Below are 144,179 nucleotides of genomic sequence, written 5' to 3' on the forward strand. Positions count from 1 at the left end.
AACCTAGGATTAGCCTAGAAGGAACATGTACTTTTGTCTTGAATAGGATACAATAGAAACTTGAAGCCAAACTTCTCAAATAGGCTTTTCCTTAACTACAGAAGCTAGAAGACCTAGAAATGGTCTACATAGCTAGCGACTCCAAGCTTTTGTAGGCCATCCTATTTTCTACATTTTGCCTTAGATATTTAAAACCCAGAAAAAGGGGGACATTTTTAAAAGAATTTTCCATTTCCTCTGAAATAGAATTAATCTGTGAAAATTTATCTCACACCTATAAAAATTCCTTAAACCGGTTAAGTCAGAATTAATATGGTTTTTAATGATTCTAAATATCTATTTTCATTTAGTTTAAGCTTTCACTCCTGTGAAGGAGTACCAAATAATTCAAGTATGACTACTGCGATAGTGGTATGAAATGTGTATGTCAAAAATGTTATCAGCATACTAATAAGCCAGCTCCTTTCTAAATAAAAGTGCTTCTGAATAATCACCATGATTTTAAACGTATTATTTAAAATCTCTATTGGAAACATTTTGGCCATCTATGAAAAAAACGCAGTCATCTAAGACTGCAGGTTAACTTTATTCACAAACTAAAATTTAAGATGGATACTCTGGTTTCTCTTCAGATCGTATAAATCTTTCGCTTTTTTTTTTTTAAATGGAAAATAACTCTCTTGGTGACTTGCTGCCTCCCAACTGCCATTATTGATAACTGACTCTTTACTCTACTGTAACAACTCTCTTAAAGGAAGGGCAACTGTCTAAAAAATAACCCATCACAAAATATTTCCTTTTATGCACTGCAACTAGAATCATTACATTTAACAATAGTCTAATTCTTCTTGTTTACTTTTGGCAGTGAGATGTGGATATCCTTCCCCAACATGAAAATATTAAGATACATGTAGTCTGAAACAAAAGAAAATTAACTTCTCATGGCAAAATGTACTGTTGTTAATTGTATTTTAAGTGAGCAGGTAATACCACGGGTAGTCTCTATTCCACTGAACAGAATGACTTTGAAATAGAGGGAAAAGGATGGTCTGTTTGAGCAAGAGACGATTTTTGTAAAATTCACATTTTCACAACAATATGACATAAAGAAATTCAGACAGTTAAACTCTAACGCAGAATGCTGTAATATTTTATACTGTGGTGCTTGGGGAAATATTTCTAGAGAGTAACCAGCAGTCTGTGTAGGAAGCAGCAGCCCATGCCTCCAGGAATAAATATGAAGAACAAGCTACTGCGCAATGCCTCAGGAGAGGTGGGCTCCAGAAGATTAGCCAGTCCCAGTTTAAAAACTATATACCACAAGAGCAGACCTTTTCCCAGTTCCTAAACTCTATTTTCCCTTAGTAGTTTTTCTTTTTAATATATTTTCTGCCAGCCATCCAGGCACCAGCCAGTGAGTAGCTTTCACAAGGAGAGGACTCAGATTTCCATTCTTTCACACTAAGAAGGACATCTTATAAAAGATACACAGACAGAGAATAAAGGCATTTTATACAGAAGCAATATAAAATTTACAATCGAAGCAGTGCCAGAAATCAGGTTAACAGCTTATCTGAAGCTGCAAATTGACTGAAGGGACTTTAAGATCAGAAAAGTCTGGCCTAAGGGTCCGTGCAAACTTCCTCATAAAACTGTAGAATTTTAAGCACAGTTAAGTTCAAACACTGAAGGATGTGGAAATTTTCCTAAAAGGCAATGAAGGAAGAGACTCTTCTCATCTAATAAGTTAAAAATCACAAGACAAATCAGAGACTGTTCACATGGGCAGTACTGTACATTATCAATCCCATACTCACTTTATGACTCTTGTTGTAGAAACCCCCAAAACATCAGAGAGGGTAAGATATTCCAAGTGAACCTATCACAAAAAGAATTTCTGTGATTCAATTATCCAATTACCTATAGCTATCAATTTAGTCTGGCCTGGGGCTGCTTTTTACAGGGAGGTGGTCTTCCATGGCGTACAATGTGTTTCTCTAAGCTGTCCAGAATGGCCACAGCAATCTGTTGGACATGAGGATCAGTCTGTTCATGTTCTTTGATGTTGTATAAATGCTGCAATCCTCCTTCCTCAATCAGCATGCTGCAATACCTTGAGGCTGAAAGAAAACAGGAGAAAGAGCTTTCCTTAAAAAACTTAATTTGTTTTTTTGTGGAATAATTTTTATGTTTTGCTTAAATTTAAGCTGTTTTGTTATTGCTCACTAACATAAGTTAGAGCCTGAAAAATATCTCTGTAATGATGTTATGCCTACACTACAAGGCCCACACATAGACCATAGATAATACACATACCATTTTATATATATATATATTATATATATAATATATATAAAAATCATAACCATAAGACATAGACAATCTCCTTTGACCCCAAATCATGAGTAAGATGGGTACTGTTACACTTTTATGCATTTCCTATGTTAAAAAAAAAATTTAGGGCTTCCCTGGTGGCGCAGTGGTTAAGAATCTGCTGGCCAATGCAGGGGACACGGGTTCGAGCCCTGGTCCAGGAAGATCCCACATGCCGCAGAGCAACTAAGCCCGTGCGCCACAACTACCGAGCCTGCGCTCTAGAGCCCGTGAGCCACACTACTGAGCCCACGCACCTAGAGCCCGTGCTCCGCAACAAGAGAAGCCACTGCAACAAGAAGCCCGCGCACCGCAACGAAGAGTAGCCCCCACTCGCTGCAATTAGAGAAAGCCTGCATGCAGCAACGAAGACCCAACGCAGCCAAGAATAAATAAATAAAAAAAAATTTAATAGCAGTCATATTGTACATGCAGTATTCATTATTTTTAAATATTTTTTCCTTTTGCCTTTTTTTACACATGCCTTTTAAAGTTTATTTTTTTAGTTTTAGTCATATTTATTAAAGTCAATTTACACACAATAAAACACACCTAATTTAATCTATAGTTTTATGAGTTTTGCCAAACGTATACACTTGTGTAACCACCAACACAATCAGGATATGGAATATTTTCAACAACTAAAAAGTTTCCTTGTGTACCTTTGAAGTCAGTCTCCCCTGAACCCCTCATCCCAGGTAACCACTGTTCTAATTTCTGTGATATAGACTTTTGCCTAGAACTTCATATAAATGGACAGTATGTAACCTTTTGTGTCTGTCTACTTTTGCTCAGCATGATGTTTTCGAGATGTTTCCAAGTTGTTACCTGTATGTAATCTTTTTTTGTTGTTTTAAGCTGAGAAGTATTCCACTGCATTAAGTACGTCACATGTTTTAATGTTATTGTACTGATGGACATTTGTTGGATGTTCTTTCTCCCTGAGCATTTCATTACAATGACTAAAAATGCTGTAATCATTCTTTCACAAGTTTTTTGGGAACTTTTCATTTCCTGGATCTTGAGAAAATACCTAAAATGATGGGCAAATGCTAAATGTATGTTTATTATTTTTTATTTTTTTATTTTATTTTTGAATTTTATTTTATTTTTTTATACAGCAGGTTCTTATTAGTTGTCCATTTTATACACATCAGTACATACATGTCAATCCCAATCTCCCAATTCATCACACGCCTATCCCCACCACCACCACTTTCCCCCCTTGGTGTCCATACATTTGTTCTCTACATCTGTGTCTCAATTTCTGCCCTGCAAACCAGTTCATCTGTACCATTTTTCTAGGTTCCACATACATGCGTTAATATACGATATTTTTTTCTCTTTCTGACTTACTTCACTCTGTATGACAATCTCTAGATCCATCCATAAATGTATGTTTAACTTTATAAGAAATCACCAAATTGTTTTCCGAAATGGTTGTATAATTTTTCATTCCCATCAGCAATGAATGAGAAAGTTGCTTCATGTCCTCATCAACACTTGTCATTGTCCATCTTTTTGATTACAGGCAGGCTTCCTAGCAGGTGTAAAGTGGCTTACACCTCATTGTGGCTTTAATTTATATTTTTCTAATGACTAATGATGCTGAACTTTTTTTTTGCCATCATGACAGTATCTTTATTTTTTTAATTTTATTATTTTTTTGGCCACGCCCTGTGGCATGCGGGATCTTAAGTTCCCCGACCAGGGATCAAACCCCTGCCCCCTGCAGGGGAAGCGTGGAGTCTTAACCACTGGACCACCAGGGAAGTCCTGAACTTCTTTTAATGTGCTTATTGGCCATTTGTATATTTTCTTTGAAGAAATGTCTATTTGGATCCTTTGCCAATTTTTAAACTGGGTTATTTTCCTTTTTACTATTGTGTTTATATATTCTGAAAACAAATCTCTCATCAGGTATATAATTTGCAAATATTTTCAACCATTCTGGGAGTCGTCTTTTCACTTTCTTGATGGTGTCCTTTAAAGCACAAAAGTTTTAAAATTTTTTATTAAATCCAATTAGACTAGTTTTCTTTTGTCACATGCTTTTGGTGTCCTATATAAGAAATCATTGCTTAATCCAACATCATAAAGATTTATACCTATGTTTTCTTTTAAAAGTTTTATATGCTTATGTATATATAAATGTAGTTCTTATACTTAGGCCTGTAATCCATTTTTGAGTTAATTTTTGTATATGGTATGAGGTAAGGGTCAAAGTTCTTTCTTTTACATGTGCCTACTCAGTTTTCCCAGCACCATTTGTTTAAAAACCTGTTCTTTCTCCACTGAATTGTCTTGGCACCCTTGTCAAAAATCAATTAACCATAGATGCATGGTTATTTTTGGGCTCTCAGTTCTATTGCATTGATCTATACATCTATCCTAATGATGTTGAGCATCTTTTCATGTGCTTATTTGCCATCTGTAAATCTTTGGTGAAAAGTCTGTTCAACTCTTTTGTCCATTTTCTTGTATTGTTTTCTTATCATTAAGTTTTGAGAGTACATGGTATATTTTGAACACAAACGCTTTATCAGACATGTGATTTGAAAATTTTGACCCAGTATGTGCACTGACTTTTCATTTTCTTGACAATGTCTTTCAAAAAGCTGAAGTCCTTAAGTTTGATTTGTTCACGTCCAATTTAGCAGGTTTTTCTTTTTCTTTTTTTTTTGGCTGCTCTGTGTGGCTTGCAGGATCTTAGTTCCCCAACCAGGGATCGAACCCGCACCCCCTGCAGTGGAAGTGTGGAGTCTTAACCACTGGACTTCCAGGGAAGTCCCTAGTTTTTTCTTTTGTAGATCATACTTTTGTGCATATTTAAGAATTTGATCTCAACAGATGCAGAAAAAGCTTTCGACAAAATTCAACACCCATTTATGATAAAAACCCTCCAGAAAGTAGGCATAGAGGGAACTTACCTCAACATAATAAAGGCCATATATGACAAACCCACAGCCAACATCATTCTCAATGGTGAAAAACTGAAACCATTTCCACTAAGATCAGGAACAAGACAAGGTTGCCCACTCTCACCACTATTATTCAACATAGTTTTGGAAGTTTTAGCCACAGCAATCAGAGAAGAAAAAGAAATAACAGGAATCCAAATCGGAAAAGAAGAAGTAAAACTGTCACTGTTTGCACATGACATGATACTATACATAGAGAATCCTAAACATGCTACCAGAAAACTAATAGAGCTAATCAATGAATTTGGTAAAGCAGCAGGATACAAAATTTATGCACAGAAATCTCTTGCATTCCTATACACTAATGTTGAAAAATCTGAAAGAGAAATTAAGGAAACACTCCCATTTACCATTGCAACAAAAAGAATAAAATACCTAGGAATAAACCTACCTAAGGAGACTAAAGACCTGTATGCAGAAAACTATAAGACACTGATGAAAGAAATTAAAGATGACACAAACAGATGGACAGATATACCATGTTCTTGGATTGGAAGAATCAACATTGTGAAAATGACTATACTACCCAAAGCATTCTACAGATTCAATGCAATCCCTATCAAACTACCAATGGCATTTTTCACAGAACTAGAACAAAAAATTTCACAATTTGTATGGAAACACAAAAGACCCCGAATAGCCAAAGCTATCCTGAGAAAGAAAAACAGAGCTGGAGGAATCAGGCTCCTGAACTTCAGACTATACTGCAAAGCCACAGTAGTCAAGACAGTATGGTACTGGCACAAAAACAGAAATATAGATCAGTAGAACAGGATAGAAAGCCCAGAGATAAACCCACACACCTATGGTCACCTTATCTTTGATAAAGGAGGCAAGAATATACACTGAAAAAAAGACAGTCTCTTCAATAAGTGGTGCTGGGAAAACTGGACAGCTACATGTAAAAGAATGAAATTAGAACACTCCCTAACACCATATACAAAAATAAACTCAAAATGGATTAAAGACATAAATGTAAGGCCAGACACTATCAAACTCTTAGAGGAAAACATAGGCAGAACACTCTATGACACAAATCACAGCAAGATCCTTTTTGACCCACTTCCTAGAGAAATGGAAGTAAAAACAAAAATAAACAAATGGGACCTAATGAAACTTAAAAGCTTTTGCACAGCAAAGGAAACCATACACAAGACGAAAAGACAACAGTCAGAATGGGAGAAAACATTTGCAAACAAAGCATCTGACAAAGGGTTAATCTCCAAAATTTACAAGCAGCTCATGCAGCTCAGTATCAAAAAAACAAACAACCCAATCCAAAAATGGGCAGAAGACCTAAATAGACGTTTCTCCAAAGAAGATATACAGATTGCCAACAAACACATGAAAGGATGCTCAACATCACTAATCATTAGAGAAATGCAAATCAAAACTACAATGAGGTATCACCTCACACCAGTCAGAATGGCCATCATCAAAAAATCTACAAACAGTAAATGCTGGAGAGGGTGTGGAGTAAAGGGAACCCTCTTGCACTGTCGGTGGCAATGTAAATTGACACAGCCACTATGGAGAACAGTATGGAGGTTCCTTAAAAAACTACAAATAGAACTACCACACGACCCAGCAATCCCACTACTGGGCATATACCCTGAGAAAATCATAATTCAAAAAGAGTCATGTACCACAATGTTCATTGCAGCTCTGTTTACAATAGCCAGGACATGGAAGCAACCTAAGTGTCCATCGACAGATGAATGGATAAAGAAAATGTGGCACATATATACAATGGAATATTACTCAGCCATAAAAAGAAATGAAACTGAGTTATTTGTAGTCAGGTGGATGGACCTAGAGACTGTCATACAGAGTGAAGTAAGTCAGAAAGAAAAACAAATACCGTATGCCAAGACATATATATGGAATCTAAAAAAAAAAAAAAGTGGTTCTGAAGAACCTAGGGGCAGGACAGGATAAAGACGCAGACATAGAGAATGGACTTGAGGACATGGGGAGGGGGAAGGGGAAGCTGGGACGAAGTGAGAGAGTGGCACGGACATATATACACTACCAAATGTAAAAAAGATAGCTAGTGGGAAGCAGCCGCATAGCACAGGGAGATCAGCTCCATGCTTTGTGTTGTGTCCATCTAGAGGGGTGAGATAGGGAGGGTAGGAGGGAGACACAAGAGGGAGGAGATATAGGGATATATGTATATGTATAGCTGATTCACTTTGTTATAGAGCAGAAACTAACACACCATTGTAAAGCAATTACACTCCAATAAAGATGTTTAAAAAAAAAAAATCTGCCTAAGACAAGGTTACAAATATTTTGTCACATTTTCTTCTAGAAACTTTTAATAGTTTTTGGTTTTGTATTTAGACTTATGATCAATTAAGAGTTAAAATTTTTTTAATTAATTATTTATTTATTTTGGCTGTGCCAGGTCTTAGGTGCGGCATGCAGGATCTTTGTTGTGGCATGAGGGATCTTTAGTTGTGGCATGTGGGCTTCTTAGTTGTGGCGTGTGGACTCTTAGTTGCAGCATGCATGCAGGATCTATTTCTCCAATCAGGGATCAAACCTGGGCCCCCTGCACTGGGAGCTTGGAGTCTTAGCCAATGGACCACCAGGGAAGTCCCAAGAGTTAATTTTTGTATACAAGGTATGAATCAAAGTTCTTTTTTTTTTTTTTGCAGATAGAGATACACTTGATGCAGTACTGTTTGTTGAAAAGACTATTATTTCTCTATTGAATTGCTTTGAACTTACGTCAAAAACCAACCAACCATATGTGTATAGGTCTGTTTCTGTACTCTCTATTCTGGTCCTTTGAACATTCTTTGTCTATGTTTATGCCTGGACTTCCAATTGGTGTCTGAAGTGAGGGCAGTTTTGTGGGACTGAGCCCTTAACTTGTGGAATCTGACACTATCTCCAGGTAAATAGTGTCAGAATTGAACTAAATTTGTAGGACACCCAGTCAGTGTCAGCTGAGAAATGGAGAACTTTTTGGTGGGATGTGGAAAAAACACATATCAGAATTGGTGTCAGAAGTGGGATTTGCTTTCCTGGTCCTGGCTTATGGAAACATGTGGTTAGGAAAGAGAAAGGATAAAAAGGTGAGGGATAAGGAACCTTTGGTTCTTGGGTGGCTACTCCATGATGTGGAGTAGCAGCTGTGCTGCAATCCGTTACTAACGGTAAAAGTTACCAATGGAATTTATTTTTGTATTTATTTATGTTTTTAAGAGTTTTGTTAAATGTTTGGTTTTTTAAAAAAAATATTTATTTTTTTGGCTGCGCTGGGTCTTAGTTGCAGCAGGCAGGCCCCTTAGTTGCGGCATGCAAACTCCCAGTTGCGGCATGCATGTGGGATCTAGTTCCCCAACCAGGGATCGAACCCGGGCCCCCTGCACTGGGGGCAAGGAGTCTCAACCACTGCACCACCAGGGAAGTCCCAACCAATGGAATTTAGAGATGAATCCAAACCTGACCAGCAATTGCTTTATCTAATCAAGGCAAAGATTGACAAAAGGCCAGGATTCCTTGGCTTGACTCCTTACTGGGGACTTAAAGCCTTTTGCACAAGAGTGGGTAACTTAGTCAGGAAGTGGAGAAGTTCCTGGTGAAGTCCTGATGTGGGCTACAATTAGAGAGTTAAAAAAAAAAAATGTAAGGATTGATAGGATTATGAAAGTTGGGAGTGTTTTTTAAAGAATATTTACTTATTTATTTATGTATTTATTTGGCTGCATCCAGTCTTAGTTACGGCCCATGGGCTCTAGAGCCTGCGGGCTTAGTTGCCCCAAGGCATGTGGGATCTTAGTTACCCGACCAGGGACCGAACCCACATCCCCTGCATTGATAGGCAGATACTTAACCACTGGATCACCAGGGAAATCCTGAAAGTTGGAATGTTTAAACAGACTTTATGTAAAGAAGTTGTGTCTCCTTTGCCTCAATATTTTATGGAAATGAGTATTATGTCTGGTTGGGGAACACTCTATCTAGTACTGTAAGATCAAAATCTGTGGATGATTACAGTTAGGAATATAAGGGTTAACAGAATTAAGGTAAAAGTCTGTAGGAGAATTGGTATGGTTGAACAGACTTTATGTGAAGTGGTTACATTTCTTTTACCTGATGGTATTATGAGGATGAACATTTTATTGACTGGGAAATGTTTCCACTACCTAACATCATAAAACAGAAAGCATGTAAATCCACCTTTCAAGCAATGTTAATTGGACATGCTAAATGGGAACCAGTAAGATTGCCCAAGCCAATGCAATGTAGAATAGAAGCTGGAGTGCTGGTAGGGACAAATTCTCTGTGCCATAGCCCTATGTGAAGGACTGACTGGGGTTTATGGCAAAAGCCTGTGAGTGCCTACCAGAGATGATTACTGGGACTTTGGACTTGAGAATTTCCATTTGAGGGGCATTTACTACCTTGCTATTTGACATTAATTGAAGCTAGCCTCATGACTGAAGGACAAAAAATGATCTTCAAACCTGAAATACCCAAGACGTTTTGAGTGATGTCAGAGAAACACTCTAATGGGGATGGCAGTACCCAGAGGAGTTCCATAATAAAACGGAATTGGCTTATATAGGATCGTGCTACCTGGAGAATGCAAGGAGGAGATACTCATGAGCAGGGAGCCTCTTTCTCCCTAGTCAGTCCCTAGGACTGACTTTGGAACTGCACAAGGAGCTGCCAGATTCTATAGTCACTTGGACAGTGCCCTATAAACAGCTCTCTAACAACCAACAAACTGCTGGTTTGTGGATAGCAGTTCCAAGGTAAACAGACAACATCCTGTTTGGAAGGCCACCACTCTGATTGAAAAAGGTAAAACCAAAACAGCCCTGTGGACTGAACTGCATGCTGTGTTCCCAGCAAGGATGAAAAATTGAATAGTGGTAAAAGCCTCTGTTTGGGTTTTTTCATGGGCAGTGGCCAATGGTCTAGCCGTGTGGGTGGATACAAGGGCAATGGAAACCTGGTCATTAAGGCAGGACATATCTGTGCCCATCAGAAGAACTCTCTTCCATGTTCAGAAGCTGACTGGAACTGACAAGCAGATATCCCAATGTGCTTGCTTGAGGTGGCCACCTGAGACCACGAAATGAGTGGATATGGAGGAACTGCAGCAATGCAGAAATGGACTGAATCTAGACATATTCCTCTTGCATTTTGAGGCACAAAGTGCCAGAGTCAAGGAAAACGTTTTCTATCCCTACAGTGTCCAACAATGGGCAGAGAGATATCCTCCTCAGAGTAATAGTTTGATAGAGAATTGGAATGGGCAATTAAAACATTAGTTATCTAAAATCGGAGGTGGGAGGGAGGGGGGAGATATAGGCCTGAAGGGCTAGCTTTCACACCTTCACAAGTATATGCATGCTCACACTCAATATGAGTGGAGCTAAAAGAATGTCCCCACTAGGGACTTCCCTGGTGGAGCAGTGGATAAGACTCTGCACTTCCAATGCAGGGGGCCCAGGTTTGATCCCTGGTCAGGGAACTAGGTCCTACATGCATGCCACAACTAAGGAGCCCACATGCCACAACTAAGAAGCCCTGGAGCTGCAACTAAGGAGCCCACATGCTGCAACCAAGGAGCTGGTGAGCTGCAATTAAGACCCAGCACAACTAGATAGATAGGTAGATAATTTTTTAAAAAAGAACGTCCCCACTAGATATTCTCCTGTTTTTCTGGGGAACCTGGGGAAGAGGGAGTGGGAAAGCATGTTGATATGATTATGTGATTCTTGCTAAGGGAGGATACTGGTATAATGATTATACTTTCTTCTTCTTCTTCCCCATATCACAACGTTTTTTAATTCCCCTACCTGGTGCAGTGGTCACAGAACCAGGGCTGCAACTACAAATGCTGGAAGCAGGGATGATTCCTAAGCAAGAAACTGTAACTATGTTGTAAAATCTTTTTGTCAGGATTCCCAAGGGCCTAATGGGTTGGGTTATGCCTTAACTCCATCTGGCAAAATTGGGAATAACACTGAGTGCAACCATATTGCCTCGTGGTAAAAACAACCCACTAGTTCTGCATGTATGTAATCTTACCCTATCTGAATGACAGGGGACTGAGGGGGAGACACTTGCTAGACTAGTATTGCTGTTGGCAATCTAGACCAACACAGTGGCCAAAATTAATGTCCCTTCCAAAGGTGGAAAAGTTTGAGTGTACATGAAGAGAAGGAGGAATAGGAGCTGAGGGTACAGGAATGAATAAATAGGCTATGTAATAAGAGAAATTCAATATGACATTAACACATCAAAAAAGGCTCAGAGCAAGAGATGATATTATCTCTTAGTTTAAGAGCAATATATGGCTTCACCCTAAGACCACATCTGCTTTTGGAGCCTTACAAAATCTACTAGAAGCCTGCAAACCTCAGTGGCCTTGCCCTGGGAGACATCCCACTCTGTCACCTCATTACCGTATGTCAAAAGGGGATCCTTATGAATGACAAAAGACACTCCTATCACTCAGGAAATTATAAAGGTTTGAGGAGTTCTGTGCTAGGAACCAGGAACAAAGACCAAATATAGTTCTTATTGTATCTTCTGGTCTTTGATGACAGATCCCTTAAAACAAAATGACTGTAACAGTTAACAGATACTAGCACATTACTAGAGTCCCATTCAGTCATTAATAATTAGTCCAGTTTATCATATGAAAATGTCTCCCACGGCAAGGGAGCATTCACCATGTTGGTGAATGCACTCACATGCCTGGATGGTGGCACAGCCTAGTTCCATGGGGACAGAAGCTCCTGTGCTCAGAATCCTTCAGAACCCTGCCCTATGTATCTCTTAATCTGGCTGCTCATCTGCATCCTTTATAATAAACTGGTAAATATAATTAAATGTTTTTCTGAGTTCTGTGAGCTGCTCTAGCAAATTAATTGAACCAGAGGAGGGGGGTCGTGGGAACCTCAGATCTACAGCTAGTCAGTCAGAAGCACAGGTAACAACATAAACTTGGGATTGGCATCTGAAGTGGGGACAGCAGTATTGTGGGATTGAGCCCTTAACCTGTGGGATCTGACACTATCTCCAGGTAGACAGTGTCAGAATTGAGTTAAATTTGTTGGACACCCAGTCAGTGTCTGCTGAGAATTAGAGAACTGCTTGATGAGGTATGGAAAGAACACACATCTGGAGCCACAAAACACCTGTCTTGATTACTGTAGCTCTATAGTATGTCTTTAAGTCAGGTAGTATAACTCCTCCAATTTTGTTCTTCGTTTTTCTAAGTTGTTTCAATATTCTAGGTCCTTTGCATTTCTGTATGAATTTTAGAATCAGCCTGTGAATTTCTCTTCTGCTAAGACTGCTAAGATTTTGACTGGGACTATATAAATCTACAATACATTTGGAGAGAATTGCCATTTTAACAATAGTAAGTCTTCTAACTCATAAGTGTCGTCCTTCTCTCTATTTGGTTAGGCCTTCTCTAACGTCTCTCAGCAATGCTTTGTTTTCTCAGTATACAGGTCTTGTACATCTTTGTCAGATATATCCCTAAGTATTTCATAGTTTTTGGTAAAACTGTAAATGTCATTTTTTCATTTATATTGGTTGCGGCTAATATAAAGAAATGCATCTGATTTGTGTATATTGATCTTGTATCCTGGAACCTTGCTAAACTCACTTATTAGGTCTAGTTGCCCTCTTGTAGATTTCATGGGATTTTTCTACATAGATTATCACATCACCTGTGAATAAAAACAGTTTTACTTCATTCTTTCCAATCTGGATGCCTTCTATTTCTTTCCTGATCACACTGGACAGAACCTTCATTACAATGTTCAACAGCAGTGAGGCTGGACATCCTTGCCTTGTTCCTGATCTTAGAGGGGAAACAGTCACATTTAATTTTTCACTATTAATTTTGATGTTAGCTGTAGGATATCCTTAGATGCTCTTTCTGCATCTACTGAGATGATCAGATTGTTTTTCTTTCCTGGTCTGGTAGTAGGATGAAACACATTGATTTTCAAATGTTAAACCAACTTTGCATTCCTGGAATAACCTCCTTGGTCCTTTTTATATACTGTTGGGTTCCATTTGTTAAAAAATTTTTAAGAATTTCCTCATCTATGCTCATGAGAGATATTGTTCAGTAATTTTCTTTTCTTATGTCTTTGGCTGGTATTGATATCAGGATAATTCTGGTGTTCTTGCTTTCTAATTTTTTTTAAACCAGCTTTCTTTCAGTTTGGATATTTTCTATTGCTGTGTATTCAATTTCACCGACCTTTTCTTATTTGTATCTACTCTTAAGCTCACCCAAATATTTTTCATGTCAAATTTTTATTTTTTTTAAACATTACTTTTCCTTCTCTTAATTTCATGTTTTCTTTAAAATCTTGGATCATATCTATAAAAAAAGTCTGAATTTTTTTTCCTGCTAATTCCATCATCACTACCATTTCTGGGTCTGTTTCAATTGTCTAATTTTTCTCCTGGTTATGGGTCATATTTTTCTGCTTCATCTTTCATCTAGCAGCTCTTACCATATAACTAAACATGTTGTTGAGTGTATAGATTTTGTTGTCTTTTTTAAAAGAGTGCTCAGTTTTTCTCTGACAGATAGTTTACTTGCAGAGCAGCTTGATCATTTCAAGACTTGCTTTTAAGCTTCACAGGGTTGCCTTAGAGAAACCTTTAATTTAGGGCTAGTTTAACCTTTTCTGGCATCTGTAGTGAATGTCCTGGGTATTAAGTTCTTTCCACTGTTTGGAATTCGAATATTTTCTAACCTGTGTAAGCTCCGTGTGTTGTTCAGTTAGCAGCTCCTTGGTATTTGTTCTTTCTCAGGCCTCAGGAAGTCTCACCCTAGGCATGCACAGCCTAAGACTCAAGAAACTCCTATGAAGATTTCTGAAGTTCTTTCTTAGAACAGTGTAAGTCTCATTCACCACTGTCACTGATTTCTAATATTGCCAAGCTCATTCTGAAAGTATAAATTTAGTTCATAACTTAAGATTCTCTTACACTATATTTTTAAAAGTCTGTGTCCTTAAAAATCAAACACAATTTAGAAATGGCTTTCCTGTGCAAGGAGAATTTCACTTGAAAAAGAAAAACACAGTTCTCTTTTCGGTACATACGATTCTTGCTGCAGACATGCTGCATGGCCCAAACTGCCCATAGCTGGACTCCTGGTGTTGTGAAACAGCCAAGTAATGGGAAAAATGGATTAAAGGACCTAAAAGTTCAAAAGAAAAGAATAAAAGTTACATCCTATACTTAGTGTCATTTTCTAAAGCAATGATTCCTGAGCTTTTTGCTCCAGAAATTTCATCCTGCTATTTTTAAACTATATAATATAAATGAGCTTCTATAGAACATCTTTTCTTTGTCTTAGCCATTTGATAAACGAGTATATTCAGACAAAAGTCTTGGTACAGAAGATGGAAGGCGATCAGAACAACATACTTTTTCTCAAAAGCACCTGTTGGTCTTGAAGATACACATTTGAAGAACAGCAGACTTTGGTTTGGAAACTTAGATAAGGAGAAGTTAGTTGATAACTAACCAGAACAACACCATGACGAAGCTCTAGAATTAGCCTATTTCTACAAGTCTTCTGCCCAAAAATGTATAGAACATAAGTTTGAATCAAAAGTGTTGGCAGCATCAGCATTTATAAAGTAGACAACAAAATAAATTGCAATAATAATATTTATGCAGCAATCTGGAATACTTCTGGTATATTAGCAACTTATCTATCAAGTCACCTAACTGTCATAAATAGAGTTAGAATCCAGTATGCCCTTTAATAAATTATTATAAACTGTTTCCCTGAACAAATCAGGTGCTACTTCTAGTTCTCTAAATGTGTTCTCGTTTTAGACCTCCTTGCATTAATACTCTTCCTAAAATCTTCTGTCTCTACTTAATGATCTCTCAAAACTCAGCTCACAATCTACTTCCTCTGGAAGCTTTTTACCATTTTCCAGTGCACGTTCAGAGCATTCTATGTACATAACTAGCATAGGAGTGAATTATTTCTGATTTACATTTGGTTTCCATCACTAGGCTGTAAAGTTCTTGCATGGAGGCACCATATCTTACTCATCTTTGAATTTCAAGGGCATAGAACAAGACCTTGGCACCTGTTTTCAATAAATGTAGAATGAAGGAAAGACTGATGAGTGATAGGTAGCAAAATAAATTAAAAATACTTTATTTTAAAGCCAGTACGAAGATAGATGCCAAAGGGTAAAATCTACATCTAATAGGAATGATCTCTATGCAAGCAAAATGACTAGATTACTGGCTTAATATTAATTATCTTGCTAGTTACCTGTATGCTACCATCTCACACTCTGGAGTTGGCCATTTCAAAATCGCTGAATGCTGAAAGACACAAAGTACACAAGAAAGGGTTACAATATTTATTTAGCATTGCATTATGAGGGTTTGACAGTTTAACCATTATGAATGTTGTTTGCATGCTTCCAAAATACACCAAATTACCCTACCAGATCATCCAGAAGAGAATTCCTCTGGCTACGACTCAACGTCCAAGCTTGTTCTCCTCTAGATATTAAGTGGGCAATGATCCCAGCTGCAAAGTAACTGACTTCCACTTCAACACTATGTAGAAGGCTACTGATGTGGTCTATAAAATCCTTCCACATTAATTCAGAATGCAATTCTTGTACTTCAGCTATATTGTTCTGGAAAAAAAAGAAGATATAAAAATTAAAATAATATGTATAATAAATGGCTAAATGACACTGCAATGATTTAAATATGTATGGACAAAAGCGAATATTGTTGCTATGTTAGCACAGTGGGATTACAGGTGATTTTATTCCTCTCCTCCCCAAACAATAAAATAATAAAGAAACAGTAGCGAGTTCTGTTTCAGGTAAAATAGTAAACTAGATAACCTAAAAATTTCCTGCTATAAAGTATCTAGAAGTGCTGGGTAAAAACTGGCAAACAAACTTTAAATACGTAACTTTTTTAGTGGGACAAAATGTAAACAGGGAATCAAACTAGAGCATAACAGGCTATCACTGGCCTGCAGGGGCAAGAGAACTGGGTTTTAATAGACATGCAAGGGCAAAAGTACGGGCCAGAGATGGGAACTAATACAAGGCAAGAACTTTCAAAGCATTACACCTCAGTAAAAGAGTGGATTGACATAGATACATAAAAAAGAAGTAATCTGGGCTCTGGCCAATTTAGATTGTGCTTGATCTTCTCCAAAACAATCTAAGATTCAACTTATCTCACTACTCTGAAGATTAATCCTCATTTTTTAAAAAAATTTAATTAATTAATTTATTTATATTTGGCTGCGTCAGGTTTTAGTTGCAGCACGCAGGATCTTCGTTGAGGCATGTGAGATCTTTCATTGTGGCGTACGGGCTCTTTGTTGCAGCGCCTAGGCATCTCTCTCTAGTTCTGGTGAGTGGGCTCAGTAGTTGCGGTGCACGGGCTCTCTAGTTGCGGCACGCGGGCTCCAGAGCGCGTGGGCTCTGTAGCTGTGGTGTGCAGGCTCCAGAATGCGTGGGGTCTGTAGTTTGCAGCATGCAGGCTCTCTCATTGAGGCGCGTGAGCTCAGTAGTTGTGGCACATGGGCTTAGTTGTCCCATGGCATGTGGGATCCTAGTTCCCCGACCAGGGATCAAACCTGTATCCCATGCACTGGAAGGCAGATTCTTAACCACTGGACCACCAGGGAAGTCCCTAATCCTCATTCTTAAAACTTCATTTGATCTACTATGAAATCATAATTCTCTTCCTAACACATTGATTCCATTTCTTAGGAACCAAAAACCCTGGCCTTTTCGTTGGTAAGAAACTACTCACTCCCTAGCTTAAGTCATTCTATAACAAATGAAAATGAAAGCTATCGTGTCCAAACGTATTCTCTGTAACAACTAACAAGTTTTCTTTTCCAATCATGGAAGAGTGAGGATGGAAGGGACAAGTGTAACTTTACTCACTACATGAATGTGTATAATCCTGTACCTTTCCATCAGCATTAGTGATAAATCAATGACTCCTATGCCCCTCTCTAATCTCACATATTCAAACAAGAAAAGGCATTTCACATTCATTTTTCTAAAATTAATTAATTACTTTATTTTGGTTGCATTGGGTCTTTGTTGCTGCATGCGGGCTTTCTCTAGTTGCGGAGAGCAGGGGCTACTCTTCGTTGCGGTGCTCGGGCTTCTCATTGTGGTGGCTTCTCTTGTTGCGGAGCACGGGCTCTAGGCACACGGGCTTCAGTAGTTGTGGTACACGGGCTTCAGTAGTTGTGGCTCGCGGGCTCTAGAGCACAGGCTCAGTAGTTGTGGCGCACGGGCTTAGTTGCTCCGCGGCATGTGGGATCTTCCCGGACCAGTGATTGAACCTGTGTCCCCTGCATTGGCAGGCAGATTCTTATCCACTGCACCACCAGTGAAGCCCTCACATTCATTTTTTTTTTTTTTTTTTAACTTTGGGTTTATTTATTTATTTATTTATTTATTTATTTATTTATTTATGGCTGTGTTGGGTCTTCGTTTCTGTGCGAGGGCTTTCTCTAGTTGCGGCAAGTGGAGGCCACTCTTCATCGCGGTGCGCAGGCCTCTCATTATCGCGTCTTCTCCCGTTGCCGAGCACAGGCTCCAGACGCGCAGGCTCAGTAATTGTGGCTCACGAGCCCAGTTGCTCCGCGGCATGTGGGATCTTCCCAGACCAGGGCTCGAACCCGTGTCCCCTGCATTGGCAGGCAGATTCTCAACCACCGCACCACCAGGGAAGCCCTCACATTCATTTTTTACACTCTTCCCTATTTATGTTTTTTAACACAGCATGTATCATTTTATAGTGACAAGAAAAGGAAAGATATATATCCCTTTTAAAATAAACAAATTAAAAAAAGATAGTCCTCAGTCTCCTTCAAGCTTGGGGAAGCTTGATAGAAAGAAATATAAAGACCCTCTGAGAAGGACACACCTTGTACTCAAAGCCCCACAGATGGTGATAAATTACAATTCACAATGAAAACAATCCATAATGAGTGAAATCATCAAATACAGTAGAAAATTAGACTCTCCCAAGAACCTCATGTAATATAAGATAGTACCTGATTTTAAAAAGTTAAACACACACACATACACACGAAAATGCAAAAGACAGCACCATTAAAACAAAAAACAACAGATAAGGAAAGATTTGGAATAGAGCATCAAAAGAATTATGGCCATTCTTTCTTGCCATAAACAAGTTACTGGAAAATCAGACAAAATATATGAGAGAACTGTTTTCAGACAGCAGACAACTAGCTATACAGGAATGTGATCCCTGAGAGAAGATATTCAAATGGGGCAGTTTCTAGATTGCTACGCATATAAGGGGAACCTAAAGAGTTGGCAGTTTTGCTGAGTTGAGGAGACAGAGATCAGTCTTCAGGGTGGCCAAGGCAGCAAAAATTTGTAGAACAGAGCAATGTAGAGGAAAAAGTTCCAAAGAAAGAGAAAGAGAGAAAGACATCTGCAGAGGGATCCCCTAAAATCTTTGGCTGAGTACTGATACGGAGTGAAACTCCATGAGGCCAGGGAAAGAACCACCAGAAAGCAGTACGTGAACAAATCCCAAAGTCACGCAGGGTTAGGAATAGTTCACATTCTCACCAGCCAGAGTGAAGAGATCTCATAATAAACAAAACATTTGATAGTAGTGGGGTAACTAGGATAAAGTAGTAGGGTAAAGGCTGATCTGAAGCCACTTTAACAAAGCAAATATAGGCATACCTTGGAGATATTGTGGCTTTGATTTCAGACAACCACAATAAAGCAAATATTGCAATCAAGTGAGCCACGCAAATTTCTTGGTTTCCAGTGCATAAAAAGTTATGTTTATACTATATTGTAGTCTATTAAGTGTGCAAAAGCATAATGTCTTAAAAAAAACAATGTAAATACCTTAATTAAAAAATATTTATTGCTAAAAAATTCTAACCATTATCTGAGCCCTTCAGCAAGTTACAGTAGTAACGTCAAACATCACTGATCAGAGATCACCATAACAAATATAATCATAATGAAAAATTCTGAAATGTTGCAAGAATTATCAAAATGTGACACAGAAACACGAAGTGAGTTAATGCTGTTGGAAAAATGGTGCCGACAGACTTGTTCGACACAGAGTTGCCACAAACCTTCAATTTGTAAAAAACACAGTATTTGTGAAGTGCATAAAATGAGGTATGCCTGTAAATAAGCTTTGAATGGAACAACTTGATCTGTGAGTAGCTTAACTGAATGCCAGCACAAAGTCCAAGATTCTTTAAAGGAAAACAACAAAACTACTAATCAACAAAGTAAATTAAATTTCACAATGACTGCAACCAATTAAAAATTACCAGGCATACAAAGAGTCATCAGAAAAACATGATCCTTAAACAGGAGAAAAGTCAGTCAATAAAAACAGACCCAGAAATGACAGAGATAGTAGAATCAGTAGACAAGGATTTAAAAGTTATTATAGGGACTTCCCTGGTGGCACACTGGTTAAGAATCTGCCTGCCAATGCAGGGGACATGGGTTTGAGCCCTGCCAGGAAGATCCCACATGCCACGGAGAAACTAAACCCGTGCGCCACAACTACCGAGCCTGTGCTCTAGAGCCCGCAAGCCACAACTACTGAGCCTGCACGCCACAACTACTGAAGCCCACGTGCCTAGAGCCTATGCTCTGCAACAAGAGAAGCCACAGCAATGAGAAGCCCGAGCACCGCAACAAAGAGTAGCCCCCACTCACCGCGACTAGGGAAAGCCCATGCACAGCAACGAAGACCCAACGCAGCCAAAAAAATAAAATAAATAAATTAATTAAAAAACACAGTTATTATAAATGTTATAAATATGATACGAATGAAAGAAAAATATAAGCCTGAGGAGAAAAAAAATGAAGATATAAAAAAGATCTAAATGTAACTTCTAGAAATAATATATACATGTACCTGAAATGAAAAATATACTGGATGAGATTAACAGCAGATGATATGTTGCAGGAAAAAAATAATCAGTGAACTAAAAAACAGTAATAGAAAACAGCAAAGTCAAAACACAGAAAGAAAAAAGGAAAAAAACCTGCCAAAAAAGCCAGCAGAGTACTTCTGTGACTTTTGAGACAATTTAAAGCAATCTAACATACTTGTAATTGGAGTCTCAGAAAGAGAGGAGATAAGAGAGGGTACAGAAAAATATGTTTGAAGAAATAATGGCCAAAATTTTTTCAAATTTATGAGAATTATAAACCTCAAAACCCAACAGAAAAATATCCACTTGGACTTCAATAGTGAGCAAAAAGTTATCTTTTGAAAATTAAATCAAAATAAAAGACTTTTTCACATAAACAAAACCTAAATGAAAATTCATTGCCAGCTTACCTACACTAAAAGAAATGTTAAAAAAAAAAAAAAAAAGTAGTATGAGAAATACGTGGCTAAGTATGAAAGACAAATTTCTCATTCTTAAATCTATTTAATGAAAGATTGATGAGGACTCTTGCTTCTGGCCAAGATGGACGAAAAGGGGCCAGATTTACTCTCCATTCTAAAACAACTGAAAAAACACAACATGAAACAACAGTTTTCAAGATACTAGACATTAGGTAATAAAGAACAGTGACCGTTAGAGATGGAAAACAAACAAGGTGAGATGCTGCCCTGAGAGAGTTTCCAGGCTGTGGCATAGGGATATAGAACTAAAAGCAGAGCCCAGTGGGCTCATGGAGTTGAAGAGATGGAGCTGAGAGTCCAGGGAGACCAAGGCAATTCATAGGACAGAGTACCAGAGAGAAGACAATGTACATGGAGAGAATCCGGAGAGCTGCAGGGAGTAGCACTCTATTCAGCAGAGTACTGATCAGAGCATGACTGTGAGAAAACTATTTGAGGGGAGAAAAAGAGCCATCAAAAAGATTAGAGAAAAGCTCCCAGCACTCACAAAGGGCCAGGAATAGTGCTTGTTCTCACCATCCGTTCTGGAAAAACTCTTCATTCACAGGGCATTGAGCAGAGTACTCAGGAAGGTCTTGTTTCAGTAGTACAGAATAATCAGCCCTAGCCTCAGCACTACTCTGGATCCTCCTAATATATCATAAAAGCAAGATCAGCTCCACCCTCACAACCTTCTCTGGGTGCGGACCACCGGGTGGTTTACAGGGGAGCAGACTGAGCTGCGGGAAGGGCACCCTGGGGAAGAGGAGGGTGCGAGGCATTGAGGCAGGGGAAAGTGACCAGCTGCCCTTCATTGCCAGCTAGGGACGAGCACGCGGCCACTGCCCCACCCAGCTGCCGATGATCACTCGTCTGCAGAAATGTTAGCTGCCGGCGCCCGGGGCCTACGGGCCACCTACCACCGGGTACTTGATAAAGTGGAGCTCCTGCTGCCTGAGAAATTGAGGCCATTGTACAACCAACCGGCAGGTCCCAGAACAGTATTTTTCTGGGCTCCAATTATGAAATGGGGGTTGGTGTGTGCTGGATTGGCTGACATGGTCAGACCTGCAGAAAAACTCAGCACAGCCCAATCTGCTGTTTTGATGGCTACAAGGTTTATTTGGCCAAGATACTCACTTGTAATTATTCCCAAAAACTGGAGCCTGTTTGCTGTTAATTTCTTTGCTGGAACAGCAGGAGCCTCTCAGCTCTTTCGTATTTGGAGATATAACCAAGGATTAAAAGCTAAAGCAAACAAATAAGAGTTCTGATCACCCTAACAACCTAGCTGTGGACATAACCACTGGGACCTAGTTTGATTTATTATTCAGTTGTCAATTAGGTGATGGTAACTGTGCTAACGTTTGTAATGCATAAAATCTAACTGTAATTGGGAGGTAGTACTTGATTCAACAGAAAAATAAAGCAAACTTTTAATAATAAAAAAAAAGCAAGATCAAATAGGATCAAACTGTTTAAAAGTAAGTCAATTAATCCCAGAACAAAATCCAAGAATATTTTATAGGAAAATAAAAATATCCAGCATCCAACAAGGTAAAATTCACAATGTTTGGCATCCAATCAAAAACTACCTGGCATGCAAAGTGGCAGGAAAATGCAACTCTAAAGGAGGGGAATAATCAATCATTTGAAATTTACCCAGAACTAACAAGGATGTTAAAATTAGCAGAGAAGGACAGTAAAACAGTTATTACAAATATATTTCATATGTTCAAAAAGTTAAGTAAAAATATGGAAGATATAAAAAAGACCCAAAACGAAGTTCTAGAGGAGAAAATGACAATGTCTAAAGATAAAAACTACACTAGCTGGGATTAACAGCAGATTAGACACTGCAGAAGAAACAATTACTGAATTAGAAGGCATAGCAATGGAAACAATTCAAACTGAAATGTACATAGAAAATAGAACAAAGAAAAATTTAAAAGCACCAATAAGTTGTGAATTTCAAGCAGCTTAATATATGAGAAATTGGAGTCTCCAAGGACTCCAATGGGTTGGGGGGAAGGGGGTGCAAAACCATTTTTTTGAAGAAATAATGGTCAAAAACTTTTCAAACTTGGGAACTATAAACCAAGAAGTTCAATGAATCCCAAATACAGGAAGCATGAAGTAAATTACACTAAAATACATCATAATCAAATTACTCAGAATTGTTGTTGCTAATCTCAAATCTTAAAAGTAGCCAGAGGAAAAAATCATATACATATAGAGGAATAAAGATAACAATGACATCAGATTTCTCACTGGAAAGATGCAAATCAGAAAAAAGGTAACAAACATCTTTAAAGTACTGTCAACCTAGAATTCTACACCTGGCAAAAAAATCTTTCAAAAATGAAAGTTAAATAAATAAAGATGTTTGCAGACATACAAAAGCTGAAGAATTCATCATCAGCAGACCCACACTAAGAAATACGTTAAAGGATGTTTTTTAGGTAGAAGGAAAATGAGAGCAGTTGGAAATGTGGATCTACACAAAGGAAAGAAGAGCATCAGAAATGGTAACTATTTGGGTGAACATACAAATTTTTTAAAATTATTTAAATCTCCTTAAAAGATAATTGATATTAAAAAACAATGTTTATGTGGTTTATTACATATATAAAATAAAATGCATGACAATGATGACATAAAGGAAAGAAGAGCAGAAATGGACATCTACTATTATAAGGTTCTTATACTATATATGAAATTATATAAAATCTCTTAAAGGGAGACTGTGATTAAAGATGTACACTATAAACCCATAACAATCATTAACATAACAAATTAGAGTAATAGCTAATAAACCAAGAAAGGGGATCAAACGGAATTATAAAAAAATACTCAATTAAGCCTTTTTTTTAAGGCAGAAAAAGAAGAAAAAACAAAGAACAGATAGGACAAAGAGAAAACAAATACCAAGTTGATGAATTCAAATCTAACCATACCAATAATTACATTAAATGTAAATAATCCAAACAGTCCAAATAAAAAGGAGAGATTCTCATATTGGATAAAAAAGCAGGGTGCAAAGTATATGCTGTCTATAAGAAACACACTTTAAATATAAAGACAAATATAGGTTAAAAGTAAAAGGATAATTGCCAACAGACACATGAAAGAATGCTCAACATCATTAATCACTAGAGAAATGCAAATCAAAACTACAATGAGGTATCATCTCACACCGGTCAGAATGGCCATCATCAAAAAATCTAGAAACAATAAATGCTGGAGAGGGTGTGGAGAAAAGGGAACACTCTTGCACTGTTGGTGGGAATGTAAATTGATACAGCCACTATGGAGAACAGTATGGAGGTTCCTTAAAAAACTAAAAATAGAACTACCATACGACCCAGCAATCCCACTACTGGGCATATACCCTGAGAAAACCATAATTCAGAAAGAGTCATGTACCAAAATATTCACTGCAGCTCTGTTTACAATAGCCAGGACATGGAAGCAACCTAGGTGTCCATCATCGGATGAATGGATAAAGAAGATGTGGCACATATATACAATGGAATATTACTCAGCCATAAAAAGAAATGAAATGGAGGTATTTGTAATGAGGTGGATGGAGTTAGAGTCTGTCATACAGAGTGAAGTAAGTCAGAAAGAGAAAAAGAAATACAGTATGCTAACACATATATATGGAATCTAAGGAAAAAAAAAAAAAAAAAAAGGTCATGAAGAACCTAGTGGCAAGACGGGAATAAAGACACAGACCTACTAGAGAATGGACTTGAGGATATGGGGAGGGGGAGGGGTGAGATGTGACAGGGTGAGAGAATGTCATGGACATATATACACTACCAAATGTAAAATAGATAGCAAGTGGGAAGCAGCCGCATAGCACGGGGAGATCAGCTCGGTGCTTTGTGACCACCTAGAGGGGTGGGATAGGGAGGGTGGGAGGGAGGGAGATGCAAGAGGGAAGAGATATGGGAACATATGTATATGTATAACTGATTCACTTTGTTATAAAGCAGAAACTAACACACCATTGTAAAGCAATCATACTTCAATAAAGATGTTTTAAAAAAAAAAAAAAAGTAAAAGGATGGAAAAAGATAAACCATGGTAACATTATTCAAAAGAAAGCTGGAATAGCTATATTAAGGAGACAAAGGAGATTTCAAAGTAAAGAATATACCAGGTCATTTCATAATGATAAAGGAGTCAATTAATTAAGAGGGCATAGGGCTTCCCTGGTGGTGCAGTGGTTGAGAATCTACCTGCCAATGCAGGGGACACAGGTTCGAGCCCTGGTCTGGGAAGATCCCACATGCCGCGGAGCGACTAGGCCCGTGAGCCACAACTACTGAGCCTATGTGTCTGGAGCCTGTGCTCTGCAATAAGAGAGGCCGCTACAGTGAGAGGCCCGTGCACCGCAATGAAGAGTGGCCCCCGCTTGCCGCAACTAGAGAAAGCCCTCGCACAGAAACGAAGACCCAACACACCCATAAATTAATTAATTAATTAATTTTTAAAAAAAGAAAAGAAAATCGATCATTAAAAAAAAAAAAAATTAAGAGGGCATAGCAATTCTGTTTTTATGAACCTAATAACAGAACTTCAAAATATAGGAAGCAGAAACTGATAGAAGATGATAATTGCTAGAACAAGTAGGCAGAAAATCAGTAAGCCTGTGGTAGACTTGAATAATATCAACCTACTAGACCCAACTGACATTTATACAACACTCTAACAATAGCAGAATATACATTCTTATCAAGTGCACAGGGAAGACTTACCAGGATAGACCATATCCTGGGCCACACACAAGTCTCAATAAATTCAAAAGGACTCAAAACAAAGTATGTTCTCTGACCATGAAAAATTAAATTAGAATCTATATCTCAAAATAAATTATTGAAAAAAATTCAATCACAAAGTAATGGAGAAAGATATGGAAGGAAGCACACCAAGTTGTATTAATATTAATTACCTCACAGAGATGAAAATAAAGAAATGTTGGGGACAAAACCTTAAACTTATTAAATACATTTTGCACTGTTTCACTAGCTACAATAAGCATGTATGCTTTTCTTTTTTTTAAAATATTTATTTATTTATTTGTTTTTGGCTGTGTTGGGTCTTTGTTGCTGCGCACGGGCTTTCTCTAGTTGCAGTAAGCGGGGGCTACTCTTCGTTGAGGTGCACGGGCTTCTCATTGCGGTGGCTTCTCTTGTTGCAGAGCAGGGCTCTACGCATGTGGGCTTCAGTAGTTGTGGCATGAGGATTCTAGAGCGCAGGCTCAGTAGTTGTGGCACACGGGCTTAGTTGCTCTGCGGCATGTGGGATCTTCCTGGACCAGGGCTTGAACCCGTGTCCCCTGCATTGGCAGGTGGATTTTTAACCAGTGCGCCACCAGGGAAGTCCCCAGCATGTATTCTTTATGAAATTTTTTTAAAAAGCATTTTTAAAGCCCTATAAGATCTCTCTGAATATTTAAAATCAATTCCCTTTTTCCTTTTATAATGACTTGAGTCAAATTCTGTATCTAATAATCTACAAACCCAGAAGAAAACAATCAAATACTATAATTTACTTAATACTTCTCTATTACTGGGCATTTAGGTAGTTTTACATTTTTTGCTTTATATAACTAAAACTACAGTAAATAGATAGCCTTCCTTAAATGCCAGCCCTCAGCTTTCCCAAAAATCCATCTTTCATACTCCTGCATCTAGAAAACAAACACTAATCTATGCCTCCTGTGATCTAATTCCTCAAGAGCAGAGGTCTGCTTTGAAATGGGCTTTACCATATGGGTACTTTTCCTGTTGCAGTGATTAAAGGTGATAAGATATCTGATCCTCACCTTTGTCTCAAAATCCTAGAGGGCTCACTTTAACATATATCCACTATATTTATGGAATATCTGATTTGTTAAACAGTTGTTTAAGCGGTAATTATCAATTACCAAACATAGAATCTAAGAACACTTGTAGGTTAGTAACATTTTTCATGTCACATTTTTCATTTTCATTTTTTTTCTGATTATACAAGTAAAATATGCTCACAGTGAAGCTTTGTACTATACCAAAATATATATAAAAAAGTATGTAATTTATATTTTTCCTTTTAGTGTGGTGAAAATCTTAATATGTATATATAGTTTTGTAGCCTGCTTTTTTCACTTAATTATATTACATATATTTTCTAACGTCATTAAGTGTTTACAAATAGAGTAGCATCTTTCTATGTATTATCTCAGATGGAAAATAATTACAGCTTGAAATTAGCAGGAAATGCTTATATCTTACCAAAAGTCCTAGGACTTTCTGTTGAATGGATGACTCAGTTGGGAATGACTGTAAAAAGAACGAGAAACCTATAACTAAAGAACCAAATATAATAAATAAATGCTCAAATCAATCAATAAATGAATGTCAAAAACTGTAGGCTAAATTCCCATTCTAACCTCTAGAACCCTCATGAAGAGTTCCAACCCTTGATTTTCAATAAAGTGTCTGCAAGTGGTTGGAGATTCATCTGTGAGGTTCCAAAGTGCACTCAAAGTAAACTTCAAAGTAGTGTCCACTGAATTTTGATTGGTTTTCTGCTTCACTATTTGAAGAAGTTGCTGAAAGGAGGAAAACAGAATTAATTTCTAATTACTGAATTGTTATTATAATTACTGGTAATAACACTGACTAACAAGTCCATGAGGATTAGTTTCATGGCTTCAAACATTTCCTATAAAGGTTCTTACAAGGACAACAAACAGCCTCTTGGATCAGACTTTTCCTTCAACAAGAAAAAAATAGAGGATTTTCATAAATACTTTTAAAATATTCTGATCATACCTATAATTAATTGCCTGTAAATAAAATGAAAAGCAAGATGATTAAAGCTTAGGACCAACTATCTTACCCAACGGGTCACAACATATACTCATTTCAGATCCTGGGATAAAAAAGGTGGAGGGGGTGAAGAGGGAATAAATCTAATATTTACTACACATCAGCAAATCATATCCTATATTGTAATATTGTCATCCCCATTTTTCAGGAGAGGAAATTGAGTCCGAGAAATATTAAGTAATTTGATCAGAGTCAACTTAGTAAGAGAAAGTAAGAACTGGAAGACCTAATTCTCTCTAACTCCAAGTTTTCCTTAAGAAAAAAAGAAAGAACAAACTACATACAATAGTAAGAGAATTAAAGTCTAAATTGGATTTAAATAAGATAATAGCTTTGAAATTCCATTTGTAAATTATTTCTATCATAGCTTTAACCTAAGAAATTTAAGCTTGAAAAAGAAATATTTTAAGACCTACATGGGGCATACATAATTCCATTTTTAGTTTACACTTTTGAGGGTAAAAGGGAGCTCTGCAACAACAGATACAAGTAACATTAACAAACACTATTACTTAAAGTTATGTACAATTCAGGAAAAAATTTTTAAGAAACACAAACATCTAGTTGCAATTATGTAACTTAATAGCATAGTGGCTAAGAGTGTGGCACTAGAATTGGGCTACCTGAGCTTAAATATAATCTCTGCATCTGACTAACTGTGTAACCTTGTTTGCCAATTTAACTCTGTTTCCTCATCTGTAAATTGTGGGTGATAATTAAGGGCTTAAAAAAAAAGTTAGCTAGCATCATCATTACTACTACTATTAATTCCCGTTAATTCCTACTTAAACTAAACAATTTTCTCCCAAAGCATATGAGTGTACTACTTCCTTAATATCTTTGAGTACACCTCCCGCCAAAATTACTGAAACACATGTATAGCAATAAAAGGCCATTTTTAAAACTAAAATGTCATCTCTGAAAAGCGTAAAAATAAATAAAATCAGCATCCTTTTCTACTCATCTAACATACGTATCGTATTTTGTGCTAGGCACTTAGCATATTCCTTCAATTAATCTTTTTTCCTTTTTATTTAATCTTCATAACAACTGTATAAAGCATTTTATCATCCCTAAGAAAATTTAGGTGACCTGTCTTAAATCACACAGCTAGTAAGTGATAGAACTGGGAATAAGCCCAGATATATTGACTACTCCTTCCTTTATACCATCACAGCCTTTTCCTCTTTTTATACTGCTTTTTTCACTCATATCACTCTTACTATTATATATTTATTAGACTGCATTACTGTATTACGACCAGGTCTACATAGCTATTTTCTCTACTATACTGTGAATTTCTTATGGGCAGGAATTATAGATATAATTCAGTGTAGATCCCTAACACCTAGTAAGGTGGTAGGTACCTGATGAGTATCCTATACATATTTACCAAATGAGTGACTTACTTTCTCATTACATACATAATTTGTAAGTTATAGAAAAAGGGAGTCTCTCATTTGACTTTTCCATCTACTATTATTATTCAAACATCTCACGCCAGGATTGTAACAAGCAGCTCCTAAGTGGACTTTTTCCTTCAGTCCTCCCTAAGGCATGGTTTAAATTTATTCTCTTTAAAGCTTTTAACCTTTCACTGTTCACTATATTAATTCCTCAAATGAAGCAAGTAAAATCATATATCAGCTATTTACATTATCTTCTTCCCTAAAGCATCTAGCACAACCTTATGCCTAAAACAGAGACTCTACATTTTCTTCATAAATAACAAAATCACAGAATTTTAGAACTAGATAGGATCTTAAGGTTTATTCAGGCCCCAATGGTCCAGGTAATTTACCTAAATTCACAAAGTGAGTTTACAAGTTAGATCCCAGGTCATCTGACTCCTAGTTCAGGGCTCTTTCCATCTCTGTTAAGGAGTAAAGCTGCCTCAATGAAGAGAAATTAATTCACTCACTTAGAAGTAACAAAAATAATCTTTTAAAATATAAAATGTCAGAAGATACAAAACACTGCCTGAAAATAATGCAAATGAAAACTGTTTAGGAGTCTGTACAGACTTACCCTGACGATGAAGAGTTCAGCACCAAGCTGTGCAGTTTGTTCTGTAGAAAGCTGCAAGCAAACAGAAGACAAAGTAAATGTCCAAGAATTCACCAGTGTGAGTTTAATATCATTCACTGTAACAGACTCCAAAGGTCAGACTAAAATCTCTGATCAACCTGGAATTCCACGATACCGAACACAGCTTGAGTAAGTTACCTGGCTTACTAAAACCTCACTGGCACACAGATTTGGGGAAAAATAGTAACTGTCATGGGAAATAGTTTCCTACAGAAAATTATTCAACAAGAGTTCACGCACCTTGGCAGCCAGGATGGAAATGATTGCAACTGCCATCCTTTGCATGTTTTGATCCTCATGGTTGCAGAGCCACTGCATGACAAGCTTGGCTGCTTCAAACCTGAAAACACACAAAGAGTTTCATGAATTAATCCTGGAGGCCCCAGGCATAGTTTCAAAGCTCCAGCTGGGAACTGATGCTACAATTTAGGTAGGTGAGAAGGAAGGGGAAAATTCCTCCTAATTGATAAGAGAATAACAAGTGCACTTAGTGTTGTGGAGATGATGTCATTATTAATTCTGACAACACCTTGTAAAGGAACAAGAGTTTGGAAAATATGGTCAAAAATATCTGGCATTCATCTTCTAGAATTACAACATATTTCTATTCTGTAGTGATTTCTATACTATAGCAATAATTTAAAGTATTTTCTGGGTTCCTCCCAGTACCTAGCACAATGGGAACATTCATTCATTCACTCCGAAACATTTATTGAGCTCCTGTTTTGTGCTAGATACTGTTCTTGGTGCTGGAGAGAGGGTAGTGAACAAAACAGAAAATATCTCTACTCTCATTAGAGCTTACAGATAGTGGGAAGACAGATAATAAATAAATAAGTAAAATATATGGTTTGTTTGGGTACTGACATATGCTATAGAGAAAAAAAGAAAGCAGGAAAAGAGAGGATATGACATGTGGAAACTTTATTAGTCCCCAAACATGCCCATAATTATGAGGTAATATAGCCTGGTAGTTAAGAGCAGATTCCAAAGTTCTTTGAATTCTGGGGTTGGAATTCTAGCTCTATCTAATGTTAATGATAATAATAAAATAAACTATTTTATCATGTGAGGCAATGCAGTCAGGTCATTAAGAACATGATACACTTTGGAATCAGCCTGCATTCAAATATCACCTTCACCATTTACTAACTTTGGGACCCTGGGCAACTTCCTTAATCTCTCTGAACTTCAATTTTCTTGTCTGTAAAATAATATGATCTATTCCATAGGACTGTTGTATATGATATCACACATAAAGCTTAAGACTTAGTACAGAACTTGGCACATTCCAAACTTTTGATAAAGGTTAATTTTTTACTAGTATTGTCTTCCTCTGTGCCTTTATCTGTGTAGTTCCCAAAACACAAAACAATCAACTCAACCAGTTTTCATTTTCAAGGCAATATGGCATGGATATAAAAAGTAGAAGCTCTGGAGTCAGTCTGGATTTAAATCTAAATTCTGCTACTTACTATCTTATCACCTTGAGCAAGTTACTAAACTTCTCTGTGCCTCTGTTTCCTCATCTGTAAAATGAAGATTACAAGAGTAACAATTTCACAGGACTGCTGTATGGACTGAATAAGCATATGTAAAACACCTAGCACAGTGCCTGGTAAGTGCTTCATACATTAGTTGTTATCTTTATTATCTTAAATACCATCACTAACATGAAATCTTTAATGATCACCAAGCAGATGGAATCTTTCCCTCTTTGCTTGGGGGCCCAGTACATTCTGTCATCCTCTTCTATGAATGATTGTCTTCTATTATACTCGTAATTCATTCATTCATCCATCCATCCATTAAACATCCACTTAAGTACTAAGTACTAGGGGCAAGATTAACCAATCACCGTCTCTTACCACAAAGAAGCTCAATTCTAGCAGAGTGCACAGGCTACATCAAGGGCAAATGATAGCCTACCTTGAGTGATCGTAATAGCTGTGGGCCCAGCTGCCTGTTTTCTAAAGTTTTATTGGAACATAGTTATCCCCATTTGTTTATAAAGTGTCTATGGCTGCTTTGGAGGTACAACAGCAGAGTTAAGTAGGTCCAACAGAGACCCAATGGCTCACAAACCTAGAACATTTATTATCTGGCCCTTTAAGAAAAAGTTTGCCAACCCTGGGGTAGTTTATAATTTTCTTTAGGAGATTATGTCTTTTCTACCTATGACTTCATGTGATCAATACAGATGTTCAATATATTTATAAAATAAAATTAGCAATCTACATGAGATATATGTAGTTATATTTTTATCCAAACTATTTATTTCAGATAGTAAATGGAATACTTCATTGCCTCAGCCATGCCAGATAACAGTGTACTGTTACCCAAATAAAAGTAATTCACAGTAAAATTACTGCTTGAGAAAGACATTTCTCATTAAATCATAAAGTATAAATTTCTTCTTCAAAATACCATCATTAAAAAATTATATTTTAAAATAGTAAAATGAAAAAAAAAAAAAACCTGTTTAGCTCCCAAATCACATCTTAGAAAACAAGGAAACCCTTTATACTTACTGGAATCCAGCTATCTGGTCTCCCTTAACCTCTGCTTAAAAAGTTTCTTCTATAATTAAATATCAAATAACAATAATAATGAGGTATGATACAGAGAAAAGAACACTGGGCCTAGAAGACTTGAGTCTTTCTAGCTTAGCAGTTACTAGTCACAAAACCACGGGCAAGACACTGAATTTCTATATGCCTCAATTTCTTCAGCCCACAATATTGTGCAGATACTCTAAAAACTATAATCAATATAAATTCTTATGCAAAGGGCTATGAAAACAGGGGCCAAACTGTTATCATGAATGTCAAAGCACTAAATTAGAGAAAGTAGATTTAGCATTCTATAAGGCAACGCACAATCCCACCCACTTGACTAATTGTACACCAGGAATATCCTGAATGGTAAGAAATGACCCAAGACGTATTTCTAAAATTCCATTTTGCCCCATTTTAAGTTCTAGTGCTATCACTTGCCTGTTAAATGGAACATCTTGAAGAATTCGGTCACTGCAAAGTGAAAGGAGGCAATTCTTCTGTAACTAAAGAACCAAAGGGAGAAAAAAAATCCTGAATAAAATATTATTTTATTTTTTAAACAGGGGTAGACTCTATAAAAAAAAGAAAGATTGATAAAACATCACTTATTTCTTAAAACCTTTATTCTGCCCACCTACTGTTCAAAGACTGACTTCCACTGGGCCCATATAAGTTTACTTGCACATTTTTTTAAATCTTTTCTATTACGTGAGAAATAGGGTAATAAATAGGATAACTCCAGCTAATCTCCCTCCCTTCTGGTGGTCTTTGGGTGGGTCCTATTTTGTCTTCTGTTCACCTGGCTTCCAGAGTCCACGAACATCAAAGCCTAAAGTTCATCTAGTTTGGCAATTGCTCTCAATGAGGGAAGCTGGCTTTAATGACCCACTCACCTATCTGGGTTGCCATTTTTACTTGGTTTTGCACCTTTGAGTATTTTTTACTAACTTGCCAACTCACTGTTAAATTTTAAGAGTTAAAAATGTAATTCAAGCAGCATTTTTAGTTTTCATCCTGAGGACAGGACAGGTTTTGTAGTCTACCTATACTGCTAGAAATAGAAAATCCATGTCTTACTCATTTCTCTATCCCAGTACTTAAGTACTGAGTACTTGAGTACTGAACCAGTGCCTGGCTCAGAACAAAAGCTCTACGCCTATGCCTGTTTGCTGAAATTATCACTAACTCAAGGTCTAGGTGCAAGATGTTTTGTATGGCTTGCTTTATTTCCCTCAACATTTGGACTGAAATACTTTTAGGCAAGGAAAGCATTCTCTAGTTTTCTACTTCTCTATTGTCCTGCACTTAGTCACACCATAAATTTATTACTTCACAGCCTCCAAAGGCATTTGAATTTCCAGCCTTGGTCTACTAAAATGAACTGTATGGAGGTGGGAGATGGGTAAGAGACACTAAAAGGACTATTTGAATGGGAGTTCCCATATGCTTACCTGCTGGTGATTGGGAAAATGTTCCATGGCTTTGAGCAGCAAATGGGTCACATCAGCCAGGAGTCGCACAGGCATTCCTGCAGCAAGATCCTGCTTCGTTAAGTTAAACACACAGGCGCTTGCAGCAAGTTGCACTGGCAAATTCATAGGGTGGTTTCTCATCCCAGTAACCACAAGCTGGAAAAAAAAAAATAGCTCTTTTGATCCAACTTATAAATATAAGCTCTCTTCATATAGCAACATTACTTTGTTGATCTATAATAATTTCTAAGATGTCTTAAGTATCTTCTTTATCCTCACGTGCAGAGCCTAGGACATAGCAGTTACTCACCAATATTTAGTTCCTGTCCACCTGGTCAAGGTAGGTATCAAGTTGTTCATGTCCAGAGACTTTTCTGTAAGGCTAAAGAATCTTTTCTATTCAGGGAAAACATCTTTGTATTTCCAAGACCTAGTTCAGGGCCTATTATATGCTAAGCACTAAACAAATTCTTACTGACTTGAAGAGAGTAAACCAGTAGCAAACTTCACTTTCAAATCCCAACATTCAGTTCCTTAAGAACACTGCTAAAGTTAGAGTACCATAAAATCCATTCACTTCCCTTTGGCTGACATAACTACTTCTCTCCTTTTCCTCTCTCCTCAAATCCCCAACAAATCCTCCCCATTCCTCACTACTGGCTGAAGACCTTGCTTCCAGTTACCCTGAGAAAACTGAAGCAATCATAAAGAACTTCAGATTCTCACTTCCACATGTACCTCCTTACCAGCATACACGTGTGCATATGCTGTCTTCCTGCCTGTTACCATAAATGACCTTTTGGGGCTCCTCTCTAAAGGTAATCCCTCCACTTATATGCTAGATTCTTCCCTTCTTGTCTACTCAAGGACACTGCTTCAGCTGTTCTTCCCTTTCACTCCTGTATCAGTTTTTTATTCTGTACTGGATCATTAATATCAGCATACAAACAAGCTATTTTTTTCTCCCATCCAAAAAAAGAAAAAAAAAACAAAAACCACACACTTCTTCAGCCAACTACCACCTTTTTCCTTTGCTCTCCTTTGCAAGAATCACATTTCTCTCTGCATCATTCTCCGAATGAATGAATGAATGAATGAGTAAATATTTCAGATCAGGACTAGAGGTCTGGTCCTTTGTTACTCAGGTTCACAGTAACCAAAACAAAAAAATGATAATGCATTTACCAAGTGCCAACATCCTCTGGTATGTACATAGGAGGTGACAGATGTTGGGGGTAACACCTTAGGACTTAAATGTTACTGGTTCCTTTCCAAACACCCCATTCTCAAAATCTAAGAAACTGGGAGGTTAACGCATTTCTGGCTCTGACACTAACTTTCTGTTACTTAACCTCACAGACCCTCAGGTACATAATCTGTAAAACAGGAGATAAAACTTATCTCTTTGGATTGTCGTGCCCACTAAATGAGGTATCAAATATAATATAGTCCTATACTCATTGGTTTCTAAACTGAATGTGCATAAGGATTATCTTGGGGGATTATTAAAATGCAGATTCCTGTACCTCACGAATTCCTGAGGTACTCTTAATTTTCCTTATAATTCCTGTACCCAGCCCTATTGAATCTACATTTCTTGGAGGTTCACAAATATGCTTTTTATTTTTATTTTACTTTATTTTTTTAAAGATTTATTTAATTAATTTATTTATTTATTTATGTATTTTTTGGCTGCGTTGGGTCTTCGTTGCTGCGCGCTGGCTTTCTCTAGTTGCAGCGAGCGGGGGCTTCTCTTGTTGCGGAGCACAGGCTCTAGGCGTGCAGGCTTCAGTAGTTGTGGCTCGCGGGCTCTAGAGCACAGGCTCAGTAGTTGTGGCACACAGGCTTAGTTGCTCTGTGGCATGTGGGATCTTCCCGGACCAGGGCTCAAACCCTTGTTCCTTGCACTGGCAGGTGGATTCTTAACCACTGCACCACCAGGGAAGCCCCTATTAAAGATTTTTTTTTTTGATGTGGACCATTTTCAAAGTCTTTACTGAATTTGTTACAATATTGCTTCTGTTTTATGTTTTGGTTTTTTGGCCACGAGGCATGTGGGATCTTGGCTCCCCAACCAGGGATTGAACCAGGCATGTGGGATCTTAGCTCCCCAACCAGGGATTGTACCCGCACCCACTGCACTGGAAGGCAAAGTCTCAGCCACTGGACCGCCAGGAAAGCCTCTCACGAATATGCTTCTTAAAATAAGCAGTATCCCAGATTTCTGATGGATAGAGGACCACATTCTGACAATGTCCTAAGTAATCAACAAAATTAAGAATCCTCCTTTCTTGCCTTTCAAAAGCTGTCTTGGTTAAAATATCTTAATTGAGGAATAACGCAGATTAGTTACAAAAGCACAGGAGGTTCATAAATTGCATGGAAAAGTGCCTTATAAAATTCCAATATTGTATTTCTTAAAAAAGCCTATATGGAAGCAATACAGGGGTAATATACAAAGCAGTGTCCTGATTCCAGTCATATATTCCATTTTCTACTACAGCTGGTGAAAACATATCACAGTGATTATTGGTTTTAGATAGTTAAATATGAACTTGAAGGCATTTATATTGCTTAAATGAGACTACTATAAAACTTCAGTAACACTATGCAACTATCTCCTCTCATTCTCATTTATGGCTAATAACTGAAATTATACATTATCAATCCCATTACAAAAAACCAAAGAGTAAATGCAAATTTTCACTAATTTTCTTCACAAAACTATCATCTATCTAGGAAGACAATTTCAAATTTCTCATATGCAGTTTCTTATTCTTACCTTTAAAATTTCTGGTTTTGTTTTTTCCATCACATGAGTCAGGCTAAAAAGGTGAAATAGAGCTTCCCGGACAAAGAATGCCCGTTCACTGTACCGCTTCAATGCTTCTGCAATCTGAGTTTCATTGGCTTCTCCAGACACCTTTGAACATAGACAGAAGATGAGTTTTTAGGATTCTTTTCAACCCTCTAACTGTCTCTATCCAAACATCATTTGTGTGGATGGCATCCAGGGTAGCTTTGCAAAGCCTGAAACAAATGGGAATGATCACTTTCCAGTCCATCCAGAAAAGTCATCCTATGGAGGTGTACATATGTTAAAGAGATGTATATTAGATAGGCTCAGACCCTACTATAAGTCTATGGGTAAAATTTTCTATACTGTACCTAAAATAAATCTCAAGATATGTAACACTATTTATAAGGTCTTACTACCCATGATTAGGCTCCTACTGCCTCTTAAGGTAACCCTCTCCCCCTAACTCACAATGTTATAACTACAGTGGCCTTTCTTTTATTTATTTTTATTTTTATAGCAGTGTGTACATGTCAATCCCAAACTCCCAATCTATCCCTCCCCCGCACCCTACAGTGGCCTTTCTTTCTGATCTTTCAATAAGCCAAGCTCTTTCCCAGGAAAAGGCTACTAAATATAATATCCTCTCTGAGTGAAATCTTCCTCTCTTTCTCTACCTAATTTCTATTCATCCTTCCCATTTCAAGTTAAATGACACTTCTCTAGAAAGGCCTTCTCTGACCCACCAATCTAAATCAGGTCTCCCTGAAACACCTCCTTCATAGCCATTATCATAACCCCCCTAGTAGACTGACCTATTCACCACTGTACCTCAACAGGGAGCATTGTGTGTGGCTCACAATAAGCACTCAATAAATACTTATCAAATAAATGTATTAATTAATTTTCCCAGATTTATCAAGCTCCCACTCAGCATCAAGAGGTGCTGTTCAAAAGTAAGTTTATCTAGGAATTTCCCATTTATACAGGTTAATATCCTTAAACTGTGGTTCATATACCATTGGGTAATGAAATGTATATTAACAGGAAGTGGCTTTTTAGAAAAGTAATCCAACTAATGAGTAAAAAAAGAGGGCTTCCCTGGTGGCGCAGTGGTTAAGAATCCGCCTGCCAATGCAGGGGACATGGGTTCGAGCCCTGGTCTGGGAAGATCCCAAATGCGGCGGAACAACTAAGCCCATGCACCACAACTACTGAGCCTGAGCTCTAGATCCCGTGAGCCACAACTACTGAGCCTGCGTGCCACAACTACTGAAGCCTGCGTGCCTACAGCCCGTGCTCCGCAACAAGAGAAGCCACTGCAATGAGAAGCCTGTGCACTGCAACGAAGAGTAGCCCCCGCTCACCACAACTAAAGAAACCCATGCAGCCAAAAATAAATAAACAACTCTTAAAAAAAAAAAAGAAACTTCTAGAATATCACCATGATCCCCAATGAATAACTAGGGGTTGAGTGTCAACAACTGCTAAAAACCACAGAAAGAAAAACAACCAGACATTATGTACTTCCTTAATGAAAGAGCACAACACCTGAGGGTCCTGCCAAAGGGATCAAACATGAGTTTGATTAAGTCACTAAATCCAACTACCAATTTGCAGAAAATACAAAGTCAGTGAAATATGCACTACAAGCATACAATCAAGAAAACCCAGGTTGAGGGAGACTCTACAAATCAAAGGGCTGGATTCGTTAATACACAAATTATAAGGAAAAGAAAGGGATGGAGAGGGAACTTATAAAAGATACTCAAAAGACATATAATTTTGAAAAATGGGTAAGATTAACTAAGTGCCTAGAGGTAAACAGTTGGATGACAAACTATTTAAAAGAGTAAGGACATGATTATCATTAAAGTCTGGACAGAAATTACTTTTGTGGGGAAGGAGGGAGTTGTGATCAACTTGTAGCTGACAAGTTCTATTTATTAACCTGAGTGATGGTTTCAAGTGTGTTCATCTTATTTTCACTCATTAAGTTATACATTTGTTATTTATGGTCTTTGCATCTGTCTTATTTTACAAAAAGGTAAAAAAACGCAAAAAAAAAAAACCAAAACCAAAATCCAAAACCCTGCTGTTCAGAGAGAGATAATCTTCTCATTAAGGTGGAAGACTGTCTTTTTTTGGCAGTACCATTACAAAAGGTGACACAAAAATAAACACTTTTAAAATATATTACTCAGTAACTAGGTTTTATATGAATATAGAGTATTCAGGCGGGAATATGCAGCTTTGAGGAAATGAAGGGCTGCATCATGGCTGACATTTCAAACACTGATAGGATATGCTACAAAGGTCTAATAAGAATTAGACTACAGTACAGATGTGTACCAAGTGACACAAAGGCACGTTATGAGCATTTGTAAGCTTGTAGGAATAACAGTGGAAGTTTCCTTACAAAATGCTTTTTAAACTATTTATGTATAATATACATACATAAACATTGGTCTTGACTATGTATTCACATATATAAGCAGTTATTGAATAATAAAAACTTTCCAAGTGTTCAGTTCTTTTGGAATCACCCTGAACTTTTTCTTAGATTTTCTTAGATTTGGAAAGACACTGAATTATTATGCGAGATAAAAAAGATTGTACGATGGAAAACACATTAACAACAATCTTCATCAGACTTCATCAGTCCACATTTGGTTGATTCCAACAGCTTTATATTAACTTACATGAAATGTAACCTCAAGTTACCTTTAAATATAAAATTAAAGAACTTTTGTTACTGGAATGTAAATACTCTAAACCAAATTTCATTGCCTGTATGTTTATTCAGTGATCAACACTTCTCTAGCCAGTGACAAACCCTCAAATCAAGCAATCTGGCTCCTCAAACTATACGCATCTTCAATTCAATCAATTTCGTATGCTAGATCAAAAAAAAAAAAAAACGAACAAAACAAAACAAGTGGCTGTATGCACTAGTTTCTGCAAACAATTTAAAACAGAGAAAATATCCCTAACCACTAAATTAAGCCTTATTAATATTTAATATATGGATTAAAACTAAAATGTATATTCTAAGGAAAAACTTTCTTGTAGCACTCAGTATATAACTCTATTATAGCATTTCTTACAATGGATTAAAGCTATTTTTAAATTGGTCTGCCTCCTCTCCACGAGACTAGAATTCCTCAAGGGCAGAGGCCCTAGCTCAGACATCTTTAAAAAGTACTTAGTGTTTTTTAAAATGGATCGACTCCTTTGCTTAAAAAAACTTATATGTACCTTCACTGGATGTTGATTACTGCAGTTTAATATAGGAGTCTTAGTTCTCAAGGGAGAAGTCTAGGCTAGAGATATAAATTTAGGAGTCATCAGCATACAGGTTTAGGGCCTGGGAAATTAGGAAGAACCAATAAAGGAAATCGAGGGTGAGTCCAAAAAGTAGGGAAAAAACAAGACAAGTCTGATATCCTAGAAACTAAGTAAAAAACAATATTTCAAGAAGACAAGATCAACTGTGTCAACTGCCACTTTAGATCAAATAAGATGACGACTGAGAATATTGGGTTTAGCACACAACCAGTGATTCTCAGGAACTGGGACCACAGCTTGGTAAATAACCCCAGAGTCTAGGAATGAGGCAGCCAAAAAACATAACAGTCCTAATTGTGGAGAAGTGGAAGGTTCAAGAAACTGATGCTTACAGACGAATTAATTGGGTAGGGAAACAGAGATGACAAAGTTGGTAATTCTGTGGTAAGAAAACCATCTGTGTTCGGATTAGAAACAGAGAGGAAAGGAAAGAACTAAGATTCTCAAATACAGGCAATGAGATGTAGTAGAAAGGACACATACCAGGCTCATCAGCTGGCTGTGACCCTTAAGAAAGCCATTCCCTCCCACTGAGGACAACACCTCCCACACAGAGTCAAGAGATCAAAATAAATAATATATATGAAAGTGGAAAAAACAAAACTTTTGTTCTTATAACCACCCACTAAGAGTACCATATAATGCCTCATAAGGAATACTGGGGAGTCACACTGTCTCTATTTCCTGCATCTTTCAGTGTGGTCTAAAAAACATGTAAAGCCAAAAATGTCAACCTAAACTAGTTTAAAGCATCACAATACTAAGACAATCATTTCAGACAAGTTTTTCATCAACTTTGCTAACTTGGAAAATTCTAAAAAAGGAGACAGAGCAATCTCAGCTCTCTTCCCTTAACATGACCTATTATTTTTCAGCTCTCAAATTAGTAGTCAAACTAATTTAAAAGAAACATCAATTTTTTGGCCAAGAGGTACATGAAAAGATGCTCAACATTACTAATTATTAGAGAAATGCAAATCAAAACTACAATGAGGTATTACCTCACACCAGTCAGAATGGGCATCATCAAAAAATCTACAAACAATAAATGCCAGAGAGGGTGTGGAGAAAAGGGATCCCTCTTGCACTGTTGGTAGGAATGTAAATTGATACAGCCACTATGGAGAACAGTATGGAGGTTCCTTAAAAAACTAAAAATAGAATTACCATATGACCCAGCAATCCCACTACTGGGCATATACCCTGAGAAAACCATTAATTCAGAAAGACACATGCACCACAATGTTCACTGCAGCACTATTTACAATAGCCAGGTCATGGAAGCAACCTAAATGCCCATCGACAGACAAATGGATAAAGAAGATGTGGTACATACATACAATGGAATATTACTCAGCCATAAAAAGGAACGAAATTGGGTCATTTGTAGAGATGTGGATGGACCTAGAGACTGTCATACAGAGTGAAGTAAGTCAGAAAGAGAAAAACAAATATTGTATATTAATGCATATATGTGGAATCTAGAAAAATGGTACAGATGAACCTGTCTGCAAGGCAGAAATAGAGACACAGATGTAGAGAACAAACGTATGGACACCAAGGTGGGCAAGGAGGGGTGAGATGAATTGGGAGATTGGGATTGACATATATACACTAATATATATAAAACAGATAACTAATGAAAAAAAAAAGAAACATCAACTTTTGTGTATAGTTGAACAAAGGGCAAAGTTCCAATGATCTCTATTTTTTAAAAATTATTTTAAAACAATGATTCTCCACTTTAGCTGCATATTACAATCACTCAAGGAGCTTTAAAAAATACTGATGCCTGGGTCCCACCTCCCTGTGGTTCTGATTTAATTGCTCAAGTTCCTCAGATGAATTTTTTTAATTAAAAATTTTTTCCAGCTTTATCAAGATATATAATATTATACATGCATATATCACAAATACATCATGTAAGTTTAATGTGTAAAATATGATGAGTTGATACATGTAAATATTGCAAAATAATTAGCATGATATGGTTAGTTAACACATCCTTCATCTCAAATAATTACACTCCAGGTAATTTTAATTACAGTCAAGGCTGAGAATCACTGTTTCAATGTTTACAGAGGTGGAATCTAGATGATAGCAAATAAAGTAGGTGTTTCCTAGAGCCAAGATTTCAAAGTAATAACAGTTCCATTTGTGAAATCAAACTTGTTTCACAGAGGCATTGTGGAACACAGATGTCCTACTAGCCTCAACTGAAAAACTTAGGCTAATTCACTCTAGGGTCTGTTGGTGGTAAGAACAATCAGCAAAAATTGTACTGCTCAGGAATCACAACTATTATAGGATCTTTGCCTTGAGAAGATTATTTAGTGTAGTGTACTAGGGACACATTCCTTTCATCCTTCAGGACACAGGTCAAGCCCACCTCTTCTGGGAAATCCTTCCGAAACTCCCAGTACACAGAGATAAGAATTCTTCCCCTTTGATTTTTACAGTTCTTTACTGTCTGACCCACTTCTTAGGGAGTTAAGTAACACTAAAATAGTAATTTACATGTTTATATTTCCTTTACCAACAAGCCCTGTGCTAGAAATCTATCTTGTTCCATAACAAGTTGTATGTAAGTTCCTCAAACTTCTTGCTGCCCTGCACCTGGCTTATGTGACCTGGCGAAATCTGGCCCTGGCACCTACTTCTCCAGCCTCACTTCATCGCTCTGCAACTTCTTACTCTGGAACTCTAGCCACAGTGGCCTTCTTGCAGTTCCTTGGATGTACCATGCTCCTTCCTACCACACATCTTTTGCATATATCATTCTCGCTGCCTGGAATTTCCTCTACCAAGCTACTCATCCATAAGATCTTCACTTATTCATCAAGTCCTCAGAGAAGCCTTAAACTAAGTCGAGTCTCTCTGTTAAACATTCTCAAATGTAGTATTGTATATGTTCTAGATTCTTAGCACTATGCAGTTTAAAGCATATGTATGTATGCATATTATATGTTAATATATGTATATGAGGACTTCCCTGGTGGCTCAGTGGTTAAGGATCCGCCTGCCAATGCAGGGCACACGGGTTCAAGCCCTCGTCCGGGAAGATCCCACATGCCGTGGAGCAACTAAGCTCATGTGCCACAACTACTGAGCCTGCACTCTAGAGCCCGCGAGCCACAACTACTGAAGCCCACGCGCCTAGAGCCCATGCTCCGCAACAACAGAAGCCACCGCCATGAGAAGCCCATGTACTGCAACGAACAGTAGCCCCCGCTTGCCACAACTAGAGAAAGCCTGCGCGCAGCAGCAAAGACCCAATGCAGCCAATAAACAAATAAATGAATAAATAAATAATAAAATATAAAAAAATATGTATATGAAATATAAATATATATATTTAAAGCATATACCCATGACATATGAAACTTCATTGTTTGACTCCCTCACTAAATTACAAGCTCCATGAGGGCAAGAGCATGCCTGTTTCACCTCACCATCAAATCCCCATGTCCAGCACAGTACAGAGTATGCACTTAATAAAATATTTATTGAATGAATAAAAAAGTGACTCAAAATAATTTCTTACATTCTATTTTTTAAAGTCTACATTTACAAATAATCTAAGAACTGAAATGTTTTAAAATGTTTATAACTAAACTTTCCTTCTCCTTTTTTGAGATCAATAATGGTTGCAGAAAAAAAGGAACCCTACTACACTGTTGATAGGAATGTAAATTGGTGCAGTCACTATGGAAAACAGTATGGAGGTTCCTTAAAATACTAAAAATAGTGTTACCATATGATCCAGCAATCCCACTCCTGGGCATATAACTGGAGAAAACTATAATTCGAAAAGATACATGCACCACAATGCTCACAGCAGCATTGTTGGCTGCTATTTTACAATAGCCAAGATATGGAAGCAATCTAAATGTCCATCAACAGAAGAATGGATTAAGAAGATGTGGTATATATACACGATGGAATACTACTCAGCCATAAAAAAGAAAGAAATATTGCCATTTGCAGCATCATGGATGGGCCTAGAGATTATTACACTAAGTGAAGTCAGACAGACAAAGGCAAATACCATATATCACTTATATGTGGAATCTAAAATATGAGACAGGGGCTTCCCTGGTGGTGCAGTGGTTAAGAATCCAACTGCCAATGCGGGGGACGCGGGTTTGAGCCCTGGTCCGGGAAGATCCCATATGCTACAAAGCAACTAAGCCCGTGCACCACAACTACTGACCCTGCACTCTAGAGCCTGCGAGCCACAACTACTGACCCCACGTGCCACAACTACTGAAGCCCGCGTGCCTAGAGCCCATGCTCCACAACAAGAGAAGCCACTGCAATGAGAAGCCCGTGCAGAGCAATGAAGAGTAGCCCTCGCTCGTTGCAACTAGAGAAAGCCTGCATGCAGCAATGAAGACCCAACGTAGCCAAAAAATAAAATAAATTTATTAAAAAAAAATAAAATATGAGAAAAATGAACTTATGTATAAAACAGAAACAGACTCACAGACATAGAAAACAAACTTATGGTTTTCAAAGGGGAAAGAGGGAGGGATAAATTAAGAGTTTGGGATTAGCAGATAAAAACTACTATATATAAAATAGATAAACAACAAGGTCCTATTATATAACACAGGGAACTATATTCAATATCCTGTAATAAGCCATAATGGAAAAGAATATGAAAAAATCACTTTGCTGTACACAAGAAACTAATACAACACTGTAAATCAACTATACTTCTATAAAAAATAAATAAAATAATGGTTGCTCAAAAAAGATACCTTGTCATTTTGGTCACAGTATTCATTTCTAGGCCATCCCTGACTCTGCCCCCGGTAGGATCAAATGATACTTCTGCTTAAGCGGTGTAGGAAGTAGGGGAAAAAAAATGGGGCTCTGGAATTAGACAGATGTAGATCCAAATGTTGGTTCTAACTAATAGTAAATCATATAATTTCTATGACTCTGTTTCTCACCTATAAAATGGAGTTAATACCTATCTATAGATATTAGCATATACAATATAAAGCACCTATAGGATACAATGTATGTTAGAAGAATACTAGTTTTCCTTAACTTGTTATAATTCTATCCTTCAAAGTCTGATTCAGATACCATCTTCTCTCTATCAAGTCTAAAATTCTCCAGCTAGAAAAAATTTCTCCTACTTTCTTACAGCAACTACACTGATCCTTGGCTTTATAGTTATAACATCACTACTACTATCAGGCTCCTTGGAGGCAAATCCTATATCTTTTTCATCTTTGAATCCCAAGCTGTACCAAGTCCAACAGATGTTTCCTAAACTGAATTTAAACCACTAGGCATGGGAAACCTTAAGAAAAGCAAAATTTTACCATTTCTACAATAGAGATCTCCTTGGAGAACTTGCTCTCCCATCAGATACTCAGTTCAACAAGGAGCATCCCTAGTTTCTTTGAAATGATCCTTTAGAAATGGTATGTTTAAGTGGTTCAAAATATCTAAACATTATCATCATGTGAACTATCATTTATCCAGGGCCTACTATATGACTTCCACTTTACATATATAATTATTAATCTTCAGAAGAATTTTGCAAGGTACGAATCATATCTATTTTATAAATAAATGTAAATTCAAAAAAGTTACATCATAGTTTGCTCTGGGTTGTGAAGCAAGTAAGCTGGGATTTTAATTAGGACTCTAACTCTAAAGCAAGCCCTTTCCACTATATAATGTCCTGTTTCATGAACATGTCCCATATGTTATTAGACATTCGCCTTAATGGAGTCTTATGCAACTAAAACATTGGTCAGCCTGACAAAGGAATATATTTTTAAAGTCTAACCTTCAAATGTCCTTCGCCTGTGAGGAATTCAGAGTAGCCAGCATCAGTGGCCAGCAAACCTACAAACTGCATGCTGGGCCGTTGTTGTATAAAGGCTTCAACAGCTTTATCTGTCACATGCTTCCTCCCAGAGACATCCAGGGAGACGAGGTTGGGCAGGATGTCCTTTTGTTCTAGTAATCGAAGAGCTATGTCTGATGTAAACTGTTTATCATCTGAAATATCAAGATGATTCAGATGTCTTAGTTCCCGAACAACATCCAGTATCTGGGTAGTTGTCATTTTTAAACATTTCAAGTGATGCATGGTTAGAGACTTGAGTCGGTCTTTGCAGGCCAGCAGAGCCGTGATGTCTGTGATCGAGGTGTTAGAAATATCCAGGCTCTCTAATCTTGGCAATGAGGCAACTTCAGCCAGGTCTTCATTATAAAAGAGAACGTTGGTGATGCTTAATGCTCGAAGGCCAGAAAGCCGGCTAAAGCACCGCTCATAAGGATCTTCGAGTGAGAGAGTTAATGAGTTCAGCACTAGGCACTGGAGATTTTGCTGGATCCATTTGTTACTGCCAAGCCCACTGATAATGTCTGTAATTGTGATATCAGCATTCACACCTGTGGCATCAAGTTCCACTAACTTGTGGTGGCAGAAGGCTTTCCGGAATGCAACGGCAGAGATCTTGGCTTTGCGAATGCAAGCTCGTTTTAAGCGCATCTGGTTGCCCCTAAAAATACCTACAGTTGCATCATTCAGGAGACCTAGGAAAAAACAAGCAGCATTTTAACTTCAAAAAACGGTTAAAGGATAGCTATAATTTCCAAAGCACTCCCATGTAACAATATTTCATTTAATTGACATAACAATTCAGTGAGGTAAGAATATGATTATCTACAATTTATAGATGAGTAAACTGGGGTTCAAAAAAGTGGCCTTACAAGAGCACAGAAATAGCACATGGCAGAATCAGGACTGTGGTAGACACTATTGATATTTACTAACATCTGGTTCTCCTCCCCTTACTGGACACATGGACAACTACGTTTCCCAACCTACCCTTGGACTTAGATGGGGCTATGTGCCTAGATCTAGCCAATGGTATACCAGAGCCAAGTACAAAGTATCATGAAAGCAAAGAAAAGGAAATAATCCATGATGCCTGGAATCTGAAAAAGATCTTTTCATGGAAAAGGTGATCTTTGAGAAAGTCCTTCAAAGATGAAGGAAAAGTTCAAAGACGGAGAAAGAAGGTGAGGGGAATTAAAGGAAGAATAAACAGCATCAACAAAGCCTTAGAATACCTATGGCAAATCATTATGCTGTACATCTGAAACTAATATAATGTTACGTGTCAATTATATCTCAATTTAAAAAATGGAAAAAAAAAAACCAGCCTTAGAGATGTGAAAGCCCAGCACACAGTTAGAAAACAACAAGTAGCTCTACACTGCTTGAACATAAGAAACAGCTAGAGCTATAAGGTGTCTCCCTGGGAAAGAGAGGAAGAAGAATATAGGGGAAAACCTAGATATGAGTGAGAACATGGTACATTTCTGGAAATTTAAGTATGGAAGTGGGAAGAGACAAGAAATGAGGCTAGATCACTCTGAAAGGTGAAGAGAAGAAACCAGACCAGCTAGGGGTCTTGGGACACAAAGAACAATACGTTGGATACTGGGTTTTTTCCTTGCACCATACATCCCAGGCTTAAAGTCAAAGAAGTGGGCAACTGGTAAATACCAACAAGCACACACAAAAGTAGCTCCCCTCCAAAATCTGCTCACTCTAGCCAAAGTATCAGGAATGGGGCAGCCTAGCAAGGCGGGCAACTTTTAGACAGTAACTACTTTACTTCAGTCAAACACCAAAGAAAAAACTGTGGCCACACCCTCACCCACACCAGCAAATGCCAAGAGGGGAACCTAGACTTTCAATCTTGCTGTAACTAGTTGCCCCATTCTCCCCACAGGGAGGTGTTACAGAAGGCTGAGTAGGGAGCCAGGACTTTCATGTCCATCTGGCAGTAATGAGGTGCTCCTCCCCCTCCGTGCTGGAGTGGTGTCAAAGGAAGCCTAGTAGAGAGTCGAGACTTCATCACTGCCCAACAGTAAGTAATGAGGTCACCTCACCCCAACATGCTGTCAGTGGAGGCCAACTGAAGAAGAGAAATGAGGTACCCATACCTCCCTCAGCTAGGGCAGTATCAGTAGAGACCTAGTGGGGAAACAGAACGCCAATCCCCTGCACAGCAATAATGAGGAGCCCCAAGTCTTGGGTGTCAACAGAAGTCAAGTGGGGAACCAGAACATTATCCCAATCTGGCAATAACAAGGCAGTGCCTCCACCTTCCACTGCTAAAGTGGTGTCAGAGACACAGACTAAAACAGTAGTCTCATAACATAATACCCAAAATGTCCCGATTTCAATAAAAATTCACTCATCATACAAAGGACCAGCAAGATCTCAAACTGAAAAAAGACAATCTATAGATGTCAACGCTGAAATAACACAAATGTTAAAATTATTTTATGAAGATCTTAAAGGAGCCATCAGAAAAATGCTGAAGTGTGCAATTACAAACATGCTTGAAACAAATGGAAAACAAAAAGCCTCAAAAAAGAAATAGAAGATATAAAGAAGAACCAAAGGGAGGGCTTCCCTGGTGGTGCAGTGGTTAAGAATCCGCATGTCAATGCAGGGGACACGGGTTTGAGCCCTGGTCTGGGAAGATCCCACGTGCAGCGGAGCAACTAAGCCCTTGCGCCACAACTACTGAGCCTGCTCTCTAGAGCCCATGAGCCGCAACTACTGAGCCCGCATGCCACAACTACTGAAGCCTGCGCGCCCAGAGCCCGTGCTCTGCAACAAAGAGAAGCCACTGCAATGAGAAGCCCACGCACTGCAACTAACAGTGGCCCCCACTCGCCGCAACTAGAAAAGCCCACGTGCAGCAACGAAGACCCAATGCAGCCAAAAATAAATAAATAAAATAAACAAAGGAAAATTTTAGAATTGAAAAATACAGTAATGGTTGGGCTAAACAACAGAACAGAAGGAACAGAGGAAAGAATCAGTGAACTAAAAGATAAAAAAATAGAAATTACCCAAACCTAAAGAACAAGAAAGAAAAATAGACTAAAAAAAAAAAATTGAACAGAGCTATTTGTTCCAGAAAGAGAGGAGAAATAGGGTAGGGTTGAAAAAGTATTTGAAGAAATAATGGCTACATACCTATCAAAATGACTGAAATAAAAAATAGTAATAACAGCAAATGCTGGCAAAATGCAGAGAAACTGGGTCAGTCTTATACTGGTAGGAGTGTAAAATGGCAAAGCCACTTTGGAAACAGTTTGGCAGTTTTTTAAAACCTAAACATGCAACTACCATAGAACCCAACAGTAGCACTCCTGGATATTTATCCCAAAGAAATTAAAACTTATGTTCACATAAGACCTGTACATGGATGATTACAGCATTATAATATTCATAATATTAGATATTATATTCACAATAGCTAATAGGTATTATATTCATAATAGCTAATAGTTAGATATTATATTCATAATAGCTAAATAGTATTATCATTAGGTGGTAAAATTCTTATTCTGATTCCTAGCTTTTATCCACACATTTCCTGGAAGATTTTTAGCTTTGAGACAACAGACACAATGAACAAAGATTATGACAAGAGAATCACAGAACCAAATAAGTAAAATTCTTTAGTATCAGTCTTATTTTAATAAGGATTGCCACCAATATCATTAATCCTTTGAATCGGGTAAATAAGTAAAAATTTTTTAATGTAAATAAATTATTTTTTAAAATCATTATGCCATTAGAAAAAATATATTATCAATTTTAAAAGCATTCATAGGGAATTCCCTGGCGGTCCAGTGGTTAGGACTCCACGCTCTCACTGCAGGGGGCCTGGGTTTGATCCCTGGTCAGGAAACTAGGATCCCACAAGCCGCATGGCACAGCAAAAAAAAGAAAAAAAAAATTCACAGAACTTTTTTCCCATTTTATTATGAAAATTTTCAAACACACAAACATTTATCAAACAACTTTTTAAAATTGTGACAAAAATTTGTTCTTTTGCATATTAGCAGTATCCACTCCTGACTGAAGGTGGATATGATTTTTACAAAGAGATTAAATAATTCAGAACACTTTTTGGTGAAAAAGGCAGGTAATCACATTGGGGAAACACAAATGGGGGCAGCACATTGTTTCTCTGACTCTCACTTTCCTCATCTGAAGGCAGTTTGAAAAAAAGAGGTAGAAAACACATTTTGATCTAGCATATAACCTCCCCAAGACATTACTCTGGAGGACAATTATTTAGTTACATTTACTTAAAAACTACTTTCATTATTTTATCCATATAAAGCATTTGCCACAGTCCCTGGTATATAATAAGCATGCAATAAATGTTAGCTGCTATTATTAACCAATAGTAGTCATATTTCAAAAGGAATCTGGCAAAGTTAAAACTTTAGTTAACATTTATTCTTTTGATTGACAAGACTAGTTACATATATAAATATTTAAATTGAGCTTGGTAAGTAAAATCATTAAATTGAGACCAGAAAGAAATGTTAGCACTGGCATGATCTCTTAAACTGTTGTGCAGCTTTGTAAGGGACCTTTAACTTTAACATGGATATCTATTGAAATTTACCCTAGTTCCTTTGGCAGGTTGGAAGAATTCAAAGACACTACAGACTTGAGCAGCTTAGTGAAAACCAAGGAATGTAGATGTCTTCTTCTTCCCTAAATTATTCCAAAATACCTCAATTACAGCCTTATTTCTCCCACCTTTCCTTGGAATGCATTATCTGCATTTGTGTTCGCTCTCCTCCTTCTCTCCCTCCCTCTCTCTCTCTCTCTCTCTCTCTCTCTCTCTATATATATATATATATATATGTGCCAGATAATGGTATACACTTTTGCTGTGACTTTAAGTATACATAATAAATTTATATACTTATATTTAATATTTAATAAAATATAATATTTATAAATATATTTATGTTATTGGATTGTCCAAAAAGTTCGTTCGGGTTTTTCCGTAAGATGTTTTGGCCAACCCAATAGATGTGTATGTGTCTGTGTGTATATACATATTTAAAGTCACAACAAAAGTGTATACCATCATCAGGCATCTAGGAGCAGGAATACCTCTAATGTAGGTGTAGGAAGGTTGTGTGGCAGTGAAAAGAGCATAGATTTAGAATCAAACAGATCTGCATTTGAACCATGACATTGATTAACACTGTGACTCTTAACAAGTTACATCTCTGAACCTCAGTTTCCTTACCTGTATATAAATTGGATAAAAATAGCTACGTTATAGGTTTTTGAGAAAAGTCAAATTCAAGAAAAGCATATAAAATACCTGGCATTATTACATGCAAGAGGCAATCAATAAATGATAATTATCATTACTGCCACATTTTCATTCTATTTCATAGTTGTGGGAAAATTGTGTTTCTTACTTGTAAGAGTTTATACACCCTAAATATATAAAGGCATTATATCTCTTTCAACTTAAAACTTATATAGAGGTAACAAAAATTATCAATATACATAACCAGAATTTTACAGATAAATCTTTCATAATTTATTTTCAGAATTTGTTTTTGAAAACAGAAATAATAAATTAGCTATGATTCCCATTTCAAAGGTCAAAAGCAGAAACTAGTTTTTCCATAGTAGTATTTATTTATTGATTTTCCTGCTGCCAAATGGTAATGTAAGGTGTTTTAGACCAGCAGACTTCTAAACTGCTATTTTGGAAGAGAAGTTATTTTTGCCCTGAGAATGGCTTCTCAAAACAACAAAATAGAAGAAACAAACAAAAAAATGATTTGCCACATTAGAAAAGAAAAATGCTTATCACAAATTATAAAGTAAGTGGCAGGATTGGCAAAAATAAATGAATTCCTTTTCCTAGAATTAGGGTTTTCTGTTATTTCTACGAAAATCATTAAATGGCCACAGTAGCACTTCAAAATCCAATGCCAATTAACAGCGCACAATTTTTGTTTCCTCTATTTATTTCATTTCTTACCATGAAAAGCCATGGTCTGAAGCAGCCGATCAGCCACCTCCTGTGGGAATACTCCAGGTTCCTGCAGACACAGTGTTCCATCTTGCCTTGCTGAGCAGAACTTCTCAAGGTGAGTAGTCAGGAAATTCAAGCAGATATCAAGTAAGGAATAAGGAGATGCCTCCTCCTTGGATCCCAGCAAGAAACAAAGGGAAAACAAAAGCCAACAAGTTAGTTTCCAGAGAAGTGGAGAACAAAATATTCATTTCCTTGTTCAGCAAGTACTTTTATTCAAATGTCTACCTTGTGCTAGATACCATGTTAGGCAGTGGGAATACAACATGTGGTCTATGTTCTCAAGAAGCAGGAAAAGAGAAACATTTAAACAAATATTTACATAAAATCTATTAAATACTAAATATAGAGGATATATTGGGTAGTCACATAAGCACATAGCAGAGTACCCTAATCAGTCAAGGATGGTCAGGGAAGACCTCAGAGGCACAGCAGATTAATCTTCCTAAATTACCAGCCCTAAATTACCCTCTACTGCTCAAAATGTCAATGGACTTCATGGGGCTGAAGACAAAAGACAGAATTCTTAGATTGTTAGAATGACGATGCCTGAGTCCCTCCAAAATCTAGCCCCAATTTACTTTCCAACTTAATCTCCCACAAAATTCCTATCCCAACCTAATAGTTCAAATATGATCAGTTTATTTGGGTAAAAGAATGTGCTATAGGTGTTATCCTCAAACAAGAAAAAGGTTAACCCAGTTATTCCAATCTGAGGAATAAAGAACTAATCAAATAAGCACAAAGATTAAGTATAAGGGTTTTAATTACAGAAATAAACACTCTTAAGTGTCCCCAACAACAATAATATAACTAAAATATAATTATAGTAGCTACCATCCGTTAGGTGCTTTCTATATGACTCTGCTGAGTGTTTAACATGAATTATCCATTATTTCATTTATTCCTCACCCTTACTTTACAAAGCAGTGAAGGATTATCTTCATTTTTGCATAACTGAAAACTGGCTCAGAAAACTAACATCTTTCTCAGTATTCTACACACAGTAAGTGACAAAGTGTAGCTTCAAATTAAAACCTGACTCAGGAACACAACTCTTAATCATATTATACTACACATGTGACATTTTAATGGCTAAATAATATGCAGCCATTAAAAATTATAGTTCAAAGATATATTAATCAATAGAAAAATACTCATAATAAAATTTTTGGGCCTTCCCTGGTGGTCCAGTGGGTAAGACTCCGCACTCCCAATGCAGAGGGCCCGGGTTCGATCCCTGGTCAGGGAACTAGATCCCACATGCATGTCGCAACTAAGAGTTCACATGCCACAACTAAGGAGCCCATGAGCCGCAACTAAGAAGCTCGCCTGCCACAACTGAGGAGCTGGCGAGCCACAACCAAGGAGCCCTGGAGCAGCTACCAAGGAGCCGGCAAGCTGCAACTAAGGAGCCTGTGAGCTGCAACTAAGGAGCCCATGAGCCACAACTAAGACCTGGAGCAACTAAATAAATAAATAAACAAAATTTTTTTAAAAAGGTAAGTTTTAAAAAATACATAGTTTATAGAACTTCCTCAACCTGATAAAGGTCATCCATGAAAAACCCAATTAGTATCATACTTAATGTTGAAAGTCTGAATACTTTCCCCCTAAAATCAGGAATAAGACAAAGAAATCTGCTCTCACCACTTCAATTCAACATTGTACTAAAGGTCCTAGAATTAGGCAAAAAAAAAAAAAGAAAACCAAAAAGAAAGAAAAAGAAAAAAAGAAATAAAAAGCATACAGATTGGAAAGGAAAAGTAAAACTGTCTCTATTTGCAGGTAACATAATTTTGCAAAAGAAAATCCTAAGGAATTCACACCAAAAAAACTATCAGATCTGAAAAAGAAAAACCAAAAACAAGTTCATCATGGTTATAGGATATAAGATCAATATATAAAAATACCTATATTTCTATTCACTTATAATGAAAAATATGAAAATGAAATTAAGGAAACAATTCCATTTAAAATAGCATTGGGACTTCCCTGGTGGCGCAGTGGTTAAGAATCCACCTGCCAATGCAGGGGACACGGGCTCGATCCCTGGCCCGGGGAAGATCCCACATTCTGCGGAGCAACTAAGTCCGTGAGCCACAACTACTGAGCCTGCGCTCTAGAGCTCGCGTGCCATGACTACTGAGCCCATGTGCCACAATTACTGAAGCCTGCACGCCTAGAGCCTATGCTCCCCAACAAGAGAAGCCACTGCAATGAGAAGCCTGCGCACCGCAAGGAAGAGTAGCCCCCGCTTGCCACAGCTAGAGAAAGCCCGCGTGCAGCAACGAAGGCCCAATGCAGCCAAAAAATAAATAAATAAATTTTTTAAGTTATTAAAATGGTTACATACTTTACAGTTTACAAAGCGCTTTCACATTGACACATTTGATATCGTAATAATTGAGGAAGATGGACAACAAAGACATTATTTTTTAAGATGAGGAAACAGACTTCACAAAAGTTAAATGGTTGGCCCAATGAAGCAGAGACTGTGAGCTGCCAACCCTAAAACTTGTTCTTCTTTTCTTCCATGTTAATAAAACCTTTTATTTTTACCTGGGCACAGGACCACTTGTAACAAAGACTATATATCTCTGTATCCTCTGCAGCTAGGTGTAGCTAGGACACATAAGAAAAAGTTCAGAGGAAGTAATTCTTCAAATTCAACTTCTGCATCACAGAACTTTGCCTGTTCTGTCTTATTTCCTGTGTTCTAAGTATGAATTCTTTCTTCTTTTTCTACTCTTCATTGTACCATCTTTCTAAATGTCTAAAATTCATCACCCAGATGAAACAAGATGCCCTTTGACCTCCGTTGGTAAGTTTCAAAATGATCTATTTATTTTACAAAAGAGAAAATAAATGAAAGTTGGGTAACTATCAGAGGGGAGACATCTAAACCTTCTGAGTACATAATTTTTAGAAGTCATTTTAACAGAACAAACCCAGGTAGTAACATATGGACATTTATAATATTTAATTAATCATTCTAAAAAATTTTTTTCCAATTGATAAAATATGTCCACAAACAAAAACAGGTTTTTAGACTCCACAAATTTTTCCTTTTCAAAGAAAACTTCCCCTTATCTCTATGTTAATTCCTATTAGTAAGCATAAGACTTTTCTAGTCAGCTGCTCTTCTATTGGGAAGTACATGTGCCTAATAGTTAATCCACCTGGGCTTTGGAGCTAGAGTGCAAATTCCAACTTTTCATTTACTAAGTGTGTGACATTACACAAGTTACCTATCCTTTCTGCTCCTAAGTTTTCTCATCTTATAATGTAGATAATAATAATACCTACTTCATAAAGTTGCCGTGAGGATTCAATGAGATAAAACAGGAACCAAAGAACTTGGAATAATGGCAGTGCGTCTGGAAACACAGAGCTTGTAAGGGTCAGAGGCAGGATTCAAACCCAGGGAATGTAGCTCCAAGAGCTTATGCCCTTATCCACCATAATATACTACCTTTTCAACTTTATATACAAATTCTAAATATGTTATCTCACCTGATACTCTAAGGTCTGTGATGTGAACAAGGATAATCATCTCCATTTAAAGAAGAAAACAGAGACGTTATATATCAAGCCAGGGACAGGACTAGAACTGTACTCAGATTATCTGAGAGCTACTCCAAAAACTATACTGCCATCTGTGACTCTCCTAATTCCAGTATTTTAAGCTAACACAGAAGTATTGAGAGATCAGTATTTCCTATTTTAGTAGTAGTAGTAGTAGTAGTAGTAGTAGTAGTAGTAGTAGTAGTAGTAGTAGTAGTAGTAGAAGCCGTGCTGCAGCTTGCAGGATCTTAGTTCCCTAACTAGGGATTGAACCCGGGCCATGGCAGTGAAAGTGCCGAGTCCTAACAACTGGACTGCCAGGGAATTCCCCTTATTGTTAAACACATAGCAGCAGCACAGGAGGAATAACAGAGAAAGGATAAAGCAGAAGCTGGAATTCCGTGTCTAAACAATTCATCTCTTGGAAATTCCTGCTCAGAGAGATTTTTCCCTTCACCAATTAGGCATACCCTAGGCAAAGTAAAAACAAAGTTCCTACTAAAAAAAGCAGAAGGGAGAGAAGGTCAAGTCTGATTTCATTTGGATCATAAGGAAATCCACACAGTTCAAAGACTAAACAATTTCTAGGAAGAACAAACAGGAAAGTTCTTTCTAATTAATTGAAATGGCTTCTACTCAATCTGGACCAACCCAGCTGTTCACTGCATAGCTTTTATCCTATCACTCTCCTAAAAAAAATTTCAAAGGCTCCATATCATCTAGAAGCACAGTTCTCATGCTGGGAACACATTCAAGGGGTTCCTAGCAGAGGTGTGCCAGGGGACTAAAGCTACAGTGTTAACTTGGCACATTTTAGAACAGCAAACACACTCAAAGCTTATTTGAGGGGATGAGAGTAATGGGAGGTTGGGGGAGAGGGAATCAAGTTATGCAACCAGTAAACAACTTAAAATATTTTTGTACTGAAACAAATATATTATGTAAAAGGCAAACACTACATGAATTTAAAGATAAAACACAAGATTACCAAGAAATTCCTGTTTGTAACACTGGTTTCAAGTAATTCCCTTTTCTATCCCACAGCAAATTTAGTTACCTCTGCTGTTAGAAGTTGGAAAAACAGAGACCTAAAGAATAAAGTGTAAACAATTTAGTAAGGTATTCAAAACGTTTTACTAACTGGCTCCAACCTTCCTTTCTAGCCACATTTTCCACTTTTCCCTTCTCCCTCCAAACATGCTACCTACTAGATACACTAAACTGAGTGTTCCCTAAAGCAACCTACTATTTACCATCACTTCCTAAGCACTGTAACAGGCACTTTCACACCTCTGAGCCTTTTTTTAGATTAGTCCTTCTATGTGGCAAAATCTCACACATCCTTCAACATTCAGTTCTGTGAATACCTTTCCTAATTTCCAGGGCAGAATTAATTTGACCCTCAGCACCTGGGTAATTAATCTGCACCATTAACTATTAGCTATTATGTACTGAATGACAGTTGTGTGGTACCAGGCACCAATCCAGCAACTTTATATATACTTGCAATCTTCCAGACAACCTTGTTTTGAACAAAGCAGGTAAACTAAGGCTCAGAAAGATTAATTTACTATGAAAGATAACACAGCCAGCAGATGGCAGAGCAAGAATAAAAATTACAAGAGTTATCATTCATGAAACACTATGTCTCAGGTCCTGGGTCAGAGCTCTTTAGATATATGAGCTCTTTCAATTTCTAGATTCTATGAATCAAGCACCATTACAATATGCATTTTAATGAGGAAACTGAGGTTTAGGTTAAATATCTTCCCCATATACACATGGCTAGCATGTTGATAAACTGGAACTCCAACTCAAAAATGAGGCCAAAGCTTATATTTTTAAGCTCTTAAGCCACTATACTATAATAATATCATAATCATAATTATTGGGCTCATTATTTGTTAACATATGCTATGTGCTATATGCAATAAACTATGCTAAGTACATTACATATATAATTTCATTTACTTCTCATTAAAATTCTGTAAGTTCTATCAGTATCCCCATTCTATGAAGATGAAGACACTGAGGCTTTAAGGGGTTTATTAATTTGCCCAAGATGATACAGCTAATAAGTGCCAGAGCCAGGATTAGACCCCAGGCAATCTGATTCTAGAGTTAAGTCTGTGCTTTTACCACTACATAAGCTGCCCTTTATATCTGACTCCAAAGCTAGTTTTCTTTTATAATTCTATGTTACACCATAGTTACTTATGACTGTATCTGTCTCCCCCACTAGACCATGATGCTGTTCAAGTTCAAGGAACATATTAACCCTTTCTGTATATCCTTAGCAGCCAAAACACTCCCTGATATTTACCTGTTAAAAGAAAAAAAGAACGAGTTCAAATTAGAATAGTGGTAAAGATACTTGCCCAGAGTCACAGTATTTGTAAGAAGTGGGGCAAAGATGCAAAGCTAGGTCTACTGATTATGAAGTCCATATCTTTTCCACTATACTGTACCACATCTCAGGACAATTATTAGTTTGTCGCTGACATAAATGCCAAAAAACAACTTGGAGACCTGTTGGTTGTTGCAGTTACTCACACATGAGGTGATAATGCTATAGATTAGGGCAGAAGCAAAGAAAATGGAAAAAAAATCAAAAGTGAAAAATAATTCGAAGGAAGAATTGACAAAATACAGTAAGTGACCAAATAGGAAATAGACGCTGATTTTTTCTGAATCCCCAGTACTTAGCACAATGCCTGGCACTGTACTAGATACACGAGCATTCTCTGAAGGACTGACCAGCATTCATACAGCATACTTTTGACATATATTAGCTCATTTAGCCCTCACAACAGTTTTGTGGAGCTGGTATAATAGACACCATTTTGTATATGAGGATACTGGAGATCAGAAAGAACAGTGTACCCAAGTTCATCTAGTTAAAAATGTGGCAGAATTGGGCCTTGAACCAAAGTATTTAATTCCAAATACCATGTCCTTTTTCCTATCCCATATAGGCCGCTCCGATGAAGGAGGGAAAAGGGTAGAGGAAGGAGAAGTCGAGATTTAAAAAAAAAACAAACAAAACCTCCACGATTTAAAGTAGTAGTTAACCAGGGGTAAATATGTGTGTGTGTGTGTGTAAAGAGCACAGTTAAGCACACAGGATAAAATGCTAACATTTGGGGAATTTGGGTGAATGTCTACATGAGAATTCTTTGTGTTATTTTTGCAACTTTTTATAAGTCTGAAATTGTCACAATAAAAAGTTAGAAAATAAAAATAAAAAATGAAATAGTACTTAATACTCCCATGAGGTCACTGACCAAGACTGATAAGAAGACAAGGCAAGGAATTATTTCTTCAGGGGAACTTGTTAAGGCCGTGGAGAGTCTGCCTGCTTAGGCAAGTACAGAAAAGGAACTAATAATGCTTCTGTGAGAGAATTCAGCTGAATATACAGATTAAAATACCATCCCCTACTGGTGACAGTGGAGTCATAAGAATAGATACATTCTCAGGGGAAGTGATCAGAAGCGATAACTAAGTCCTGTAATTAACTATCACATGTACAGCAGGCAGAATGACATGGTCCCTGAACAATGGCTGAAAAAATATCCTATGGAAAACAGCAAAAACACCACCAATCTGAAAGAACAGCACAGCCCTTTATTTAATTTTTTTGGTTAACACAGTGTTTTCTAGAACAGGATATAATCCTGACATTGTGAATCATTCAAATCAAGTGTACCCAGATTAGTCCTCTCAAATACTGCTGGTCAAAGTATAAATTGGCACAAATTTTCTGGATAGAAAAGACTTAATTACAATCTTAAAAACACCCAGTCTCTGGATCCAGTACTTCATCTAAGAATTTACCCAAAAAAACCAAAAAGAACAAGAAAAGGGAAATAATCAGAGATATTAACAAAGGTATTTACACAAAGGGATTAATCACAGTTTTTCTGACCCCCCCTAAAATAAACCCACATATAGAAATGTCTAAAACAGGGGGGAAATGGCAAGCAAATTATGGTATATCAACTCTATAGATAATTACATAGCAATATGTATGTTTCTGAATAACTTTTAAAGACAGTAAAATGCTAAGAATAAAGTTAGTCTAAGCAAAATAAAAACTGTACATGCAGCAGGATTTCACTTAAATATCTATACAGGCATAGGAAATGATATTGCCTGAAAAGTTATTTCAGAAGATTATAAAGCTACCTCTAAACTAAACAATATGTTATGATAAATCTATAGAAAAGAGCAAGGGAAAGATTTAAAATAAAAAAGGATGGTTGACAGGACTTCCCTGGCGGTCCAGTAGTTAAAGAGTCCGAGCTTCCAATGCAGGGGGCGTAGGTTTGGCAAGGCCCCCCCAAAAAAAAACAAAACGGATAGTGAATACCTTGGATATCTTGGGGGTGGGTGGAAGTGGCATAGAAGAATGGGGCACACAAGGGAAAAAATGGCAGTGGTTATCTTCTATTTCTTAAGTTGGATGCTGGTCTTTAGATATTTGTTTACTATGTTCCATGGCTTACATAAATGTTTCATATAGTTTTCTAAATTATCAAATTATTAAAAATGAAAAAAGACAAAAGTAAAAATTTGTGGAAATATAAATAAAGCTATATTCATGTTTCTGCTTTTCAAATATTACAGGATAACCAAAAATCAGTGTCAATTGAATCAATGATAGCCATACTTTTCAATAATATATGTATTCAAACTAGTAAAGACATTTTTTATTAGACTCAATAAAACTATCTTAATTTTGAATGAAAACATGTGCTTGTGTATTTATATACACACATATACACACACTTCTGTTTTTCCTAAATTGGCCATAATGTAACTTCTTACCACTGCTCCTATACCCTTTCCCAGTCTTACATTCTCCAGAGGTTTTACCATCTAATAATGGTGGATTGGGTTGGAAAAGGAGTCTTGGCAGGGTTTTCAGGGGAAAGGCAAGGGACCAGCTATGATGTATAAAGGGAAGTAGATAGGAAATAAAAAGGGAATTTTAAGAAGCATATCTGTGAACTCTATTCTATTTTACAATGTTCAAAAATCTGCAAATAAAGACTTTGAGTTACTACAAAATGACTTTTTGGCCGCAGGATTATGTTCCATGGATTATGACACTACTCTGAGACTAAACTACATGGATCACAGCTTAAATAGTTATACATAAGCAATTAAAGAATTTCTCCTGCTATTAAAGCTAGGTATATACACATATATCTGCTCTTCTGCTCCTGTCTTTAGATGTCACAAAGCAGAACCTTGAAGTAACAACAAAACAAAACAAAAGAAAAAAACAAAGAACATTGAAGAAAAGAACTAAGCTGAAAGGAGGTTAGGAGAGGTCTTGAAATGACACCACCTAGGGGAGACACAGAAGGCTTTCAAATGTTGAAGAAAAGAAAAAAAAAAGTAAGTAATAATGAGAACCTTCATCATTAAACATCTGTCTAGCACTTCAATTTATAAAGCCTTTTCAAAACAATCATTATGATTCTATGAAGTAATGAGAAAAGAGATTATTTTTGTTGAGGAAGCTGAGGTTCAGAGAAGGAATGTTACCAGTGGTAGTCATACCTCCCCTTCTTTATATATGCCGTCCCCTCTCCTCAGTGCCCTTCCCCACCTGTCCATCTATCAAATTCCTACTCACACTACAAGAGCCAGTATATATGTCCACTCCTCCATGAAGCTGTCCCTCATATCCCAAAACACAGATTTAATCACACTACATTTTATATATAGTTCTATTACAATTAGCCACTGTATAACTTATTTGTTTAGATGGCCGTCTCCCCCTCAAGACTATGAATTCAAGGAAAGTTAGTAGTTTTCAAATGCTTTTTGTCTATGGCCCACTTAAGTGGGGCAAAAAACCTCACCGCCTACCCATCCCTCTTGGTTCCCAAGTTCCAGTGGAGAACCATATTAACAAAGAAGTATCACTACAAGGGACTTTTATAGACATCTGCTTTAACAATAAAATGAATGTTTCCTATTTGAATAACAATACATTGTCAAAGTCTAAATTTGGAAATTTTTATGTCAAAAGTTCTATTAATACAAATTTATATCACCACACACTAGATTAATAATAAAGTTAAATCAATGATAATTCACAATTAAGATACAAAACTAGTAACAATAAAAAAAACTACTATCAACTCAAGCCAACATTGCTGAGGCACTGATTACAAAGCTCTCTTCCAAGAAATTACTGGAATTCCAACAAGCTACATTTGTATTGTACATATTTAGTAGGAGCTTTGCAACACTTCCAAGTATCAGACAGACTTCTTCATAAGGAGTCTCTGAGGAATCACACATTGATACTCATTAGCTCTTACTAACCTTCTCATGGTTTTCTTTTAATCTTCCTAAATTTTAAATTTTCTTTCTTATACTCTCCTTCCTTGAAGTATTTAGTCGTCTATGCAATACTCAGCTAGAGGCATACTCAGTCACTTCCCTGTGACTTAGTTATATAATTTGTTGGTTGCTTTGTTTTATATATTTAAAAGCTTCATTCTGTGACTATATTGCCAGGGTCATGACAAAGAAGCATTTCAGCATTCTGAGCAGTGGGCTACTTATTTCTAGCAAGTGGGGAGGTGGGGGACACTGAGAATTGACTACATATTGCAATTGTAGTCTACTGTTGGAGGAGACTGGGGCTTCCACTGTTGCTGGTATGATAAAAAATGAAATAGATCCTCATAGATCAGGCATCTTTTATATCTGGGAACTAAAGTCCTCAAAAATGCATCCAATAAATTAATAGTTGAATGAATTAGTAAGTTACTAGATGGTAACTTATCTCAAAATTCATTTTATTTCTCCTCACGAAACTACTTCAGGAAATATCTGACACGAAAAGTATTAAGATTGCCTTAATGTCTCAAGACAGATCTTGTGGAGTTCAAAACTACTGAATAATGAGGTCTCTCTTTTGCTTAATTAAAAGGAAAAATACACTTTACAGATGATGCCAGTAACAGTAGCTTACAGTGAATAAAGCAAATTCACATCCTTTATTTCATTTGATAACTTTATGAAGTAAAAAAGGAACTTTATGAAGCAAAAGGAAGTAAAAGGAAATATATTACAAATTTCATTTTACAGTTAAGGAAGCTGAGGCACAAAAATGAAGTGATGCTTCCAAAGGCATTGTGCTTAGCAGGAAGAATACTGGACCAAAATTTGAATTCAGTGCTGTTATACTGCAAATTACCTAGCTCTTCTGATCCTCAGTCCTGTCCTTTGTAGAATGGGGATAATATTAGTACTTATCTCATGATGCTATTGTCAGGATGAAGGGCAAAAATGTGTTTAAAGCCCCCAGCACAATGCCTAACAGAGTAATTACTCAGTAAATGTTCCCTTCTCACTTAATAGTCATCATCTTGCACAAGTTATATAAATTCAAGTTTCAGACACACAGGGCAAAAGGTTCATGACTGTAAATTCTCAAGAGAGAATTCTCCCATCCAGAGACCATGTCAAGATAAATAAGTTCCTTTGTTTCCCTACACCATCAGGCAGATATTTTTTAGTCTACATTTTCACCAACGGTGTGGGCATTTTGTTAGGTGTTAGGGTCCTGGCTTTATGTAGTTGTCTCAGTTCCGACTCATATGACAGGCTCAAAAATCTCACCTCCTACCTGAAAGGCTCCTAGGACTGACAGATCCTCCAATAGAAGGCAATGGCTCTGACAGTGCTCCTTTTTTTTTGTAACCCTGGATGATTTTTTCCTAAAGATTGGACCAGAAACCAGGTGACTACAAAGATTACAAACTTGACAATTTCAGTATTAGAAATAAATTTTTTTACTGACATCTCTCTGAAGGACTATGTAACACTGCAGTGAAAAGCATGGGTTTGGGAGTCAGACTGCCTGGATTAAAATGCCAGCTCTACCACTTACAAAACAATATAACTTTAGGCATAAGTACTTAATCTCCCCATACCTCAGTTTCCTGATCTGTAAAATACAGACAATAACAGTACCTACATCACAGGATTGTTGTCAGAATTAAATAAATTTTAGGCGAAAGACACTTAGAACAGTGACTGGCATATATTAAATGCTCAATAAATGTTAGCTACTACTATACAATATAAACTCCATAGAACAAACACTATGTTTTGTTCACTGCTGTATTCCCAGAGCCAACAATAATGCCTACTACATAGTAGGCACTACATGTTTGTTGAATGAATAAATGAACAGTCAAGCACAAATCTATTATTAGGTGTACTTAAAATGCTTATTTGCTCCTAGAGAAAGAGACTATATGTCTAGAGATAAATATTAAGTCCCAAGTCTAGCCCTGAAATTAAACAATGGGACTGAAAAGCAGACAAATGTCATTTGAGTTCATTTGGATACAAGAAACTTCAGATATTGGAACAATCTTTGATTCCTCATTTTAGTAGTATTCCATGGGAAATCTCTTTTTAGTTTATGGGGGGTTTTTTCCCCCTTGTATTTTTTACTACTGATTCAACCAAGTTAGACTTCCAGGAATAAACACCTAATGTAACCTTAGATTTGATCTAATCCCTTTACCTTCTCTTTCCCCAAATACAATCATTTTACAAATGAGGAAGAAGGTCAAGAAGGTAGTACCAAAGGCACAGATATATTGTGCTCAAGGGTACAGATTTTTTGAATTATTTGGCATGGACTGAGGGGAATTATTTTTCTTTTTAAAAAAAACCACCAACTAGGGAATTCCTTGACGGTCCAGTGGTTAGGACTCTGCGCTTCCACTGCAGGGGGCGTGGGTTCGATCCCTGGTCAGGGAAACAAGAGTCCACATGCCATGTGGCGCAGCCAGAAAAAACAACCACCACCAAAAAAAACCCACCAACTACTCTTCAGAGATCCCTAGACACCAAATAAAAATGCAGGTAAGGCAAGTTTCTTTCATGTACCACTTCAAGGCTTGGGCAGTGTGGCAAATGGCTGTGTGTTAAAGGGCAAGGAGCTAGATTTCTATCTAAAAAAGATCAAGGCCTGCCAAGGTAAATAAATCCCCTTCCCTTCCATCTTAGCTCATGTAATAAAGCTATTCTAAGAAACCAAACAAAAATTCAGGTCAGTAATCACTGAGCAGATGAGCAGATCATAGGAATCAACAACTCAAAGATATACTTTAGCATTATTTTCCTCTAAACTACTAGCATTAGTTTTGAAATATAATATGGTAAACAGAGAAGCTCAGTTAATAATGAAAAGAGCACTGGGCTTGCAGTCAGTCCTGGCTTTGCTACTTAGTAGCTGTGTGTCCTTAGGCAAATAAATTAACTTCTCAGTTTTCTTATCTGTAAAACCAATGCTAAACCTCTATCTCGACTACCTCACAAAATGGCGGTGAAAAATAAATGGGATGTGTATGAACGTGTCTTTAAAATACTAAAGTACCATGGAAATATTAACATAATTGAATGAAGGGTTTCTGGTGTGAAAAATTGGGTAATATATTAATGGAGTTTACACAAAATTAAAACCTATAAAAGCAGCTTGGGACTTCCCTGGTGGTGCAGTGGTTAAGAATCCACCTGCCAACGCAGGGGACACGGGTTCAAGCCCTGGGCCGGGAAGATCCCACATGCCCCCGGAGCAACTAAGCCCGTGTGCCACAACTACTGCGCCTGCACTCTAGAGCCTGTGAGCCACAACTACTGAGCCCATGTGCCACAACTACTGAAGCCCGTGCACCTAGAGCCTGTGCTCCACATCAAGAGAAGCCACTGCAATGAAATGCCCGAGCACCGCAACGAAGAGTAGCCCCCGCTCACCACAACTAGAGGAAGCCTGCGCGCAGCAACAAAGACCCAATGCAACGAACACCCAATGCAGCCAAAAATAAAACAAATAAATTTATAAAGAAGAAAAAAAAAAAAAGCAGCATGCCCTGATTCCATAGTACTATAGGTAATAGAATATATCTACTTTACTAAAATATTTACCTTTAACATGCTAGAATCTTACTACATTTTTTTAAGAGGTGGAAGGGATCACAGAGAGGATTTAATACAACCTTTTCACTTTAGAGATTTAAAAATGGACGCACAGAGAGGTAAAACGATTTGCCATAGGTTAAAAGGCCTATGAAAAGAATATAACTGGTATTACGTAACTAAGAACATTGAAACTTTTTTTAAATGCCCTTAGAAAAGGAGAATATGACATTGAACAGGCATTAAGATGCTTTTGAGAGCTAAGAAAAGTGTTTATACGAGGGAGAACTGGCGATAGGAAAAAAGAAAAAAGATCTTTATACAGAGCCAACAAAATGTTTAAATAATTAACCACCCCTCTACATTTACCAGTCACTGATTCTTTACTATCTGTATTTAAATATTCTGTTCTCCGGAAGGATACCTCCACAAATTATAGACAAATAATTTGCAAATTTTTATACAAAGGGATATTGTTTTGCAATTCATCTCGAAATCACTTGGCTTCTTCCCCAACTCTTTCTGATGAACTCTTCTGGACAGAAATGTTTATCCTAGGTCAAAAGTATCACTTAACGCTAGTAAGAGAAACTATCTGATCCAAAATTTCTTACCCATCAAAACTCTTTTTCCCCTCAGGGGACCTGTACAGAGTGTTCACCTTTTTTTCCCCTTTTTCATGACTCACATCTCAGTTAACATCACCTTATGCACTTCTCTACAAAATACACACATTCTTTCATTGAACAAATATTTATTTACTTACTGTGTCTCATGCATTATGCCAAGTGCTTAAGACATGAAGCTGAAAAAATACAACTCTGTTCTTACCCTCAGAGAGCTCATAATCTGGAGAGAAAGCCAGCCTCCTTAACAAAAATACCACCACCACCGGGTAACTGCTGTAACCAAAGCACATACAATGTACAGGGGAGGCAAACAAGAAAGGAGGAACCCAAGGCTGCCTGAGGGTAAATGAAGGCTTCACAAGGAGGTAGAGTTTAAGGGGACACCTGAAGGTTAAATAATCAAAAAGGGCACAGCATTCTAGGATAAAGGAACAGTGTAAGCAAAACTAGAGGCACGATAAACAGCATGTGTGCTCAGTATTACTGAGCAGGAAATGCAATGACTTTTTCTCATAAAATTATTAGCTCATTAAAGAATTAGATCTTAAGAATCCTAGTATACTATGTAAAACTATTTGCTGAGCCCCCACTATGTGCTAGATGCTGCCAAGTACACAGGATACAGATCTTTGTAGACCCATTGCTGGCCATATGTACAGCTGCCACCTGAGTTGTGCAGTACAATCTGTGTGGCTGCAGCAGCGCTATAAGACCACTATAAACTAGCGGGGCCTAAACTGTAGGTTCCTTAAGCATAGTGAAGAGTCCACAAATTTACATGCATACCATGTATGCTCTGTCCACAATAATATCTTGAAATGTACACTTTCAGTGCACAGTAGATGCTGTTAGAATTAAGAGTGCAGTATCACTTTAAAATAATACTTAATTTCTACCAGCCTTTTGGTTTTTTCCCCCAATTGATGTAGTCTAAAAGCATATTCCCGTCACGTGTCTCAAGCTTTTCAATGTTAAAAAGGTATCTAAATGCTAAACACAGAATGCCACCAACATCTGATACTCTCCAAATGCTTTGTAGAAAGACAATTTGGCAATATGGGTCAAGAACTATAAAATTATATACACCCTTTGACATATTCAATAAATATGAATTACTTTTATAATGGAAACAATAGTACAAATATTTTAAATGCCTGAATTCAGTTTAGATTCCTACAGTCTCATAGAGTACAGGGAAGGTGTTTGAAATAGCACAGACTTAGGGGTTGGACAAACCTGTGCTTGAATCCTGTTCTGTCACTTATTAGGTATATGACTATAGGAAAGTCACTTGATTTCTCAAAGCCTCAGTTTTCTTAACTGTTCAATGAGAAAGCATCATCAACCTCATGGAACTGTAAAGATTAATTAGTACATCATCTAATACATTGTGTGCTCACTAAATGTTTGAGATCATGCTCTCTAAATAAATGTCCCAGCATTCAAGAATTTTGTTTTGGGCTTCCCTGGTGGCACAGTGGTTAAGAATCTGCCTGCCAACACAGGGTACACGAGTTCGATCCCTGGACCGGGAGGATCCCAAACACCGTGGAGCAACTAAGCCCGTGCGCCACAACTACTGACCCTGCGCTCCGGAGCCCGCATGCCACAACTACTGAAGCCCGTGCGCCTACAGCCTGTGCTCCACAAGAGAAGTCACCACAATGAGAAGGCTGCACACCACAACGAAGAGTAGCCCCCGCTTGCTGCAACTAGAGACAGCCCGTGCACAGCAACGAAGACCTAACACAGCCAAAAATAAAAAAACAAAAACAAAAAAAAGCTCTGTAAAAAGAAAGAGAATTTTGTTTTAACATTATTTTCCCATTTTAATTATTAGCATTAAAAATGTCTTTTATTCTACTGCAGATAATGACTATTTCTGCTACTTACTGGTTATATGTTTTTAAGGGTTAGCTTTAGAATCTATGCAAAAAGTAGTGTTCTAGCCAGCATTTCCTAATTCATGGATGATTCAATCATTAAATTCAACATTGATATCTATTTCATTTTGTATATTTAAAAATATTTTTTAATTGAAGTATAGTTGATTTACAATGTTGTACCACTCTCTGCTGTACAGCAAAGTAACTCAGTTATACACATGTAAACATCGATTTGTATATTTTTGACCATCTAATAAAATAATTATTTAAAATTTTCTCCTGTAAAAACAGAATAGTTGAGAGTATCCAAAAATTTATCCACTGAACATGTGTGAATTAGTAGAAATGAGAAAACTCACTCATCATATTATAGTCACTCAGTTGTTATAACTTCATCTGAACACAGAACAACACAGTAATTTTAAATTATTTTTATTCTTAGAATGAACTGTTGGTTAAAGACAGGAAACACAAGCTGCACTGATGATGAAATAAGAGTAAATGAGTGCATTTATCTTATCAGGATTGTTAAATGGTACATCAAGATATCTCAGTATTTTTTTTTAAGTATTAAAAAAAGAAATGTGATGATAGTTATATCCAACCTGGATTTTCAATATTAGAAATAAACTATCCATACCTCCAATGTTTTATTTGTGGAGACAAGCTTGCAAGCAACAGCCTAGAACCATTCTTTTTATTTTGTCATTTAGAAACAAAACAGAAAAATTATAAAAACCTACTGATTTTTATTGATCCACCTCCTAGAGTAATGAAAATAAAAACAAAAGTAAACAAATGGGACCTAATTAAACTTAAAAGCTTTTGCACAGCAAAGGAAACCATAAACAAAACAAAAAGACAACCCACAGAATGGGAGAAAATATTTGCAAATGAAGCAACTGACAAGGGATTAATCTCCAAAATATACAAACAGCTCATGCAGCTCAATATCAAAAAAACAAACAACCCAATCAAAAAATGGGCAGAAGATCTAAATAGACATTTCTCCAAACAAGACATACAGACAACCAAAAAGCACATGAAAAGATGCTCAACATGTCTAATTATTAAAGAAATGCAAATCAAAACTACAATGAGGTATCACCTCACACCAGTCAGAACGACCATCATCAAAAAATCTACAAACAATAAATGCTTGTAAATGAGAGGGTGTGGAGAAAAGGGAACCCTCCTACACTGTTGGTGGGAATGTAAATTGGTGCAGCCACCATGGAGAACAGTAAGGAGGTTCCTTAAAAAACTAAAAATAGAGTTGCCATATGATCCAGCAATCCCACTCCTGGGCATATATCCAGAGAAAACCATAATTCAAAAAGATACATGCACCCCAATGTTCATTGCAGCACTATTTACAATAGCCAGAACATGGAAGCAACCTAAATGTCCACTGACGAAGGAATGGATAAAGAAGATGTGGTACATATATAAAATGGAATATTACTTAGCCGTAAAAAAGAATGAAATAATGCCATCTGCAGCAACATGGATGGACCTAGAGATTGTCATACTGAGTGAAGTAAGTCAGACAGAGAAAGACAAATATCGTATAATATCGCTTATAAGTAGAATCTTAAAAAACGGTACAAATGAACTTATTTACAAAAGAGAAATAGAGTCATAGCTGTAGAAAACAAACTTATGGTTACTAAGGGGGAAGCAGGGTAGGGGGTTGGGAGATTGGGGTTGACATATACACACTACTATATATAAAATAGATAACTAATAAGGACCTACTGTATAGCACAGGGAACTCTACTCAATACTCTGTAATGACCTATATGGGAAAAGAATTTTAAAAAGAGTGGATATATGTATGTATAACTGATTCACTTTGTTGTACACCAGAAACTAACACAACATTGTAAATCAACTATAGTCCAATAAAAATTAATTTTAAAAAACCCACTGATTTTTAAAGTACAAAAAAAGCAAGAATTCCTAATTTAAGGTTAAAAAGTCAGTTCTTATCTATTTTGATGCCATAAGCATAATTAATTTCAATCTACACTGTAATAGATATTCATTTAAAAATATGCTTTATCTTATGTTAATGTGTCATTTGTTGAACAGTAATGGCTGAAATTTGTTTTAAGGTATTTTGTTCAGTATATTATTAAATAACCTATATATATAATTCAAAAATAAAATATATATGTTAAATACATAAATATTAAAATTACTCCTTTCTCATATCACACAAAAACTATTTTAAAAAATTAAATAAGGTTGGGAAGTGCTAATTCTCCCTCTATATGACCTAACACATGACCTTTGGGAGACTTACTGTTTGTAAATTAAGGACTTTGGTATGGTAAATTTACCTTGTTTTCATATTCTCATAAATCCCTAAAGGCAGCATATATGAAAACCGAGGCCCAGAGAGCAAAATTGCAAAGCTGTTAGTGATTCTCTAACTCCTTAGTAATGCCTCTGTGGAAAATTCACTTAGCCAAAAAGTGGTGTGCCAGATCTTCCTATTTCATTTCCCTATACTCTCCTTCCTCCAATTTAAATCATCACCACCACCACGACAAGGTTAGGGTGAAAGTTTACGCACTTCCTTTTCACCCAGACTAGTGCAACAGCTCTTGCCACTCCAAATCATGTTTCATATTGATTTGGAGTGATCATCCTCAAAATCTCTTATGATAATTCCTTCACATCTTTCAAGGTACCCAAGGTTTTTACAATGAGGCCCAAACTCCTGAGCCTATGATTCAAGGTCCTCCATAATTTGACCCTAGGCTCACCTAGTCTTGCATCTTATCACACCCTTAATGCTAGAATCATACATTTCCCTGCATACATCCTTCAGTTTCAGCTTCTATGCTCAAGCTAGTCCCTTTGCCAAGAATGGCTTTCCTTTCCAAACTCTTACCCAATAAAACCCAGAAGTTAAAACTCCAATTCAAATGTCCCTTCTCAACAAAGCCTCCCTGACTTTTTCTGATCCTCCCCAAAGTCATCCATCCATTCAACAAATATTTATTAAGCACTTATTATGCACCAGGCACTAGGTAGGTGTTAAAGGTACAATATGAGCCAAACACAGTCTCTACCTTCAAAGAGCTAATACTTACCTCATTGGGTTGCTATGAGGATTAAATGAGATAAAATATGTAAAGCACTTAAAACAGGACCTATACACAGTCATGTTCAATAAATATTAGCTATTAGTGTTGCTGCCTAACCATACTATTTAAAATAGTTGCCATACACAAATAGATGTCACTTTATACCTTACCCTGATTCGTTTCTTCTTAGCATTTATAACTATTCTCATTATACATTTGTTTACTGTCTATCTTCCTTACCCCAAGGGACCATGTCTTTTTTTTTAAACCACTGTAACCACAATGCCTAGAACATTACCTGGCCCTCAGAAGCTAGTCAAAAGCCACTTCTGTATCAATGATTTTTATGGTCTGGGGGTAGAGACAGACATTAACCGAAAAGTCATAGCAAGAAATACAAAATTACAATTGATGTGTACTCTATGAAAGAGAGTTACATAATGGAGGTGTGTGACTTAGGGTTGTTTGGGAGTTTTTTCTGATGAGTAGGCAGGGCAGTTGGGGTTTCCCTGACTTCCTTGAGCTGAGAACTCCTGGATATGCAGGGTTAACAGGCAAGAGAGAGTACTATCACAGGTCATTCACATGTGCTATTTGTTCTATCTAGTTCTCCACAACACAACTCCTGTAATTTAATCCTTTAGGTTTCTTCCTGAAAGTAGGATCCTTTGGGAAGCCACCCCTAACTATTCAAAACACAACATAACAATGAAAATTTTGAAAAATATAAAATACGAAGCTTTATAATAATGTTTGGTTCTATTTATTGAGTGCCTACTACACCTGTTACACAAGGAAATTTTTTAAAGTAGCCTCTACGAATAATTCCTAGCTCATAATAAGCTAATATTTTGCCTTCTCTTCACCTCTCCCATACATATACTTTTACACTGTGTGTATGTGTTTTAACAAGTAAGGAAAAATCCAGTTAGTTGGAGACAAAGTCTAAACCATAACCATGTCTAATGTCTTTCTAGTCTCATTTCCTACTACACATCCTCATTCCTGCATTCTTCATGTCACATAAAGGTAATCCTGCTACCTACAATACATCCTAATTACTTTCTACTCACATGCACAACAAAGCATTCTTCCCCTACCCAAAATGATCTATATAAATCCTATTCACCTTTCAGGCCCAGCTCAAACGGCACTTTTGGATCCTAAATACCCAAAAAGGAGTTCATAACTCCCTCTGTACTCATACATTCATTCTCAGTGGGAAGGCTAACCCTTCCAAAAATCTAGCCATTTGGTGTATTTGATGGGACAGCTCTTTATTCTGAAAAGAAGATCATCACATCTTACTAAATTTCCTTTTTGCATCAAAAATAAGATTCTCAAACTCACTCTTTCTGTGTAGTCCACTAGTTGCCTCAGATTTCAGTTCAAGATTATATTTGTCAGATAGGAAAATGAGACCATAAAGTGAAATCATTCAAGCACCTACTTGGCCTGGGCACTGGTAATAACAGGAGTTAAGTAAGGCATAGTCACTGCCTAGAAGAACTCACATTTCAGGGGAAGAAACAGGTTAACATACAATGACAGTGTGATGAGTTGTGAATGTGAAGGGTTGTTGTGGAGGCAGACACGAGAATGACAACCTTAAAATGCAGAGGCAGTGAGTTAGGGAAAGTTCACCGATTAAATAACTTTATAATAAACCACTTTCCAAAAAAGCAGATGGGGAAAAAACAGAAATTAACTAACCACCTAGGAGAACATAATTATCAGGACTTCGTTTTGACTAGAATGTCTTATTCCTCCCAGAGATCAAAATTTAGATTGCTGCATATAATGGAGCAATGGGTTCATTAAATGAACTGCAAACCATGTGTAACCCAACTCAATGAAAAACCCACTGAAGCTTCAAACAGGCAAGAGAGAGAAACAGGAAGGAGAGAGAAAATTTGCAAATGTAAGGCTCTCCCAACTAAAAGCAGAGAGGGCAAAACAAATGAAGATAATACAAGGTTTTAAAGAGACTGTCACAATCTGACTGCCAAGCTGATTTTCGGTCTCCAGATGCTCTGGTCTCTGCCTCCAAACAAAAACCATTTGTTCTGAGTAATAGTAAAGCTTGTAAATAAATATTTTTAAATTTCCCAAACTGTACCTCTACATTAAAAGATACTCAAAAAAAACATTCATTTTAAAACATTTTAAGTTATTTCTGTCAAAAGGCTAGATATCTCATAAGGCCATAGTATGCATGCCGGCCCTCACCCCAAGCCTCACTCCATCACTCCAAAACACACTATCACTCAGGTTTTGCACTGACATTAGGTAATAAGGCTTGCAGGCTCTCTCCAACACCTCCTATCTCCCTCTTCCCTCTACAAAAAAGAAAAGGAAGAAGAAAGCCTGCGACCCCCTATCTGCCCGCCCTACAGCTCCAGGGAAGCAATCGTCCTCAAATTGTTCCTGCTTAGACCCTTGAATCCCGTAGAAGGAAATGGGGACAGCTGTGAGAGCGGGGAAGAGAGGACATCCGATAAGGGGGAGAGGAAATGTGGATGGTGGAGGACGAAAAGGAGAAAGGATACAGAGAGGAGAGGGCAGTGGAAATAAAATGGTGAAAGGGGGTAAGAAGCGAGAGCAAAGAGCAGGAGCGAAAAAGAGGGAGGAAAAAGAAGGACGGCGCAGACTTCCCGAAAGAGAGAACAAGGCAAAATGGTAGAGGAGAAAAGGAAGGTCGGGTTAAAGGACGAGGAGGAATAGGCAAAGGGGAACGCGAAAGAAGCTGTCACTGGGGGTGATTTTAAAAAAGGGTGTCACCGAGTGGAGAGAGATTAAGGGGGAGGAGGGTTGTCACCCCAGTAGGTGGCCGGGGACCAAGGGGAAGAAGGAGTCGGTCACCGAGGGGGAGGTAACAAGGTGGGGAGGTAAAGGCAGGAGCAGACGGGGCATCAGAGCTGGGGAGGGCAGGGCCGCGGGGTCCAGGGTGGCTGGCGGCTGCGGCTCAGGCAGGCCTCGCTCCCTCACCATGGCTGCGCCGGCCTGGTCCTCGGGCATGCAGCCTCTGTCCTGGGTTCCGCGGCGGGCCGGGCCTGAGCCCGCCCCCAGGCTGAACCTGCGCGGGGGCTCCAGGAGGCTCCGACGAACGGCGGCTCCGGGCTTGGCCCAGGCCTCGGCCTCCCTGCTTCACAAGCTGGAAGGACAGCAGCCGCAGCCGCAGCCCGACCCGGAGCACAGACTCCGCCCCCGAGGCCCCGCCCTCGCCCGCCAGCCGGAGCTTGCCCCGCCTCCTCTCTCTCACTGCGCAGACTCGGCGGAGGAGTCCCAACAATAACCCCCCCCAGCTGCCCCGCCCCCGATTTCTGGTTTCTCCCCCTCCCAAGCCCTTAAAGGAGCCACACTTACTCAAATAACTAGAGCTTATAAATAAGAGCTTTAAATATACGACGTAAAAATATATATATATATATACGACGTAACAGGAGATTAGAGCTGTCACTCCTTTCGGTCACCTATAGACCCCCGTGCTCTGGTTCATTGTCATTCATTCTTATTGTCATAATTCTTGGTGATTTCAGTTGTTTTAGATGATTCCTCCAATGCCCTAACTTCTCAGGTTTCTATCCTCTAGGGATCACCCTTGCCTCAGGCTCTCATTTCCTTGCTCTTACTTCAGGTCTTCACATTTCCAGTAACTGTAACTCCTCTATCATCTCAGTTTTAATCACCCAACTCTCCCACCTCAAACTCCTTCCTTTCTAGCTCACTTCCTCTAATACCCAACTCCAAAAATTCTTCAACTCCACCAAGACTCAGAATCCTACTACCTTTTCACTATTCTTCACACTATCCTATGTCCTCATTTCCTTTCATGAACAGCTTAGCTTCTATGTCCGTTATGAAAATCAGTCCTAGGTATTCACCTTCATTTCTCCAGTCCTTCTTTCCTTTCCCTAGTCCTTCTTTCCTTTCCCTGTACTCACCTGAGGAAACTGTAATCCTGTAGCGAAAGGGGGTAGAGTGGAGAAAAATGCAAAATCATACTCACTGGCCTCCACCTACATTTGATATCATTATCATCAAATAAACCCTTAATGCTTGACTATCCTACTACATTTCTCCAGTTTCATCACTCCCCTACCCCACTAGATAACTATTTCATATCTCTCTCTTCAAACTTCCAATACTTCTTTTTTTTTTTTAAATAAATTTATCTATTTTATTTATTTTTGGTTGCGTTGGGTCTTCGTTGCGGTGCGCGGGCTTCTCACTGCGGTGGCTTCTCTTGCTGCAGAGCACGGGCTCTAGGCACGCAGGCTTCAGTAGTTGTGACACGTGAGCTCAGTAGTTGTGGCTTGCGGGCTCTAGAGCACAGGCTCAGTAGTTGTGGTGCACGGGCTTAGTTGCTCCGTGGCATGTGGGATCTTCCCGGACCAGCGCTGGAACCTGTGTACTCAGCATTGGCAGGCAGATTCTTAACCACTGCACCACCAGGGAAGCCCCCAATACTTCTCACTTACCTGATGATTTCACTTCCAGTTTACTGTGAAATGAAGCAAACAAAAGAGAACGTCTATAAGTTCCCACCACCACTACCACCACCACGACTTGCAACCTACCTATAACTCTGCTCTGCTTGTAACTCTGCTCCTATACTCTGCCTTCCTTTCCTTACTATAAATGAACTATTTGCCTTTTAGCTAAGGTCAAACCCTCCTCAATTCTTCTCAAACTATCTGTGCAAAAGGACTTGTTTTCTCCCCGCAATTAGCCATAAACCTATATTTTTGTAAAATGCAATAAAAATTACTAGAAAATTAAATTTAAAAAGACATACAAAATGCAAGCCCAAGTATAGATATAGATATAGATATAGTTTTTTACCCTCCTAACCATTCTTAAGTGTACAGTTCAGTGGCATTAACTACATTCACATTGTTGTGCTACCGTAACCACCATCCAGCTCCAGAGCTCTTGTCATCCTGCAAAACTGAAACTCTGTATCCATTAAACAATAACTCTTCATTCCCTCCTCTCCCCAGATCCTGACAACAGCCATTCTATAATACTTTCTGTCTCTATGAATTTGACTACTCCAGTCAGATTTTTTGTTTGTTTTTTATTAGATCCAATAGACGTAACATTTTTCTGTCAAATTGCTATAAAAGTTTCTGAATATTTACTCTTGATTTCTGTCACAAACTGGTGACAAACTTTTGTGGACCATCACTAGCATACAGGTCACACTTTGAGTAGCACAGTGCTAGGTTCCTACCATTTCACTTTCTCAAAGACACCTATCCAGCAATTCTCCTCTCTTCTACATCATGATTTTTCTGTTTTTCTTTCCCATTGGCATACCAAAATGAATGTATTTCTTCCATCTTAAAACAAAACAAAACCTCTCTTGACTGAGCTTGACCCTTCAGCCCCCATTTCTCTGCTCTTTTTTACAGCAAAATGTCTCACAAAGGTGGTCTGTACTGTAGTTGATGTCTTCACTTCCTTTTTCCCATTTCCTGTGGAACCCTGTCCAGTTGAGCTTTCCCCTCACCACTCCACTGAAATGCTCTTGTCAAGGTTAGCAGTGATGTCCATTTACTCACAACGATCAGTAATCAGTGTTACTTGACCTACCAAGAGCACTAGACACAGCTTATCAATTCCTCCTCCTTGCCTACTATGACACTCCACTGCCCTGGTTCTTCTTCTGTCTTACTGGCTGCTCTTGGACTCTCCACATTTCTCTGACCTCTAAATACTGCAGTGCCAGGAATTCCCTGGTGGTCTGGTGGTTAAGATTCTGTGCTTCCACTGCAGGGGGCACGGGTCAGGGGAACTAAGATCTCTCAGTGCAGCCAAAAAAAGAAAAAAACGCTAAATATTCAGTGCCCCAGGGCTCAATACTTTGACCTCTTACCTTTTCCATTTATACTCACTCCTTAATGATTTTATCCTATCACATTACTTTAAATATGATCTATGTAATGATAATTCCCCAAATTACACCTCTACTCCAGACCTCTCTTCTGAATTTCAGACTTATATATCCAACTGCCGACTTGTAAACATCCCCCTTTGTATGTCTAATAAATTTTTATTATTCCTAGTAGCCATTCAATAGAGTTCCCCTCAAGTCTACTGGCCATGAATAAACCAGCAAATAGCAAAGGGAATAAGACCACTAATATTAGCTTAGACCAATAATGATTTACTGTCTGTGTCCGATCTGAGAATCACCTCCCTTGAGGACCTGGTGGTAGTGGAGGAAAATCACCATAAAAAAATCAGGACTCTGCCATCAAGAAAGAATGGAGACACAGTTGACCTGTAATCAATGAAATAGAATAGAAAGGCCAAAAATGCATCCAAATATACATGAGAATTTTGTATAATAAAGGTATCAAATCAGTAAAAAATGTGGCATTACATTTGGTGTTAGAATAACTGGATAGCCAGTTATTCTAGAAAAATTTAACGTGGATCTATACATCACACTGTTCACCAAGAGAAATTTCAAATACATCCAAGATTTAAATGTTAAAAAAAAAAAAACTTCTTGAAGGAACCATGGGAGTTTCTATAATCTCAAAGTGAGGAAGGTCTTTTAAAGTACAAAACAAAACTTAGATGCTATAAAAGACTGATAAATTCAACTATGTGGAAATAAAAAATATCTGTAAAGCAAAAGCCACCAAAAGAAGAGTCAGATGAAAATGACTATACATATATATTTATATATATGTTTGCATTTTGTATCATAGGAAAATGGGTAATTGTCATATTTATAAACAGAGTTGAAATCTCTAAGAACAAAAATCCACGGGGAAAAAGTGCAAAAGACATGAACTAATAGTTCACAGAAAAAGAAATAGCAATGGCTCTTAAATGCTCACTCTTACCCAAGATAAGAGAAATGCAAATTAGAATTTCTTTGAAATACTATTTTTTACCTGTCAGATTGACAAGGATTTGTAAGACTGATAAGACACTGTGTGGTGGTGGTTTTAACAGGTAGTCTCACATTTTGTTGGTGGGAGTGTAAATTTGAACAACTTTTATGGAGGACAGTTCGGAGGTGGTATTTATCAAATTTTTAAATGTACATTCATTCCCTTTGACCCAGCAATTCTACTTCTAAAAAAAAATTATTTTTAGAATGTTTAAGTCACAAGGACGTTTTATTTTTTTATTATTAATTTTTTAAATTTTTTATTTATTTATTTTTCGCAGTGAGGCATATAGGATCTTACTTCCCCTACCAGGGATCCAACCCGTGCCCCCGGCAGTGGAAGTGCGGAGTCCTAACCACTGGACTGCCAGGGAATTCCCTCTACTTCTAAAAATTTAATCTACACATATGCTGAAGCATATGTACAAGTTTTGTTTGTAATAGCAAAAGAGTGGAAACAACTTAAATGTTTATTCATAAACATTAATAGAGTTTATTAATAAACTGGTTAAATACAGTAATAGTGTATTCCTACAAAGCTTACTCTGCAGCCATAAAAAAGAACAAGAAAGTTTTTTGATATAGAATGATCTTCAAGATCTATTGTTAAGTGAAAAAGCAAGGTCCTAAACAATGTATACTGCATACTATTTTTCCTGTAAGAAGTGGTGGTAGTAATATGTATTCATGATTGCTTGTATATGCAGAAAATATCCCTGGAAGAATTTAACAGAAACTGACATCCTTGATTGTCTGATTGCTGCTAGGGAGGACAAGTGGATGGCAGGACACAGGTAGAAGAGAGACTCTTCATAGACTAGCCTTTCGTATCTTATGATTTTCTTAATCATGAGAATGTGTTACCTATTCTAAAAGTAAATAAATAAAATTTAAAAGACTTAGAGCCGCTTATTTATTTTACAATTAAAACAATTTTTTTACAATGAGGAATGACTTTATCAATGTTAATTTTAAGAGATTCTGTACAATCTTTTATTATTTTCGAGTTAATCAGAACTAGATCAGTAGTTACTCATCATGTTTGGTGAATATAATCAACCTCCTTTGGCAAACAGAGTTTATAACTAAGTGAACAAACATCATCTTCTACAACAGAGGTAGTTTCCTATAACAATTCGTAATCTCAAGATTACAAATCAAGAGTCTTTGGAACTATCAAAATAAACCTTTTGATATTATTGGGAAGGTCTGTTCCTTTTATAAACATAGAAATTCAATTTCATGGGAAAAGATTCAGACTAAGTATAGCTTTAACTTAAATTCAGTGATAAATGGCACATAATTAAACACTATTCTTTCCTCTTATCTATGTAAACAGAAGTTAATAGTTAATTCAGTGAGTGCTTCACCCTCTCAAAAACACTTGTATCCTTTAAAAATTCCTGCTATTGAAGCTTGTGGCCTTTGGTCTCTGACTATAATCAAGGCTGAATCTAAGGTATTCAGGGTTTATGATAATTTATTTCTCTAGAAAGTCAATTGTTTACAGAATTTGGAAGGTTCCTTTATTCTTAAATGATAACTGTAATTATTATTATGAGGAGAATATCAATTTTGCTCTAGAAGGCAAAGCTAGAGGCAAAGAGAGGATGGGAAACTATTGGAAGGTAGATTTTTAGCTCAAAAAAGGGAAGAACATTCTAAGAGCAAGAACTGTCTCACATGGAATGGGCTGTGTACTTGTGAGGCAGTAAACTCTCAGTCACCAGAGGTGTACAAAAAGGGGCTAAGAGACAAAATATTGGGGATATAATAGACGGGAGTTCTATAATGAGTTTTAAAGTGGATTTGATGATTGTTCAGTTTCCTCCTAATTCTGAAAGTCAGTGGTTCAAGAAGTTAAATGGGAAACGATAAAAGCAAAGAATAGGAATTTCATTACAACTCACTTATTTCCAAGGCAGTATTTCCTGTTATTTTTAATAGTCAGTGCCCTGAATCTTTAAGGGAGGGGACCATTCTAAAGGTCTACTGCCTTTTGTACTACTCTGTTGGATAATGAAAAAGACTCCCAGTTAGAAATAAACAAGTTTCTCCTTAACAATATGGGAGAAAACAAACTTACTGGGTATGATGAAATTTCAGCTGGTTACTCCTGAGCATGAGGTGCTGAGCTCCATTCCAACCACTCATCAGAACCCAAGACTCAGGGCAGAAGTTTCCAATAAGCATTATCTATTAAGAGAAATCCACCCTAGTTGGTGGGCTGGCTATTCTCTGTGTAGAGCTAGGCTGTATCAAAGGGATTTTTTTCAAGCTGAAAGTAGCAATCCAAATATTAACTCTAGCAATCTCTTAAAAAGTCACAGCAGTGTTTTAGAAAGCAGTTTATCAGCCAGCCTCACATTCAAGCCTCACAACAATCCCCTGGGGCTGGTAAAAGCGGTGACTATCCCATTTGATAGGTGAGAAAACACAGGCTCAGAGATAGGAAACCTCACAAGTCAGCCATGTAAGAACTAATTCTGACCCCAGAGCTCATTCCACTACCTCAGAGCCTTGGAAAGAATTGGAATTTCTGGGCTTCACTGGTGGCGCAGTGGTTGAGAATCTGCCTGCTAATGCAGGGGACACGGGTTCAAGCCCTGGTCTGGGAAGATCCCACATGCCGCGGAGCAACTGGGCCCGTGAGCCACAACTACTGAGCCTGCAACAAGAGAGGCCACGATAGTGAGAGGCCCGCGCACTGCGATGAGGAGTGGCCCCCGCTTGCCGCAACTAGAGAAAGCCCTCGCACAGAAACGAAGACCCAACACAGCCAAAAATAAATAAATAAATACATAAAAAAAAAAAAAAAAAAAAAAAAGAATTGGAATTTCTCTCTAGGACAGGAAGGACCTGGTGAACAGGAGGTCTTTCTAATGTGGAATTAATTTTCTATTAGAATTTGTAACTTTTGTTCCAATTTGAATTTGAACCATTGTAAACTTTAGTGTCTATCAGAATCAGCTGGAGCACTTGTTAAAGTAGTTTGCTATGTGTCTCCCCCAGAGTTTCTGATCCATTAGGTCTGGGTTGGGGCTCAAGATTTTGCATCACTAGCATGTTCCCAGGAGACGCTGATGATACTGGTCCAGGAAGACACTGGGAAAGTCACTCTCCCACTCTATCCTTCCTTCCTAGTATCTTCTGTCAGATGCCAGAAGGCAAATGAGGGTTATTTGAGGAGAAAAACAGAAAGATTTTATAGCTCTCTGTGCTGCTGAGACACAAGTGTACGCTCAGGATAAGACTGAGGAACACTATGCCAGAAGTCGGAAGGGTTGATTTCCAGTCCTTGGCTCTGACACTGGGGAGGTGGGATTTGATACCTTTATCAAATCCCAGTTTATCATTTCATTTGGAACCCTGAAATGCTGAGGCCTTGGGCAAATCTTTCCTCTCTCTGGGGCTCAATGTGATCATCTGTAAAATGTCCTGAGGGGGTACATGGTCAGGAAGGGTGACCTCCCAGGTCCCTCTACCAGTTCTAACATTCTGGCTCCGAACTTACCCAGCCAGAGTCTTGATTCCCCTAGATACCTATGCCTCCAGGGTGCACAAGGAGTAGGTAGTATTTAATGGGCCACAGGAACTCTGAAAAATTAGAATGTACATGAGAAATCCTCTTCACATGAAGCTCCAAGCCCTCATGGGGAAACTGGTGAGCATTTCTGACTGTGGAATCAGAAATTATGTCTCCAGAGAAGAGAAATGTGGATGAAAAATCAATTAAGTATTTCTTGCCTTGTCTTAATTAAGAAGGAACAATGAACAGAGGTTTTTGTTCAGAAAGGAAACAAACTCCTTGGACCTATAAGTACAATGATGTAAAATAAGCTTTCTTATGTGACTAACCAGTAAGATTACATTTCTTTCTCTTTCATTCTTTTTTTTTTTTTTGGCCTCGCCGCATGGCTTGTGGGATCTTAGTTCCCCAATCAGGGATTGAATTGCCCTCAGCAGTGAGAACGCAGAGCCCTAACCACTGGACCACCAAGGAATTCCCTACCATTCTCTTCTATTAGAAGTTACGAGTCCTTCCTGTAGTTTCCTGACCTTTAATGTGAATAGATAAGATTAACTTCTAAAGCTTGTAAAAATATGTTTCAGAGAGTTGCATAAAGGCACAAAACATGTTTACTGTGAGAAAGAGCATTAGTTTGAGAAATATGCCAGCTATTATTAATGTAATCTATAAATGGCCTCTGTAGTGTTTTCTTTTCCTTTTCTCTTCTTCACTCCCCAACACATAGTGAAACCTCTGGGGTTAGAAAGCAGCTTGGCAGTTCAGTCTTCTTTTTTTCCCTTGAAGTTGCTGGTGTTAGAGTCAAGGTACCTCTAGCTATTTCTGATTTAAACATCAAGGTGAAATGTATTCAGTGCACTTGTTTGATTCAAACAAGAAATCAAAGCCCTAGGAGGTAGAGGTTAAAACTTTAAGCCAAGAAGGGGAGATGAAGGCTGCCCAAACTTCTGGTATAGGTGGTAGGGAGAAATATATGCCCAAGATGGGCAAAGGACTGACCATCAGGTGAAGTGTCCAAGTGTCAGGACCACATTCTAAATCAACTGTTTAGGGTTGGTATCACTCCCTCTTCATTGCTCTCACCAACCAAACACATTCATAGAAGACCTTGACACTTGACCCAGTCTTCACTCTATTGCAGTAATTGTCAAAGTGTGGTCCCCAGACACCAGTATCGGCCTCACCTGGGAAGTTGTTATAAATGCAAATTCTTGGGCCACCAAGACCAACTAAATCAGAAACTCAGGGTGTGGGACCCAGAAGTCTATGTTTTATCAAGGCTTCCAACTGATTCTGATCCACACTAAAGTTTGAAATCCACTAGGCTATTGCAATCCTACAACATGGGTGACTTCAACATTCACCTTCATGACCCATCCAGCTCTCTGGCCTCTCTACTCCTTGACCACCTCAGTCCTAATGACACCCCCTTCCACTTCAGCCACCCACTCCTATGGCTGCACCCTGAACCTTGTCAAACTCAAAATTCCTTCATGTGTGAAGTCTGAAAACATCCTACACATGCATCACAATCTCTTTATCTTTGTACGTCTCTATGCTTTTCTTGAATGGTGACAAACTCTCCAATGGCTTTATGCAGACAAGGAGGCCAGCCCTGTATTGTGATGAGTCCAAAATTTTTCTCCCAAATCTTTTTTCCAAGCTCCAGGCTTCCACATCTAATGCCAAACGCAGACTCCTCTTGGATATCCCACTGCTATCTCATAGCCTCAGGCTCAAAGATTAATTCCCTATCTTTCCCAAAATCTTATTCCCCTTCTTGTGCTCCCTATATCAGGAGCAGATGCTCACAAATGAGTTTTTAAGAGTGATCTGGGAGTCATCCTTGACACCTTCCTCTCCTTCACCCCTTGCAACCAAGCAATCACCCAAATTCCACCAATTTAGCTCCTACGGGGTCATATGTAAATTATCAACTTATTCTTCAATGAATATTGAGGCTTTGTAAGGCCCTTCCCAGACCAAGAATTCCATGGGTGATTTCTCAAACCTGTTCCCACCTCCTTGATATCCCTATCACAAGTGCTATGTGGTTCTCAACCCTGACTTCACTTCAGAATCACCTAGGAGGGTTTCAAAACTATAAGGCCTTTGCTCACCACCTAAATAATCTGATTTAACTGGATTGGGATGGGCCTCCAGAACAGGAGACTTTTTTTTTTTTTAAGACTTTTTTTTTTTTTAAAGACTTTTTTTGTTTAGGGAAGTTTTAGATTGACAGCAAAATTGAGAGAAAAGTACAGAGATTTCACAAATACCCACTGCCTCTGCATATGCATGGCCTCACCAATGATCAAACCTACATTGACACATCATAATCACTAAAAGTCCATCGTTTATATTAGAATTTCACTCTTGGTGCTGTACATTCTATGGGTTTGGACAAATGTATAATTAGATGTATGGACCCTTATAGTATTATACAGAGTAGTTTCACTGTCCTAAAAATCCTCTGTGCTCTATTTATCCCTCCCTCTCCTCAACCCCTGACAACCACTTATCTTTTTACTCTCTCCACAGTTTTGTTGGAGAAACTGTCTCCAGAATGTTGTATAGTTGGAATCATACAGTATATATAGCCTTTTAAGGTTGGCTTCTTTTACTTGATGAAAATGATAAGTATTTACATTTCCTCCATGTCTTTTCATGACTTAATGGCTCATTTCTTTTAATGCTAAGTAATGTTCCATTGCCTGGATATACCACAAAACTGGAGTTTTGAATGTTAAGCACCTCAGGGGATCCTAAGGTAAAGCTAATTCTAGATTTTATCCTTTGGTACTCTCCAGAAGAATTTTGAGAAACTATGGTCCTCCTCACACATTTTTAATTTGACATCTACATTTTTATTATCAGTTTAATTATTGCTTACTGAACACTCTTGCTTTGCTGTCCTGGGACTCTCCATCAGAAGCCCTGTATATTCAAATCATCCTTTCAATGATGCTCCAGACATTTTTACTCCCAGGGCAATACTCTCATAGCAATAGTCAAGATAGTTCAGTGGCATTTCTTTCCTTTGAAGATGAGAGAATAGCTATTGTGAAAGAGGAGAAATAAAAGGCACATTATCAGGCAGATTAGTTTTAGAAAAGAATGTACACATAAAAGTTGGGGATGTAGGAATTATTTGTGCTTGTGTGGCCCCTGGAAAGTCTTCATGAACCTCCAGGGGTGTAGATTCCCCTGTTTGAAGTCTGCTGCTTAGGCCATTTCAGTAGCCTCACTGGTCACTCTGCCACCAGTATTTTTTTTTTTTTCTATAATTCACATGCCATAAAACTTACCCATTTTTTATACAACTCAGTGGCTTTTAGTATATTCAAAAACTTGTACAACCATCACCACTAATTCCAGAGACCTGCACTCAATAGCAGTCATTCCGCATTCCTTCCTACCCCCAACCCCTGGCAACCACTCATCTATATCTCTATGGACTTGGTTATTCTGGACATTTCATATAAATGGAATCATATGATATGTGGCTCTTTTGTCTGGCTCCTTCCTCTTAACATTATGTTTTCAAGGCTTATCTATGTTGTAGCATGTATCAGAACTTCATTCCCTTTTATGGCTGAATAGTATTCTATTACGTATTCCATATGGGTGTAGCATATTTTGTTTATCTATTCATCAGCTGATGGACATTTGGATTGTTTCCACTTTTTGGCTATTATGAATAATGCTGCTATAAAACTGTATGTAGGGGCTTCCCTGGTGGCGCAGTGGTTAAGAATCCGCCTGCCAATGCAGGGGACACGGGTTCGAGCCCTGGCCCGGGGAAGATCCCACATCCCACATGTCGCAGAGCAACTAAGCCCATGCGCCACAACTACTGAGCCTGCACTCTAGAGCTCGCGTGCCACAACTACTGAGCCCACATGCCACAACTACTGAAGCCTGTGCACCTAGAGCCCGTGCTCTGCAACAAGAGAAGCCACTGCAATGAGAAGCCCACACACTGCAATGAAGAGTAGCCCCCGCTTGCTGCAGCCAGAGAAAGCCCACACACAGCTACGAAGACCCAATGCAGCCAAAAATATAAATAAATAAATAAATAAGTAAATTTAAAAGAAAAAAGAAACTGTATGTAAAAGTTTTTATGTGAATGTATGTCTTCATTTCTCTTGAGTATATAACTAGGAGTAGAATTGCTGAGTCATATGGTAACTCTGTATTTAACTTTTGATGATCTGCCAAACTGTCTTCCAAAGCAGCTGCGCCATTTTACATTCCTACCAGCAATGTGTAAGGGTTGCAAATTCTCCACATCCTTGCCAACACTTGTTGTTGTTCATCTTTTTTCATTACAGGCATCCCAGTGTGTGAAATTGTATCCATTGTGGTTTAATTTGCATTTCTCTGATGACTACTGATATTGAGTATCTTTTCATGTGCTTAAAAGCTGTCTCTAGTCTTAAACCTCTAATTTAACCCCCTTTTGCTACCAAGATTATCTTTTAAACCATATTATACTCTTGTTTGGAACTTGAGTCAGTGGCTCTACATCACCTATAAGATAAGGGTTAAACTCCTTAATTTGTCAAGTGAGGCACTTCCCCATCTGGCTTCTGCCTATGTCTTGGCACTACCATTTCGTGTCTCCTACTCTGTTCTAACCATACTGAACTACTTGTAGTTCTTGGAATATGGAGTGCTATTTCAAGCCCCTGTGCATTTGTTCATAGCACTCCCTCTGCCAAGAAACCCCTTCTTGCTTTCTTCAAATATGTTTTCCACTTGCCCTTTGATACTAGATTCATGTGTCTCCTCCTCCTCTGAAAAGCCTTTCCTGATTGCTGTGTCCATAATTAAGTTACATGTCCTTTACGAGCTTCCCCCCACAGCAGTGTTATACTGAGATGGTCTCTTTTGTTTGCCTTCCTAATTTAGTTGTGAGTTCCTTGAGAGCATTGACTGGATTCAATTTGTCTCTGTCTTCAGGGTCTGACTGGAGGAATTAATTTCATGGGATCTTCATGTCCCTCAAATGCGCTCTGGCTGAAGTGCTAAGAACTTGTTCCAGTTCCTCAGGAGAAGGCAAAGCCACCTTAGGGCATCTTAAAATAGCCCAGACTGTTCATACAGAAAACCTTCTTCCAATCTCAGGAGTATGTAACAGTTTAAAAATAAGACATTTTTAAAAAGAGTAATAAGGTAATATTGTACCTCTTAATATTAATCCATTTTATGCTATCTCATCAACTACAGGTACTGGATTACTTTGCTTATTGTCATTGTTTCCTATGTACTATTATGGGCCAGACACCTTCACTCTCACACAATTATCTTACTGAAGAGGCAAATAGAGTACAGTGTTTGTTAAGAGCACAGACTCTGGAGCAAGCCAATATGCCTTGGTTTTACTCCCGGCTCCATACTTACTAGCTGTATGACCTTGGAAAAGTTATGTGACATTTCTGTGTCTCAGTTTATTTATTTATAAAATTTGCATGAAAGTTGTACTTACCTCATAGAGTTCCAGATTCACTGAGTTACTATATATGTGTATATATACATACATATATATAATATGCCGTAATGTATATGTATTAGAACAGGACTTGGCATGATATGTGTTATATAAGTATTAACTATTATTATAAAATCTTCCTGCCAATTCTGCAAGCTAGATATTATTATTCCTATTTTACAATGAGGAAACTGAAGCTTAGACGAGTGAATTTCCCCAGGTTATAGAACTAACTTGCTTCCCGGGTCTGGTAACTGATCCAGATATCATACTTTGGGTGCACATTTTCTTGTCTTTAACCTTTCTGCCACTCTCTGCCAGGGCAGGGTAGGAGAAAGGAAAGAGTGGCAGCTAGTTTGGAATAGTCACTCCAGTCAGACTGCTGGGGCCTGTCTCCACTGTATCTTTCTGTAGGGGGTCATTTGTCCATGTCTTTCTACTCATGCATCTACCATGGACATGGCGGGGGTGGGTGGTGGTCAAATTCCACTTCCCCAGGCATCCCTGCCTGTCATTTACTATTCACTGTCCTAGCCCTTTTCTAGGAGGTCATATGCATGTAAATAATTTATTCTTTAACAAATATTAAATAATGAGACTTTGCAAAGCCCTTCTTAAACCTGGAATTCTATGGGTGGCAAATTTCCTGACTAATGATAACTCTTTTACTCTCCATTCTTTCCACTGGATAATGTACCCAGTAAATATCTCTCCTTTGTATCATGTCATATGCTGGACACTGAGAACACAGAAATAAATAAGACCTAGTCCCTGTCCTCAAGGTGCTCAAGTCTTTGGGGGGAAAAGGTAGACAACAGCAAAAGACTATGATCAGTACTCATAAAAAGAAGCATGGCACCTACCAGAGCACAGCAGAGGCATCTAGCCCATTTGAGGGGTGAGAGCAGGCTTCCTAGAAGAGGTACAACTTAACCTGGTCTTTGAAAGACAAATAAGAATTACCTAAATTAAGAGGGGGGAAAAAAGTACTCTAGGTATAGAGAAACATGCATGCAAAGGCACTGGAGCATGAAACCAGATGACATGTTTAGGGTCTACAAATCGTTTGAGATGAGGCAAAAAGAGTATGTATGGGAGGCGAAGAGGCAAAGCTGGCAATGCAGGCTGGGCCAGATTACACCAGGGCTTGTGGGCAAAGGTAAGGAACTTATACTTCATCTTTAATGCTATGCGACATTTGGTTATAACTCTCTCCCTGCACAACTGGTTTTTTTTTGAGAGCATTTGGTTATGTTTAGAAGTCCAGAACAATTTACCCATTCATTCATTTATTCACTTATCAACATGTACTGAGTACCTACTTGTATCAGTTTGTATGTAGAGACAGGAGGCCTCAGGAATTGACTTTTGGGACACAGCTTGAAATCTTGTAAGCGTTTGTATTTTTTATTGTATTTATTTATTTTTGTAAAGTACATAATTTTATTTTGTACATTTACTTTTTAATTTTACTTTTCTAATTGAAGTATAGTTGATTTACAATGTTGTGTTAGTTTCTGGTGTACAGCAAAGTGATTCAGTTATACATATATATACATATTCTTTTTCATATTCTTTTCCATTATGGTTTATTACAGGATATTGAATATAGTTCCCTGTGCTATACAGTAGGACATTTCTGTTTATCTATTTTTATATATAATAGTTTATGTCTGCAAATCCCAAACTCCCGATTTATCCCTCCCCCACCCCCTTTTCCCTCTGGGCACTGTAAATTTTTCTATGTCTGTGAGTCTGTTTCTGTTTTGAAAATAAGTTCATTTGTGTGATATTTGATCTTTTTTTTTTAGGCCGCACTGTGAGACATGCAGGATCTTATTTCCCTGACCAGAGATTGAACCTGTGCCCCCTGCATTGGGAGCATGGAGTCTGAACCACTGGACTGCCAGGGAAGTCCCTTGTGTCATATTTTAGTTTCCACATATAAGTGATATCATATGGTATTTGTCTTTCTGTTTCTGGCTTACTTCACTTAGTATGATAATCCATGTTGCTGCAAATGGCATTATTTCATTCTTTTTAATGGCTGAGTAATATTTCATTGTGTAAATATACTACATCTTCTTAATCCATTCAGCTGTCAATGGACATTTAGGTTGCTTCCATGTCTTGGTTATTGTAAATAGCGCTGCAATGAACACTGGGGTGCATGTATCTTTATGAATTATAGTTTTCTCCAGATATATGCCTAGGAGTGGGATTGCTGGATCATATGGCAAATCTATTTTTAGTTTTTTAAGGAACCTCCATTCTGTTTTCCACAGTGGCTGCACCAATTTACATTCCAACCAACAGTGTAGGGGGGTTCCCTTTTCTTGTGAGCATTTTTATTTTTTTATTTCATTTTTTAAAAAAATTTATTTACTTTATTTATTTTTGGCTGTGTTGGGTCTTCGTTGCTGTGCGCGGGCTTTCTCTAGTTGCAGTGAGTGGGGGCTGCTCTTCATTGCGGTGTGCGGGCTTCTCATTGTGGTGGCTTCTCTTGTTGCGAAGCACGGGCTCTAGGCACTCGGGCTTCAGTAGTTGTGGCACGTGGGCTCAGTAGTTGTGACTCGTGGGCTCTAGAGTGCAGGCTCAATAGTTGTGGCACACATGCCCAGTTGCTCCGTGGCATGTGGGATCCTCCCAGACCAGGGCTCGAACCCGTGTCCCCTGCATTGGCAGGCGGATTCCCAACTGCTGTGCCACCAGAGAAGCCCTTGTGAGCATTTTTAGAAGGCACTAAATCTCAGCCCAGAGTTGAAATGATTTACTCTGAAACCTGATCCCTTCCCTGCCCTTGGTGTTGCAACCCGTTGGGTCACTTGGGCTTCCCTGAACATGCTGCACTGAACCAGGTCGTGGGGCACGTCGTGGGAATGACTACTATCGCAACAGCTGAACCAGTCAGCCTGGGTGGTGAATCAGTGCCTGCTGTGCTCACGCACATGGAGCCTCATGAGCGAGATGGAAAAGGAAGAGACTATCAAGTCCCTGCTGTCTGGGTTTTCACAGTCTAAAAATGCAGAAAGTTAGACCTGGAAGACACGTTAGAGACCATTAGTCATATGGGATAAATTGAGCTCTTACAAAGTGCCTGACTCTGTGTTGGGACCTGAAACCTGGTTTCTACCCTTAAGGAGCTCGCAGACTGGTAAAACAAGTAATGTAAAAATAGATAATGACCACAGTGCTTCAGGAGGTAGAGGAGATCTCAGCTGGCTAACCATGCCCACTGTCAACCAGTGTCCTAAATAAGGACTGGGGGTGTCATAGTCTGAGCTGGTGTCAAGAGGCTGGAGAGAAGTGGGAAGGGCAGCCCACACTGAGAAAATAGCCTGAGGAGTTCAGAGCAGAGGAGCGGGGATCAGAGTGATTGGTTTGTCTAGCATCTGTGGGGAAGTATTAAGTGGAATGGTCAGCAGCAGCCAGATGAGAGGACCTTAATTGCTGAGCTAAGGATGTGGGCAATGTGGAGCCATTGGTTTCCAACGTGGGGGGTGACACAGTTAGATCTGCCTTTTAGAAAAAGTCCCTTTCATTGTAGGGCTCCAGTGTACTCATCTGTAAAATGAGGGAGTTGAAGATGATCTTCAAAATCTTTTCAATGCGTATGTCCTATGAGTCTGATTTAGAGCAGTGCTTCTCAAACTTTATTGTGCATTTGAATCACCTGGGGATGTTAAAATGAAGATTCCGGTTCAGTTGGTGTGGCTGGGGCCCAAGAGTCTGCATTTCTACCAAGATCTCAAATGGTGCCAATGCTGCAGATCACACTTTCAGTATCAAGGATTAGGAGATGTTTCCAACCTATAATCTATAAATTGTAGATTATCTGATTTGAAATAGTATCTTATTTAATTTTTACAGTGTTTTAAGGTTTGCAAAGAGATATACATTATCTCCTTTACTGCTTTCAGCAATTCTTCTTAAGAGGTATGATAAGGAGACAACACATTCACGGTTGTGTGAGACATCCTTAAAACTTAGGTACCAAAGTTAGTCTGTCTTCTTCCAGCATTGTGGTGGGGTAGGGATTGTAAGCCCCACTTTACAGATGGAGAGACTGGGGATCTGAAAAGAAAATGGATTTAGCTAAGACCAAACACTACAGAAGTGGCAGAACCAGAATTATAATTGAAGCCTCCTGACTCCTATTTCAGTGCTATTTCCAATATAATTCTATGCTTCTTCCGGCATCCACTCATTCACTCTATACAGATTTATCATACAACAACTACATTTCAGACCCATCACAACATGTTAATGTGGAAAGTATTACCTTTCAATAACTGGACCAAGTGAAATATACAAATATAGGGAGAGAGGAAGGTTTATGGAGGGTATGGTTTACTGGTGAGCCATCAACTCTAAAGGATTATAAAAGAAACCCATTCAGACAAGAGAGATATCATTAATCTCTGACTTTTGTACATACATTCATCAAATATTTACCAAGCCCTACTCAACACCAGGTCCTATGTTAGACTTAAAAAAAAAAATTTTTTTTAACATCTTTATTGGAGTATAATTGCTTTACAATAGTGTGTTAGTTTCTGAGAAATATGGAACGCTTCACAAATTTGCGTGTCATCCTTGCACAAGGGCCATGCTAATCTTCTCTGTATCATTCCAATTTTAGTATATGTGCTACCGAGGCGAGTACCCTATGTTAGATTTTGATGACACAGGCATGAATCAGACAATTCTTAGGAGTTCACAATTTAGTCTAATAGAGCATTTCACTGCTTACAAGCAATTTCTCCATCGTTTATAATAGCTGCCATTTGCTGAATGCTTAATATGTGCCCATGTTGTACCAAGCTTTATACATTATTATAATTATTTTAATTAATCCTCAAAGTCTCGTTAGAATGTACATTACATGAGGTCTGAGATTTTTGTCTGTTTTGTTCACTGTTGTATCTCTAGAACCTAGAATGATTGTCACATAATAGGCACTCAAAATAATTTTGTTGAATGAATAAATAAACAACACTGTTATGTAGAGTAAACTAAGGAGCATGTAGGTGAAATGCTTTGCTTGAGGACTCCCAAATAGTAACAGGCAGAACAAAGACACTTTTAGAAGAACCCATAACTGCCCGACTCCAAAGCCAAGAGTCTTACCCTTTGTATACTGGTGGTTCTCAAACTTTAGCATGTATCAGAATCACCTGGAGAATTTGTTAAAACATAGATTGCTGGGCCCCAAAGTTTCTGATTCAGCAGATCTGGAGTAGGGTTGGAGAATATTCATTTCTAACAAATTCTCAGGTGATTCTGATGCTGATGGTCCAGGGATCATACTTTGAAAACCACTAAGTTACCAAACTGCCTCCCAATTTCTCATTTATTCTTAAGGTAGAGTAGAGATTAACATCCCATGGCAGAGAAGAAAATAAGGCCAGGTAAGTCCAAGGTCTTACAGCAAGTGTGGGATTCCAAGGTTAGTGTGATTCTGAAGTCCTTATCATTCTTGATAAACCTTGCTGCTTCAGATGATGCTTTACAGGCATGAGACACAGAGGAAGCCAGAGGCAGAGAAGAGTGAAGGTATTTGTTAGGAGGAGGTGAAGGTAAAGTTGGAAAGTTTACCATCCAATTTACTGTCCTGAAGGAGGGGTCTGTGGCTCTGTCATTAACTTGCTGTGTACTCTGGGCCAAACCCCTTCCTCTCTCTGGACCTCCCTCCTTCTTTTTCTCTATAAAGCAGGGCCCTCTCCAGCTTGCAGCACAGCCTGGGACCCTCAAAGACAGGCAGGGAAGTAGAGATTGCATGAAGCCTGTCTCTGATCGCTTGTGCTGGCTCCAGGCAGGTCAAGCGGGGACTTTATAATATGCAACCACCGCTGCTGAAACGGGAGTCTGAGCAGGACTGGCACCTGTCACGGCCTTTTCCTGTGTTCGGTGCGAGAGATGCAGGGAGATCAGCTGCAGGCTAGGCCGGCACGGGCTTGGGGGGTTGACTGGCAACAGCAAGAAGAGCAGGGCGTCTCCACGGCTAACCCACCCAATGCTGAGGGTCCCCAGGGGACCTATAGAGGACAGAACTAGTGCCCCCGGAACAACCCCAGGAAAGCGTAATCATCCTGAGCCTCCTGCCACCCGCAGTTGCATGGGCTGCTGACTGCCGGCTCAGCTTAGACACCAGCGCCAATCCCAGGCCTTCAAAGTGACCTCACAGCAAATGTGATTGGTTCTCTCTCAGCACCGGGCGCGTCCTGTCAGCTCACTGTCAACTGACCTCTGGGGGAGAACTGGCGGGTTGTGTGACCTTGAAGAAATCACTTTACTCCTCTGAACCTCGTTTATAAAATGGATATATTAATAGCTATCCTGAAATGACCCATAAGACAGTGAACATGTCCAGAAAAGACATCATCTCCATAAAATTTTCTTTTATTGTTTTCTTCTGCTTACAAAAGTAACATTATAAAAAATAAAGATAGAATACAAACACTGGAAGTTCCTTGTACACTATTTCCTCCCTTTCTCCCAGCTCAAAGTTAACTATTAACAGTTCAGTATATTTTCTCTCAGGTTTTTTTTCTATGAATATAAAAAGATTATTTTTAAACAAAAATTAAGTTATTCTATACAATTTTTTTCTCACTTAATAATATATTTGAACATCTTTCAAGGTTGGTAGAAAAGACCTTTCTCATTTTTTTAAAATGTCTACATTGTAGTCAAAGCCCTTATCCTTGGATATTTGTTGTTTCTATTATAACGGCAGCAGCAACAACAAAACCTGCAGCAAATTTTATTTATTTATTTGTGTAAGAATTTCTGTAGGATACATTTTTGGAAGTTGAATTTCTGGGTCAAAAATGTAAGCACATTTTAATGACACAAAAAGCACAGGCAACAAAAACAAAAATAAACACATGGGACTACATTAAACTGAAAAGCATCTGCACAGCAAAGGAAACAGCCAACAGAATGAAAAGGCAACCTATGGAATGGGAGGGAATGTTTGCAAACCAGATATCTGATAAGGGGTTAATCTCCCGGATATGTGGGGAACTCCTACATCTCAATAGCAAAAAACTTATAACATGATTTTAAAATGAGCTAGGGACTTGAGTGGTCCCTAGCTCACAAAGATGTGCAAATGGTCGACAGGTATATGAAAAGATGCCTCAGAACTCACTAATCATCAGGAAAATGCAAATCAGAACCACAATGAAGTATTGTGAGATATTGCCTCACACCTATTGGGATGGCTGTTATGAAAAATTACAAAAGACAACAAGTGACATCGAGGATATGGAGAAATTGGAACCCTTGAACACTGTTGATGGAAATGCAAAATGGTGCAGCCATTATGAAAAACAGCATGGAGAGTCCCCCAAAATTTAAACATAGAATTATCATCTGATCCAGCATTCCCACTTCTGGGCATTTATCCAAAAGAACTGAAATCAGCCTCTTGAAGAAATATTAGCACCTCCCCATGTTCATTGCAGCACTGTTCACAGAGTTTGGTTTTGACTATTCACAGTGTCAAAAATCAAACCCTGCATACTGAATAAAACAAGGCAGAAAGATGAGTTTATTGCAAGGCTTTCAACCTGCAAGTGAGGAAACTCAAGGCTACAAGGAGCAATGAGTTCTGAGTTGCTCACAGATTAAGGAATTTTTATGGTGTAAGTGTGGAAGTTATTTGGTTTTTTTCAGCTGATTTATTGCCTAGTGGTCTTCTTTCTTATTTGCATCAAGGTAGCTGAGTCAGGCGAACAAAGTCTAGAAATAGTGTGAACAGACTTGGTGTTTGAGGATTGGGTGGTATCCTCTGCTGATTTCTGAGAAGAGCTGTAAGTTCCAGTAAGGTTAGATTAAATTTTCCTTATGTGCTTGCTTTGACCATCTCCATTTTGTCCCTGACATAAGTGACTCATTTTAGTTTGGTCCCACAACACTAACCAAGATGTGGAAACAACTTAAATGTCATTGACAGGTGAATGGATAAAGAAAGTGTTTTTTATATACATATATATATATGGGATACTACTCAGCCTTAAAAAAGAAGGAAATTCTGAAATATGCTACAACATGGATGAACTTTGAGGACATTATGCTAAGTAAAATGAACTAGTTATAGAAAGACAAATACTGCATGATTTCACTTATATGAGGTACCTAAAATTGTCAAATTCATAGAATCTAGGAGAGGAATGATGGTTGCCAGGGGCTGGGCAGAAGGGGAAACTGGGAGTTACTAATCAAGGACATAAAGTTTCAGTTAAGCAAGATTAACAAGCTCTTAGAAATCTGCTGTACAACACTGTACATTGTACACATAGTCAACGATAATATATTTGTATACTTAAAAATTTGTTAAGAGGGTAGATCTCATTTTAAGTGTCCTTAAACAAAGTAAAATTCAAACAAACAAAAATACAAAGTGACTGCAGCATTTTACATTCTGACCAGAAACGTATAAGGGTTCCAGGTTTTTTCTGCATCCTCATCAACACTTGCTATTGTTTGTCTTGTTGATTACAGCCATTCTACTAATTTTATAGTGGTATCTCATTGTGGATTTTTATTTGCATTTCCCCATGCTGGGTGTCTTTTTGTGTGCTCGTTACCTATCCATATGTCTTCTTTGGTGAAATGTCTATTCAAATACATTGCCCATTTTCTTAAATGTTATCTTCTTATTGTTGAGCTGTAGGTGTTCTCTGTATGTTCTGGATACAAGTTCATTGTGGTAAAGACGGCTTGCAAATATTTTCTCCCACCCTCCCCAAAATATATAAGCACATTTAAAAATTTTTTTTTAATTTTTTTAACATTTTATTTTATTTTATTTTTATTTTTGATGGCATTGGGTCTTCATTGCGGTGCGCAGGCTTCTCATTGCGGTGGCTTCTTTTGTTGCAGAACACGGGCTCTAGACACACGGGCTTCAGTAATTGCAGCACACGGGCTCAGTAGTTGCGGTGCACAGGCTCTAGAGAGCTAAGGCTTCAGTAGTTGTGGCTCGCAGGCTCTAGAGCGTGGACTCTAGAGCGCAGGCTCAGTAGTTGTGGCGCACCGGCTTAGTTGCTCCACGGCATGTGGGATCTTCCAGGAGCGGGGATCAAACCTGTGTCCCCTGCATTGGCAGGCGGATTCTCAACCACTGCACCACCAGGGAAGTCCTATAATCACATTTTAAATGTTAATAAATATTACCAAATTGCTCTCCAAAGAGGAGGCATCAATTTATATTCCCACCAACAGCGTATGGCAATGCTGGTTTCTCAGCACCATCACAAACACAGGATGCCAATCTTTGTTAATCTGAGATGAAAACCATTGCACTATTTTAACTTTGCCTTCCTTTAATGATTAGGAGGAGCATCTCACCATATATTTGTTGACAAGTGCTTTTGCTCTTCTAAGAATTGCATGTTCTTGTTGAAATCTTGCATTCTTCAATTTTGCATCCCTTAAGCCCTAGTCATTATTAAACATCCAGGGAATGTTTGTTGAACGAATGAAGTGTAATGTTGTGAAGAATAAATGAGATAATATATCTAAAGTACTAAACTCATAATTAGTGACCAATTAATATTATTAGTTGAATCTAAGTCTGGAGTCAGGAAGTGAGAACTATAATGCCCTTGAATTCTTTCCTCTAGGATCTGGGATGGTTGCTAGGATTCCAAGAGGCCTGGTTTCTCCTGGTCCTCTCACTGTGTGTTTTAGGGTAAATCACTTAACTTCTCGGACCTTCAGTTTCTCTGCAACAGTCTACAAGCTGTATCATGCTTATCAAAAAGGGTTATTAGGTGAAAAACATAAGATTAATTTACAATAAACATATATTCATGTATCACTTGAATAATTAAAATAAATATTTTTAAAAGTAAATGCAAGCATTTATAAGAATAGAGGGGAATAAAACTACAGAGATAAGGACAGGCCTAAAAAAAGAAGCTAGCTGCCCTTTTGACGACCTTATATTTCATTTAAAAATATGTGACCGACTTGGCCCAACCTCTCTTCCATCTTTTCTCCAACTCTCTATCGCCCTCTACTGCTTAGGCTGTCTCATTTCAATGCAGTTCAACTCAGCAAATATGATTAAGGAAAAAGTATTACATATTTGTGGCCCAGTCCCTGACTTTAGTTATCTACATCACCCTCCACCAAGTTCTGCTCTATTTTTGGTCCTGTGTCCAGCACAACAGACATAGAGCTCACAGTCTGGTTGGGACACAGACTTTCATGACTTTTGGGCCTTGACAAGAAACATTTCTAGAACAGGAATGACTCTGAGCTAGGCACTGTGCTAAGCATACAGCATACATGCAATTTTAGTCCTACTGACAGCCATACAAGGGATCTTCTTTTTTTTTAAATTTAATTTATTTAATTTATTTTTGGCTGCGTTGGGTCTTCGTTGCTGTGTGCGGGCTTTCTCTAATTTTGGTGAGCAGGGGCTACTCTTCGTTGCAGTGCGCAGGCTTCTCTTTGTGGTGGCTTCTCTTGTTGCGGAGCACGGGCTCTAGGCACACGGGCTTCAGTAGTTGTGGCACACGGGCTCAGTAGTTGTGGCACAAGGGCTTAGTTGCTCTGCGGCATGTGGGATCTTCCCCGACCAGGGCTCGAACCCATGTCCCCTACATTGGCAGGTGGATTCTTAACCACTGCACCACCAGGGAAGCCCACAAGGGATCTTCATTTACAGAAGAGGAATCAGGCTCACAAATGTGATTGGGTCAAGGTCACAATTTAGTAAACATGGGACATAGACTCTGACTGAGATCTGTCTGCCCTCCAAAGCCAGTCATCCCCTACTACATTATATCAGAATAGACCAAGTGGGGTGGAACACTGAAGTCAGAGGATCTAAATCTACTCTAGGAGTGTATGGTTGTTGCATCTGGGAAGACACTACAGAGGAGAAGTTCTCTGATTTGAGAAGGGTGGTCCACGCATCAAGAGCAATAGTAAACAGGGACACAAACCTGGGACCGATCCAAAGAACAGAAAGTTGGGTGGGACATGGGGGAGGAGAGGCAGGAGATGAGGCTAGAATCAGATTGTACAGGGCTTTGGAGGCCAGCCAAAGGAAGGTGAACTCAAAATCAAAGGTCAGGGCTTCTCTATCTGAGACATGTGTACTGAGGGAATCTTCCAAGGTGATCGGGGGTTGGAGAAACCACTAGTAAATGTGGCATAGCAACTGGAATGTGTTATGCTACGAAGGATGTATTATGGAATTGAACGTAAAAACAAATGAACTTTTAAAATAAAACTGGGATTTCAAAGACATTGCCCACGTACAGTAAGCTGCTCTACAATAAGGACGTGGTTGGAAGTAGTCCACTCTCTGATGCCGTTAGGGATAGGTTAATAATGAAGCCATTTGGGAAGCATTGCTATAGGTGATGGGAAACCATGGACTGAGCTCCACTGAGGGCTCTAGAGGAGGAATGGCTGGGACTCAAAGATGAATAGGAACTGACTGTCTTTGGAGAGCTTTCAGTCTAGGCTTTATGGAACCAATGATTCTGAGCCGGAGAAAAAGCAAAAACCAGCTGAAGTTCCTCTCCTCTTTCCCATGTCTTTGACATGTTCCTCTTGTACCTCATTCTTTTATTTAAAAAAGATTTACGGCACAACTCTCTCACTTCCTGTGTGACCTTGGACAAGTTAACCTCTCTGTACCTCAGTTTCCTCATTGGGAGAATGGGGATAACAATAATTCCTACCCCATAGGGTCACAATGAGTGCCATGAGAATTAGTATAAAGCTCTTAGAATAGAATCTGGAACAAAGTTCAGCACCGTTTAAGCATTAACTATTATAACAGTATTATTACTGCAACCAGTACAGCTACTGTGTTGCAGTTATCAACTTCCATAGACATTCATTCCTTAGGTCATTCATGTTGGAGGCAGGGGGTAGGTCTGGGAGGAAAGCAGAGATGAACCAGATTTTTCATTACACTTGTACAGACTTATGAACACTGGTTTGTCTAGCTACACCTGGCACATAGTAGGTGCTCAAAATACTTGCTGAATGAATAAACAAATGCCTTCCTACTAAACTGCAAGCTCTTTTAAGTCAGGGACCATACTTCCTAGCTGTTGTATTACTAAAACCAAGCACTTGGTGACGCACACAGAGGTGCTTAGGGAACACCGAATTAACGAATGAATGGAATAAATGACTGCAGGCAGAGAAGCATTAAGACCACAAGGCTGGCACACAGTGCTGCAGAAAGACTGCTATCACTTTCAGGAGTGGGCTGACCAGAGGGAAAGATGGGACGGCCAAAGACTAACAGCATGAGGACAGAGGAGAGCCTAGGCTCCGGGCACGGTGCCTTCCGGGCGCCCGGGTGACCGCGGACCTCGGCGGCACGCCCCTCCCAGGCCCCGCCCCTCCGGCGGCTCACGTGACCGTGGGGCGGGCGGACGCGCGGCGTGGCCGGGGGCAGACTGGCTGGGTGATTTTGGCTGGGCGAGCAAGAGCCATGGCGGGCGTGGTGGACTTCCAGGACGAGGAGCAGGTGAAGTCCTTTCTGGAGAACATGGAGGTGGAGTGCAACTACCAGTGCTACCGCGAGAAGGACCCGGACGGTGAGCGCCGCCTGCACTGCCTTAAGGACACGTGAGGGCTCGGTGCGCAGGGGCGGGGGGCTGGACGGGTCACGCGAGCAACCTCTGAGAGGATCTGGAAGGGGCCGCGGGCCGGAGATGTGGGGTTGTAGGACGCGGACGGCTCTTTGTGTGTTGGGGAGGGGCGGGATGGGTTCCACGTGACTTGCGGGGCTCGCAGCCGGGGCTTACTCTGCCGGCACGGAGCCTGGAGGCCGGGCTGGAAGGAAGAGAAGCGCGTGGGCGTTTGGAGTAGAGGGACTGGGGCTACATCAGTGAACTGATAAAACGTCCTGTCCTCGTGGAGCTTACATTCTAGTGGGGGGTATTGGACAATAAACATAAGAAAATAAATGAGATAGTGTGTTAGAAGGTAGTAAGTGCAATGGGAAAAAGAACTGACTGAGAGGTATCAGGAGTTCAGGAGGGCAATTTTAAATTGAGTGGTCAGGGAGAATCATTGGGAGAGTGGCATTTGAACAGTGTTGAAGAAGGTAAGGGAGAATCATGCCAGGCAGAGGTAACAGCTAGTGAAAAGGCTCTGAGGCGTGAATGTGCCCCGTGTGTTCTGGGAACATTGAGTTGACTTAAGTGTGTGGGTGGATGGTGATGTCCAGAAGGGGCCACGGAGAGCAGCCAGTACCTTTGGGTGGTTTTCTTCTTCTTACTTCATTTTTATAAAGGGGGGGAAAAATGGCACTGGCCCTACCTTCAAATAGCTTGCATTCTAGCTTGAAGCTGACCAACTACACAGAGTTGCTCTGCAGTGTAAGATGGCTTAAAAAGAACCCAGGGTTGTTCTTTGAGGGCTGGCCTAGGCCCTGAGTATAGGGAGATTTCACAGGGGTTGGAGTCACTGAGGAGCAGAATGGTTGGGGAAGACTTCTGGAAGAGGTCAGGAGGGATAGGCAAGTAGTGTTGATAAAATGGAGCAGAGGAAGAGAAGAAAATGCTCTTTTGGAAGGTTGAAGTCAGAATGTAGTCAGAAATAAGATTGATGGGGACCCTGGGCCACAGTGTGTCAGACCTTTTTTTTTTTTTTTTTAACATCTTTATTGGAGTATAATTGCTTTACAATGGTGTGTTAGTTTCTGCTGTATAACAAAGTGAATCAGTTATACATATACATATGTCCTCATATCTCCTCCTTCTTGCGTCTCCCTCCCACCCTCCCTATCCCACCCCTCTAGGTGGTCACAAAGCACCCAGCTGATCTCCCTGTGCTATGCGGCTGCTTCCCACTAGCTATCTATTTTACATTTGGTAGTGTATATAAGTCCATGCCAGTCTCTCACTTCGTCCCAGCTTACCCTTCCCCCTCCCTGTGTCCTCAAGTCCATTCTCTACATCTGTGTCTTTATTCCTGTCCTGCCCCTAGGTTCTTCAGAACCATTTTTTTTTCTTAGATTCCATATATATGTGTTAGCATACGGTATTTGTTTTTCTCTTTCTGACTTACTTCACTCTGTATGACAGACTCTAGGTCCATCCACCTTACTACAAATAACTCAGTTTCGTTTCTTTTTATGGCTGAGTAATATTCCATTGTATATATGTGCCACATCTTCTTTATCCATTCATCTGTCCATGGACACTTAGGTTGCTTCCATGTCCTGGCTATTGTAAATAGAGTTGTAATGAACATTGTGGTGCATGACTCTTTTTGAATTATGGTTTTCTCAGGGTATATGCCCAGTAGTGGGATTGCTGGGTCGTATGGTAGTTCTATTTTTAGTTTTTTAAGGAACCTCCATACTGTTCTCCATAGTGGCTGTATCAATTTACATTCCCACCAACAGTGCAAGAGGGTTCCCTTTTCTCCACACCCTCTCCAGCATTTATTGTTTCTAGATTTTTTGATGATGGCCATTCTGACTGGTGTGAGGTGATACCTCATTGTAGTTTTGATTTGCATTTCTCTAATGATTAGTGATGTTGAGCATTCTTTCATGTGTTTGTTGGCAATCTGTATATCTTCTTTGGAGAAATGTCTATTTAGGTCTTCTGCCCATTTTTGGATTGGGTTGTTTGTTTTTTGATATTGAGCTGCATGAGCTGCTTGTAAATTTTGGAGATTAATCCTTTGTCCGTTGCATCATTTGCAAATATTTTCTCCCATTCTGAGGGTTGTCTTTCCATCTTGTTTATGGAGTGTGTCAGACTTTGAATGCTGTGGAAAGGCATTTAGACTTTATTCTGTAGGCAGTGGAGAGCCATACATGTTTTTGTACTCTGGAGATGTACGGAGCAGTGAAGTAGGGGAGGGTGGGCATACAAGAAGGGCAGGCTGCGGCACTTTAGAAGGAGAACGCGAGAGGAGGCTGTAGTTTCTATAGCTACTTCTATATTAGTCTTCAAAATCATCATTTCTCACCTGGATTACTGAAATAACCTTCTAACTTGGCTCTCCATTTGCACAGTCACCCCCTTAAAATCTATTCTCTACTCCCAGCCTGATATTTAAATTTTTATTTTGTTATTTTAAATGTTTATTAGATTTTTAAATGACAAAATAACACATTTTTGTTATTATCAGTGTTGGAGTGTGTCCCTTCACACTTAACTTCCTCCATATTCATCCAGACACATACAAACATATATATTAGAATGACCTTTTAAAAATGCAAATCGAATCATATTGCTTCCCTTCTTAAAACCCTCTGGTGGTTTGCCATTGACTTGGAGTAAAATCCCAATTTCTTCCTATCTTCTACAAGGCCCTGTGATTGGTCCCTGCCTTCTCCTCACTTCCTGCCTCTTTCTTCCTGGCCACATTATACCTTATTTGTGCCAAGCTTATTCCCTCTTTTGGGTCTTTTTATTTACTGTTCCTTGTGCCTGCGACTTTCTGCCTCCTTCCCATTTCATTGTCTTTAAATAGCTAGTTCATTCATATTATTCACATCTCAGCTCACACATCGAAGTCCCCAGTAAGGCCCTCCCTGATCGCCCAGTCTCTGTTAACCATTCCCCCAACATGCACAATGAACTATCTTATCATCCTGTTTTAGTTCAGTCATATTTGTTTATTAAGGTTTGAATGCATCTTGCTAACCTATTTACTTATTTATTGTATTTCCTCCTCTACAATGTAATTTTTAGGCAGGCAAGTGACTGTATTCCCAGCAACTAAAGCAGTGTCTTGTACATTGATGCAGATAGATGCTCAAATATTTGTTGAATGAAAATGAACAAGAGATGGGTGTTATTGTGGATGAAAAAAAAGGGACAGAGGAGAGAGATGTTAAGGAGAGGCTTGCTGGGACTAGAGACTGCCAAGGAGAGGGAGTCTATTTCCAACTCCTTTGGTAGCTGCCATTTCGACTTTCTTCTTAATGTACCCAGCCTGGCCAAGGATTAAGGTATAGTCATCAAAGCATCCCTTTCTTGCAGCTATGAAGACTAGCCCATGGACCCTGTTGGTTCTGTGTTTTACTGCTGAACTTTCTGAGAAGTTCCAAAGCTAGCAAAGTTTCATTATGGGAGCCAGTGCGTCTTTGGGCCTTGCTGACAGGGAACAGAGGGCTGGTGAGTGGTGGAGCCAGTGCGGGGCCAAGGTCTCCCCAGTCTGTACGTTGCTCTGTCCTAGGCTGTGGGCAGACAGTGCCATTTGTAGGAGTGGCTGAACACTACCTGCATTCTTTGTGGCGAGGTCACCTTGCCACACCTCAGGAGGAGAGAGGCTGGTCCTAAATAAAACGCACATCTGGCCTGCCACACCTGGACCCTCCCCACTGCCCCAGACTTGAACAGCAGCTTTTGCCCTTTCCTCACAGGTTGCTATCGGCTGGTGGACTATTTGGAAGGGATCCAGAAGAATTTTGATGAGGCTGCCAAGGTGTTGAAGTTCAACTGTGAAGAGAACAAACACAGTGATAGCTGCTACAAACTGGGGGCCTATTATGTGACTGGGAAAGGTAAGGAGGGGCCTGCTTTCTTTGGTCCTTATCATTGATCGTAGTGCTGACATCACATCCTGAGGCTCATACTGAGCCCTCTTTACAGAAGGGTCCTCGCAGGCATTGGGGAAGCATGTTGTAGGAAAATTTGGAGTCAAGAGTTTAGCAAAGTGATGGAGGGACGAGCACAGCCTTTCAAGTCAGGCAGACCTTAAGGAATGCTGTTTGCAAGTAGTGGGACCTTGAGCCGGTCACGTTAACTCTGTGCATCAGTTATATCACATGTAAAATGGAGAAAAAAATAGTACTTGCTTCATAGGGTTGTTATGAGGATTAAATAAGGTAATGTAGGTAAAGGCATCAGCATGTGCCTGGCACAGAGGAAGGGGCCAATAATTAATTCCTTTCCATCTGCTTTTCTCCTCATGACCTAATTGCAGTTGGTATTCAGTAGTGTTTAAGTTATCTATTGCTAAATAACAAATTATCCCAACAAACCTATCATTTCACACAGTTTCTGTGGGTCAGGAATTTGGGAGTGGCTGAGCTATGTGCCTCAGGGTCTCTCAGTGAGGTTGCAGTCAAGACATTAGCCAGGGAGCCAGGGCTGTAGTCCCTTGAAGATTTGACTGGAACCAGAGTTTCCAATCCTAAGCTGGCTCACTCACATGGCTGTTGGTGAAAGCTTCTGTTCCTTGCCAGCTGTTGTCAGGAGACCTCAGTTCCTTGTCACATGGATCTCTTCATGGGCTACTTGTATGTCCTGGTGACATGGCATCTGGCTTCCTCCAGAGTGAGTGATCCAAAGAGGGAGCAAGATGGAATCCACAGTGTCTTTTATACTATACCCTTGGAAGTCACACACTTTTCATTTCTACCCCACTCTGTTTATTAGAAATGAGTCAGTAAGTTTAGCTTACACTAATTGGAGAAAACTTAAATTCCACCTGTTGAAGGAAGGAATATCAAGAATTTATGGGCTGGGACTTCCCTGGTGGCGCAGTGGTTAAGAATCCTCCTGCCAATGCAGGGGACACGGGTTCGAGCCCTGGTCCGGGAAGATCCCACATGCTGTGGAGCAACTAAGCCTTGCGCCACAGCTACTGAGCCTGTGCTCTAGAGCCTGCGAGCTACAACTACTGAACCTGCATGCCACAACTACTGAACCTGCATGCCACAACTCCTGAAGCCCACACGCCTAGATCCCGTGTTCCGCAACAAGAGAAGCCACCGCAGTGAGAGGCCTGCACACCACACCGAAGAGTAGCCCCCGCTCGCTGCCACAACTAGAGAAAGCCCGTGCACAGCAACGAAGATGCAACGCAGCCAAAAATAAATTTATTTAAATAAATGAATTAAATAAATTAAAAAAAAAAAGAATCTATGGGCATATTTTAAAACCACTACAAATAGGGAATATGACTTTAGACAGGCAACTCTTTTTTTGCTCACTAGAGCATGAGCTTCTTGAGGATGATCCCTTGTTCCCAGTACCCAGTGAAGCCTGGTTAGAAGGATGTTCAGTGAAAGTTTGATGAAGAGGATGTCTTTTTAAATTTCTGGAGCTGTGTGGGCTATTTCTGCCTTCACATGGGACATGGGGTCTGTGGTAGTCTCAAAGTTGAAGAAAGTTTAGCATTAATAGGAATATCAGGTTCCCTTGCTTGAGCAGAGGAGCATTTCTTTGGCCTAGTAACTCTCCTAGTATCTTTTCCTAAGGAAATAACTGGAAATGCAAATAAAAATTATATGCAAAGATTCTCACCCCAGCATTATCTATCTGGCAGAATTTTATTTTCATTAATTTATAATTTATAAGTAATATATAACTGCATTATATTAATTATTTTTTTAAAAAAATCTATGTGCCAACAGTAGCAGTTTAGTTAAATAAATAATGTTACTTCCAGCAGCTGGAATGTTATTTAGCCCATTAAAAAATAATGTTTTGGGACTTCCCTCGTGGCTCAGTGGTTAAGAATCTGCCAATGCAGGGGACACAGGTTCGAGCCCTGGTCTGGGAAGATCTCACATGCCGCGGAGCAACTAAGCCTGTGCACCACAACTACTGAGCCTGTGCTCTAGAGCCTGCGAGCCACAACTACTGAGCCCGCGTGCCACAACTACTGAACCTGCACGCCTAGAGCCTGTGCTCCGCAACAAGAGAAGCCACTGCAGTGAGAAGCCCACAACAAAGAGTAGCCACTGCTCGCCGCAGCTAGAGAAAGCCCGTGCGCAGCAATGAAGACCCAACTCAGCCAAGAATAAATAAATAAATAAATAAATAAATAAATTTATTTAATAAAAAAATAATGTTTCTACACAAGCAGAACACTTTACTGACATAAATCACGGCGAGATCCTTTTTGACCCACCTCCTAAAGTAAGGGAACAAAAATAAACAAATAGGACCTAATGAAAGTTAAAAGCTTTTGCACAGCAAAGGAAACCATAAACAAGACTAAAAGACAACCCTCAGAATGGGAGAAAATATTTGCAAACAAAATGACCGACAAAGGATTAATCTCCAAAATACACAAGCAGCTCATGCAGCTCAATATCAAAAAAACAAACAATCCAATCCAAAAATGGGCAGAAGGCCTAAATAGACATTTCTCCAAAGAAGATATACAGATTGCCAACAAATACATGAAAAGATGCTCAACATCACTAATCATTAGAGAAATGCAAATCAAAACCACAATGAGGTATCACCTCACACTGGTCAGAATGGCCATCATCAAAAAATCTAGAAACAATAAATGCTGGAGAGGGTGTGGAGAAAAGGGAACCCTCTTGCACTGTTGGTGGGAATGTAAATTGATACAACCACTATGGAGAACAGTATGGAGGTTCCTTAAAAAACTAAAAATAGAACTACCATACGACCCAGCAATCCCACTACTGGGCATATACCCTGAGAAAATCATAATTCAAAAAGAGACATGTACCATGATGTTCATTGCAGCACTGTTTACAACAGCCAGGACATGGAAGCAACCAAAATGTCCATCAACAGATGAATGGATAAAGAAGATATGGCACATACATACAATGGAATATTACTCAGCCATAAAAAGGAATGAAATTGAGTTATTTGCAGTGAGGTGGATGGACCCAGAATCTGTCATACAGAGTGAAGTAAGTCAGAGCAAAACAAATACCGTATGCTAACACATATATATGGAATCTAAAAAAGTGGTACTGATGAACCTAGTGGCAGGACAGGAATAAAGACGCAGACGTAGAGAACGGACTTGAGGACATGGTGGGGAAGGGGAAGCTGGGATGAAGTGAGAGAGTAGCATTGACATTTGTACACAACCAAATGTAAAATAAATGGCTAGTGGGAAGCTGCTGCATAGCACAAGGAGATCAACTTGATGCTTTGTGACGACCTAGAGGGGGGATAGGGAGGGTGGGAGGCAGGCTCAAGAGGGAGGGAATATGGGGATATATGTATATGTATAGCTGATTCAGTTTGTTGTACAGCAGAAACTAACACAACATTGTAAAGCAATTATACTCCAATAAAGATGTGAAAAAAGAAAAAAAAATGTTTTTAAATTTTTGTTGACATCAGGAAAGGTTTATGATATAATGTTCAGTGAAGAAAGCTGAACACAAAATTACATATGATGTGAACTCAGCTATATAATACACTGTGCAAAAATAAAAATGTTCCTAGCTGTTTAGTCTCTGAATTTGTGTCTTGGTAAAGTTTTGGGTTCCTTTTGTCTTTATATCATATTTTACTACATTTTCCACAGGGACTTTGAGTTCCTTATTGAATTAAGGAGAACAAAAGAGGTTGTGGAGGTTGTGAAATTATTTTCCCTTCTCTTTGACAAACTTATATGATTAATGATTGTGCACTGAGACTTTTTTTTTTCTTAAGTGCTCCTTTGTTGAGCAAATTTTTAGTATTTACTCTGTACAGTGAAGCAAAGATGGACCAGTGTGGGGGAAGAAATCTTTTTTTTTTTCACCCCCTTCCCAGGGAAGAAGTATTTATACTAATACCTGTTAACCTGGGAGAGCTTGATAAGTATCTTTATAGAGAGACATGTAAAGTACTTTGGGGGTTCAGTTCTGGGAGCATGTCATCATCAGGGGGTGCTGAGAGGAGGAGGCATTGAAACTGGTTCTTAAAGGACAGAGCAGATTTTATTTGCTGGAGGTAGAATAGAGTTATGTCTTCTCTTCAGAATAGAGAGCAGGTAAGCAGGTGAAAGAACACAGAGTGTTTAGAGAATAATACTTAATCCTCTGTTAAGCTGACATTGTTAAATAATTTCCTTGAGGTCAGGTGTCATCACAGGAGATCCCATTAGCTGATCTTTGCTCCTCAGACTCTTTTGGATTGTTGGTTAGGAGACCTTGGGCCCTGCCATGTCTAAAAGCCAATACTGTTGACCCCCCTGCCTAGTTCTGAGCCTAAGAATTTGCCCTCTGTTCTGAAAACACACCCAGTGTCCTTTCTTGACAAAGACTGGTTAATAACTCTCCTTTTATCAAGGATAGCTTGGGGCAGGGGGGAAGAGTGGGAGGTCACTTTTCATCCTGAGCACTAATTGACAGTGTGGTATCAGGCAAGGCATTTTCCTTCCCTGAGCTACAAATACCTCAATGACAAAATTGGAGTAATAAGGTCAGCTCACACCTTATTCATAGGATTTTTCTGAGCATCAGATGAACTCACATGTGACTGCTTTGTTAAATTGTAAAACATTCTATCAGTGTGAACAGGTCTGGTTTGTGTTGGTTGCTGCAGAAGTTACCTTGGATTGGACACTTAGAGTGACCCAAGGAATATTTTGCCCAGGTGTTTTCATCAGTGAAATCAGCTTTGAACTATTTCTGTGAAGCCATTTAAATGTCTTATGAAAGGAAGTAGAAAGTAACTGATATATCTGTTTGATGAAATATTCTTAATAAAACATTTGAAGATGGGTTTCTAATGGGGAGTGAAGAACACGTGATTACAACATGTAAAAACAAGACCAAACTACACTGAAAAGGTAGTAGGAGGAAATACACCAAAAATTAATGGTGGTGGTCTCTAGGATGTGGCGATGAATGATAAGTTAGTGATGATAATTGCAAACAAACCTTTATCTCTAGGCAAAACCACTCCAGACTGCATATAGTTGACTGTTCACTGGAAAATTTGACTTGGAGTTCTTACAGGCATCGCAAACTTAACAAATCCAATATAGAATTCTTAATTGTTTTCTTTTTCTCCCAAATATTGCACCCCTGTTGTCTTCCAGTTTAGCAAGTGGTATTTCTCCCTACCTAGTAGCTTGTGGCCAGTTTAGCTCTAAAATATGTTTCAAATCTGTCCTGTCTCTCGCTTTCCTGCTACCATATTTATCCAAGCCACCTTCCTCTCCTGCTTCATTAATGCAGGTATCTAATCTTCTTTCCATAAGGCAACTAAAATGAACTTCTAAGGATATAAACCATGGATTCAATAAAATATATGAAGCAACTATTTTCAGACATTGGAAAATAGGCAGTGCAGTACAGTGATCCCTGAGAAAAGGGAAACATACAGAATGAGCCCCATGAATGATTGCTTTGGCTTTTTGCCTGGAGGTACTTTTCAGACTAGGCACAAAGAGGTGGAAGCCAAGTAGAGTATGATAGTCTTGCTGAACTGATGAGGCAGAGGTCAGAGTTTCTGGCTACTGAGGCTGCCAGAGTTTGCAGGACAGGATACTAGAGAAGAAGGAGCTACACAGAGAAGGAGCTCCAGATAGCCACATAGGGGTGCTCTTAAGTCTTTGGCTCAGTGTTAAGCTGCACATGCATAGGAGGAGACTCTGAGAGACCTTGCAGTGAAAAGCTACTGGGGAGGTGTGAACTGAAAAGAGACTCCAGAGGTTTCACAGTGTTGGGAGTTGTTTGAATTCCACCAGCCAGAGTGGAGAGACCTCATTGAATACAGACTGCAGAAAGGTTCCAAAACTTAGAAACAAGCCTCAAAAGGATCAGGCTGATTCACCAGTGAATTAGTTACTTGTGAGAACAAAACTCAACAGTCTTTAGTAAAAGGTGAAAGATTTATGTGATCTGAAGAGAAACCAGAGTATAACAGTCTTTAAATGAATACAACAAAACCAGGGTGAACAAAGTAGCATCTACAATGTCCAGCATAAAGTAAGAAATTGCTAAACAGAAAAAAAGCAGTCAATAGAAACAGACCCAGATGTGACAGGGATGTTGGAATTAGCAGTCAAATATTTTTAAACAAGGAAAATAAATTTATTAAAGGGTAAATAAAAGATGGACGCAATGAATGAACAGATGGGAAATCTCATCACAGAAATTTAAACTATTAAAAAGAACCAAATGAAATCCTGCAATTGAAAAACGTAATATTTGAAATGAAAAATTCACTGGACAGGCTTAATAGCAAATTGGACACATCAGAAGGAAATAATCAGTGAATTTGAAAGATCAGTGAACTTGAAGACAGGATTGAAGATGTTATGTAAACTGAAGCACTGAGAGAGAAAAAGCAAAACAACAACAACACAGAGCCTCAACCTGTGGGGTTCACTATCCCTTAATCTAACATAACATGTATTGGAGTCCAGAAAGAGAAGAGATTGGGGCAGAAAAAAGTATTTGAAGAAATAACAGTATAAAATTTCCAAATTTAATGAAAAATATCACTCCACAGATCCATGAAGCTTAGTGGATCCAAACAGGGTAACCAATGAAATCATACCTAGACACATTATTACCATTTGCTGAAAGCCAAAGGTAAAGAGAAAATCTTAAAAGCAGTCAGAGAAAAAAACACATTGTGGGGAACATTGGTGAGAATAATCACTGACTTCTCATCAGAAGTAATTAAGCCAGAAGACAAAAGAACAATATCTTTTAAATGCTGAAAGAAAAAAACTGTCAAACTTGAATTCTACTTTATTGAAAATATTTTTTTAAATGAAGGTGGGGAATTCCCTGGCGGTCCAAGGGTTAGGACTCCACGCTCTCACTGCCGAGGGCCCAGGTTCAATCCCCGGTCAGGGAACTAAATCCCACAATCTGTGTGGCACAGCCAAAAAGATAAATAAATAAATGAAATGAAATAAATTCATTTTCAGATAAACAAAAGCTGAGTGAATGAGTCGCTGGCAGACCTACACTACAAGAAAAGTTAAGAAAAGTTTGGGTAGAAGGAAAATGATAAAAAGGTGGACACTAGGATCCATATAAAAGAAGAAAGCACACTGAAATATACATGTAAATGTAAGAATTTTTTCCTCATTTCTTAATGTCTTTAAAAAACTGAAGCAAAAATAATAGTTATATGTTATGGGGCTTACACTATATAGAAGTCAAACAAATAAATAATATATTTAGAAGTAAAACATGACAGCAGTAGTACAAAGGATAGAAATGTGGTAAATGAAAGTGTACTATTGTAAGGTTCTTACATTATATGTGAAGTGCTTAATATTAATTCTTGGTAGATTGTGATTAAGTATACATAGTATTTTCACTAGGTAAACCACTGATAAAAGAAGTGTTACTAAAAAGCCAGTGATGAGAATGAAATGGACTATTAGAAATATACAATTCAAAAGAATTGTAAGAAAGGGAAAAAGGAACAAAAAACATTTGGGACAAATGGGAAACAAATAAGGTTGTAGACTTAAACTCAGCTATATCAAGAATTGCATTAAATCTAAGTAAACACTCCAGTAAAAGGCATAGATTTATCAGGCTGGATATAAAAGCAAGACCTAATTATATACTGTTTAAATAGAAAGGTGGCAAGAATGCATTCTCAAAACTGAAAGAACTCAGAGGCTGTAGAATCTATATGCTTTTCTAGAAAAAACTATCTGATAACCAGTAAGTAGGTGAATCAAGAGAAATAATTCAGGAATGGAGGAGCTCTGATGAAAAGACTGGTGATGAGCAGAATCCCATTTAGAATGAATGTTGGGCTAATTAGGGTTACTGAATAGAATGTAAATAATATAAACCTTTATGGCATAAAAATGCTACAGCATTTACTGAACACTTATTATGTACTAGGCTCTTTGTAATGACACATTTAAGCTTCCAGAATATGAAGTAGATACTATTGTCCTTATTTTACAGATGAGGAGAACTGAGGCTTTGTAGAGTTTAGGTAACTTGTCTAAGGTCACACTGCCAGGAAGTAATGGAGCCAGGACTGGCGCCTAGGTTTTCTGGCTACAGAGCCCAGGCTTTGGTAACCACTGTGCTCTGTGTCTCCCGAAGTTGAAATAACATATCTAACAAAAAATAGAAGGCAGGGCAAGAGAGGTAGGGAGAAGTGTGAGGTGACGACATCCTCATGAGTCAATACCGTCTGAAATTTGGTTAAAAAACAAAACAAAACAGTGATGCTAACCTTTTAATAATCTATAACTCTAGGGGCTCATTTAGGAAGTTTCTCTGTTGAAATATTCATTTGAAGTTAGCAGTTTCTTCAGCTTCACTTCAGTTTGGTTGTCTTAACGATAAATGCAAGTAAAATCAAAGTTAAATTTCTTATTTACAAGTAGCATGTGTAATCCAGTTTTTCAAATTACACCTGATCCTTGAACAACACGGGTTTGAACTATGCAGGTCCACTTACAGGTAGATTTTTTTTCAATAATTAATATTACAGTAGTACCACACAGTCCTCTGTTGGTTGAGTCTGCTAATGTGGAGGAGCCACATTTAGGGAGGGCTGACTCTAAGTTATTCTTGGATTTTTGGCTGTGTGGAGAGTGGGTGCCCCTAACCCCCATATCATTCAAGGGTCGACTGTACTTCTGTCTAGCTGTCCATTCAGCCAGCCGACATTTAACTTGAACACATGCTATAAAGATGACTGGAATAGTGTCCTCTTAATGATAATGATGGTTATTTCTAGGTGGTATGTTTGGAGTGACTTTAAAAACTAAATGTTGAGTTGCTTAAAATGTTTCTCTTTTTGAGAATGGAGATTTGAAATGTTCCATTAAAAAACAAAACAAACAAAACAAAAAACAAAGAAAAAAGTGAGCCCTGTCACCACCTCTCCTTAAAGTGATCCATTAGCAGTTTCCCATTGCTCCTAGGATTAAGTGCAAGGTCCTTAAGGAGACCCATCAGACACTCCATGATCTGGCGCCTGCCTGCCTCTCCAGCCTCCCTTCCGTAGTGATTTCTGGGTTCTAGCCACATGGGCTCCTTTTCTCTTTGTATCCTATCCCTGCTGCCTGGAACAATTTTCTTTGCCTTTTTCTTTTCTTTTATTTTTTTTCCACTCCATATTTTATTTTATTTTCCTTCTTTTTTCCATTATATCACAGCTCAAATGTCCCTTCTTTGGGGAAGCTTTCCTTTTTTTAAATTTAATTTAATTTAATTTTATTTTTGGCTGCGTTGGGTCTTCGTTGCTCTGCGTGGGCTTTCTCTAACTGCGGCGAGCGGGGGCTACTCTTCGTTGCTGTGTGGGGGCTGCTCCCTGTGGTGGCTTCTCTTGTTGTGGAGCACGGGCTCTAGGTGCTCGGGCTTCAGTAGTTGTGGCTCACGGGCTCAGTAGTTGTGGCTCGCAGGCTCCAGAGCGCAGGCTCAGTAGTTGTGGCGCATGGGCTTAGTTGCTCCGAGGCATGTGGGATCTTCCCAGACCAGGGCTCAAACCCGTGCCCCCTGCATTGGCAGGAGGATTCTTAACCACTGCGCCACCAGGGAAGCCCCTGGGGAAGCTTTCCTTGACCTTGCCTCGTAGTTCAGAGCCCTGATACATTCTCATAGCATTCTGTACTTTTTCTCCATATGCTTGTCACACTTATAATCATACATTTACTTGTGTGCTTGTTTAATGTCTGTCTCATTAGACCACAAGATTCACAAAGGCAGGGACGGTATCTGTTCCTTAGAACCTAGCATATTAATTGGCAAATAATACACATTCAGTATATATTAAAATTAAACGTTTAATGAAGTGCTTATAAGATGCTATGATCTTGCTGTTACCCTCAGAGGTAGATATTATCATTTCACCCTTTTTACCTGTTTAAGCTTCCTTATAAGATACCATTTGAACAGAAGATTCCATGGCTAAAAAAGCTGGAAAGTCTGTGCAGTATACCAGGCCATCTTCTTTTCATGCTGCCTTAGCTCAAAGTACATAAACTTTATTCAGGAATTGCTCCCTGACTTTGGCCTGAGACATTCAGGTTCTGCCCTGGCTTAGGTTGACTTTTTTTTCCTTCCTCCCAGGTGGACTAACCCAGGATCTGAAAGCTGCCTCCAGCTGCTTTCTGATGGCATGTGAGAAGCCTGGAAAGAAGTCCTTGGAGGCATGCCACAACGTTGGTCTCCTGGCACATGATGGACAGGTCAATGAGGATGGCCAACCCGATCTGGAGAGGGCCAGAGACTACTACACAAGGGCCTGTGATGGCAGCTATGCATCTAGCTGCTTCAACCTCAGTACCATGTTCCTGCAGGGTGCCCCCAGCTTTCCCAAGGACATGGGCCTGGCATGCAAATACTCAATGAAAGCCTGTGACCTAGGCCATGTCTGGGCCTGTGCCAATGCCAGCCGCATGTACAAGCTGGGTGATGGTGTCGATAAGGACGAAGCTAAGGCTGAAGAGCTAAAAAATCGGGCCCGGCAGCTGCACAAAGAGCAGCAGAAAAATGTCCAGCCTTTAACGTTTGGGTAGTGTGGCCCACCCTCCTAGGCAACAGTCAGCTTGAGGCTGGCACCTCCTATTTCTGATGCAGCCCTTGGAGGTCGACCTGCTGGAGCAGAAAGACTTGGGATTTAATATCAGTAACTCTGATTGTATAGACCCATTGCCCCAGAGTGTCACCTACTGGGATGTAGTCTGAAATGTGTATTTCAATCAGTATTCCTTTATCTGGTGTGATCCACATTTATGGGATCTTGGTTCTCAAACTCTTGCAGCTCTGTGAAAAACAGTAAACCAGTGAGCCATAGAGATTGGAGGGGTGGGCAGGAGAGACAGAGCAGGGAGTTGGAAAAATTAGCAGCCACAGGGCCTGAAAGAATCAGACATCATCATCATTATCATCACCATTATTTTAGTTGGGAGGACTTAAAAATTCAAAGTATCTTGATTTACATAATAGCGGGTTTAAGGAGCTAAGAACAGTTAAATAGTCATGACTGCCACCCTCTGACTTAATCATTGGGTGTGGGCTTCCTTTTTGCCTTTAGAGTCAGATCTTTCAACAAATTCAGAGATTGGGAGTTACGTGTGACGTAAAAGTTAAAGGCTGTTATGCTTCAGGGTTGCTAAAGAGGATACAACATAAGCCTTCCTTTAGTGGAGACATTCACACATTAAAAATTAACATCCCCAGGCTACTCATCTGGCACAGCTAATAAGGTAACATCAGCTAGGGATTTGTATGCAAGGGTTGGTGATACGTTTTGTCCCTCAGAACTGAACCTTTTTAACTGTCCCTGTGAATAAACTATTTTGATTGATTAGTAGTTTGTGTTATTAGTGTTCGCTCCAGATTCTTGGTAAGGTAGAGATTATGTTCTTTGTGGTGGTTGTGCCTTTTAAGAATGTTTGCTTTTTCTGTTATCTTCCTTACTTGACACTAGGGGGCGAGCTTGTCATTTGCCTGCTGATGACATGATCATTATTTCTGTCATCACTTAATGTTTTCGGGCTTTCAGTTTTGCAACGTGTATTGGAGAGGATGTGGAGAAATTGAAAGCCTTATACGTTGTTGGTAGGAATGTAAAATGGTGCAGCCACTATGGAAAACAATATGGCGATTCCTCAAAAAATTAAACATAGAATTACCATATGGTCTAGTAATTCTACTTCTGGGTATATATCCAAAAGAATTGATAGCAGGGTCTCCAAGAAGTATTTATACACCCATGTTCATAGCAGCATTCACAAAAGCCAAAAGGTGGAAACAGGGACTTCCCTGGTGGCGCAGTGGTTAAGAATCCACCTGCCAGTGCAGGGGACACGGGTTCAAGCCCTGGTCCGGGAAGATCCCACATGCCGCGGAGCAGCTAAGCCTGCATGCCACAACTACTGAAGCCCACGCACTTAGAGCCCATGCTCCGCAACAAGAGAAGCCACTGCAATGAGAAGCCCGTGCACCACAACGAAGAGTAGCCCCTGATTGCCGCAACTAGAGAAAGCCCGTGCGCAGCAACGAAGGCCCAACGCAGCCAAAAATAAATAAAATAAATACATGTATTTTTTAAAAATGCAAAGAATAATAATATATTGTCCAGCAGGGTCCAAGGCCATTTCATATCCAGGTTGCTATGGGAAGGAATAGGTTGATAAGAGCCAGCATGGTTGAGTTTCTCACTTCTGTGCAACCTTTGAGGTAAGGTTTGAAAATGGGTTTTCACACTCTGGTCTCAGCAAACAAGATCATTACTCTGTCTTCTGGCCAGCAGGCAACTATATCCAACATTTTTCCTCCATCCCAGGCTTGAGGTGGATGGTGTAATGGGGAAGAAGTTTCATAATTGACCAGTGGTTTGTGTTCTCGTTAGTGTTCTCACTAAAATCTCAGTGTAGTGCTCAGGGCTGTGAGAAAGGGATCAGGAGTCCCAGAGAGAGAGGAGGAGGCTGGGGGGTCTTGAGATTTGGGTTTTGTCATACAGAGTCACTGACGGGTTTTGAGCGGGAGAATGAGATGATGACATTTGGAAATTAGATCACTGTAGTGTGGAAAATGGATTAAAGAGCCTGTGGGAGTAGGAGGAGGGTGGAGTCAAGCATGGGGTTAAAAAAAAACCAGATTTCTAGCCTGGGCACATGGATGGATAGGGGAGCCACCTGTATTGATTTGGAGCCTTTGAGATCCAGGGGAACAAAAAAACTTTTTTGAGCTGTTTGCTAATTTTTAAAAAAATTTAGAAATACTTTACATTTTAATTTGTCAAAGTTTTATGAAATTGCTTGAAAAATTTTGTGAGAGGGAGCATGGCAGAGGGAAAAGGCCTAGACTTCAGGCCCTACAGATGTGGGCAACTCTGGCTTAGTCAAAGAATTACTAAGTGCAAGTGTTAAAGAATGAGAAAATACAAATTAAAAAATAATTTTATGTATTTAAAAAGCATTAAGTAATCACTTTGGGGGAAAAAAAAATCAAAACTGCCTTGGCTTCCTGACGTTCATTTTGCAGTTTAGATCTCTTATTTTGAATTCTACATTGAGGTTGGTGGCACCAGACTCTTTCCAGTTCCTAGGTCTAAAGGTCTTAACCTGGGTACCAATGTGGGTTTTGCCTTTTATTGGCTTTGCCACCCTGGGCAAGTTACCCAACCTTCTGGGTCTCAATTTTGTCACCTCTCACGTGGGGATAACAGTGCCTTCTACTAGGGTTGTTGAGAAGATTAAATAGTAGCTCTTATCACAGAATGATAACTGTTCCTTTAGAAAGATTTTTATGGGACCAGATTTTACAATTAGACAATTGTTTTCTCTCCAAGTGGCAATGTTTGCTTGTGAGGTAGTCTAGCTTCTAAAACAGTCTGCCTTTGCTGCCATTCTTTTCACATCCAGGGAGCTGATGGGCCTCAGCTCTCTAGGGGTGTGCAGGCATCAAACAGCTGCAGGAGGCAGGCCTGATGAGGGGCTGGGGTGGGCCCTGCCTTGCCTCCTCCCTTCTCTTGCTGCCCCAGTGGAGACAGAGTCCCTGAGAAGACTTGCACCTGCTGGGGGCCCAGAGTGGAAACTATTCCCAGCTGGTGCCCCTCCCCAGGCTTGAGGAATGGTGATTGTGTTACAGTTTATAAATCAGGCCTCCCCACTGTCTAAAGGGGAAAGGCCAAAATTCTTTCCCCAACACATGTGTCCCCACCCCCATGATACAGTCCCTCCTCTGTATTTAGCCCCGTCTTGTTCCTAACAGGGTTCTGCAACAGGGAACTGCTTGTACTTTCTGCACTGCCCCCCACACCCCCCGTCCCTCCCCACCGCCACCCCCCAGCCAAAAAAACAAGTAATAACGAAAACACCCAGGCTGGTTTTTTACTGCTGTGCTTTTTGTTTTGCTGGTTCCTCTGTCTGGAATGCCCTTCTACCTTTTAAGTAGAATGCCTTTCATCTTTTAAGGTTCTGGAAGCATTCCCTTCATCCCCCAGGCCAGGATAGAGGTTTTCTCTACCCACTAGTGCCCGGAGTTTCCATCTGTCACAGTGCTGATCACACTGTGTTATTTGTGTATTTATGGTCTCCACGTCCAACAAGACTCTGAGTTCCTGGAGAACAGGGACTTGAGCCTGGGTACGTGCTAGGCCAACAGTGGCTGCTTGCTAAGATGAACAGCACAGAGTGGCATCTTAGCCTTCCAACCACCCCAAGACAAATCAGGCTCAGGCTCCTCTGTGCACATCCAAGAACCGGTGTAAGCTGCAGGACTGTACTGGTTTTGAAACTAACTGCTTATCAAGAAAAGCTCCTGTCTAAGCCGGAGCTGGCACATGAATGGATCGGTACTCTTTCTTGGATTCTATTCAGGAAGATGTCTTTTAAAAAAAGAATGTTTTGAAACAATGAAGGAAAAGGACCCAACACAGGGCCACCCTGGCACCCTAAAGTACATGCTCAGTAACTTAATGCCAGCAAACCAATATTAATATCCTCATGGCTAAAGAATCACAAGTCCAAGTATGCCACACTTTTCTCTTGGAATACTAAGAATATCTTTCTTGAAATTCTAAGAATTAATGGTCTTTGCTCCTCATTATAATTACTTATTTTCCTGTTTGTCTCCCTGGTTAGTCTATGAGGTTCCAAAGATAGGGACCAAGAATTCTGTCCTCTTTGAAATCCTTCAAAGACTTTTGGGCTCTTACAGCAGCGGTGACCCCCTACCCCTCAATCTCTTGGGGCACCTACTTAAAACAGAGATTCTTGGGTCCACCTACACGTACTAAAAGAAAATAAGGATTTTTTTTTTTGGCTGCACCACGTGGCTTGTGGGATCTTAGTTTCCTGACCAGGGATCAGACCCAGGCCCCCTGCAGTGGAAGTGCAGAGTCCTAACCACTGGACCACCAGGGAATTCCCGAAAATCAGGATTCTAAATAAGCAAATCCCAGGAGATTCTTATGCACCCGCTCAAGTGGTAGATAGTCTGAGCTTCTTGGCATCAGGTCCCCCGCGCAGTCTGGGCTCCACAGCTTCAGCTCTTTGCACAGTAGTTCCACCAAAACATCCTGCTTTCTTGCCCTACTTGGGACAAGCCTGGCCAACTCCTAATAGCCCTTCAAAACTCAGCCCAGATGTCACAACCTCCAGGAAGCCCTCCTGGACTTCCAAGGTCTGTGATGCTCTGACAGTCCTTGTGCTTCTGACTCTAGTTCTTTTCACAGGGTTTGGAATAGGCTGTAAGTGTGTCAAGCACATGGATTATGTCTGACTCATCTCTATTCCCAGGGCCTAGCTCAGGACCTCACAGGTAAGGTACTAAATAAATCTTTATTGAAGGAAAGGGAAGGGAAGGGACGCTGGGAATAAATCTTATTTTCCAGTGGGTCCATTGAGCATTGAAAAGGTAGTGCTTTGGAGAAGGATCTGGATTTAAATCATTTCTCTGCCACATATAAATGTGTTATGTTACCTCTCTGAGCCTCATTTTTCTCACCGCTGAAGTAGGGATAATATTTACTTTTCAGGGCTAAAGAGTGGGTTAAAGGGTTAAATGAGATAAAGTAAGTGAGGTGCTTAGCTCAATGCCTGGCACATTCTAATTGTGTAATAAGTCGCTGAGGGACTCTCTTCTGGAAGTAGAACTAGGCTTACTCCGTATAGCTCCAGAGAGCAAAACTAGGTCCCGTGGATGGAGGCTGCAAGGAGACAGAGTTCAGTTCCTAGAGGTCTGAATAGAAGGAAGAACTTTTTACTTGACAGAATGGAAAGACGTGGGAAGAGGTGAACTTCCCATCATAGGAGTGTGCAAGCCGAGGGTAGATGCTCACCTGTCAGGGCTGATGCAGAGATGACTGATTCTACATGAGGTTTGGGGTGGGGGTGGGTTTGAGTGTGGTGAAAGATGGGATCCCCATGAGGCATTGCCATTCAGTGCCTCTGTAACTCATTATTCATTCAACCAACACTGAGAGTGTCCTCTTGGTTGGGCCCTAGGTTGGGCACTGGAGACATAGCTGAATCTGACAAGTTCCCCATCATTTAGGAGCTCACAGTCTAAATAATGATCATTTACTGAGCATCTACTATGTGCCAGATGCTCTCATCCTCTCAATAACCCTCTAAGGAAGTTTTTATTCTCACCATTTTTCAGACAAACTGAAGCCCAGACAGAAAAAGTGGCTTGCAAAGAGACACACAGACCCAGAAAGTAGTGCAGCTGGGGTTAAAATTTAGTCCTGCCTGTCTCCTAATCCCTCTTTCCTCTGTCTAAGCCTGCTTGTCATCCAGATGTTGAAAATTCTTTGCAGTCTCTGGGAGATTCCCCAAACAGCACCCTTCTGGGCACCAAGTAGATGCTAATGAACATAGTTAAAAGGCTGAGGTCAGCTTCAGGAGGACATGGTCTCCCTGCAGCATGCTCTGTGCCCCAGGGTTCTCTCCAGCCTGGGCCATGTGGAGGGCCCGGGAGAACATGCTGAGGTCAGAGCTCACTGCTCACATGACCAGCTGAGCCGCCTGGGTCAGGGCTCCTTGAGGGAACTTGAAACCCGGCTGGGTTCCATCAACTCCAAGAATAGCAGCTGACCCTACTCTCCCCAAGCCGGTGGCCTCTGATCAGGTTCCAGGAGGCCCCAGCGGACTCCGGCCATCAGTGGCAGCAAGCTGAAGCTGCTCTGGGGTGGGGTAATAACAGCCACGTTTATTAAGGGCCCACTGTGTGCAGGGCATCTCCTGGAGGAGGGGACATCCTTGGAGGAAGGTCTAGGAAGTATGGAACCCATTTTACAGATGAATATGTTGTGGCTCACAAATGTTGAGAACTTGCCCAAGGTCACAGTGAGTATGTAGCAGAGCAGGATTTGAGCCCGGTGTGCCTTTGCCAGTAACCCTGCTTCTGTGAGAAGAGAAGAGTACTCTCTAGACCCCTGAAGAGTCCTAGGCAGAGGAGACAAATGACATCAGCTTTCAAAGTGATGTTATTCCTACAAAGTGGGGCCTGTGTGCTTAGAAACACAGGATTTGAGAGGCAGCAGAGATCCCCATTCACTTGAGCCTATTTCCTCATCTATAAAATGAGAATCACACCCACATGTCAGGTGAATAAGCATAAGCATAGACTTTGGAGACAGGCAGGTTTAGAGTCCTGTCTCTGGCGTTTCCTAATGATAAGACCTTAGACAAATCACATCGCTGCCTCTCTGAGCCTGTTTCCTCATTCATTTGTTCCACAAATAGCTTTTGAGCATCTACTGTGTGCCAGGCATTGTTCTAGTAGCTGGGGATACATCAATGAAAAAAGCAGACAAAAATCACTACCCCTGTCAAGTTTATATTTTAGAGTTCTGGAAAATACCTCAGGATTTTCATGGGGATTAAATGGAGAAATGTACAGTGGTGTCATATGTCTGGTAATGTAATGGTGTCTGGCAAATAATAAGTAGTTAGTTTAATGATATGATTATTATAATGCGAACTTGCCTGGTCAGTGCTCAGTGAAAAAACATTTCATTTGATACTGAATTTAACCATTTAATTTAATAGGTAAAGAAACTGACACCAGAGAGGGCATGAAATGCCTCCAGTGGTCTAGCAAGGCAATGGTAAGTTCCCAACTCCTAGTCTGGTGTTTGTACCACCATCCACTAAACCCAGAGGGCTGTCTCTGACAAAGGGAGCCAAGGAGGGTGGGGGGAAGACTGAGACTTATAGCCAGTGAGGTTCAAGGTAGGCGTTTAACTAACTGATAGACTCCAGAGCCCAAGTGGGCTTTAACTCTCTTGGTGCCAAATTCTTCCTGTGTTTCTCAGGTGTGTCAGGAGCTTCCCAGGCCCTGCCTCCACATGGGCATATGGTAGGACGGGCTGAGGGTGGGGTGGGGTGATGAAGAGCTGAAGATGCAGGGTGCTTTCCAGGGCCAGCTTCATGGAGGTGCCACCCATGCATTTGCACAGGGCCCCATGCTCAGTTTAATGCTCTGCCATCACCGTCCTGAAATTCTTAATAATTTTTGAACAAGGGGCCCTGCATTTTCATTTTTATTCCACTGGACCCCACACATTTTGTAGTTTATTTGTGTAGGTGCTGTGCTCTGGGGTGGGGGGCAACTGCCCCCAACCTGCTGTGGTCCTGGGACTTGTCAGAGGCTCATCAAATCTTATGGGCCAATGGCTGAGTCACCAACAGACAGGAAAGAAGCCAGACCAAGTCCCACCGTAATGGGTCTGACCTGTGACTGCAAATCTCTAAGAGGCTGTAACCGGGCAAGGGAAAGACAGGCTCTAAGGAGGCTCTGGGGGTACAACAGGAACCCACAGAAAAAAGGCATGATCTGAGGGGGGTTTCTGCTCAGTGTGAGAAGGGCTTTTCTAATAGTCAAAATATAACCCCAATATATAAAGCATACCTCAATAAAACTGTTAAAAATATAATACTGGCAGCTAACATTGACTGGGTGCTTACAATGTGCAAGGAGTTGTGCTAAGCACTCCACTGAAAACATAGAGGACAGCAGAGTGGTCGTGAATTCAGGCTCTGGAGCTATACTGCCTTCTTTCAGTCCTGGCTCCACCACTTATTAGCTGTGTGACTTGGAGCAACTTAATTGACCTCTCTGTGCCTCCGTTTCATCATCTGGAAAATGGTGATAAGAATGGTACCAACGTCCTGGCGTTATTGTTATTAAATGAGTTTACAGTTTGAATAAAAAAAAAAAATCCCCCCAAAAAACAAAAAAAGAAGAATCTGAAAAAAAATAGATTTATATATATACACACACACATACATATATATGTAATATATGTATATATATGTATGTATAACTGAATCACTTTGCTGTACACCTGAAACTAACACAACATTGTAAATCAACTACACTTCAATTAACAGTAAAGGGAAAAAAGATTCAGTTTTCTAAAAAAAAAGAAAAAAAAAGAGTTTACATATGGAAAACACTTAGAACAGTGTTTGACATATACTTGTATCTAAGTGTTTGTTAGTTATTGTTTTATTTAATCTTCAAGACAATCCTGTGGTGTAGCTAGTATTTAGCATTATTCCCATTTAATAGATACGTAAACTGAGCCTTAGAAAAGGTCAGTATTTGCTAATCACAGAGTTGATAAGTGGTAGAGCTGGGATTTGGCCAGCAGTCAAGGAAGTTTCACCTTCCACCTTAGGACTTAGGTCAGACTTCATGACAATTAGCCCACTGTTTAGACCAGAGTAAGCATCTACTCTTTGTTAAATTAATCAGTTAGTCATTATTTCTTTCATCTCTGAGATGCTAAGCCTCTAGGAAATGTGTGCTCTGCTGGAGGAGGATTCAGGAACCCAGCTGTCTTGGGATTTCTTACCAATTGTTGACCTCCACATAAGTAAATATCAAGTATGACCCACGCTACGCCTTCTGAATTAATTGCCTAGGTGTTCCCTCCTTTCCTCCCTATGGGCATTGCCCAAGCTCCAGTCTCATTATCCCTCTGGACTCTGAACTTAGCACCACTGTATACTAACCCTGGTCTCTCACATCTGCATAGCATTTCGCATTGTGCAGGCCTCTGAACGGATCCCAGCCAGCCAGGGCTACCTGCCCTAGGACCAGAGCAGACTGCATGAGAGCAGTGTGCAGTCTGGACCACGGGGGAGCTTGGTGAGTTGTTGCTCTCTGGGTGGTTATTTGGGGATCTTCTAAAGCAAGGAGTGGACTGAAAGGGGCAAGGCCCTCACCAGTGTTCACCGTCACTCACGCTTAATATCTTGGATTCAGAACCAGTGCTCAGGGAAGATTGTCCGAAGGCAGGTAGTCCTCAGCTCCTCTAGAAGTTTAGAAATTATCCCTTCATGAAGTTCCAACTACAGAGGGCTGGGGCCCTAAAACTGGTCCCTGCCACAGAATATCTTTTTCCCAAATTGCTATCAACTTATATCCAGGATTGCTGTAGGACACACAGTGAAGTGCCACCATATCTATATTAATAATAAGAGCAAACACTCACTGAGTCAGGTACTGTTCTAAGTGCTTTGTAAATATTAACTCTTTTAATTCTCACACAAACCCCATGGGGTGGGTACTGTTTTTATTTAACTTACAGAAATTCAACTTTACTTGCTGTGAATAAAAAGAGAGATGGAAAGAGAAAGCCCAATAATATATTAAGTATTTCACCCACTCAGCATATGCCGCAGGATGACTGTGTCATGGGAGAGGTAAATCTGCTGTTCCTTCTGTTGGTATCAGTTCCTACATGCCTCGTACAATCCACGGTGTGTGCACGTTTCACCACACTGAATGCGATTCTAGTATTTCTTGCCCCCAAGCAAGCCAATCTCTTCATCAGAAACCTCCCCAAAGAAACAGCAACCTGTTCCATTGCTAGAGGACAAATTGGCTGTGCTGTTCAGAGATGGTTCTATACTCCTACTTGATGGGTGATTGAAAGGCTTTCCAAGGATAATCTTGACTACACACAATTCTGTAGAACCTTAGCCCAGGTAAGCTTTGACTGACTTTTAACTCACAAATAAGGTGACCAACCAATCTCAGTGTGCCTGGGACTAAAGGGTTACTGGGACGCGAGACTTTCAGTGCTAAAACTGAGCAAGTCCCAGGCAAACCGGAATGAGTTGGTCTCTCTATTGCGTAACACATCTCTGGGGCTGCGTGAGAGCCCTGTCGAGGTCATGGTCCATTCTGTCATTTTTTGTGAGGCTCTCAGGAGAAATTCTTGTCTGATCTTCAGACCAAGAATAGTTGTGTGTCTCCTGAGGAGTAAGTGCTTTGTTTTTATCTCATGTACACAGTGAACTGTGTAAGTGAACAGCTTTCCCTTTTTGCCTTGGCTGCTGGAAGTCTTAGAGCTAAAAATGTGGGACGCAAATTTAGCTGTGCCCGTCACTATGTTCTGTACTTTTTGCATCATTCCAGGCTCCACTTTGTCCCTATTTTGTTTTTCTCAAACTTATCTTGTCCTGTCTTAAACTTAATGATCTTGTTTTACTTAAATGTCTTTCTGGATTAAGATAGGGTAAAAGTAAACAGTTCTTAATTTAGAGTCTAGACTATCTTGCCCATAGTCATTGAAAATCTGCAATGATCTGCAAAATTTATGTGTACATACATTGTTTTTCTGGGGAGAAGGAGCCATGGATTTTAATTTTTCAAAGGAGTCTGTATTCCCCAAAATATTAAGAGCCATTGGTATAAGTGAACCAAAAAATAAATAAATGCTTTAGGTCGAAGGAAGTTGGAAAGTTGAAAGTTTCAATTGTAGTACATAATGGTCTTTTAAAATGTTGGAGTGATGGTATGGAGGAATGTTGGTAGGGCAGAACATTGGAATGGCAGAGAGAGGAAGGCTGGTGGGGTGGAGTGGCCCCCCATAATGGAATGGCAAGGTGAAGGAATGTGGTGTGCTGGGATATTATTGTGTTAGAATATTAGTATTTCTGGAATGTTGATGTGACTGGGTTCCTAGAACACCTCCTTCTAGATGTCCTGGCATCCTCCTTGCTTAGTTTTACCTTAGGGTTGGGCTTCTATCTGATTCAGCCTCTATATCTTCCACATCTCCTACTCAGTGTCCTATTAAGAGCCCAGCGAAGATTGGTTGCTGGAGCCTTGTGCCAATGGGCACCAGGCTGGCCCATGGGCTTCTGTCAATTTCACACTGAGATGCCTATTCCTTTCTGACTTTGCCTATTCTTCTTTGAGATATATCTCAAATACCTTGCAGACTCAGGACCCCAGTAGACCACCTTGTCCATTTCTCTGTCTTCAGTGCTTGTCTCAGGGCCTGCCCAGAGGGCATGCCCAGTTTATGGTTACTCTAGGGCATGCCAAGCTGCTGGCCAGTGGGCCACCTGCAGATGGGGCTCTCAGGGCTGGAGTTCAGCTTCTGGGGATGTTAGGCTGAAGGCAACTCAGGATCCTTGGAGTTGATCATGAGAAGGGGAAGCCAAGTCAGAATAAGTTGCGGGGGAGTTGAGGCTTCATTACCAGAGGAACCTGATCTAAAGGCCAAATTCAGGAGTTGGGTTAGGACAGAGACTGCTGTCCTTAGCCTGGAGTTTAGACTGGAAATGGAGAAGGAGTTGGGGTGAGGGCTGGCTTCTTGGATGTTCTCTCCTCCTTTTCTCCATCCATTCATTCAATTAGCTAACACTTGCTGAGGCCCCTCAGTGGCAGACCATGTCAACTCCATGCCCTGGAGTTGACAGTCTGTAACGGAAGAGACCAGCACGGACACTGACAACCCAGCGTGGTGAGGGCTGCGACGTAGGGAAGTTGTAGGGGCTGTGGAAGTTCAAAAGTGTTCCTAGAGGAATGCTGTCTGAGCTGACTCTGGAATCAGGATGCAGTTGGGGGACACGTGTGTGGTGGGAAGGCAGCCTCAAGGGCCAAAGCACATGGAAATTCCCTAGCATCTAGGTGGGGGCCTCAGATCAAGGTGCTAACGATTGCAGACTGTCCAGTTCTTTGGGCCCACGAGTTTGATCTGTCTAGGTCTAATATAATTGCCTTCAGACCCCTCTCCCCAGCTATTCCAATAACTGACAAATTTAAGTCTCTTGCAATCATTTCCAACCAGGAGAAGATAATTGGCTCTAATGTCTGGAGACATTTCCTGGTTACGAGAGAACAGGATGTTCTGGAGGTGCAAAGCCTCCTACCTCCCAGCCATCCTGCTGCCATGCCCTTTCTTCCTGGCCCACACCTTAGCCAGGCCCTCATCCCAACAGCTGCGTGGGCCACGTATTCTCCTGCTGTCCATCTCAGTTACAGCAACTTTAAAATGAGCTCCAGAGTTTGTGTGGGGAATGCTCACTAAACGGGGAGGCAAGGGAACTGCATTCAAACCCTGGCTCTTGAATGAGGCTTCATAGATGGCACTGTGTGAGGTTGGGGAGGGCACTTCCTCTCTCTAGGCCTCGGCTTTGCCATCAGTGAAAAGAGGGAAAGGATGCAAAGATTGCTAAGACCTCTTCCTGCCCTGACATTCTGTGTCTCTGTTGAATCCTGGATGTCCTGCTTTCAGCCTGCTCCTTTGAAATAAAGGCCGTGTGACAGAGCAGACTCTGGAGACAGGAGACCTAGGCATGATTTGGGTTCTGACTTGCTTTGTGAGCTTGGGACAATCACTAAACCTCTCTGAGCCCTGGTTTTCTCGTTTGGTAAACTGAGGTAATACCTACTTCACAGGGTTTTGTGAGGCTCCAATGAGCTAAAAGGACTACGATGATGATGGTGGTGGTAGTGGTGACGATGAGGATGGTGATGATGATCTGTCTGCATAGCAGTCAATCTCTTGGAATAAATTACAATTGTGCACATAGCCAGAAAGTTAGGGGACAGCTCCAGAGTCATAGGGAATATGAACAAGGTTCTAAAAGCCTTCCCCGGGACTTCCCTGGTGGTCCAGTGGGTAAGACTGTGTGCTCCCAAGGCAGGGGGCCCGGGTTCAATCCCTGGTCCGGGAACTAGATCCCGCATGCATGCCACAACTACAACCCAGTGCAGCCAAAATAAATAAATAATAAAAAGAAAAAAAAAAAATCCTTCCCATGGCTGAGCTACTACTGAGGAGGAAAGGGGGATTAATCTTTGCTAATGACCCATATCCATACTTTTTTCCCATTCCTACGAGGTGGGTGTTAGTGTACCCACTTACTAGCTGGGTGACCAGTAGATAAACCCTTCAGAGACTCAGTCTCTTCATGTGTAAAGTGTAATATTACCTGACTCAAGATTGCTGACACCTGTAGTGGACACTGCCTACTTTTGGCTGCTCCGAATCCAAACACTTGGCCTACTTGGAGGAATTCCAAGCTACATGGAAGCTGAAGGGGGCAGCTGCTCTTCACCTGATCCCTGAGGGTCTGGGCTGGGCCAGGTTGGTGCCCCAGCTGGGCCTTGAATCTGGTGGGAGTTAGAGGGGTGAGGACAGTCAGAGATTACTTCAGGAGGAGGCTGCAGTGGGGACCAGAGCCCAACATTGCGGTGGTGAGCAGCAAGAGGCTGTGTGGCTTGGGGTGGAGTCTGCCCTAAACAGTTCCTATGGCAGAACTTGGGCTGTGCCCAGCTGCCCCTGATGCATGTCTAGGTCTCCAGTCTCCCCATCATTTCAGTGAGCCATCCAGTAGCCTTCTGATAAAGCTCTTCTTTGCTTAGTTTTGCCAGAGATGGTTTCAATTGTTTGCAACTGAGAATCTTAACTGGTATGGAGTAAATCATGTAACATGCCAGACACAGTGCCTAGCATATAGTAGGCACCCAAAAAAACTACACACACACACACACACACACGCACACAGAAACTAAGGTTCAGAAAAGTAAAATAAGAAAATTCCCTGGCGGTCCAGTGGTTAGGACTCCACGCTTCCACTGCAGAGGGGCACGGGTTCGATCCCTGGTTGGGGAACTAAGATCCCACAAGCCACATGGCGCGGCCAAAAAAAAAAAACAGAAGTAAAGTAACCTGCCCGAGGTCACACAGCAAGGCTGTGGTGCTGGTATGGGACTGACCATGAACATCTTAGTAGTACAGTGTATTTATATATCACTTTCCATCACACATTATTGTTGAACAGTTCATTGTTGATACGCTGGTTCAAAAGCCTCAAAACACCCCATGAGGCCCATAGGACCAGAATCCTTTCTTTAGATAGAGAGGAAGGTACTACCTCAAGGTAACCCTGTAAACAGTAGTGGCCTGGAACTCGGGTCTCAAGTGTGCAGCCCAGGACTGGTGTTCTGGTGGTGTCCACGCATGTGAGTTCACATGTACATATGCTGCTGCATCCTGTGAAGCAGACCCATCTGAATACGTGGATCCCTGCTACATTAGAGACCTGGGGTGAGTCAGAAGCTGCCTGAGAGGCCAGCAGGGAGGGAACATCATGTACCAGACCTACAGAAAGGAATGCTCCTTAAGCCACTATGCTGATCTGGGGTGTGAGGGAATAAGGGTGTTTGGGGTACAGGGTGGGGGTGGGGAGGTGGGAGGTGGAGTCATCCTAAACTGGGGCCTCCTCTGCTGGGCCTCCTAATCAAGGGGTTTTGATTCCTGCAGTGTTGGCAAAATGGCTTAATTGGACCTAATGGGAGAAAATGTGTGATGAACATGGATAATACAGGAAATGAGGCCCCAACAAAAGCTGGCTGGAGGAAGGCTGATGAACTGAAGACAGGTCTGATGGGAATTAGGCTAAGGCTCCATGGGTGAGCCCAGAAGGTGAACAGCAGGGACAGCTGCCCTGCCCCAGGGGCCTAGGACCATACTGCTCACCTGGGTCTCCATCCTGCCCTGGCCTTCAGACCTTGACTTCACACTTGTATGGAATCAGAACATGTCAGACTCACGGGGTTCTGGGATTAGAATCAGCCTCAGGATTCTAGAATCACGGACTTTAGCATCACATATGTTAGTCATAGAAAATTTTGGAACCTAATCGTTTGACAATTGGAGACCCTTGGGAAAAATTTAGGAGATCCTTCTCCAACCTTCTTTTAATAACAATAAATAACATCTGTTGAACATATCCCACCTTCCAAAGTCCTTTCACATCACTGCATCACACTGGAGTGGGTGGTATTCTACCTTCAGATTAAGTAATGTGCAGAAGATCAAAATGAGCCAGTTGGGACTGGAACCCAGCTTTGCAGAATAAATGCTATTTTTCATATGCCAAAGTTTTGATACCCTTGTCTTCCAGAGTTGTGAAAACACTTTTAACTACTTGGTATAATGTGTCCAAATTTTTGGATGTTTGTTGTGTAAATTCTGCACGGTCATGTACCATTTTTCTTAATGCATTCTGGCATACTGCAGTGCTCTAAAATGTGATTATCCTTGTTGCATCAGCATAATCAGGGCTGGTACATTCTGCGATAGCTTTTTGGCAGCTTTTATCATCCAGCACTATTTTCAGTGAACAAAGGACTTAAACAACATATCCAAGAATAGATTTAAAGTCACTAATGTAAAGACTGAACTTCAAATCACTCTAGGTTTAGTCAGAACACGTTCTGATCTTCTTAGAATAAAAAGTTAAACTACCAAAAATGCAGAAAGAAGAAAAAAGGGACAACAATCCTCCCTGATTAGGAGCACATACGGCCACACAGAGGGATGGTTGTGGTGAGGAAGGGGTGCCCCTCGTGGAGCAAAGCTGTGTTTATGATTCTGCCAGTAACAGGCTGCTGGTAACCTGCGGCAAATCCCTGCCCTTCTCTGGGTCTCAGTTTTCCTCGATTTCAAATGGGGATAATAATTCCTGTCTTGGGAAAGTTCGGGAGTTTATCAGCCCTGGGGGAGATGTGCAGCCACAGGAGAAACAGCTTAAAGAGAGGGTGAAGGGGGAGGGGTGCGGAACAGCAGGGTGTTGCGCGGGGCTTACGGTCTCCATGGTAACGCACAGCAGCCAGGAGAGGAGGCGGGGCTTGAGAACCCGGAGCAGGAGGTTTTGAAAATGAAGGTTTGACAAAGAAAGCTCCCTCCTCCCTGGAGAAAGGCCTTCTCGGAGACAGAGCTCTGCACTCGAGCAGCCCTCTGTGCCGAGTGCACGTTGCTTCTTTGCTCATGTTACAGACAGGTCCAGAGAGAGGTCGAGTGTCACCAGCAAGTCACTGGCAGGGCGGGCATTCGAACCCAGCTGTGCCGACCTCTGATCCTTGCTCTTCTCTGTACCAGAATGTTGTTTCTCTGAACCTTGGTCTCCCCGTCTATACAATGAGACAGTTGAAAGGGTAGGTTTCCAAGGGCCCTTTGAGCTCTGACAGTGTTTGATCAAACTATTAGTAAACACACCGGAGGTGGTGAATACTAAGAGGAGGATCATGCAGTCTGTGAGGCGTGGGCTGATTTGTCTTTGCGTCCTCCACCCCAATACATGCGGAGGCACAGAGGAGACATCTGGTATTTGTGGAATGAATGTTTATGCAAATGGACACATTCATTCTTTTGTTCCAGAAGGTTTAAAGAGCACCTACTATGTGCCAGGTACTGTGATAGTTCAGAGAAGGGCTCACTCACTGAGGGCTGAAGGCTTGCTGGAGAAGGAAGCCCTGGGTGAGGGAAAGGTGAGGAAAAGGGCGCCCAAGTGGGCGCAGGTGAGGGAGAGGACTCTAGTGCCTCGAGCTGCCCTACAAAATGCCCTGCATTCATGTCCTGGGGCTTCCCAGCCAAGCATGATTTCTCTCCATCTCCAGTCTCCAGAAGGATGATTTCATTCTCAAGGCTCCTGCTGGGCAGAGAGGCAGGCAGCGGGGCCAAGACCTTTTCTTGGAAAAGGTGAAAAAATTCTGTTGAAGAAGAGGGTGGGGCAGGTGGCCCCTGCTGGCTTCTCCCAGGAGGGCCCACTTTGTTTTTGTTTGCTTTCCCAGGTGGCTTATAGGACAGAAGGTGTATTGAGGTCATGCCTCTTCCTCAGCTGGTATGGCAAAAACAGCACTGAACTGGGAGTCAGAGACCTGGATTCAAATTCTGACTCTACCTCCAGCTCAATGTGTGGCCTTGGGCAGGTTGTTTTTGGTTCCTTGGTCTTACTTTGCTAAAAAAATATGGGGATAGTGATCTTCATAGTGGTGTAGTGAAAATCAAATGGGAAAATGGTTATGAAATCCTTCCTACCTCCTCACCAAAGTCATATTTATCATTTACTGTGATCCACAGATTTTACAAACATTATCTATCAATACAATCTGAGCAACAATCCTGCAGTGTTGCTATTTGTTATTTAACATATGAGGAAACTGAGGCTCAGAGGAGTGAAGAAATTTGGCCGAGGCTACACAGCTAGGAAGCCACAGAGCCAAGATCCAGACCCAAGTCTTTCTGACCGAAGTATAACTCTAACAGCAGATCCCTTGGAATTTTTATTCCTTCACGAAATAACATTTATTGAGCATATACCATGAGACAGCTGGCAGCTGGGATAGATTAATTAATACAACACTATCAATCAGGGTGTCAGGAGGAAATAGATGGCATTTCTCAAATTGGGTAATTTGAGAAGAGTTTAATAAAGGGATTATGTAACACAGGGACAAGGAATAGGGCAAGTAATGTTAGGGCACTAGTTACTACCCTTAGGCCTAAAGGAGCAAGGAGGTAGCAATTACAAGAATCTGGAGTCAAAGAGAGCTGTGGTAAGGACAGCGTGACAGGAGCTATGTCCTTGGTATAGAGATGCAGCCAGCCCATGATGTAACTTCAGGGAGGAAGCTAGGGGAACTTATACTCTGCTGGGACTTTAGTTGACCAAACCCTAACAGAATCCAAAGGGCACAGTAGTGCCTTAATGTAAATCATACAAATCATCCTTCTAAGATATGGAGAGTGGGTCTGGAGTGGCAAACAGAAGATGGCACAAAGACGTTTCTTTCCTCTAATGAGGGGCTTATCAAAAAATGGAAAAGACAGGTATATTCACAATTGTAATGAAATATGTGAAAAGAATTATACCCGTAATCTATTGCTGTGTAAAAAACTACCCCAAAACATATGGCTTAAAACAGTAACCACTTATTTGCTAATGAGTCTGTGGATTGGCACTTTGGGCTAGGCTTAGCTGGAGGTTCTTCTGCTGATCTCACCTGGGGTCACTCAGTAGTTGCAGTAATCTGGTAGCTCAGCTGGGAGCTGGTTGGCCTGGGGGCCTCAGTGGAGAGCTCACGTATATTCTACATGGTCTCATCTGCCAGCAGGCTAGCCCAGGCTTCCTTACATGGTGACACTGCATTCCAAGAGGGTGAGAGAGGAAGCTGCAAGGTCTTTTGAGGCCTAGACTCAAAATAGCACAGTGTCACTTCTGCCACTTGCTGTTTGTCAAAGCAAGTCACAAAGTCGGCACAGAAACAAAGGATGGAAAAATACATTCCACTACTGGATGGGAGGGGTGGCAAAGTTTCATTGCACTAATGCAACGCCATGTAGGCTTGTATAACCTATCTTAGTGGTAAGCCATCTTTCAACCGATGAATGAAGAAATCATAGCACTTTCCAAACTATTGTAATTGTGTATTAATCTATCAGTCTTTCCCCAATAGCCTGAGAACTCCCCAAGAGCAGGAATTATGACTGATTCATTTCTTTGTTCCTAGAGCTCAGGGCAAGGCACACAAAACATATTAAGTGTAGTTTATTGAATGACTATGGCTGGGGGTGGGGTGGTACATAGTCTACTCGTCCAAAGCCCTTGGAGCCACAAGTGACCCTCTTTAAATATAAAGTTGACATTATAGAACACTTCCTATACCTCACTGAGACCCTTCAAATATTGCCATGGTCCATCAAGGTCAAATTCAACCCCCTCTTCCTCCACAAAGGTGTCCAAACTACTTCTTTTCTCCTGTTTTAGAATCTCTGCAACTCTAATGGCCTTTTACCCCACAGCTTGGCATTTGCTTTTGAAATCTTATTACTCTCTAGGGATTTCATGGGTCAAACCTACTTTTCATCCCTAGTGAGTAATCCCCTAAGGGCAGGGCTGCATCCACTATCCCTTAAGGCTTGTCACAGTGCTGGGCTCACAGTACATCCTCAATCAACACTCCTTGGGACTTCCCTGGTGGTCCAGTGGTTAAGACTCCATGCTTCCAATGCAGGGGGCTCAGGTTCGATCCCTGGTGGGGGGACTAAGATCCTACATGCTGCATGGTGCAGACAAAAAACCCAAAAATAACAACAACAAAAACCACTCCCTGAGTGGACCACCCACTCTGGATGGCCTTGATCCTGTGATGTACGTAGAAGGTGTGCAGGGAGCCACTCACACCCTTGTGAGTGTTCCACACATGAAAGCATCCCAGGTCTCTGGGACAGAGCAAGGCATGTTGCTCCCCTGGGCTCTGGCCTGTGCCCTGGGCTTTGGTTGCCTATACTCTGGCCCCTGAGCTAACTGGACATAGACCAGGAGGAGCAGTGTCCCAAATGGCAGTGGCATGGCCTCCTCCTGACAAGAGGAGAGATGTCCAAGGCTTGAGCCATTTCTTGTGGGCACACGATCCATCACTGTCCATCAGACTTCTGACATTTCAGGAACCACAGGGGCAGCTGTTGAATAGGCCCTGAAAGCAGAGCTCCTGGTGGCAAATTTTACTTCAGTGTCATAAAGAACATAAAAAACTATCGCATAAGGTGCCGAGTTCCTTCCAATGCTTTAAACCCTTTCCTATGGCTCCTCCTTGCCAGGAGGATGAAGCCCAAGCCCCTTGATGTGGCAAAGACTTCAGGACTTGGCCCGTATATCCCTGCAGCTTCATATCTCACCATCCCTCACCTTGACTGTAGTGTTCACCAAACTCAACTACTTCTTGTTCCTTGAAATCATCATATGCTGTCTCTTAGCTCTGGGTCTTTGTGTATCAGTTCCCTCTGCCTTGAATGCTATTCTCCGTCTTGTACCACAAACTCCCGTTCCCCCATCAGTGGATCCTTCAAGCCTTAATTCGGGCATCACTTTCTCCAGGAAGCCTTCCCTGAAGCTTTTGGCTGGATTAGGGATCTCCCATAGATGCCATAGCCATGAACTCCTTGAGGATGGGGACTGGGATTTCATTTAGCCCAGATCCTGGCAGAGAATCACTGTCAATCAATGTTGAAGGAACAAACAAATGTGCATATTTGAGGAGAGGCTAGAAAACCACCTGACAGGAGTGCCATAAAGGGGAGTGGAAGGTTCTAATATTTCCAAGTTCTAAGATCCAAGAGTTCCCTAATTCTTGGCCAAAGATTGAGACTTGGGCTCCACTCCATCTAGAGCCCTCTCCGCAGTGAGCCACCTCCACCCCTTGCCCTCTGAGTGTTTGTTCTCAGGCAGGCACACACACATGTTCTGAACATAACCAGGAAAGCAATTTACAAGAAATAATTGCCGGTCAATGTGTGCTTAGGAGCAGCAGTGAGCTCAGACTATTTCTGTCTGTGCGTCAGCCCACCCGGCTTCCTTCCTCCTTGGCTGCCTTGGGGGAGGGGGTTCCTGCACCACCAGTTGGGCAGTTTGTTTCCAACCTAGGACTGAGGCAAGCCAACCCCATTGTGACCCAGCTCTGGGGGCTGATTGAATTCAAACCAGAGAAGCTGAACAAGGGCAATGAGGAGGAGCTTTTTTGGAGGGGGGTGGGGGAGGAGTTTTATGGGGCCTGGGATGTGTAGGTCAGCAGAGGCAGCACAGAAATCTATTTTCCACCTATCCCCACCCCATCCACAGAGGCTCTGGCTGGGGAAAACCTACCAGGCCTTCAGCCGTGCTCAGTGTGAGGTCTCCTCCTAACCTCCCCAGCTCCAATTCTCTTTATTCTTCCTGGCCGGTGGAGCTCAAAGGGTGGTCCCAGCCCAGCAGCAGCAGCATCACCTGGAACGCGTTAGAAATGCAAATTCTGAGGACTTCCTCCAGACCTACGCAATCAGACACTCTGAGGGCAGGGTTGGGGCAGGGAGCAACAATCTGTGTTTTAAACAAGCCCTCCAGCTGATTCTGATGCAGGCTGAAGTTTGAGAACCACGGGCTTAGGCCACTGATGACCACTTGAGTTTTTAGAATTTACAGATCATCTCCCCCTAACAGACCATGAACAGCCTAAAAATAAGGTCTTTATAGGATTCTTCCTTGTAACCTGCCAGAAGGCCAGCACAGAAAGTGTTCTGAGAAAAACTGAATTTTCCTAATGGGGGTACCAAGGAGAGAGACAGGATCTGTGCTGTGAAAGGTCACATAGAGCATCAGTGACTAAATCTCCCACCTATCACCCATTCCTGCCACACACACACACACACACACACACACACACACACATGTACCCTAAGCTCTCTCTACAACAAATAACTTGCAATTCCTGGGCTGTGCTAGGCTCTCTCTCACTGTTTTTGAACAGGCTGTACTCTGGCCATAATTTCTTCTGACTCTGTCTCACCTGGAAACTTTGACTCATCTTTGATGATTCAGCTCAGACATCACTTATTCCTCCCTCCAGCTGCATGAAGGGCCACCAGTGGGCCCACTGCCCTTTTGTGTGCCCACCTCATCCTCCATATGAACCCCTTGAGGGCAGGAGCTGTGGCTGATTCCCTGTTGTTTCTGGTAACCTGCACAGGTCCTGGCACAGGATAGACACCACGGAATGTACAATAAGGGGACAAAGGTGCTGGGTTTAGAGTGCTGAGAATAACACACACACACACACACACACACACAAGACCACAAAAAAAGCAAGACCAGAACCAAAATCTCTCGATTTGCAGCCTAGGGCACTTCTGAGGTGACTCACCCTGCCTTGCTGCCCATCATATACCCTTGGCTGGTTCAGGCCCCATGCACAGATATCTAAGAGTGACTATTTCACTGTTGCCAAATCCAGTAGTGAGTCATATCACTGTCAGAAATGTCAAGAACTGCCTTCAGTGGCTACTGAGTCTCCCCATCTTTGCCTTGCGCCCCCAAGGCAAAGCCTAAAGCCATTGCCAAAATTAAGATAAGGAGAGCAGCTGGGAGAGAGGGGAGGCAGTCAGCATCCTGCCCTAAGATTCCTTTGCTATCAGACTAATAATATTTTAAAAACCCAATAATAATAGCTAACACAGTGCTTTCCGTTAGCCAACACTGTTCTAAGTGTGATGCTTTTTTTTTTTTTTTTTTAATTTATTTTTATGGCTGTGTTGAGTCTTCGTTTCTGTGCAAGGGCTTTCTCCAGTTGTGGCAAGCGGGGGCCACTCTTCATCATGGTGCGCGGGCCTCTCACTATCGCGGCCTCTCTTGTTGCGGAGCACAGGCTCCAGACGCGCAGGCTCAGCAATTGTGGCTCACGGGCCCAGCTGTTCCGCGGCATGTGGGATCTTCCCAGACCAGGGCTCGAACCCGTGTCCCCTGCATTGGCAGGCAGATTCTCAACCACTGCGCCACCAGGGAAGCCCAAGTGTGATGCTTTGCATGGACTAAGTAATTTAATCCTCCCCCAAGCCTTACGAGGTAGATATTGCTGTTATCCCTGCTTGTACAGATGATTAGGCACAAATGTTACTTAGCAAGTAAGGGCAGGGAGCAGATTTAAACCTGGCATTTGGCCCCAGAGTCCCTGCTCTTAATTACTAAGTTATATTGAAAAACACTCACCTGTAATTTTTGGAGTTTTTGTAGCACTTTCATGTTTAGGAAGAGACTTCATATCCATCAACTCTTTGAACACTCACCGTGACCCTGCAAGGGAACTGAGGCTCAGCTAGACTAAGGGACTTTATCCAGGCCACACTGTGGAGCCTATTAACCATTCGTTCCCTCCCTCACGCGATCATTCACTCTTTCATTCACCTGAGGAACTGAATGATATTAAACACGGCTGGGCCCTGTGTATGTACTTTACACTCCCTCTCCTTCTGTTCCTTGGCAAGGGACTCACTCCAGGAGCGACACAGAGCTGCTGGAGGGGCACGAGTCACCTGCCCCAGGGTCCTGGTCATCTTCCCTGGGCTTCCTAAGTACATCTGCTCTGTGGCAGGAAGACCAAGTCCGAATTCTCTGACTCCCCAGGTTAGGCGAGGGGCTCCTCTCAGTCTCCACAGGCCCCAGGCTTCTCCCTGATCGCCTGCAGCTGTTACGACCGTTTTACCGGGGACCCATGTCTAAACTCCCTTCGGCCCACAGTGGGCCAGGCAGAGCACTGTGGCTGGATCCACAGTAAGACCTGAGTGGGTTTGCTAGGAAAAGCCCTCATTTATGCCTCTAGGTTCCAAAGTCCCTTTGATTATCCCCAGCCCCACCTTTTTATCAAGAGGAGAGACTCCAGAAGAGGATGGTGCAGAGACATTTACTGGGTGTTTATGGAGCTGGTCTAGACTGGGGACAGGGGCCTCCTCAGGGCTGCCCGGAATGTCACCGGCCATCACTGTAGCCATGAAACAGTGCCGGAGGAGGCGTTTGGGGTCCACGGCCTGCTCTTCATTGCAGTCCGGCCATGGGTTCAGGAAGGGTGACTCTGCCCAAGAGGGCTCACTCCTGGCACCTCCACTGAATTGCCCATGTTCCCACCTTGTCGGTCAGGCGGTACCTCGTCAGGGTCTGGAAAGCAGCAAGCCGAGGGCATGGGGCTTCCTCCTGCAGCCCTTCCTTTCCATCAGGATCATTCACGCTGAACTTCCCTGAGTGCTTACCTTGGGCAGGATTGTGCTCAGAGTCTTAAATGCATCATTCATTTAACAAATATTCATTAACAATATACCACATCATGAACTAGGAGCTGTCAATGTTTCTCATGAGCTTAACGTTTAATGGCGGAGACAGACAATAAACAATTGTTAGGACATATGAAGACTTCACCTTCACCATAAACCTGTGTGGTAGGTACTATTAAAAACTTATTTTATAGGTGAAGGTACAGGCTTACTACACAGCTAGCCTGCAGGGAAGTGCTGGAAATTTTAAAAACATATATTATTCTCTGCTTTAAGAACAGATTTCATGAGTCTCTTCACTGGCTGCTTAATCCTCTCCTTTTATACCTGAGCTTGATAGGAAGCTCACTTGGCCTTATTATATCCCACTTCCCATTCATGACTTATTCTGCTGCAGCTTACTTGGTTTCTGCCCTCAACAGAACTTAAAACTTTTTGTCACTAAATCCCATGGTTACTTATAAGTTATTGTCTCCCTTGGCTTATGGGGAGCATTTGACACAATTAAGCATTCCTGCCTTCTTGGATAAAAAGTATATCAAGTGTTCAAGCCAGAAATGTGAGTCAACTCTCACACCTTCTCCCCCTACCCCTTTCCAAAGTCAAGCAATTCACCAGGTCCTGTTTATTCCACCAAATCACTATCTGCCATATCCACCCATTCTCTCCATCCTCAAGGCCACCACACTAGGTCAGGCTTTCATTTTCTTCTGCCCAGGCAAAACAGCCTTCGGTTGGGTCCCCTCCAGTCCACCTTCCAGGCTATAGCCAGAGAGATCTTTTTATTTATTTTATTTTATTTTTTTGGCTGTGTTGGGTCTTTGTTGCTGTGTGCGGGCTCTCTCTAGTTGCGGCGAGCGGGGACTACTCTTTGTTGCAGTGCGTGGGCTTCTCATTGCGGTGGCTTCTCTTGTTGCCGAGCACGGACTCTAGGCACGCGGGCTTCAGTAGTTGTGGCGCAGGGGCTCAGTAGTTGTGGCGCACGGGCTTAGCTGCTCCACGGCATGTGAGATCTTCCCGGACCAGGGCTCGAACCCATGTCCCCTGCATTGGCAGGCGGATTCTTAACCACTGCATCACCAGGGAAGTCCAAAGAGATCTTTCTAAGGTGAAGTGAGTCCATGTACTGCTCTTTCTCAAAAGCATTCAATGTCTTCCCATTACCTGTGATCCTTGAGGTGCATTCAAGGTTCTTCATGTACTAGCCCCATCATCCCTTCTCTAGCTTTTTTACTACTACTCTTCCCTCAAGAACTCTATGCTTTATTATACCAAAATTTCATTGTTCCCTGAATGGGTCCATTCCTTCACATCTCTGGGTCTCCGCTTTTACTGTTTCTTTTGCCTGGAATGACATTTTATACCTTCTTTGTCTAGAAAACTCCTATGCTTTAAAACCCATTGATGGAAGAGACCGAGGATGAATGGTGCCTCTGAAACCAAGGGAAGAGTGAATTTCAAGAAGGAGGCTGTAGGGCTTCCCTGGTGGCGCAGTGGTTAAGAATCCGCCTGCCAATGCAGGGGACACGGGTTCGAGCCCTGGTCCGGGAAGATCCCACATGCCGCGGAGAAACTAAGCCCATGCGCCACAACTACTGAGCCTGTGCTCTAGAGCCCATGAGCCACAACTACTGAGCCTGCGTGCCACAACTACTGAAGCCCACGTGCCTAGAGCCTGTGCTCTGCAACAAGAGAAGCCACCGCAATGAGAAGCCCGCGCACCGCAACGAAGAGTAGCCCCCACTCACCGCAACTAGAGAAAAGCCCTCGTGCAGCAATGAAGACCCAGCGCAGCCAAAAATAAATAAATAAATAAAATTTAAAGAAAAGAAGGAGGCTGTATGGGACATTGGAGTTGGCTACACAACATCCATTCCACCTCTTCCCACCCAGTAATAGCAATTATGTTTGGGTAGGATTGGCCCCATCTCAGCTCCAGCAGGGGGGCCTGATTGATCCGAGCCCATCAAGTAATCCTGTTCCTTTGCTACAGGGATGAGAAATCAGTGCATAGTGTTTCCATGGGTTCAGTGATTGGTTTAGGGTGGGCACAGGACCTGAGGTAGTCCAATCAGGGTAGAGCTCAGGCCTTTTTTTTCCCTCCTGGTTGAAGGAAGAGATAGCTCCCTCTTTCTCCTCCTGGCTAGATGGGAACAAAAAGCACACAGTCCCAGGGACTGCTGGCAGCCAACTTACTACCATGGGAAAAATCAGTCTGAGGAGAAAGCCAACACAAGATAGAGGGCAGAGCTGAGAGAATCTCAGAGGACAAAGCCACAAGCATGAGGACATTGTGAACTTCTATTGAAACCATTCCTAAAGCTCATCCTACTTTTGGACTTCTCATCTACAGAGCCAAAAAATTCCTTTTTTGTTTTGTTTTGTTTTGAACTTTCTATTTTTAATAATTTAAGGCTCACAAAAAGTTACAAAAATAGTGGAGAGTTCCATTGTACCCTTCACCTAGCTCTCCCCAATGATAACATCTTACATAACCATGGAGTAATTTCAAAACTAGGAGACTGCCATTGACATAGTACAATTGACTAAACTACAGATCCTATTCAATTTTACCCATTTTTATATGGACTTTTTTTTGGTGTATAGTACTATGGAAGCTTATCACATGTATAGATTTATATAATCACTACCACAATCAGGATTAAGAACTGTTCCATCACCACCAAGAAACCTTCTCATGCTACCCCTTTATAGTCATACCTTCCTCCTAAACCTAGCTCTGGTAACCACTAACCCCTTCTCCACACTATAATTTTGTCATTTAAGAAGTGTTATATAGATGAATTATGCAGTGTACAACTTTTGAGATTGGCTTTTTTCACTCTGTTTAATACCTTGCAATCCACTCAAGTTGTTATGTGTATTGACAGTTCATTCGTTATGAACATTTGTATACAGGTTTTGGTGCAGACATACATTTTCATTTCTCTAGGACCACTTAGGAGTGTGATTGCTGTTTTGTATGGTATAGTGGATTGAATGGTGACCCCCAAAGATATCAGGTCCCAATCTCTGGAATCTGTGAACGTTACCTTATATGGTTTTTGCAGATGTGATGAAATTAAGGCTTTTGAGATGAGATTATCCTCAATTATCTGGATGGACCCTAAATGCCACCACAAGTGCCCTTATAAGAGAAAGGCAGGGATTTCCCTGGTGGTGCAGTGGATAAGACTCCACACTCCCAATGCAGGGGGGCCTGGGTTTGACCCCTGGTCAGGGAACTAGATCCCACATGCATGCCACAACTAAGGAGCCCACGAGCCACAACTAAGGAGCCCGTGAGCTGCATCTAAGACCCGGAGCAACCAAATAAATAAATAAATAAATATTTTTTAAAAAGAGAGAGAAAGGCAGAGGGAGATAGACACAGACAGTGATGTAAAGACAGAGGTAGAGATTGGAGTGATACAGCTACAAGCAAAGGAATGCTGGCAGTCACCAGAAACTGGAAGAGGTAAGGAACAGATTCGCCCATGGAGCCTTTGATTTCAGCCCAGCAAAACTGATTTTGAATTTCTGGCCCTCGGAACTGTGAGAGAATACTTGTCTATTATGTTAAGCCACCAAGTTTGTGGTAATTTGTTACAGTGGCTATAGGAAACTAATACATATAGTAAGTATGTTTAACTTTATGAAAACACCAAACAGTCTTCTGAAGTGGCTATACCATTGTAATTCCCACTAGAAGTATATAAGAGATCCAGTTGTTCCATATCCTCACTTTGGATTGTCAATGTTTTTACTTTAGGGTTCTGATAGATGAGAAGTGGTATCTCATTGTGGCTTTAATATGTGTTCTAGCTCCATTTATTTAAGTCTTCTTTGCTTTTCTTCATTAGCATTTTGTATTTTTTATCGTATAGCTCCTGTACATGTTTTGTTAGTTTTATACCAGAGTATTTCATTTTTTTCGGAGTGACTAGAGATGATATTATATTTAAAATTTTGGCCTCCAGTTGTTTGTTGCTGGTATATATAAATACAATTGATGTTTGGGTCTGACCTTACATACTATGACCATGCTGAATGCACTTATTAGGTCTAGGAGGTTGTTTTGTGCATCTCTCTGTGTCTGTTTTGCAGATTCTTTGGGATCCTTTGTTATTTAAGCTTGCATTTTAAGGCATTCCATTTGGTACAGGGATTTAGTTCAACCTTCTATTCAATGCAAAAATCTCTTTCACTGAATCCCACATTTAGCCTTTTCCTGGTTACCTTCCAGGCTTGGGGATGCTCTTTTTTTTTTTTAAACCAAGAGTTACAATTGATGAACTAAATATGACCCACGGTGATGAGGGTGCGCTTTACAAACGTATTTCAGGTCTTATTCTAAGAAAGACCCAGCTTTATTGAATCAACATCTGCCTTCCTATGGCTTCCCCCACTGATCCCAACTCTGTTCTCTGGCTTCTCTCAAATTGTCTCTTCCTCACGCCCCAGGGTAGCCTTGCAGAGACTGGAGGTCCTAGGCTGTGAACCCTGAGACGCCTTTGCTTGAGGCCAAATGTCCCCAGCTCTTCAGCCGATACTCACATAATCTGGTTCTCAGACCAAGCTGGTCACCTGCCTCTGATCATCTTCTGATTGGTCAAAGTTCCTCTGAAATTGTGGGTCTCTGAGCAGCTGGCAGTCAGGGTTCAGGGGGAATCCTTGGGCTTCTAGGAGCTATAAAACCTTGGCTCAAATCCTCATTCTGATATTAAATCATTGTGCTACCTTGGGCTAACTTCTCCTCTCTGGATCTCAGTTACTATTCTATAAAATGGGGTAGAAAGTAGGGCTGGTCTTGTTTTTCTCTTTCTTTTCCCTGGAATTCCAAATTGTAAAGGATTCTGTCTGTATAATAGACTGCCTTTATTAGGTCCTAGCTCCCCCCCTCCCATTTTCTATTAAAGAGTTCTGATTAGCAGGAAAGAGCCCGTGCTAATTACCCTCCTTGGACTAATATAATTCTAGCTCAAAACAAAGAAACTTGGTCCCAGTAAAACCTTTGAAACATTGGAAATTGCTCAAGAATCCTCATTGCTATATTTGGGGACCCTTGGGTGATATATTTGGAACCCAAAGTTGGGAACCTGTGGAGTGGATGCTAAAATGTTACCTCTGAGCTGTGACGGCTGATGCATTCTATTCAACTGGGAGTAAAGAAGGACCATCATTCTCTTGCTTCCAGACTCTATAATTCTGTGAATGTAATCTGAGCTTCCACTCACCCTTTTTTGGCAGATACATCACAATGCAGGTTCATACTGAACTTGTGGACCCAGCATGTCTTTTTTATATGATTATCTTTCCCAGATCCCACGGATTCCCTCACATATGTGAGGGAATCCCAGGGCCTTCAGTTCCACAACCCTTCAATTCCCTTCCAGGGAAACCAACAGAATAGGCAATGGTCCAACTCTTGAGTACACATATATATTTCTGCCTCTTCCTCTGGCTAATATATAATGAAAGTTATTAAAGTCCCTCAGTGGTGCCTGAAGCCTGGGGGAGGGAGTTCTATCTTATAAAGGTGCTAGCCAAGAGGCACTTGGAGAGGAGGATGTCTAAAGGCAAATATAAAAAGTTCAATTTTCAAGTTACAATAAGATCCATGTTTGGCTAAAACACGCTGGTACAACAATCTTATCTGATTCTCCTAACAACTCTCTGAGGTGGGTGTTTTTATTCCATGTTATAGATAAATAACTGAGGCCCATACAGAGAAGGTTAGCACTGACACAGGTATTAAGTATTGGATCCAGGATACACTTTCCATTCTGCTTGATTCCAAAGCTTGGGCTCTTTCCACAGAGCAAGCATACCCTTAGTATAGGTTAGGAACTCTGTTAGGTGCTGGGGATACAAAGGCACTTAAGACATGGTTCCTATATTTGAGATATTAACAGACAGGTTGAGGAGACTAACATGTAAAAATCTAAGTGCCTAATAATAATAAAAATGAGGGTTACTCATTGTTAAAAGTCTACCATGTATTAGAGACTAAGTAGCTCCTATGTAAGCATCACCTCTAGGTTTACAGCTTTCTTAGTGCGTATTATTGTATACATTTTACAGAGTAAACTGAGGCCCAGAGAGAAGTGACTTGCCTAAGGCCACACAATGAGAGTGACAAAGCCAGGATTAGAGCCAGGTTCTCTGACACCCCAGCCCAGGGTTGTGCTTTCCCACCTTTCTCCAGGGACCTTTCGGCCAGTCCCCCCATTACCTGGGGTATTAGCCTGTAGTGACCAGCCAGGAAAGGAGTTCTCAGATTCTCTTCCTGCTTGGAGATGAGTCAAGACTGACCCATCACTGAGGTTTGTTTGGGTCATAGGTACTACCTCCCCAAGTGTAGTTAATTAAAAAGCAGTGGGCTCTGAGGAAGTGGAACCCTTCCTGGAAG

The 144,179-nt window shown here is 40.2% G+C and overlaps 4 protein-coding genes and 1 non-coding gene across 5 annotated transcripts in view; 2 read left to right on the forward strand and 3 right to left on the reverse strand.

The window, feature by feature from the left end:
- Positions 1–490: 490 nt before the first annotated feature.
- On the reverse strand, positions 491–74,174 carry ZYG11B (zyg-11 family member B, cell cycle regulator). The gene is made up of 14 exons (XM_061186587.1): positions 74,016–74,174; positions 51,831–51,996; positions 45,764–46,518; positions 36,589–36,729; positions 33,786–33,962; positions 32,773–32,837; positions 30,017–30,116; positions 29,717–29,767; positions 27,247–27,408; positions 27,089–27,136; positions 15,845–16,042; positions 15,667–15,719; positions 14,468–14,565; positions 491–2,120 (listed from the first exon to the last, which is right to left on the reverse strand). Exons 1-14 carry the CDS (start codon positions 74,043–74,045, stop codon positions 1,930–1,932), a joined length of 2,235 nt encoding a protein of 744 aa, XP_061042570.1. The 5' UTR covers positions 74,046–74,174; the 3' UTR covers positions 491–1,929.
- On the forward strand, positions 21,689–22,119 carry LOC133088578 (mitochondrial pyruvate carrier 2-like). The gene has a single exon (XM_061186586.1). It carries the CDS (start codon positions 21,689–21,691, stop codon positions 22,070–22,072), a length of 384 nt encoding a protein of 127 aa, XP_061042569.1. The 3' UTR covers positions 22,073–22,119.
- Positions 74,175–91,522: 17,348 nt separating the features above from the next.
- LOC133089201 (U6 spliceosomal RNA) lies at positions 91,523–91,629 on the reverse strand. Its single transcript, XR_009700587.1, has one exon. It is a non-coding gene; the product is annotated as a U6 spliceosomal RNA (small nuclear RNA).
- A 7,755-nt stretch (positions 91,630–99,384) lies between these two features.
- Positions 99,385–114,934, forward strand: LOC133087317 (cytochrome c oxidase assembly factor 7). Its single transcript, XM_061184207.1, has 3 exons — positions 99,385–99,550; positions 103,345–103,485; positions 113,713–114,934. The coding sequence occupies exons 1-3, from the start codon at positions 99,445–99,447 to the stop codon at positions 114,159–114,161; spliced, it is 696 nt and encodes a 231-aa protein (XP_061040190.1). The 5' UTR covers positions 99,385–99,444; the 3' UTR covers positions 114,162–114,934.
- A 22,359-nt stretch (positions 114,935–137,293) lies between these two features.
- Positions 137,294–144,179, reverse strand: part of SHISAL2A (shisa like 2A) — a 17,921-nt gene continuing 11,035 nt past the window's right edge. The window contains 2 exon segments of the mRNA XM_061183973.1: positions 137,294–137,562; positions 137,565–137,654. Coding sequence (XP_061039956.1) covers positions 137,294–137,562; positions 137,565–137,654 — 359 coding nt within the window.

This window comes from Eubalaena glacialis, chromosome 3 (genome assembly GCF_028564815.1).
Source record: "Eubalaena glacialis isolate mEubGla1 chromosome 3, mEubGla1.1.hap2.+ XY, whole genome shotgun sequence".
Classification (NCBI taxonomy): domain Eukaryota; kingdom Metazoa; phylum Chordata; class Mammalia; order Artiodactyla; family Balaenidae; genus Eubalaena; species Eubalaena glacialis.

What these genes read in the sequence shown, in the direction of transcription:
- LOC133088578 (XM_061186586.1), top strand. Translation starts at nt 21,689, where the DNA reads ATGTTAGCTGCCGGCGCCCGGGGCCTACGGGCCACCTACCACCGGGTA.
- ZYG11B (XM_061186587.1), bottom strand. Translation starts at nt 74,045, where the DNA reads ATGCCCGAGGACCAGGCCGGCGCAGCCATG. An exon ending in CTGAACTCTTCATCGTCAGG is followed by an intron (nt 27,409 to 29,716) that starts GTAAGTCTGTAC and finishes TCCTCCTTTCAG; the next exon opens with CAACTTCTTCAAATAGTGAA. An exon ending in TGTGAGATGGTAGCATACAG is followed by an intron (nt 14,566 to 15,666) that starts GTAACTAGCAAG and finishes TTGAACTTTTAG; the next exon opens with GTCCTTTAATCCATTTTTCC.
- LOC133087317 (XM_061184207.1), top strand. Translation starts at nt 99,445, where the DNA reads ATGGCGGGCGTGGTGGACTTCCAGGACGAGGAGCAGGTGAAGTCCTTT. An exon ending in CCGCGAGAAGGACCCGGACG is followed by an intron (nt 99,551 to 103,344) that starts GTGAGCGCCGCC and finishes CTTTCCTCACAG; the next exon opens with GTTGCTATCGGCTGGTGGAC. An exon ending in CTATTATGTGACTGGGAAAG is followed by an intron (nt 103,486 to 113,712) that starts GTAAGGAGGGGC and finishes CCTTCCTCCCAG; the next exon opens with GTGGACTAACCCAGGATCTG.